At 50.2% G+C, this 142,100-nt stretch overlaps 3 protein-coding genes and 1 pseudogene across 5 annotated transcripts in view; 2 read left to right on the forward strand and 2 right to left on the reverse strand.

Annotated features, from left to right (window-relative positions):
- Positions 1–40,113: 40,113 nt before the first annotated feature.
- On the reverse strand, positions 40,114–76,553 carry CHMP4B (charged multivesicular body protein 4B). Of its 2 annotated transcripts, XM_040981621.1 has the most exons (6): positions 76,223–76,553; positions 44,920–45,097; positions 43,124–43,238; positions 41,772–41,918; positions 41,477–41,516; positions 40,114–40,445 (listed from the first exon to the last, which is right to left on the reverse strand). In XM_040981621.1, exons 1-6 carry the CDS (start codon positions 76,410–76,412, stop codon positions 40,381–40,383), a joined length of 735 nt encoding a protein of 244 aa, XP_040837555.1. In that variant the 5' UTR covers positions 76,413–76,553; the 3' UTR covers positions 40,114–40,380. The 2 variants fall into 2 exon arrangements, with proteins under 2 accessions (XP_040837555.1, XP_040837556.1); XM_040981622.1 differs by lacking the exon at positions 41,477–41,516 and having other exon boundaries at positions 41,792–41,918.
- Positions 76,554–85,518: 8,965 nt separating this feature from the next.
- Positions 85,519–115,931, reverse strand: ZNF341 (zinc finger protein 341). 2 transcript variants are annotated; one of them, XM_040981624.1, is made up of 15 exons: positions 115,836–115,931; positions 111,497–111,607; positions 109,754–109,953; positions 107,008–107,157; positions 106,004–106,255; positions 102,932–103,112; positions 101,272–101,356; positions 98,907–99,100; positions 96,352–96,542; positions 96,027–96,235; positions 90,929–91,025; positions 89,601–89,733; positions 88,333–88,444; positions 87,970–88,040; positions 85,519–86,139 (listed from the first exon to the last, which is right to left on the reverse strand). In XM_040981624.1, the coding sequence occupies exons 1-15, from the start codon at positions 115,864–115,866 to the stop codon at positions 85,592–85,594; spliced, it is 2,565 nt and encodes an 854-aa protein (XP_040837558.1). In that variant the 5' UTR covers positions 115,867–115,931; the 3' UTR covers positions 85,519–85,591. The 2 variants fall into 2 exon arrangements, with proteins under 2 accessions (XP_040837558.1, XP_040837557.1); XM_040981623.1 differs by having other exon boundaries at positions 101,272–101,362; positions 102,917–103,112.
- Positions 115,932–120,361: 4,430 nt separating this feature from the next.
- Positions 120,362–121,053, forward strand: LOC121157110 (annotated as a pseudogene).
- Positions 121,054–126,383: 5,330 nt separating this feature from the next.
- The window catches only part of PXMP4 (peroxisomal membrane protein 4), a 16,905-nt gene continuing 1,188 nt past the window's right edge, over positions 126,384–142,100 (forward strand). Inside the window, exons 1-3 of the mRNA XM_040981625.1 lie at positions 126,384–126,540; positions 136,103–136,165; positions 139,218–139,416. Of these exons, the coding sequence (XP_040837559.1) occupies positions 126,428–126,540; positions 136,103–136,165; positions 139,218–139,416 (375 nt within the window). The 5' untranslated portion in view covers positions 126,384–126,427. The remainder of the gene's footprint in view (positions 126,541–136,102; positions 136,166–139,217; positions 139,417–142,100) is intronic.

Here is a 142,100-nt window from a genome sequence, read left to right on the forward strand (position 1 = left end):
ACACTTCCAATCCAACTCCATGCTACTGCCTGAGAGAATACCAGAAACACGGACCAAGTGCTTGCGCCCTGAACCCACATGAGAGATACCCCAGAGAAGGGTCCTGTCTTTGGCCTGGCCCAACCCCACTCATTATGGCCATTCAGGGATTGAATCAGCAGACGGAAGATTCTCCCTCTCTGTCTCTCTTCTCCTCCTCCCCTCTCTGTAACTCTGCCCTTCAAATATAAAATAAATCTTAAAAAAAAAAATAGATGCTATCATCTTCAACTTAGTTGAGGAAACTGAGAGCCAGGGAGGTCACACAGAAGGCATACTGCAGCTGATGCTAAAACCCAGAGAACAAAGGTCTCTACCACAGAGCTTTAACAGCCCTCATGACATTCCAGAACCCCGCAGCCAGAGACACACAAAAGTGGCCCATAGAATTCAAAAGATTTTGTCTAGTGCATTCCAACAGGTTTTGCTATGCGCAAGCACCAACTTCTGTGGAGCAGGGGAGGAATCTGGACTCACATGTGTTGCTGTCAAGGAGCTGGCAGAGCCAGCTGAAATATGACTTGTGCACCTTATTTCACTGGCTCCTCTGCAACTTTCTGATCTGGCAACATCCCCATTGGACAGATGTTGAACTGGAGGATCAGGGAGATGACATTGCCCGCCCAAGGTCATGGAAACATGAAGAGATTCGCTTTAGGAAACTGCAAACTGAACTCACCTCTCTATATCTCCAGAGCCAGGCCCCGCTGGCTTTCCTAAAATTCAGAGTCCTCGAATTACAGACCCAGTTGGGCCAGCGCCTAAGCCTAATGCTGCGAGGAAGGAAGCGAGCAAGTTGTTTCCAACAGTTTGTCAGATTAATGAGGCAGTCCACCGGCTCATTGGAGCAGCTAAGTGGCATCTAAACGTTTTTTCAGAACCTCTTAGAAGAGGCGCTGGAGACAGTGCCTGATTCCAGGGAGTCTGTCTGCATGAGGAACAGCAGGGCAGGACAGAGAAGCAGCAAGTTGGACACAGCACACAGCCTCCCCAGTCAACCCTGGAGAGCAAGTCCTTTTCTAAGTATTCATGAAAATTAAGATATTAGCGCAGGCTCCACATCCCATCCAGCTACCTGCTAATGCACCTGGGTAAGTAGCAGCAGATGGCCCAAGTTACTTGGGTCCCTGCACTCACATGAGAAACCTAGAAGAAGCTTCATGTGGGAGACCTTCAATAAGCTCCTGGCTTCAGCCCAATCCAGCCCTGGCCACTGTAGCCATTTGTGAGTCAACGGATGGGAGATTCATTCTCTGTCTTTCCTTGTTTCTCTGTAACCCTGCCTTTTAATTAAATAAATCTTAAAAATAAAAAAACTATAGGAATGAAAGGGAATTAGCTTTGATATGACACCTGTATTTCTTTTGTAGGCTCCAAGGACAAACTCTATCATGAAATGTGCAAGAATTTAGTATGAGCTGCTAGACAGGCAGTTGGTAAGTCTTGTCACAGGTCAAGCAATCCTCCTGTGGGACTCAGGATATATGGAGCAGAAGGGTTCGCCCACCTCATTCCATGGGTGGAACAGGAAGTTGCTTCTTAAAACACTGTAGGGCCCTAAGGGGACTCAGTTAGCAACCTGAAACAGAGCTGGATCATATAGGGACCTACCATGGTGAGGGATGAAGTTCTGTGAGCATCGCAGTTACTACTGTCACAGAACAAAACCTTCGGAACCTAGTGGCTTCAAACAGGGGCTTACGGTTTGGCCAGGCACAGCAGTTGCTGCTCATCCTGGTCTATACAATATCTCAGGGTAGGACGGCCCATCTTCAAGACAGCTCTGCTCACAACACTAGCAAGAGGGTGCTGGCTGCTCCTTTGTATGGGCCTGCTCTCACAGCAGTGGTGGGCAGGATCAAGAGGTGGAATTCTTCAATTTGTTAAGGTCTGTTCCAGGAAACTGGTATGACTTCATCTCTGCCAGGTTCTACTCATCGAACATTCAGAGGCCAGACTCAGAAAGCGAAGGGCCCAGGTCCCACCAGCCCGTGGTACTATGCTACAGTAAGGTAAGTTCCCTGAATCTTCTGACAATGAAACATTCCATTTTTTCCACCTCCTCCAATTCATCACAAGACATGGCCAGACTAGAGTGCTAAGGACCTGGAAACTGCACCCAGCCTCAGCAGGAAAAAAATGACATGATCAATAGCATCTCCACGGATAAGGGAGTGGGAAATGGAAGCCTGTATGTGACAAGCACTTTCTGCCAATCAATCAATCAGCAGGGCCAGATGCTCTCTCTGGAACTTATCTCTCGTCGCTTCAGATGACATTTCACTTATTCATTCGCTCGTTTTGTCATTGATCTAAGCAATATTTATTAAGAATCTTTCTGTTACAAACATAGACAAGCAGCAGGTAAACGAATTCCTACTTAGAAGTATGATAAATGCCACGAAAGAATCCGAGAGAAGAAGACACAGCTGTGATTTGTGCAAGAACCCAATGAAGATAGACAGCCATAACAGATAAACATTATGGGACCACACAGAACTTGTCTTCAACAGCAACACCACGTGGCTGTGAGGATGCAATGACCATAGTGGACTGAGGGACCACCTCTGTCTGAAGGGGGCATTGGGACCGCACAGACGTCCTAAACTCCAGTTATCTTCCAGACTTTAAAAAGGTCCCAGGTTTGGGGAGGCCAGAAAAGGGGAGATTCTGTGCTTTGTGGTAATAAGGATGTGTGAGTACTTTAAATGAGTGGAAAATTAAAATAAAAGTGCCCATATTGGAAGGCTTGTGCTCTTGGGCTCTCAAAAAAAAAAGGGTGATTCTGATCATTCTAGTTTAAAACTCTCGGGTTATGTCCCGACTGCTCTACTCTCAATACAGCTCCCTGTGGTGCACACTGGGAAAGCAGCAAAAGATGGCCCGAGCCTTTGGGTCCCTGCCACCCACATGGGAAACTCAGAAGAAGCTCCTGCCTCCTGATTTCAGCCTGACTCAGCCCTGGCTGTTGTGGCCATCTTGGGAGGCCACCAGTGAGTGGAAGATCTCTGTCTCTGTATTTTCTCACTCTCTCACTCTCTCAAAATCTGCCTTTCAAGTAAATAACAATAAACCTTTAGAAATACAAACTTGGGTCTGGTGTGGTATCCTGGTGGCTAAAGTACTTGCCTTGCACACGCCTGGATCCCATATGGGCACCAGTTTGTCCTGGCAGCCTAACTTCCCATCCAGCTCTCTGCTTGTAGCCTGGGAATGCAGTTGAGGATAGTCCAAAGCATTGGAACCCTGCACTCGTGTGGGAGACTCAGAAGAAGCTCCTGGCTCCTGATTGGCTCAGCTCCAGCCATTGTGGCCACTTGTGGAGTGAATCATTGAATGGGAGATCTTCCTCTCTGTCTCTCCTCCTCTCGGTGTATCTGCCTTTCCAATAGAAATAAACAAATCTTTAAAAAAAAAAAATACAATCTTGGGCCTGGTGTGCTGGTGTGGTAGCCTGGTGGCTAAAGTCCTCGCCTTGCACGTGCCAGGATCTTTGGATCAATTTAGCTCTGGCCATTGTGGACACCTGGAGAGTGAATCAGTGGATGAAAGATCTTCCTCTCTATGTCTCCTTCCCTCTGTAAACTTGACTTTCTGATAAAAAATAAACAAGTCTTAAAATAGTGGTATGGTACAATGGGTTAAGCTGTCATTTGGGTCATGCATTTCAAATCCTGAAGTATCAAGTCTTGGCTACCCTGCCCCCGCCCAGCTCCCTAACTAATGTGCTGATGGAACATCTTCAACTCTGCCTTTCAAATAAATAAATCTTAAAAAAAGAATCTCAGGCACGTGACTCAGACTGACACTCTAGAGCTTGGTCTGAAGGGACCTGGAAAGGCTGGATAAACCAAGAAATGGGAAAGAACAGTTAAACTGAGCCTATAGTAGGGTTGGAGTTATTGGATTTCCCAGCATGGAAGGATTTTGTCTGATAACTGGAGAAAGGCTCAGGCTGTGGAAGATGACAAGAGAGACTTCTGATTTTGGGTGGAGAGAAGAAGGGAACTTGAGGATGATATCCTTTGTGGTACATGGGCAATCAAGGCACTTGTTTTCACACTGGATTTAATCACTGGATTTTCACACCTGGGTTTACTCTGGCTATAAACAACAAGAAACCCAGCCCAAAGTGGTCATGCTAAAGGGAGCATGTTCCGAGGTTGTCAGCTTGGTCAGGAACTCAGATGAGCTCACTGGATCCTAGTGCATGTCGTCACACTGGTCTCTGCTTGGACTCACGTGGTAAGACAGGTGACAGATCCAGCTCTATGTGTTCTTGGGTTTCGTGTTTTCCACAATCCCAAGAAAAAGTCTCACTGCCTCTAATGGGCTGTGATTGGGTTGGACATTGCCCAGCCGTGAATGAATTAATGGGTCCAGAGAAATGACATATGCTGACCTAGGCCTACATCAGGAGCTTTACCCCCAAGAATTGGTGAATTCAGCTTCACCTTTTTCCATGTAGACTGACTATGGAGACTGGTTTCTGGCTAAAGTATTAACATGAGAAAGCGGACAGATGGGCATGAGACCCCTGTATGAACTCCAGGAAGTCACTGTATCTGTAAGTAGGAGCAGAGCTGACCCTAGTATGTAAGGGACTCTGGAAAACGTTTTTTTAGGGGAAGGCTGCTTACATATGCAATTTGATTTTAAAATGTATTGCAAAGCCGTGGGTTCATGTGAGGAATGGTGATTTACTGGTGAAGATTTAGAACAGCGGGTTCAGAAGAGGTACTTGAGTGTTCATGTATTATTCAATCAAGCTCATGAAGATTCTTTGCTGTATCGAGACACCATTTCTTCCTGTTCTTGACTGGGCTGATGTCGTTTGCCCCGCTCTGGGGAAAAGCCCGTAACTGTTATTGCTTACAACGTAGTCATGCTCTTCTCACCTTGTCTGTGTCAAAATGACATAGGTCTTACCTTTGCAATTCCCTGATATTTAATGCTGGCTGCACTGTTCCTTGCAGGTCTGCATCACCCACTGTTGGCCTCCAGTTACACTCCAAAGACAGCGACCCTCTCAAGTGACAACAATCACTTCATTGATCATAAGCACTAATGTAAATGTTAGCCACAGCTTGGAGAAAATGTCAAATGACAATTTGTTTTCCAATCATGTTAGATTTACCATCTGGAGTTTTATAGAGTAAACCTAGACTAACACACTTCCCATGTCTTTTCTTGAACTCTTGGCTGCAATCAGTGCATTTCTAAAATATGATCTACTTCAATCTGGGCCTCACCCAGGTTACCTCCAATGAGGAGCACAAATGAGAGGCCCTTGGGTGAAGCAAAACCAGTACCATTCTCCTGAGGCTGTTCAGCCTGGGCCAGCACAGCTTGAGGCTGACTTAAGACTTTTCCTATCAACCCAAGGCAAGAAAGAACATTGATAGGAAGGGCCCACATGTGTTGCCAAGTGATGAGTGGGTACAACCATACCCCCAGAGGGGTTGGAGATCCAGCAGCAGAGTGCCCAGAGTAAGGGCACCTGCTCCCAACTTACAACCCATGGCTGCTGCACACCAGAGGATACAGAAATGAGTGACAGTTGGGTGAAGCCCAAGCCTTCATGGAGGACACTACAATCCAGAGCTCTGAACTCCTCCTGTGCCTGATATATATACATCAGTTATATACACCAGAACCATTCTGGAGACTCAATTCTGCAAGTCCCACAGAAGAAACATACCTCACTAAGCAGAGGGAATGATCTGCTCCTAAGCCATCCTGCTGGAACCATATCATGGCCATGGGGGTCCCAGGACCACTGCATGGGCATGAGTCCTAAAGCTGCTCAGATCATCTGTCAGTACCCCAGGAGGGGAGAAGGATGACAACCAAATAGAACAGAAGAAACAGGAATAGAAACTATGACAGGGAGGGAAGACAAGCATTGGCTCAACTAGCTAATCCTCTACCTCCAAACACAGACATCCATATGGGCATCACCTCTAATCCCAGCAGCCCTCTTCCTGTCCAGCTCCCTGTCTGTGGCCTGGGAAAACAGTAAAAGATGGCCCAAAGCCTTGGGACCCTGCACCCATATGGGAGACTTAGAAGAAGCTCCTGGCTTAACATCAGCTCAGTTCTGGCCATTGGGGATATTTAGGGAGTTAATTGGTAGATGAAAGATCTCTGTAAATCTATTTTTCCAATAAAAATAAATAAATCTTTTTTTTTAAAATAAATAAACCTTGGGGAGATGGGGAACCTCTTTCAGATCCCAGAGTCCTACTCAGATAACACTGCCCGTCCTAGTCCCAGAAGAGCTCTTCCAAATTGTTGACACAGACTTTTCTGGTAACTGATGTTCAACAAAACACTAGTCTAAGGGCAGACTGTTACTTAGGGTACCAGGCCTGAGTAACATTGCCCATCTCACTCAAGGCAAAGTTCCTGAAAGGAGGTCTTCTTTGGATCTGGTTTCCACAGCATGGGTCTGGGACAGGGATCCTCACTTGCCTTCACCTGAGGACAGTATAATACAGCAGCCAGTCAGGGATGGCAGCCAGATTCACACATGCACTGAGCCAGGTGCTGGCTGGTACCAATTCCAGGCACCAGGCAGGGACATACTAGAAATCTGTGAGGCTGCAGTCCATTGCCTATGGAGGTGCTGCCAGGGTAGTTACCAGTGACATTGTGCTACTGCCTTAGTCCCCAACACCCTTACAATAGATTCCAGATTTGTCTCAGGAAATGAAGAGCTGCTCCCTGCACATGGAGATTGGTAGACATCTCAAGGCATCTGTGGCTTCCTTTTGTGTCAGTAATATTAAATAGCAGAAGACACTGAGGTTTATCTTATGCATAGCTGGTGCTTATATGGATCTTATTAATTCCCCCCTTTCTCCGTTCCCCTGTTTTGGAAGATTTATTTATTTGAAAGAGAGTGAGAGATCATCCAACCTTCTACCCACTATTACTCCCCAAATGGCTGCAACAGGGCTGGGCCAGGCCAAAGCCAAGAGCTTCAACTGGGTTTCCCATCTAGATGTAGGGGTCCAATTAACTTGGTCTTTTTCTTCTTCTTCTCCTTTTCTTCTTTCCTGCTTTCTCAGGTGCAGGAACAGAAGTAAAGCAGCTGGGAATTGAACCAGTGCCATAAGGGATGCCAGCCTCACAGGCGGAGGGATATCCAGCTACACCACAACACTGGTCCCCTCGTTAGTCTCTACAAAGAGAGGCTGGGTAGAGTGAGCAACACTGAGAAAGCAAGAATCCCCGAGGGCAGCATCATGAGGAGCCTGATCTGGAACTGGGGTGGTCAGTGAGAAAGTGTCCCTTTCTTCCCTGTTGTCATTCAGCTTCCTTTCCTGCCTTGGCCTTAGTGAAGACTCCCCTAGCAGAGGAGCCAAGAGACAACTAGAGAAGCAAAAAAAAAAAAAACCCACAAAAAACTCTGAGATCAGTGCAGAGACAACAGCTAACTAGGCGAGCTCTTTTGTGGCCAAGAAGAATCCGCCAAGTTTAGGGAAGCACAAGATACAACAGCAGGGAGGAGTGGGTGGGGGTGTAATCCAGAAGTCTGGGGCTGGGGGGGAAGGCACAGCAGCAGCACCCCCTTTCTTCCATACCATTTCAGGGCAATATGTTTTGTGCCAGTGTATCTGACAGCCTGCACAGGGCCCACTCTGTCTTCCCCCCAAACTCCACCAGTACAAGGCAGAGAGGCACAAACCCAGTGGCTCCAAATAGCAGACATCTACTCTCTCATAGCTCCAAGGTCAGCCATCCAAAGCCAGGAGACAGCAGGAGCCTGCTCTCCCCAGAGGCTTTGGGGAGGCTCTTCCTTGACCCCTCCTATATTTGGGCAGCTTCCTGGCTGGCGCCTGAAAAGCCCCACTCTCTACATCCTCCACCGTATCCTCTGAAGTGGTTTAAGGCTTCTCAAGATGAATGCAAACACATCTGCAAAAGCCCTTCCGCAAAGTCTTATCCACAGGGTCCCTGGCTTAGGAGGCTAGGAACTTCCCCATCCACCCCACGACAGGGGTAATGACTGACATGAGAGAAGGGGCCAACAAAGAGAAGGTCATCACGGAACGACTGATCCCAGAAACGGAGCATCCCACCTTGCTGTGGCTGTGGTTGCTGACCTTGAAGCAAGTGCCCTCCTGGAGGTGTTATTCCTCACACACCAGGCCGTTGCCACATTCACTCTTCCCCATCTCCCCTCCAGGTGCTATTTTGTAACATCTGTTGAGATGAAGGGCTGAATAAAAGTTGAAAACAAAGAGATGGAAAAGACACAAGAGGCAAATGAAAATGCCACTACTCAGGGAACAGGGGAAACCTCTGCTTCTTCATCATGCACAGCCATGCTGGCCCCCAGCAGGACTCTCACCTGCTCCTCCGGCGTTCCTTGACATAATCAATAGGTCTCTGGAAACATTTCCCAAACAACAGAGCAGTTATCTTTTGGAGATGAATTCAAACATCTGTCTATGGAGAGCAATATGAATAAACCACCCATAAGCCAAGATGCTTTCTCTCACCCCTTATCACCCACAAAACCGACTGAAAGAGAAAATTGGGCCTCCTTGTCCCTCTTGGTCAAGGTAGGGATTTTACAAAGACAGGGAGAGTTCTCAGTTCAGCAATATTCAGTTAAGCTGTGTCCATTTTCTTTCAATCTTCAAGCAAATATTCCTTTTTTTAAAATCCATTGTTCTCCACCTTTTTTTTTTCCAGCTTATTTGCATTGGAAAGTCAGATTTACAGAGAGAAGAGACAAAGAGGAAGATCTTCCGTCTGCTGTGACCGCAACAGCTGGAGCCATGCTGATCTGAAGCCAGTAGCCTCCTCTAGTTCTCCCACGTGGGTGCAGGGTCCCAAGGCCTTGGGCCGTCCTCCACCACTTTCCCAGGCCACAAGCAGGGAGCTGGATGGGAAGTGAGGCCACCAGGACACAAACTGGTGCCCATATGGGATCCCGGCACGTGCAAGGCGAGGACTTCAGCCGCTAGAAAGAGAGAGCCACAGTCTCCATAGAAACAGGTGAAAACAAGTCCCGAGGACAGCCTGGATTCCACGGCAAAGATAATGGAAACACTTAAGGCCAGCACCATGGCTCAACAGGCTAATCCTCTACCTTCAAATCTCAGAATCCTGAATGGGCACCAGTTCATGCCCTGTTCTACTTCCAATCTAGCTCCATGCTACAGTGCCTGGGAAAGCAGAGAAGGTTGGCCCAAGTTCTTGGATACCTGCACCCATGTGGAATACCTGGATCAAGCTTCAAGCTCCTGGCTTTGGACTGACACACCTCCAGTCACTGCTGCCATCCAAGAAGTGAACTTGTGGATGTAAGAGCTCTCTTTCTGTCTTTCCTTCTCTGTAAAATCAGGCTTTCCCTTTAAATATGTATATGAAGAAAATGTAAAAATATACATATAAATAATATCAGGAAGGCAGATTCACAGAGAGAATGAGAGAGATTTTCAGACGACTGCAATGGCCAGAACTGAGCCAGTCCAAACTAGGATAAAAGGGCCCTCCCAGGGTCTCCCACACAAGTGCAGGGTCCCAAAACTTATGGACATTCCTGTACTGCTTTTCCAGGCCATAAGCAGGTTTCTGGATGCAAAGTGAAGCAGCCAGGGCAAGAATCGGCCACCCATATGGAATGCCAGCATTTACTGGTGGAGAATTAGTTAATTAAATCATCCTACTGGCCCCATTGCTCATGATTTTAACCCATCTAGAAGACTTCAGGTCTCACAGTTCCCCACACACCAGAAACAGCTCTAGTCCCTCTCCCCTCAGAAACATCCCTGAGCCTCCACTCCTCAATTAAAAACAAGGTGATCTCCTTGTGTGTCGATGGCCCCTGGAGTCACAGAACCAGGATATCTGTCCAGTCTCTCCCACTAATAAATATTTGAACACGGGTTTGATAATTGGTCCAACTCTCCACGATGCAGATTAATTGCTATTTTACATCATACTCAACTTCTGTTACTTTAGGATTGACTCCCTCAGTAATACCACGAGCACTGGGCTTGAATAAAACATCTTAACCTGGACAAGCTCATTAAATTCGTGAAGGGGAATGGACAGAGGCAGGAAGAAGCAGGCCTACTTTTGCAGTTTTGAAGGCATCAATCTAGTTCCTCCCAGGCAAGTGTCCAACAGACTGGGGGCTGGGCCCTGCTGGATGGCAGAGCTGGAAGCCAATGGAAGGACAGTTGGATTCAGTCCTGCTGGGCTGCAGCTCGCCAGAACTTGCTCTTTCCCAGGGCCAGGCCCTCTCCCCCACTGGCTTCTGACACTCTCAGAGTTTTAACAGCCTCAGTGGCAAACATCTGCCCTGATCCAAACAGAACTGCTTCTCATCATCCTAGCTTCTGACCATCTCTTGGGCCTGATTTTATTTCTTGGATTTGACACTCGGCCCTGATGAAACGGTTCACGAGGTGCTGTGACCACAGTGCAGTTCATCATCACCCACTAGGAAGACATCATCATGCTCTCACTGACCCAAGGACTAGACCTTGCCCCTGGCATTGTCCTCACCTCATTGGTGACTGGCACCCTATGTTACTGAGAACCCTTTCAGCTCAGGAGCCAATTACCACACTCACTCTCTCTGTCACCATACCCAGTCAACTTCATTCCTTCCTTCTCAATCCCTACAAAAGAATATAGTTGTTATAAGAACGGGGTTTGAGGATTTTAGAAATACACTTTCTAAATCATACTATTATCATCTTGATAATACTATGATCAAGTATACTTGATCATACTATTACCTTCTTGAAAGACATTCAACTTCCAAATCTTACCCTTTGGGGGTCTGGTCTTCATCCATAGATCTGACACACAGCAATGGCAAAGCACCCTCTTGTGGGGACAGCACCATGGGATAGTAGGTTAAATCTCTGCCTGCCTGCATCCCATATGGGTGTCAGTTCGAACCCCAGCTGCTCTACTTCTAATCCAGCTCCCTGCTAATATGCTTGGGAAAGTAACAGAGGATAGCCCAAGTGCATGGGCACCTGCATCCTCATGAGAGATCTGCAGGAAGGAAGCTCTAGGCTCCTAGATTCAGACCAGCCCAGCTCTGGCCATTGTAGCCATTTATGAGAGTACCAGTGGATAGATCTCTGTCTTTTCTTCTTTCCAAGAGGACAGCTCAAAGCATTGGGACCCTATACCCACATGGGAGACCTGGAAGAAGCTCCAGGCTTCAGAGCGACTCAACTCCGGCCATTGCAGTCACTTGGGGAGTGAATCAACAGACAGAAGATCTTCTCCATCTCTCCTCGTCTCTGTATATCTGACTTTCCAATAAAAATAAATCTTTTTTTAAAGACTTATTTATTTATTTATTTTATTTATTTTTTTAAAGATTTATTTATTTTTATTGGAAAGTCAGATACAGAGACAGAGGAAGATCTTCTGTCCTATGATTTACTCCCCAAGTGAGTGCAACGGCCAGTACTATGCCGATCTGTAGCTGGGAGCCAGGAACTTCCTGGAGGTCTCCCACACGGGTGCTGGGTCCCAAGGCCCTGGACCATCCTCGACTGCTTTCCCAGACCACAAGCAGGGAGCTGGATGGGAAGTGGAACTGCTGGGATTAGAATTAGCGCCCATATGGGATACCAGCGCATTCAAGGCGAGGACTTAAGCCACCAGGTGACTATGCTGGCCCAAAAATAAATCTTAAAAAAAAAGAATGGGGCCCGGCGCCGTGGCGCAAGTGGTTAAGGTCCTCGCCTTGCATGCCCGGGATCCCATATGGGCGCCGGTTCTAATCCCGGCAGCCCCGCTTCCCTTCCAGCTCCCTGCCTGTGGCCCGGGAAAGCAGCAGAAGGCAGCCCAAAGCTTTGGGACCCTGCACCCGCGTGGGAGACCCGGAAGAGGTTCCTGGCTTTGGATCGGCATAGCATCGGCCGTTGCGGCTCACTTGGGGAGTGAATCATCGGAGAGAAGATCTTCCTCTCTGTCTCTCCTCTCTGTATATCTGCCTTTCCAATAAAAAAATAATAAAAAAATAAATCTTTAAAAAAAGATGCTACCACACCCTCCTCTGCTTCCAGTTCTTCATTCCATGCTGCCTGAGCTTGGCTGCCTTGGCCGTGAGAAAGAACAGACGTCTGGAAGTGGGGGCATGTCTGCAGACAACTCCCCAAAGGTGCCTGTGCCCGGGACTGGGATAATCCTAAGCAGAGATGGCCCATCAGCCACGTGCTCACTTCCATCTGGGCCATCTCCAAAGTGCTGTGCCTTTGTCCCAGAAACAGATCATCCTGGGGCAATAATCAGCACAGTACAAACCATCCAGACACCTCCAACCACGTGTTGGCTGGTTGCTCGACTCGGAGATGGTGACAGTTGAGCCCCAAGCAGTGTCCACTGGGGCTGAATGAGGAGCTAAGAGACACTGTTCCACCTTGTCTGGAAACCAGCAGGATGGGAGGCTGACAGTTAATTAGGTTAATTAGAAAGCCATGCTTTAAAATGTAATGCTGCTTTCATGAGCTTTAAAAACCTATCAAAATGTTTGCCGAGCTTTATGGCTGGTAATTAACAACCATGTAAAAATATACAAGGAAACAAGGAGATGAACGCAGCAGTGCCAGACCCACAGAGCCTAGTGCCCGCCTTCACATCACTTGGGTTTGAATCTCACTTCTGCTGCGATTTCCTGCGGCCTCAGACAAGTCCCTTTGTCTCCATATCATCTCTCCCAAGAGAAGTCGGGACAACTTCCATTTCTCAGCCTTAGAGTTCAGTGCACCTGCTCAGAGGGTCGTTCAACCATTAAGCCTTTCGTGTCCTCACTCTGGTAGGAATCTGATATCTCGGGTAGACCCTCCTTAGAAGTGGACATACCTAACTTTTATGACTAAAGGTGCACTAACACAAGCTGGTCCAGGTTTTTCCAGTGGGGGATCACTGCCTCCTTGTCTCAGTCTCTAATTTTAGATGGAATTGGCCTCAGGAAGTAACATGTATCTCAGCTCTAGCTAATCAGAACATCTCAAGATGATCCCATGACCTAATCAGTCCATGGGATACCTTTGTACCTTAAGTTAAATTTTCTCCTGAACTTTCCATTGACACAAACCAATAAACTTCCTTTGTTTATTTGAGCCATTTTCAGGTGAGTTTTCTTGCAAAGAGTTCTAACAGTTACATGATGTGTTTTAAAATGTAAGAGTGTCAGAGAGACAGAAAGAAAACAAAGCTGTAAAACCAGTGAAAAAAAATAATTTTAAGTGGCAGCACATGCCAAAATTTGTACGTGTTATCTCCTGAGCACAAAAGGGCAGGCCTTTCTTTTTTCCCTTTAAGAACTCCTGGTTGGGCCCGGCACGGTGGCGCAAGTGGTTAAGGTCCTCACTTTGCATGCCCGGGATCCCATATGGGCGCCGGTTCTAATCCCGGTGGCCCCTCTTCCCTTCCAGCTCCCTGCTGTGGCCTGGGAAAGCAGCAGAGGACAGCCCAAAGCTTTGGGACCCTGCACCCGCGTGGGAGACCCGGAAGAGGTTCCTGGCTTCGGATCGGCATAGCATCGGCCGTTGCGCTCACTTGGGGAGTGAATCATCGGATGGAAGATCTTCCTCTCTGTCTCTCCTCTCTGTATATCTGCCTTTCCAATAAAAAAATAATAAAAATAAATCTTTAAAAAAAAAAAAAAAGAACTCCTGGTTGTCCTTCAAAGCCCATCTCAGCTGCATACCCTCTTTCCCAGATCCCTAGGCAGAATTCCGTCTCCCTTTCCCTGGTATTCCAGGGTGGTGGGCTGGACATGACCTTGCTTGATACATTTTTCTCCACAAAACCCTTTGCCCTGGGACCCTCCATCCAGGACTGGGGCTGGGATGAATTATCAGAAACGGAAAGCAGCCAAAATATCCGTATCTCATGTTATCAGGCCTGGACGAGTGATGCCTGAACACCAGCTAAGGCAGAAGGAGATACAACCTTGGTCCTGCCCCCAACAACAGATCACTGGAGCATTTGGGGAGTAACCTGATAGTTGGGACTGCCTTCTTGCACTCTCCCTCTGACTCTCAGATAACTTGGTTTTTAATTGTCAAAAGAGGGGTGCAATGAAAGAAGTTCTCCTCAGTTTCTAACTTTGGCATGTGAATATGCTTGGAAAGGAGATGAGAGCAGAATGTTGGTGTCCTGTTACTCCCTTAAAACCATTCCCCCTTTCCTTCCCTAGCAACTGGGATTAAACAGGACATGGGCCGGTTTCCCAGCTCTGCAACTGCAGTGGCTGAATGGCCACAACGTCACCTGTGCCATGTGAGCAGAACAAACAGGCCCCATTCTGCTCTTCCTCCTCCCCTGAGCTCAGAGTGGCTGTGTCTAGGCTCTGACAATGGGAATGAAGGTGACACCATGATGAAACAGAGAAACGAAATAATCTGGGATACTCAAACAGCCATGTAGAACATAATTACTGCCCCAACACACACACCCGAACATATCTAGATAGATAAAACTTATCTATTTCTCCAACCTACCATAGCACACACCCGTTCTATTATAGGTGCTTAGGTTTATCCTGATTAATATATTCTAAGCCATCTCTCCTCCAATGATGTGACACCACCCTCACCACAACTTGGGAACAGGGTGGGATTTTGGAGGGAAAGCAGGCATAAAGACAAAAGCTGTACTATTCATCCCCTGAGCTATCCATTCAGCCCCCTGAGCCGGGGCAAATACCATCAATCGCTTTTGAAGTGTGAAGGGTTAAAGAATCAAGAGAAAACCTGAGTTTGATTTCCAGCTCAGGATAGGATGTGAAAATTTCTTTCTTTTTTGTCTTTTAGATTTTATTTATTTTTATTGGAAAATCAGATATACAGAAAGGAAAAGAGATAGAGGAAGATCTTCCATCCGTTGATTCACTCCCAGAGCCTCCTCCGGCTCTCCCATGTAGGTGCAGGGTCCCAAGGTTTTGGGCCGTCCTCAACTGCTTTCCCAGGCCACAAGCAGAGAGCTGGATGAGAAGCGGGGCTGCCAGGATTACAACCAGTGCCCATATGGGATCCTGGCGCACGCAAGGCGAGGACTTTAGCCAACAGGTTACCAGGCCCAGGATGTAAGCATTTTTTTACCTCCTACCTTCTGACAACAGTGCAATGGCATCCCTCCGAAACTCCCCTCACCACTTTCGTAGAATTTTTGGAAACACCTGTCACTGCCTGCTTCCCACAGCTGTGTGGTGTGTTCACCACACAACTCCGGAGCACACTGGACATTGATCAATATGTAGGTGTTGTGTCCTGCAGTTGTGCCCACCCCTAAGCCTGGCACATGGGCCATGAACTCTCAGTCTCCACACAAGAAGCCCTTGCCAGCTGTTGGCTTCTCTATGACACAGAACCTCTCTTAGACTAGACTAAACCTGCCTGGCCACCGCAGGGGATAAATGCTTAGAAAGTCTTTCCCACATGATTCCTCCACTGATCATACCCTGGGGATAAACGGTAAGCCTCATGGCTCTGCTGCACACTGCTGCAAACAGCATTTATCAGTGAGCTGATACCTCTTTTCCAAAAACTCACACTGTAAATATACATGAAGAGTTGGGAGCTAGTGAACCACCGGTGGGGTTCTTTCCAGAGGATAATGAGAGTTAGGGAATTCTGGGTTAATGGGAGTTATTTTTACTTTCTCATCAAGGAACCCAAAGCTAAATTAAACACTCATGTTGGAGGTCACCAATGACCTGCAAGTCACAGGAGTTACCTTATTTAACCATCAGCAGTGGTCAACATACCTGACTCCTCCCTCCAGGCTCCTAGGACCCCCAAATCTAGCTGCCTACTACTCTTCTTTGTTGATTCCTCGTCACCTCCCCAACCTCAGTGAAGCAAAGTCACAGGGCCCAGGCTTTTTCATGTTCTCACCTCCTTTGTATGCCTCCCCTGACAATCTCATCTAGTCCCATGTCGCCAATACCCGCAGATCCGATCTCAGACACCAGCTGTCTCCCAACACAGCCCAGGTTCAGCACCTCACCATCAAACCTCTCTCTCCAGAAGCTTCTTCATCTCAGGAAATAAAAGCATTCATCTTCTGTTGTTACTTAGGCCAAAATCTTATGTTTTTTAAAAAAGATTTATTTTTATTAGAAAGTCATATTTAAAGAGGAAGGAGAGGCAGATCTCCCATCCACTAGTTCATTCCCCAACTGGCCCCAATAGCTGGAGCCTGAGCCAATCTGAAGACAAGAGCTTCCTCTGGGTCTCCCACACAGATGCAAGGTCCCAAGGCTTTGGGCTGTCCTCGACTGCTTTCCCAGGCCACAAGCAGGGAGCTGGTGGGGGAAGTGGATCAGCCAGGATATGAACCAACATCCATATGTGATCCCGGTGCATTAAAGGTGAGGACTTTAGCCACCTACAGACATTTTTTCTTTTTCTCTTTCTGTTCTCAAAAAAAAAAAAAATGGTTTGGAGCCAGCATGATGGCCTAATTGGCTATATCCTCACCTTGCAATCACTGGGATCCCATATGGGTACCCGTTCATGTCCTAGCTACTCCACTTCCCATTCAGCTCACTGCTTATGGCCTGGGAAAACAAACAGGGACAACCTAAAGCCTTGGGAGCCTACAGCCATGTGGGGAACCCGGAAGAAGCTGCTGGCTGCAGATTGACTCATCTCCAGCCATTGCGGTCATTTGGGGAATGAACTAGTAGACAGAAGATCTTTCTGTCTCTTTCTCTCTGTAAATCTGTCCGATAAAAATACATAAGCCTTTTATAAATAATTTATTCATTTGAAAGGCAGAGAGAGAGCACAGACTGCAACAGAGAGCTCTTCCAACCATTGGTTTGGTCCCCAAATGGCTGCAATGACCAGGTTTCCAGGCCAGATGGAAACCAGGAGCCTGGAACTCTACCCAGGTCTCCTATGTGGATGGTAGAGGCCATCTTCTGCTTTCCCAGGTATACTGGCAAGAAGCTGGATCAGAAGTGGAGCAGCCAGGACTTGAACTGATCATATGGGACGTTGGTGTTACAGTCAGTGGCTTAACCCACAGTATCATAATGCTGGCTCTTTTTTTTTTTTTTCTAACAGCACACTCCAATCCATGAGCAAAATTCTATCACCTCTACCTCTGAAATCTATTCTGTACCACTTTCACCTCCTCACTGCTTCCACTCTATACCAAACCACCATCACCTCCTGCCTGGACTATGACAATATCCTTCCAACCAGTTTTCCTTTTGCACACAGTATCACTCTCAGTCTATTTTAATGAAAGCCTCCAAAGTCATTTGTTTTGCATCATAAATCCTACAATGCCACCCTCTACTGCCTCCAATGGGACCGACAGTATCAGAGTGACATGTATGCATGGCCTGGAAGGCTGCAGATGGTCTGCCACCAACTCCGCAACCCCTTTAACCCTCTCATGTTCCTGTTGGGTGACTTCTCCTCACACAAAGATGGTTGTCATGTGAGTCGGTGAGGCCAGCTTGGTTTAGGGAGTTAAACAGGAAGGGAAGAGGAGGGGAAAGAGGTTGAAAAAAAAACTTAAAAATGAACCTGACACGAGGCAGCCACAGTACAAGACAGAAGTCAGTGGCAAGTGGACCCACCAAGAGGAACCTAGGAGAATCACCATCCCAGGAAGGAAGCATGCCTCACACAGGGCCAAACGGCCCATCTTTAATTTCCCTTTTGTGCTGTTAAATTTTTAAGCCTTTTGAAATGATGAGCAATTTTTCAGGGAGGCAGTATCTTGGCAGGCAAGCCTGGTAAGGAGAAAAAATATTAGCATTTTCTAACTGGTCATTTTTCTCCCCTTTTCAGCCTAAGCAGGCCAGGGTCGGTATCCATTATTAATAGATGCATGTTTTATTGAAGGCATAAAGACCAAAGATTTGTAACTTTAATAATCCAGATTCTTATTTTAAATTCTCCAACATTATTATTTATTGATTGGTGAGGGATGTATCTTTGGCAATCACCACTCTGCCAATTCCTGGAGGGGAGATGGAAGTAGAAGCAGTTAGAGGAGCTGGCATTGATGTTGACCGACTCCAGGCTATAGCACAAACCTTCACACTATGAGAGCCCCTCTGTGCCAGGCCCTGGGACCACCAAGGCACAGCCCCTGCCTAACTGGGGAGGCAGAAAAATAAATAATTATATATATAATGTGATCATTCAGGGTGTGGAGGGAGGCAAGGTAGAATGGAGTGTTCCAAAGCTGTTCTCTGGATTTAGAATTTAAGTCTCAGAGCTGGCAGGATGGCTCAACTGACTTTATCCTCCATCTGAAGAGCCAGGATTCAAAATGGGCACTTCCCATCCAGCTTGTGGCCTGGGAAAGCAGTCGAAAGCGGCCCAAAGTTTTGGGATCCTGCACCTGCATGGGAGAGTCAAAATCTCCAGGCTCTTGGCTTCAGGTCAGCTCAACTCTGGCCATTGTGGCTACTTAGAGAATGAACCAGCAGATGGAAGATCTTTCTGTCTCTGCTTCTCTCTCTCTGTAAATCTGACTTTCCAATAAAAATCAACACATCTTTTTTAAAAAATGAATTTAAGTCTCAGAGCCCCAATTTACATTTCCCCTGTGAGTTTCATTTCCCTTCCCAGTAAGGTGGGTAGCCTAGGGCTATTACAAAGACCGAGCGAGATATTGTCCTAAGTGTGGGTTGTAGGCACAAGACTCAGCTTACAGTAAGCACTGAACAGCAGTGACAATGGCGAGGGTGATGCTTATTATGGTCTTAGGCTGCTAGTTTAAGATCACAATCTTGGAAGTCATACCACCTGCACCTATTAATCCTTCTGCACACGGGGACTCAAAGGACACTCACCTATCATATGGAACCTGAGTGGGGCACTATTGCATAACTACTCCCCTCACAAGTCCCCATGACGACCCATGATAGGGAGAGGCTCTCTCTCTTGGCCACCTGCTTCACTCCGACTCTTGGCCTCCACAGTATCTGCTTGCTCTCTGGCTTCCAGCAGACAGACTCCAAGGACAGGTATCCTCTGAGCAGGCACCCTGTGTGTCTGTATTCCTCACCCTCTGTTCACTGCTTAGGTGAGTCAGTGAAGATGCAAATGCTAAGATGCTTTGGATTTCTAATTTGTGTACTTCCAAGAGTTCCAGGAGAGGTGAGGGAGACTGAGCACTAGTGGAATGTGGATAGAGAAGCCAGGAAGGTGAATGTTTGCAGCTTTGTAAGCGCGTCCAGACTGTCTGCTGCATGTCTCTTAGGGTAATTTACATTTCTGGGGAAGTTGAAACATAGGTCTTCAGATTTCATGGGAGTGACCATTTGTTCTTCTTAGGGTTTTGATTCAGGTGGGATTGGACCAGTAGTTTTTCACTTGCTAATTTCTAGTGGCCCCTGCCATCACCATTATCTCCCTCACACCCCACAACAATGCTGCGAAAAGTAAAAGGCAGTTTATTCTTCCTGGGGGAGAAGAGGTAGGAGTTTTCACAGAGGCAGGTAGATCTGAGCCAGTTCTCCAGGGATGTTAAGATTCCAAAAGTCTGACAAGCTGAGGGGAAAGGATGTGCCAGCCAGAAAGCAGCCACTGGGAAAAACTGGAGGGGAACAGTTGAGAGCCAGATTTGGGAAAAGCTGAGAACCTTGGAGAGCCAGAGGGACCTGATGGGACAGTTAGGAGGTCATGCAAGTGATTGAGAAAACTGGGAGGCTTTATATACCCATGTGGATGCAGGCTTCCAAGGCTTTTGGCAGTCCTCCACTGCTTTCCCAGGCCACAAGCAGAGAGCTGGATGGGAAGCGAGGCTGCCAGGATCAGAACCAGCTCTCATACGGGATCTTGGCACGTGCAAGGTGAAGACTTTAGCCACTAGGCTACTGCACTGGGCCAAGAGGGATCTATTTATATATTTTTTAAAGATTTATTTATTTTTATTGGAAAGGCAGATACACAGAGAGGATGATCTTCCATCCGATGATTCACTCCCCAAGCAGCCGCAATGGCCAGAACTGAGCCAATCTGAACCCAGGAGCCTGGAGCTTCATTCAGATCTCCCACACATGGGTGCAGGGCCCCAAGGCTTTAGGCCATTCTCAACTGCTTTCCAAGGCCACAAGCAGGGAACTGGATGGGAAGTCGGGTCACCGGGATTAGAACTGGCACCCATATGGGATCCAGGCGCATGCAAGGTAAGGATTTTAGCTGCTAGGCCATCACACCAGGCCCACAACTCAAATATTAAAGCAAGTTTTTAAAGGATTGTATTTTTATTTTAAGTTCAGGCTTGACTGAACAACAAGTTCCTACACTTGGCCGCTGTAAGGTGCTGGCACTTGGCTCAGGACTTACAACAAGAGCTGCAGCTGGAGGAGCTCCCAGGGTCAAAAAAAACTCAATGCAATGAGGTTCCTCCCATTCTCACAAACCTCCCCAAAAGAACAAGGCCAGGAAGAAGTAGCCTGCTCCATTGAGCAGACTGAGCAAATATGAGGCAGTGAAATTCAGGAGACTAGGCTAGGGCCGGGAAGAAGTGAAGAATCAGTAGCTTCCTGTGATCCACAGTGGCCCCTGTGGACCCAAGATGATCATGCATTAAGCTCACTGGGTTTGGGTGAGGCCAGAACCAGCAGGAAGGAGAATTAATAAGGACATGAAGCTCAAACAGAGATGATGGATCCTCATCTATCACAGCCTTATGTTGAGGAGCTGAGGGTCCAGTCTGGACAGCTGGAGGAAAATGACCCACCAGCCCAGAGAAAGACCAGGGATGCCCAATTCCTGCCCAAGGCGACACAAGTTAGGGACTAACCCAGGCCAAGAGTGCCCTGTACCCTGCAGGCTTCTCTGCCACCCCGATAATACCCCAAGATCACTTTTTTCCCCTCTCTGAATGCTCTAAGTCTTACGTATCTGTATTTTTTAACTTAATAAAATTAATTATTGGGGACCCGGTGCAATGGCTCAACTGGCTACTCCTCCACCTCCAAGTGCCAGCATCCCATATGGGTACTGGTTCGTGTCCAAACTGCTCCACTTCCCATCCAGCTCCCTGTTTACCACGTAGGAAAGCAATGGAGGATGCTCTACGGCCTTAGGACCCTGCACTCACATTGGAAACCTGGAACAAGCTCCTGGCTCCTGGCTTCGGATTGGCTCAGCTCCAGCTGTTGCTGCCTTTTGGGGAGTGAACCAGCAGGTGGAATAGCTTCCTATCTCTCCTTCTCTTTGTAAATCTGCCTTTCTGATGAAAATAAATCAATCTTTAAAAAAAACCAACTTAATTATTGTTACAATTTACATCATCTTGAAAGTTGAGGAAAACTTTCCCATATACATACACCCCTGCTGCCCACTCTCCATGCGGATCTTTGCTGGGTTGGGGAAGCATAAACCACCCCAAAGAGCAATAATTAGTTCTGAATCCAGCCAAGGTTTATGGAACGTGAACCGTTTGGGTAATCGGCTGGGGTGGTGCTGTGGAGTGGTAATTAATTTGTTCTTTTGCTTAAAATGCTTTGCTTAATTAAGGGAGCCGCTGATTTATACACAGCCGTCCCCTGGGGATGGCTTCTAAGACAGAAGATTCCAACTGCCTCCCTTCCATGTTTCTCATCAAATCAGTGCATCACATTCAGATACACTTGTGCGACACTGATTGTGACAGATCCTGGAGTTACGAGCTCATAAATACTGGGAGGCAGGGGCAGCTGAAGACACACACTTAATAGGAAATGTTCTTATCCTCAAAAAAATATTTCAAGCTGTGACAATGCAGGCAGAGAGAGAACAGCTTTTCTTCAAAAAGAAAATCATGGGATGCCAGGACCAGCCCAGCACCTGCAGCCAGGCTCCTTCTGAGGGAACTGGGCAATGAGCTCAGCTGCAGAGGGAGGGTGGTGTCAGAGGGCCCCTCTCTAGTCCTGGCCTCAGCATAACTCACTAGGAGCTAAGAGCAGCTTCAGCTTTCATTCCATTTATTCAACAGATATTTATTGAGCATCTACACCATACCAGGCACCATGTACACACTGTGGATGCGGTGATATATAAGCTTGCTTAAATAAAAAGCATAAGAATAAAGAGCCGATAAGCATGCCTTCCCTGTGGTTCAGTGATTCCTCCCGCAAGGCCTATATCCAACAAAATGAAAGCATAGTGTGAAAAGCTAAGTGTGAAAATGGTTATTCAATAACTTCAGATCAGGAACCATTTCCAGATCCATTCACAGACGGGTGGATCAATGAACTGTGTGTGTGTACAATGGAATAATACCCAGCAATGAAGAAGCGCAAATTGCTGGCACAGACATGTGCACACAGACCATGGATGCCCGCAGCAGATTCACTGCTGGACCTTCCCTGGGAAGATGAATAAAAGAAATGGCACAAAACCAGTGAGCAACACATGCTCTGACTTGGATGCCACTTTGTCCTGCTAGAAGTTGGGCCCCCAGGGTGGCAGTATGCAAGGTGGTAAGGAATTTAAGAGTTGGGACTTGAGGGCGGTCCTGGGACAGTGGGATGCTGACCTTTGGAAGGGAGGTCTCCTCACAGCAAACTGTTCTCAATCCTGACACTGACGCTGTTTGGTCAGCTGAAGGATGCAGCTGAGTGGGACCGCGCCACAACTGATGCCGTGCCAGCACGTCACCTTGAACCTACAGCACTGTGAGCTTGATCAGAACTGTCCAACCTGTTTTGCCTTTCCATCCTCTAATGAGACAGTAGACGTCCCCTACTGGCCTAGATGAGCTGGCCATCATGTTCCCTGTGTGCATCTGACTATGCTGTCCACTACTCAGGCATCAACAACCGAGGAGGGCCAGCCCCGACACAAGCACTCCGAGGGTGGACCATACATCTTGTACTTTTCCCTGTGGCTGGGGTCTAAGTCCCCAGAAACCTCGCCTGAGGTAATTCAGACATAAACTCTGCATGTGTGTCAGCCAGTGCAATCATCTACACCAGCTAATGCACATACCAATGGATGCAGCTGCCTGGCCAGTCCAACCCCAGCTGGTAGGGCACCTCAGTACATCTGAGGAACGGCCTGGAGAGGGAGAGAGGGTGGAGTGGTAGAAGAGGCCAGGGGGTCAACAGGAGCTGGTTAAAAAGGCTGCTACAGGCCACCTATGGGTGTTGTGACTTTCATTCCAGAATGACATGAGCCATTTAGGGGGTATAAGCAAACCAGCAATACAACCTAGTTACCCTGTATTTGAAAACTGAGATGCTCAGGGCAGGCTGTGTAGCACAGTGGGTTAACCCACTACTTGCAATGCCAGCATCCCATATTACAGCAATGGGGGGGGTCAAGCAATGGGTACCCTCACTCACTGCTGGTGGACCCATCAAATGCTATAACCACCATGAAAATATCTTGTCCATTCCTTTCTTTTTTTTAAGATTTATTTATTTTTATTGGTAAGTCAGATACATAGAGAGGAGGTGAGGCAGAGAGGAGGTCTTCCATCTGATGACTCACTCCCCATGTGGCTGCAGCAGATGGAGCTGAGCTGATCCGAAGCCCGCAGCCAGGATCCTCCTCCAGGTCTCCCACAGGAGTCCCAAGGCCTTGGACTATCCTCAACTGCTTTCCCAGGCCACAAGCAGGGAGCTAGATGGGAAGCAGGGCTTCTGGGATTAGAACCAGTGCCTCTATGGGATCCCAGCATGTTCAAGGCAAGGACTGTAACCACTAGGCTATCACACAAGACCCTCTTGTCCATTTCCTTTTTTTTTAAGTTTTTTTTTAATTATTATTATTTCATTTTATGATACAGTTCCATAGACTCTGGGATTCCCCCAACCCCTCCCCAAGTGCTGCCCCATATTAATTTCATCCATATTATTACAGTAGTACAGCTCATAATCAGTCATAATTCCATCATTGCAGGCTTGGACCATGCAGAGAGTCCAGCATCTTATTGTCCAGATAAATTCAACAGTTTCATTGGGAGACCATCCTTGGTCTGAAAGTAGAGCTGGCAGAATATCATCCCCTCCAGTGAAAAGCTACTACACAACTTCAACAACAGGAAGAAACATGGAACTTTATAAAATCATGAAGTTAACTGACATGGTACTGAGTGATCAATGTGTTAGAAAAATGCAAGTTCTTAACCACATCCTGTAACTGCTTCATTGACATCAACTTTAGTTTATATATAATCGACTGCTATAAACCTTGAAATGGTTATAGGGTACTACTCAGCTGTCTTGTGTCTTTTCTTTTCTTCATATTTATATTTAGCAGCTTATAGTATTCAAGCGTGATTTTTTACTGAATTTCATGAATTTTAGCATAGTCCAAACATGCTAACACCAACAACCCATATGTTAACAATTGAGGAGCAAAACAGTTTTAGGAGGGGTATGCAGAGAAATCTTCAATACCTTGGTGAGGAGTAACTGATCTTTGTGTCCTACCTTGTAAGGTGTATGGGAATCCAAGCTGCCTCTTGTCCATTTCTTAAACACACACACACACACACACACACATTCTGCTCATAAGTCCAACTCCTTAGAACGGTCCCAAGTAAAACGAAAGCCCTGCATCATGGAAAAGAGCATGTCCCAGGCTAGGGTCCTGGCATCATGAGTGAAGCCACGGCCTGCTATCCCGGAATCCCACATGGGTATGCACCTGGAAAAGTGGCAGGGGATAGTCCAAGTGCTTGGACCCCTGCAACATGTGGGACACCGTGGTAAGCTCCTGGGTCTTGGCTGCAGCCATTGCAACCATCTGGGGAGTTGAATTAGCAGATGGAAGATTCTCTCCCTTCTCTCTCTCTTTTCTTTCAGTAACTGCCTTTCAAATAAATAAATCTTTAAAAGGGGGGAGGTGGGACATCCACCAAGGTAGACATCTGGCACAGTGGTTAAGATACCCTCATCCCATGCCAGAATGCCCATGTCTGCCTTCCAGCTCCACGTTCAGTTCTGGCTTTCTGTATGCACCCTGGGAAGCAACAGGTGGCAGCTCAAGTATTTACAGGCCTGATATTCATGCATGACACCTGCACGGGGTTTTAGGTCCAGCCTAGCACCAGCTGTTGAGAACATCTGCAGAGTGAACTAATGGATAGAAGATCATCACTACCTTTGGAGATTATGGATGTGGCTCATCTGGGATGAAGCTTGTGTGTGTCTCTCTCCATCTCTCTCTCTCTCAACGGAAGAAACACAAGCATCTCCAAGCAGAGAGGGACCTGAGGCAGACAACAGGTATCACCACTGGTAAAAACTGAAGCTTTTAGCAAGTTGCTATGGCTGAGTGTGGGCCGGCGTGGGAGTGTGGATCCCCTGGGAGCAGCAGACACGTGGGGGAGCTTGCAGCCACCCACAGGCTCCACAGATGACGCTGGGAGCAGGGAGAGATCAGAGATGGCAGGAGGTGGGCAACAGTTGCCATGGCTGGAAGAGCCCAGGGGACGGGGGTGGGCAGCAAAGTCTGCCACCCTGCATTCCCACTGCAGTGAGAGGGAAGAGGAAATCCCCAGCATCGTGGAGGAGGTGTCAGGTAGCTGGGCAGGTCCTTCCACCCTGAGACCAAGAGGCACAGTGCCTACCTCATACTGAGGTGTGCCAGGAAAACAAAAAATAACCCCAACACACGCATACACATACACACACACACACACACACACACACACACACACACACACACACACACACACACACACACACACACACACACACACACCAGCACTTCTCCCTCCATCCATCCAGTAGTGTCAGACAACAAGCAGCTGAGGTTGGCTGTTGGAAGGTCACAGGCACAAACTGAGACCGAGGGTAGACTGCGATCATGGAAGAAAAGCTGGAGAAAACACTCTGGCTCCTCCCACCCTAAACATAACACCAGAGGGATCCGAGAGGCCCTGTAGGGGCTTGATGGTTAACTGTGCCCCAGACGCAATTAGCACGTGGCTTGAGGGTTGAGTGTCCAACTCATGGGCTTTCGAAGGACACTTTCAAACCACGGCAACCCACATAGTGAATTCATATGCAGCTGAACCGAAGGATGTGGGAGCTCACTCTGTACAAATACGAAAGAATCTCTAATATTTGAGCATGTAAGTACAAAAAAAGCACGGTAAAGAACCCTGTCTTGGGACAGGTGTTTGGCTGGCTCCAGCTCTGGCTCCCAACTTCTTGCCAGGGCAGAACCAGAGGACAGCAGGGATAGCCAGAGTGACTGCAATCCCCCCACCCAAATGGGAGAGCCTGGATGGAGTACCCAACTCCTGGTTTCAACCTGGCCTAGCTTTAGCTGTTGTGGACATTAGGCAAGGCAACTAGCAGATGACAGCTCTGTCTTCTTGGCCTTTCTCTTTGCCTCTTAAGTAATTAAGTTTAAAAATAATTAAGTGGGGCCTGGCGCAGTGGCCTAGCGGCTAAAGTCCTCACCTTGAACGCATCAGGATCCCATGTGGATGCTGGTTCTAATCCCAGCAGCTCCACTTTCCATCCAGCTCCCTGCTTGTGGCCTGGGAAAGGAGTCGAGGACGGCCCAAAGCTTTGGGATCCTTCACTGGTGGGGGAGACCTGGAGGGGGTTCCTGGCTCCAGGCTCTGGATCGGCACAGCCCCGGCCATTGCAGTCACTTGGGGAGTAAATCATCGGACAGAGGATCTTCCTCTCTGTCTCTCTACCTCTCTGTTTATCTGACTTTGTAATTAAAAAGTAAATCTTTAAAAAATAATAATTAAGTGTTGGGGCCGGCACCATAGCATATCAAGTTAAGCTTCCACCTGTGGTGAGGGAATCCTCTAAGGGCACCAGTTTGAGTTTCTGCTGCTCCAGTCCCTACTTCGTTCTCTGCTGATGGCCTGGGAAAGCAGACGAGGACGGCCCAAAGCCTTGGGACCCTGCAACTGAGTGGGAGACCCTGAGAAGGCTCCTGGTTCCTGGCTTGGGATCAGCTCAGCTCTGGTGTTACGACCACTTGGGAAGTGAATCAGTGGATGGAAAATTTTTATCTCTCCTTCTCTCTGTAAACTTGCCTTTCTAATAAAAATAAATAAATCTATATTTAAAAAAATCATGTGCTAGTACAATACTACTGGTGGCAATGAATATATCAATTTTTTTTAAAGATTTATTTTATTGGAAAGGAGGATATACAGAGAGGAGAGACAGAGAGGAAGATCTTCCGTCCAATGATTCACTCCCCAAGTGAGCGCAACGGGTCGATGCTATGCCGATCCGAAGCCAGGAGCCTCTTCAGGGTCTCCCACGCGGGTGCAGGGTCCCAAAGCTTTGGGCCGTCCTCTACTGCTTTCCCAGGCCACAAGCAGGGAGCTGGAAGGGAAGCGGGGCTGCCGGGATTAGAACCGTTGCCCATATGGGATCCCGGGCGTGCAAGGTGAGGACCTTAACCACTTGCGCCACCGCGCCGGGCCCAAATATATCAATTTTTAATCCAGGTTCTTGTCTCCCTGAGGTAAAACTCTAAGCAGCGACCGGTATGGTGCCCAAACAGGAATAGAGTTAACTTATTAGTGAGGGAACAAGCGTATGTTCACACGCAAGAAACACCCAGCAAGAATCAGGATCAAAAACCCCCACAAACCACAGAGAAAAACCTGAAAAACGGTACCTCAGCAGGCGGGCTCTGAGGGGAGACCTGTCCTTGGAGGAAAGTAAGTGAAACCAAGGGTAGAACTCAGTGGAATCCGCAATGGAAAGCGAGCGCTCACAGACAAGCCACTTTAAAAAAAGGGTGACCCTCCCAAATGGATGCACATCCGGGGTGGGCTGTGAGCATGCGCGCTGGTCCCTGATAGGACAGCTGCACCCTGGGAAGGCGGGACGTATAAATGGACAGTTAAAGAAACAGTAGGTGTGCAGGGGGACACAAGCGCTGCACCTCACCTAGGTTGAGAAGGTGAGCTAGGACTCTGGATTGGTTTCTATTTGCATAAAGAAATTCGGGAGGGATCCACAAGGAAGCCAGGAACATGGTGGGTGATGGGAGCTGGGCGAGTGAGGGAGAGAGCCTGGTTTCGGCCGTGGGGACGGAGGTGTTCCGGATTTAAGGTCTGAAACTTGCGATTGGATGGCCCAGTCCAAGAAATGGAACTGGTGAGTACAGAGGGTGAGAGGCAGGGCGGCAGGGATGGGGAGAAAGCAAGCAAGCAAGGACTGCCATCCGCTGGTTCACTCCCCAAATGTCCACTGTGGCTGGGCCAAGCTACTCAGCTGGTCCAGGGTCAGAGCCAGAGGCTGGAAACAAGAGCCAGGACTCACACGCAGGTGGTAGGAATGTAATCGCTGGAACTGTCACCTACTGCTTTCCCAAAGTGCCCATCAGCAGGAAACTGGGACTGGGAGTTGAACCCAGGAATCCAACAGGAACCCGAGTGTCTCAACCCACCCCTCTGCTGAGTGTCCACCCCACCATTCACAAGTCCTACAGGGTGAACCCCTCTGTCACTCAGCGAATACTCCCCAGCCAGGGGATTTCCAGGCTACCTCAGGACAGGTGCAACTCTCAGAAACCTTGAAACCAAGGTTGCCTGGCAAGAATAGCTTGCACTCCCTTTGTGAAAGAAGCACCTGGCAATGGCCCCAAACTTAATACCTGTGTGAGAAAGGGGGAACTCCCCAGCTCTGAGAAGGCCTACGCTCAGGGACCTCCCCCCTCAGTCGTAGCACCACTCGTTGGCACTGGTTCCTGCCACCTTTCCTGTAAGACGCTGCCAGAGTGATCAGCTTGAACGTCAGACACACCCAGACTCATCTTAGCTGAAACTGTTCTGTTTTTTGTTTTTAGAGAGTTCTTTATTGGGCCCAGCATGATACACTAGTAGCTAAATCCTTGCCTTATATCCACTAGGATCCCAGAGGGGCTGGTTCATGTGCTGGCCGCTCTGCTTCCAATCCAGCCTGTAGCCTGGGAAATCAGCAGAGGATGGACCAAGGCCTTGGACCTCTGTACCCATGTGGGAGATCCAGAGGAAGCTTCTGGCTCCTGGCTTCAGATTGGCTCAGCTGCAGGCATTGTGGTCACTTGGGAAGTGAACCAGCACAAGAAAATCTGTCTCTTCTCTGTAACTCTGCCTTTCCAATAAAAATAAGTCTTTTATTTATTTGAAAAATCAGAGTTATAGAAAGAGAGCTCAATCTTCAATTACCTGCTTCATTCCCAAGATTACAACAGCCCGTGCTGGGTCAGGAGCCTGGAGCCCCTGGGTTTTCCACATGGATAACAGGGCCCAGACAGTTGGATCATCTTCTGCCGCTATTCCCAGGCCATTAGCATGGAGCTGGATCAGAGGTGAACCAGCTGGGACTTCAACCAGTATCAACAGAGTATGCCAGCATCATAGGCAACAGTTTAACCCACTATGCCGTAACTTAGCCCCCAAGATATTGTATTGATTTTTTTAAGATTTATTTTACTTTTATTGGAAAGGCAGATATACAGAGAGGAACACAGACAGAGAGAAAGATCTTCTGTCCAATGATTCACTCCCTAAGTGGCCACAATGGCTGGATCTGAACTGATTTGAAGCCAGGAGCCAGGTGATTCTTCCAGGTCTCTCATGTGGGTGCAGGATCCCAAGGCTTTGGACCATTTTTCACTGTTTTCACTGGGGGACAGAGGGAAGGTACTGAGCCCCTAAGGCAGACATACACATTGGAATCCTCTACACCAGCACAGCATCCCTGGGCCATCACTGCCTGCCCCGTGTCTGTCTGTCTCACTTGGTGTCCTGCCCCCAGCACCTGGAATAGGGAGAGTGAGAGCGGGCTTCTGTGGGAGGACCACTTGAAGGGGGGTGACGGCTCAGAGTCCCTGGGTTTGAGGGATCTTTATGATCCCTTGTCATCTCTTTCTGCCAAAACCAGGTCTGCCTTTCGTTTTACAACCAGATAAATAAATCTCCTTGCAAAGCTCCCTGCCAGAGCGTCTTCCACAACACTGAACTCGCACCCAGCCTCGGTGCATGGCAGAGGAGCCTCTGGGAGGAGAGTCCTGAAAAAGGGTCCACCCTGCCCCCCCCGCCACTGGAGGGGTCTTTGCTGATGCTGTGTTCTCTGCTGGCTGTGTGTCCCTTCAATATCTCCTCCTTCAAGGTGTGGCTCAAACCTCACCTCCACCAGGAAGCCATCCTTGGTCTCTCCAGCATTATCAAAGTTTGGAATGTTATCCAGCAAGGACCTCACTGTCATCATGACAGGAATTCAATCTTCCATGTCTCACTTTTTTTTTTTCAGGTAGTTCCCCATCCCCCTCTCCCCTAAGTCAGGGCCTCCCTCTGACTCAGAACCATGTCCCTAGTACTTAGCAGGTGCTAACTGGCAAAGGCAAGCTGGACAGTGGCGCACAAAGGGTCTAGAGATGAGGTCGGTATGGATGTTGGGGATGACGTGGGGTAGGAAAGGCAGGCAAGGGAGAAGGATGGCATGAACAAAGGCTGGGGGAACAGAGGACAGGACACATGAGCCCTGAGGCTGGGGAGACCAGCGGGTGTGGAGGGAGGGAAAGAGGGAGGCGATGGAGGCAGCCAGCAGTAGGTGGGGAGTAGAGGGAGGTGACCAGCTGAGCACTAGGAGATGGGCGAGGACCCTGGCAAGGGTCGGGCCAGTGGGTGTGTGGAGAGGGCAATGACTGGGATCAAGAGGGAAGGCCCCCGTGTGCTCGGGCCCTTGGCTCCTGCAACTGGATGACTGGGGTGGGAGAATTGCAGGAGGAATTGAGGGTGGGAGGCATGGAGCAGCTGGAGTCCACGTTGGGCCCCCTTGAGTGGCAGATGGGATACTGGACACAAGGTGCAGGGGTGAGGTCGCAGCTTTGCCACACTATAGCCAGGATAAGACAGGAGCCCCAAGGGAAATATGGCTTCACTTTAGGCCGATTCCCCACTGAGAAATTCCTGCCAGTGTTCCTGAAAATGTTCCTCTCCGTTTAAAAGGAAATCTATGTAAAGTTTTAAAGTTTGGATTCAGAAACCTTGTAAAGAAAAGGCTGAGGCTTGGCATGGTGGTGAACTGTGCTGTGCCCTTCTCCCCATCTGATTAAACTGCTCTGAAATCATCACCATCCCCACACGATGCCGCACCTTCCATCCCACTCCGTGGAAGTAGTCGCTGTGGGGTTAATCCCAAACACATTTGTTGGTTGCGGCTGAGTGAAGAGGGTCCCACTCCTCACTGCTCCTCAGGGGGTGACCTTCAGGGGAAGCAAGAAGAGAAGCTTTGGGGGGTGGGGGAGGTGAATGGCAGGGCAGTGCTGTGGCTGCTGCCTGCAATGCCAGCATCCCATATGGGTGCCAGTTCAAGTCCTGGTTACTCCACTTCCAATCCATCTCCCTGCTAATGTGCCTGGGAAAAGTAATGGAGGATGGCTCAAGAGTTTGTGTCCTTGCATCCTTGTGGGAGACCCAGCTGAAGCTCCTGGCTTCAGCCTGGACCAGTCCTGGCCATTGTGGCCATTTGGGGAATGAACTCACATGCAAGATCTAACTCTGCCTTTCAAATAAATCATAGTTTTTAAAAAGGGAAAATAAGCTTATACTGCTGGAACTGGAAGGCCCAGAGCTAGAGAGGAAAGCAGCAACCTAATGGAAGGGGGGTGCCAGGAAGCCCACAGAGCAGGGTCCAACAGGTGCCAGGCACGTAGCAGTGGCTCAGGGAGCATCTGTGAAAGCACAGAGGGAGGAAGGAGAAGAAGAGGGAGAAAAGGAAAAATGAAAAAGATGTAGATTCTTCCAGCTGAGCTGGAGAAGATGGGGCGAGGGGTGGGGGGAGATGTTACTGCTCATCTTAAAAATTCCATCGAATGACTCCAAATTTCAATTCCAGCCTGAACGTTTTTTTCTTTTTTTCATTTTCATCTTCCGCCGCCTTTTTAACGCTCTCTGTTGAATTTCACGTTTGGAGAGACTGATTGAATTGTGGCTCCTGGGACTTGTGATAGTCGCTTTAAACACTTAGACTTCCAATCGCGTGGTCGCTCGCTCCCCACCCAGCCCCGCTCCCCCAACCACCACCACCCTGAGCCCCAGACAAACCATCTCTTCTAAATGGCAATGTGGTCATCACCGTCTAGGCCATCACACTGTAAGACGCCGGCTGTGCAAAGCAGAGCTCCCCACAACCCATGTGTATCCATGATGTCATTAAAACTCCTGCTTCAGAGGGGTCAGTGTGGTGGCTCGGTTGGCTAATCTTCCTTCACCTCCAAGTGCCAGCATCCCATATGGGTGCCAGTTTATGTCCCAGCTGCTCCATTTCCCATCCAGCTCCCTGGTTGCACATGAGAAAGCACTAGAGGATGACTCAAAGCCTTGGGACCCTCTGCTTATGTGGGAGACCCAGAAGAAACTCCTGGTTTTGAATCAGATCAGCTCTGGCCATTGAAGTCATTTGGGGAGTAAACCAGCAGATGGAAGATCTTTCTGTCTCCCATTCTTTCTGTAAATCTGCCTCTCTAATAAAAACAAGTATTTTTTTAAAATCTTTTTAAGATTTATTTTTATTGGAAAGAGATTTACAGAGAAAGGGAGAGAGAGAGAGAAACATCTTGTGTCTGCTAGTTCACTCTCCAAGTAACTGCAACAGCTGGAACTGAGCTAATCTGAAGCCAGGACTTCATTGAGTTTCCCACATGGGTGCAGGAGAACAAGGCTTTGGGTAATCCTCTGCTACTTTCCCAGGCCACAGGCAGGGGGCTGGATGGGAAGTGGAGAGCAGCCGGGCCAGGAACTTGCACCCATATGAGATCCAGCATTTGCAAGGCAAGGATTTAGCCACTGAGCCATTGTGCTAAGCCCTAAAAATACATTTAAAAAAATAAATAAATAAAATGCCTGCTGGTCCTGGTGTGGTAGCTTAGTGGCTAAAGTCTTCGCCTTGCATGCGCCAGGATCCTATATGGGCACTGGTTCATATCCTGGTTGTTCCACTTCCCTTCCAGCTCCCTGCTTGTGGCCTGGGAAAGCAGGCAAGGATGGCCCAAAATCTTGGAACCCTGCACCTGCATGGGAGACCCTGCACCTACCTGCATGGGAGACCCTGAAGAAGCTCCTGGCTTCAGGTGGGCTCAGCTTTAGCCATTGTGGCTACTTGGGGAGTGAACCATCGGACAGAAGATCTTCCTCTTTGTCTCTCCTCCTCTCTGTATATCTGCCTTTCCAATAAAAATAAGTAACTCCTTAAATCTTAAAAAAAAAAAAAAAGTCTAGCCCCGGCCAGGTCTCTGGTCTAGAGAGAGATGAGGGACACACAAGGGAAGAGAGAGATCAGAGAAGGGGAGGTGACAAGGGACACAGGCAAGGGACAGACTTCAAGGAGACACCCAAGGCCACCAGGAAGCTGAACTGGACAAAACACAGAGGGTCTGTGACAGGCAAGGGTGCACAACGCCATTCATGCCTGCACACACATGCCCACGTGTGCACATGCAACTCTAACAACATACTGCAGAGGCTGTGGGTACACGCAGAGGGCACAGGCAAGGGTGGCGCATGCGTGAGGAGTCACACCAACACACACACATGCACAGGCACACACACGCGCTCGGTGCCACAAGTCTGTGCCTTCCTGGCATGCCAGCTCACCCCTCCTGAGCCTTGCCAGTTCTGAGCCAGAAACTTGTAACTACACACATATGACTCCCAGCTCCCCTCCAGATGGCTCTGCACCCCCACTCCTCTCGCTCATAGGAACAGCAGTTGATGCCAATAAATCCTCCTGTTTGGAAACATGCGCCCTCTTCATTGGCCCATTGATGGGGAAAACATGGCCAGGGGTAGGTACTCTGAGACCCCAGGGCTATCTCCACTGTCACAGGGGCCAGGGTTCTGGCTTGATCCGCTCCCAAGGGTGTGGCTTAAAGAGACAGGGTCTTGGCTCTGCCAGGGCAGGCTTCCCTGTGGCCCACTCCTCCCTGGGCCTGAGTTCCCTGCAGATGGCACTGCCTGGGGCTCTTAGGAGACTCCCCTGGCACTCACTAGCCTCTCCCGTACAGCAGACTAGGGTAAACTACAAGTCCAGGAAGAATAAGGATTGTGGAAGCTTCTGGAAGAGTCTTGTTCCCACAGCCAACAGCCTGAGTCTGCAGCTGTAGCCCTGTGGATACCTCCATCTGGGACTTTTGGCCTCCTAAACCATGAGAAAATTAATTTCTACTATTTTTTCTTTTAAACCTGCTTTTGAGAGGCAGAGACAAAAGGAGAGCTACTGTCTCCTGGTTCACAGCTAGGCCTGGGCTAGACTCAAGACAAGAGCTGGGCGCTTCACCCAGATCTCCCATGTGGGTGGCAGGGATGCAAGAACCATCACTTGTTCCCTCCCAGAGTGTGTGCCAGCAGGGAGCTGGAGTGAGGAGCCAAAACTGGGACTCTAACCCGGATCTGTCTGATATGCAGTGTAGACAGCCTTAACTTGTGGCTCAACCGCTGTGCCCACCGTTCCCCTAATCCTGAGGTGTCTGTTGGGGCAGCCCCAGGAAGGCAATCCAGCCCTGGTTCATGGCGGGGAATGTCTTGACTATTTACAGCTGGCCCTGGACTCACATTTGCGGTGGCCAACATGGTGGTACAATGGCTGGCATGGTGGTACGATGGCTGGCGTGGTGGTACGATGGCTGGCGTGGCGGTGCAATGGTTGAGCTGCCACCTGAGACTCTTGCATCTAATTCTGGACTGCCAGTTTAGCCTTTTGGCTCTGTTGCCCACACAGTTCCCTGCTAACACGCAGCCTAGGAGATGACCCCGAGAGGCAGCAGTGACAGCTCAAGTATCTGGGTCCTGGCCACCCATGTGGAAGACCCAGATGGAGTTCTGGACTCCTAGCTTTGGCCCGGCCTAACTCCAGCTATTGTAGGCATTTGAGGAAACCACCAGATAAAAGTCTCTCTTCTGGGCCCGGCGCAGTGGCACAGTGGTTAAGGTCCTCGCCTTGCATGCCTGGGATCCCATATGGGCGCCGGTTCTAATCCCGGCAGCCCCGCTTCCCTTCCAGCTCCCTGCCTGTGGCCCGGGAAAGCAGTAGAGGACAGCCCAAAGCTTTGGGACCCTGCACCCGCGTGGGAGACCCGGAAGAGGCTCCTGGCTTCGGATCGGCATAGCATCGGCCGTTGTGCTCACTTGGGGAGTGAATCATCGGACGGAAGATCTTCCTCTCTGTCTCTCCTCTCTGTATATCCGCCTTTCCAATAAAAAAATAATAAAAATAAATCTTTAAAAAAAAAGTCTCTCTTCCTCTCCCATTGTCCACCCCATGTCATCTAATAAATAAGTAAAATTTTGTGAAAATTGAGGATCAGCAATGTGGCACAGAGGATTAAAGCACCGCTTGTGATACTGCCATTCCATATTGGAGCACAGGTTCGAGTCCCAGCTGTTCTGCTTCTGATGTAGCTCCCTGCAAAGGCACTGAAAGAAGGTTCAAGTACTTGGGCTCCCATCTGAGTGAGACTCAGATGAAGCTCCCACTCCTGGCTTCAGCTGGGGCCCTCGCAAGGTGCAGGGTGCAGGGAGGGCTTGGGGTGAGTCTGTGCCCCAAGGAGGTCGAAGTCTAACACAGCGAGTACAGGGGCTTCACAGGACAGAAACCTGGGTTAATGATGGAAATAAGCCTGAGCCTTGGAACTACAGAACTGAGAGGCAGTGGTTTGAGGGTCTGTGTCCCTGGGATCCAGCGCCAGGATCAGGACCACCTGGTCTTGGAGGAGGAGGAGGGGAAGGATGAGCAGGACGGCTGCGTGACTGCCCCTCCACACGCACCGGGCCCCTAGTAGCCCAGTGCCTGGATAAGGGACAGTTGCCAGGGCCAAGGTTCTCCGTCTCTGCACCTGTGGGTGGGCCGGGCGCCCTCTCCTGTCCTCACTGGTCAGACCTCCTCTGACAGCAACAGAACCCCAGACTCCTGCACCTGGCGCCCACCTTCCTACAGAGCCCAACTCTCCCAGCTCTCCCAGCCTCGCACCGACCGCACAGCCTGGGAGATGGCTCCACCTGCAGGCTGCGTGGCGCGCTGCGGGACAGCTTCTCCCTTGTTTCCTGTATTTAACATCCTAGATGTTAAATATGCGCCCTCCCGTCCCACCCCAACCCTTACTCTGACTCACGTTAATCCTTTAGTTCTGTAACCATAATCACGGAGGCTCAGTTTTCTCATCCGCAGAACTGGGACGACAGGAGAGCTCGTCTCATGGACTAGGTGGGAAACAAAATGCATTAGCACATGTGTACCGAACACACATACACACACACACACACACACACACACACACACACACACACACACACACACGAGTGTGTGTTGGGGCCCCAAAATAGTCTCTTGGAAGGAATGTTCCTGCCCACAGCCTTGGTCTTCAATCAACATCAGCCATTCGTGCACCACATGGCAGAAGGGGTCTTCAAGAGACCTCCGGTCGCTGAGTTCCTGGTTTAAGCCCTCACCAGTCCTAGCTGTTGCAGGCATTTGGAGAGTAAGGCAGCCCTTTTAAATAAATTAAAAATTAAAATAAGGGCTGGTGCCATGGCTCAACAGGCTAACACTCTGATTGTTCCAGGTCTCTCATGTCGTGCAGGGTCCCAAGGCTTTGAGCTGTCCTCAACTGCTTTCCCAGGCCACAAGCAGGGAACTGGATGGGAAGTGGAACTGCTGGGATTAGAACCAGCGCCCATGATTCCTGGCTCCGGATCAGCCACTTGGGGAGTGAATCAACAGACAGATCTTCCTCTGGGGCCCGGCACAATAGCGTAATGGTTAAGGTCCTTGCCTTGCATATGCCGGGATCCCATATGGACGCCGGTTCTATTCCCGGCAGCTCCACTTCCCATCCAGCTCCCTGCTTGTGGCCTGGGAAAGTAGTCGAGGATGGTCCAGGGCCTTGGGTCCCTGCACCCATGTGGGAGCCCTGGAAGAAGTTCCTGGCTCCTGGCTTCAAGATCGGCATAGCATCGACTGTTGCGCTCACTTGGGGAGTGAATTGTCAGATGGAAGATCTTCCTTTCTGTCTCTCCTCCTCTCTGTATATATCTGCCTTTCCAATAAAAATCAATAAATATTTGGAAAAAAAGGAAACTGGCAAAAGAGATTGAGAGAAAAGACTTGGTGGTGGAGCGCACCAGCCCTGGAGGGGGTCCCCCTGTGGGTGGTTGGGATCCCCGACTCTGGTGTGTGATCCTGAGCCTGCAGTTCTGTTCTAGGTCCTGCCAGATGGTTCTGGGCACTCTTACCAAGTTCTGGGTACTATTACCTAAGCTTGTTTAGCTCACACACCTCCCGGAGCTGGTCTCCTCCTTGCACCCCAGCGCTGAGTCATACTCAGGATTAGCACCTCCTATGAGAGACAGGGATATGAACCTGTCCCAAGTGCATGAGCAGGAAGCTGGATGGGAAGCAGCAGAGCTGAGATCTGAGCCAGGCCTTCTTGTGGGCTCAACAAGATGATGCAGATTGCAAGCCTGATTTTAGTAAATGCTCCCTGAATGTTCAGTGTTTTCTTAAAAATAAGATTGTCTTTTAAAGCGCAATCCATGGACCTTCCAACAAGGGGCCTCTGCTGAGCTGACACTTGCACTTGGGGCTATAGACTTCTGGAATAGGGAAGAAGTGTCATGTTTCTCACTCCGCTGGAGGTAGTTTGCAGCCCTAGGAGAGTAAGGCAATGTTGGTAGGATCTGTACTTACTGCTGGGTAACAGAGGCACTAGCCCGTCCACCAGTCCTAGGGAAGCACAGGGGCAGGGTTTGGAACCTGCCTGCTGCTCCTCACACCTTCCCTCTCTGCCCAGCCTCACCTGGAAGCAGCAGGTTTACCCCAGGGCATGTTGCTTTTCCAGGGGCAGCTGGCTTCAGGTGTTGGGCTTCCATTTGTCCTGAAAAGTGCCATTTTTGTCTCCCTTCTTCCCTCCTTGCCTTAATGTCTAGCCCTGCCCGATCTCTCCGTCTCTTCTCTTAGGCAGCTTTGTACTCCACCCTCAACAAGGTTCCTTGGTCTGGATTTTCCATCCACAGGGTGGCCGTTTGGCCCAGGAGTTAAGGCACCTCCTCAGAGGGCCTGGGTTCAAGTGCTCCTCCCACTACCCCTATTTCCAATTTCAGTTGTCTGCCCTGGAAAGCAGCAGGTGATGGCCCAAATACTTGGATCCCTTCTATGCACAAGACTGAGGCGGAGTTCCTGGCTTCCAGCTTCAGCCATGCCCAACTGCCTTTCAAATATATGAAAATAACCAAAAAATGAAGGGGACAGGCATTGTGATACAGAAGGTGAGACAGCTACTTACGACTCACATCCCATCCCACGGTGCCTGGGACCCACTGCCTGCTGCTCTGCTTCCCATTCAGCTTCCTGTTGATGCATCTGAGGCAGCAGATAATGGCCCAAGGGAGGGAGGGCTGAAACCCATGTGGAAGCTCCTGGCTTTGGTGGGCATTTGGGGAATGAACCAGCAGATGCAAGATTCTTTCTCATTAGTACTCTGCCTCTCATGTAGATAAACAAACATAAAAAAAAAAAGAAAAAGAAGTCCCCTTGCCACTGCATGTAGAAGGTCGGCTTCAAGTTCAAGCTCAAATCCCTCTCCTCCTGGCCCACAGTTCCCCACAGCTTCACGTCCCTGTGTACTGTTCCAGGATATGGATGAGCCTGTACCTCATCCCCCAATCCAGGGTTCCTCTCTTGGGCCTGGAATGTAACCACTAGCTTGGGGACAGTGCCCTGAGCCGTATCTGTGCTCAGTCAACACTTGTTGAGTTTTGAACGACCACCTGCCCTGCTTCCGCCTGGGTATCATGACTTCATCTTCAACAAGGCCCTGTCTGGCACAAGGTTCCCATCTAGAAGCAGGCAGGAGTGGGCATTTAGCCCAGCAGCTTGCATCCCATTTTGGAGTGCCTGGGTTGAATTACCTGTTCCTAACTCCCACTTTCCAACAATGCAGACCCCAGCTCTGTCATTAGGTCCCAGTTCTTGGTGTGACAGCCAAGGGAAGAGGAGGGTTACTACAGGGCATGCGCAGCCTGATAAAGGGAACCCAGGTCGGCCACCCGCCTCGGGGGCACTCAGGCAGCATGGTAATGTCTACTGGCAAACTCAGGTCCCTCATACTCTTAAGATTTGACGATGGGCAAGGCACATGAGGCTCTGCATGCAGAATTCAGGATGGGCTGGTAGAGGACGGCTCTGAAAGGAGAGCATCCTTGGTGTTCATGGGACTCCTGAGTGAGCACAAACTACAGCGAAACAGAGTAAGAGGGCTTGAGCCCGAGTCCCCAGGGGAGTCTTCCAAGTGTCCCACCTTCTGTGAACCCCTGTACTTCCTCCCCATGGGCCTCCTGATTTCTAACAGACACAACTCCTGCTGGCACTGCCCAGGGAACTGGTAGAGGAGGGAAGGGCCTGCCTGGAGCTGCCTGAGAACCATTCACCCTGAACTGGCCCAAGCAGGCAGGGGCCCCTAGAAGCTGTGAGGATTCCGACCGCAGGTGCCCATCCTGCTCCGGATTTCCGTGTTTCCAGACTCCATTGGACCCCATGCTGGCCTGGGGGTAGAGGGCAGTGCCCAAGCAAATGATTGACTGAACACAATGACCAAGTATGAAAATTAATTGAGATATTTAATAGACAGTGCAAACCATAATTTCATCTGAATATAAATGTATGCACATGTTTCCAATGAGTTATCTATCAGTTATCACAAACAGCAACGCGGAACATAGAGCTAGGTTAGAAAACTGCAGAGCTGGAATTGAATGCAAACAATCTCACTTGCTCTCAAGACAGACGATACCATCCATTTCAAACCAAGTGTCACAAACTTTGAAAGACCAGGGGTGAGGGAGCGAGGAGTGGGCCAGAGCGGTAAACACAGGGGTGGGGACAGTACGTAGTTCCCAGTACATAGGGGACAGACGAGATACAGCTCTTGAGTCAGATGTGTCAGCACAGTGAAGGACAAAGACAAGCCTGCGGCTTTTAGAAAACGACCCTTCTGCCAGTACCTACAAAGATGCGCGATGCTCACCTGACTTCGGAGGACAGAGGCTACATTTACAGCTCACTCCAACTGCAAACCCACAGCCCTTTCTGTGCAGCAGCCAGCAGCGGAGTTAGCGTAGTCCAGAAGCTCAATGTTGGATTTGCAAATACAGTTTATTTTACAGAAATTGAACATTATAAACAGCAGGCACCTCCCACCCGCCCGCCCCCCTCCCTTGCCCGTCCCGTGGGGTGCAGGCCATGCGATGTGAGGGTGAGCAGCGATGCAGCCCTACTGCTTTGGAGTGAGATTCAAGAATGGTGGAGCTGGCCTGCACCACGCCGTGCCTGCCCCCACACGCACACGCCTGCCCGCTGCACAGGCCATCAGAGTCTGTCTGGGCCCAGCTGAGCTGGCCCAGTTACATGGATCCGGCCCAGTTTTCCAATTCCTTCATGTCGTCGTCCTCCTCTTCCTTCTTCTTGGCTGTATGATGAGAGAAAAACCATTTAGAGGGCTGCACGTGGTGCTTCCAACACGTCTCGGCTGGACACCTGGGCTGGGCCACACTGTGTCTGCCTTTCGGGGTCTGCAGGCCCAGACATAGGACCCCAATGCTTTCCCTACACCCAGCAGAGGAGGGCCAAACAGGGTGTCCTCAAGGCCTTAGTTTAGTGCACCCCGAGTGGTGGCACCTGAGGAGAGCTAAACCTTGCCAGCCCCAGCTACTCAGCAGCCTGACCAGCCCTCCGCATGGTGGGCGGCTGCCTGGTCTGAGTGCTGGATGCTGCCTTCACACATGGGGCAATGCCTCTTTACCCACGGGCAGGGGAGGTGACCACGCTCTCCGGGCCACGTCACACTGCTGTTTCTAGGGTCCTTCTATCCGGGGTGACAGGTTGTGGGAAGGAGGATAGAAGGACCAGGAGGAGGAGGTAAAAGTCATGCAGGGGTCTATAAAAAGCCAGAGCTGCACCCTTCCCACGCAGGATTCATCCAGGTACCACATGAGTACCACCAGGCACGGGGGCATCTTGGACTGGAACGCTCACACCTTGTAAAGCGCTGTGGCACCCAAAGCTCCCCCTTGTTTGGTAACTCAGAGTTTTGGAAAAAGCCCAGTCTCGAATAGAGGCCCTCAACTGCCTATGACCCCTGCCAGGGACATATACAAATATCTGGAGACAATTTTGGCTGTCATAACTCATGGGAGACTGGTTGCTTCTGGCATCTAATGGGAGGGATGCCAGGGTGCTGGTAAACAACGTAATATGAAGAACAGCCAGCCCACTAAAGAAATATCTGGTCACGTCCAAGGACAAAGATTAAGAAATCCTGTTACTGGCGTAAGTGTTGTGGTACAGTGGGTTAAACTGCCACCTGTAACACCAGGATCCCATATGAACACCAATTCAAACCCTGTCTATTCCAATTCTAATCCAGCTCCCTGCTAATGTGCCTGGGAAAGCTGTGGAACATGGCCTAAGTGCTTGGGCCCTTGCACCCATGTGAGAAACCTGAATAAGACTCCCGGCTCCTGGCTTTGGTCTGGCCCAGCTCCAGCTGCACGGGCCACTTGGGGCATGAACCAGCAGATAGGAGATCTCCTCGCCACAACTCTCACAAAGATTATTTATTTATTTTTAAAGAAAGAAACGCTGTTCCAGAGCGAAATCAAGAAAGGGCTGATGATGTCACCTCTTGGCCATCACACATCCTGCCTGGCTCTCGACCTGTGGCAAACTCTGGACCCAAATGGAAGCGAACCACCCACCAGGTCACCCACCTTCCACGGTGCGACTATGCCCAGACTCCAGGTAAGCGGTACTTACTGGGTTTTGATGGTAGGGCTATAGAAGGAACGTTTGGTAGAGGGACTGTTTCGGGTCCACTGATTTCCAGCAAATTCTTGTCTAGCTCCTCCTGTTCTAGCTCTTCTAATTCAGCCATGAGTTCATCCTGGTAAAGGGAATGCAGAAGTGAGCACTACCTGTGGCAGGTCCCTGACCTGAGGCTCGGTGGCCTCTGAGGAGGCCAGAGGGCAAGGAATGCCAGGTTCCACTCAGAGACTCAAATGTCCCCGACAAGCTGCTTCTGGTGGACAGGAGATCCTGTTGCGGGGCCACTGCTGTCCACATCCAGGGCCTCACACTAGACAACAGGCACCTTGGAAAGGGCGGGGGATCTTCTCCTCCCCACAGCTTCTTCTCACAGCTGGAGACAGTGAGTGAATATTCACGAATATTTGCTGGACTGAAACTACCTTGATGACTCCCTCAATCTCTAGTTGAAAACACGGAAACTGGTGCTGGGTGACAGCTGCAGGCTGTTTCCTCGGCTGTCCAATGGGAGGCAGCAGGAACAAGCTCAGTCAAGAGAACTCGACCTTTAGGTGGACAAATCTAAGATGGGGGAGGAAGGGGAGCTGGCACAGTGGTACAGTGTGTTAAGCTGCTGCCTGCAATGCTAGCATCTCATATGGGTATCGGTTTGAGTCCTAGCTAATCTTCCTGCCATCCAGCTCCTTGTTACTGCCCCTGGGAAAGCAACAGAAATGGCTTACGTGCCAATTGCACTGGGAAACCCAGATGGAGTTCCAGGTTCTTGGCTTCAGCCTGGCCCAGCCCATCATTGTGGCCATTTGGGGAATGAATGAGTAGCTGATAGACCTGTCTCTTTCTTCTTTCTTCTGTCTCTTAACTCTGTCATTCAAATAATTATATAAATGTTAAACAAAAAGAAAAGAAAAACCAGGGCCACTACTATATTTAAAAGCCCAAAAGACAGATGATCCCAAACCGCTACAGCAGAAATGGCAAGCAGCCACGGCAGGTCAGAAGCAAATGCCACCTCCCTGGTTTCACTTTGACGACGTGACAGGGCTACTTGAGGGCAAATCCTACAAGCCCCTCCAGGGCTCACCCCTTCTGCTGCTCAGACTCTGGACCCACCATGGCAAAGTGTGGGCTGACCACTTGCTGGGACCAAGCCGTGATCTGGGGCCTGCTGAAGGGTCCTGATGGAGGGCTCCCTTCCATCCACAGGTCACAGCACACCCTGCTGACATCCAAGCCACAACTCACGCCTGAAAGTTTTCCTCAACACATGAAGGGGCAGGAGGGTGTCAGCTGTCAGGTTTACGTGATGTGTACCGAGCCACTGACCTCGTCAAATTCTTCTCCGAAGCCTACAGGTTTAGAGATAGCTGTGGAAATCTCCTCTGCAAGCTCCTGCTGGTCAGCAATGTCCTGCATCAACTCATCGACTTTATCGATGTCCCTGTAAATGAGACAGACACACTGTCATATGGGTGGAAGGATCTGGGCAGAGAGCGTTTTCAAGGCAGGCCTTGCCACCCCGCCCCTGTCATTACTCCCTGTGAGAATTACTCGTCACTCTTGCCTTCCTCATTTCTTTCAAATAAAGGGTCAGAGAACCAAGGGGAAGGAAGTGTTAGCTCAGTAGTTAGCACAGCCACGGCCCACATGCAAATCAGTTCCTGTGGCAGATGAGACCACAGGATTTTTAACTCCACGAACAACCACTCTTCTTGAAGTCCAAGAGCAACAGTCTACAGGGGGAAGTAGAATTACCGATGATGAAAAAAAACACTCACAAGCCTTTCCCACCTGCTCCTCCACTAAGTGCCCAAGGGAGGGCAAACACAGAATTCTTATAAACTCGGACTGGGCCAGCACTGTGGTGCAGTATGCTAAGCTGCCACCTGTAACACCAGCATCCAATAGGAGCAAGTGCTGGTTCAAGTTCCGGATGTTCCATTTCTGATCTGGTGCCCTGCTAACATGCCCGGGAAAGCAGAAGGTAGCCCAAATGTTTGTGTTCCTGTCACCCATGTAGCAGTCCCAGGCTCCTGGCTTCGACCTGGCCCAGCCACCAGCTTGTTGCAATCATTTCGGGAGGGAAGCAGTGGATGGAAGACCTCTCTCCCTGCCTCTTCCTGTCACTCTGCTTTTTAAATAAGTAAAATAAATCTGTCAGTCAGACCGACAGACACATGCATTTCATTCAAAGCACACCCAGTACTGGCAGACAGCGCCCTCTACAGGGCAGCACAGACCCTACAACACCCTGCTCAGCCAGCACCTTCTCCTTGCCACCTCTCTGCTAGAGCAGAAGCAGCAAGCTTTCTCCACTGGGCAAAGTAAACACTTAAAACTTGTGGACCACAGTCCCTGTCGCAAATACTCAACCCTGCTGCACAACACAAAAACAGCCACAGACAGCATGAGCATTAGTGTGTTTCAAAAAAAACTCTATTTACACAAACACGCAGCAAGCCCACAGGTTGCATTTTGTCACCTCTTGTTTCAGAGCTGAGTATCCAAAAGGAACCACAGGGCTCCCAACATGGCAAGTGTAAGCACTATAACAAACGCAGAATTTCTTCCCCAGGAGAGCCTACCCTGGCCTCTAGTCCAACTTCAGCAAGCTTGATGCCTGTGAGAGTCAGTGGCCACAAGCAGGAGGAAGCAGACAGCCCCATTAAAGCAGGTATCAGAGCAGAGACCGGGAGCCCTAGGCTAACAGAAATACTTCACGGCCCCTGACAGCGTTTGGTGAAAGTCACTAACACTGAGCTTCACCCACAGGTTCCCTCGCAACCCAGGAAGTCAACTGCCTTTTCCACAACCCAGGTTTTCCACCAGAATATGCAGAGGGCCTGAGTGAGAGGACACCTGAGGCCCTTTCCAGCTTAAAAGCAGGCTCGCCACAAGGCCCAGGATTATGCAAGGTCTCCATTTCATAAGATCTGCTCCCGAAGGCAGAGGTTTACATCATCCACTTTACAAAGAGTTCCAAAAACACACTGAAACAAACTCAAGTATCTGAACAAGGAGGCCAAGGAGTGTGTCCACAGCCATGGCCTGCGCACCAGGCAGCCCCTGGCCAGCACTGCCCTGCTGAGTGGGGAAACCCTCCCAGCAGCATGAACACGCACATGTTGTCGTGGGCAGCCTTCATGGCCTTGGCGGCGTAGCCCATGTTCTTGAGCACCTCGGTGTTGGTGTTGGCGTTCTCCAGGGCCTCCCGCTGGAACTCGATGGTGGACAGCGTGCCGTCGATCTGTGCCAGCTGCTTCTCATACCTCTTCTTGCGCTTCAGCGCCTGGAGGGCGGCTGCAGGAGGAGAACACAGACTCTCAGCCGGCCAGGCCCCTCAGGGCCACGGCTCACCAAAGTCCTCCCTGACCCGCACAGGGGGTGTGACTCAGCTTTAATAATCTCTTCTACGTAAGCAGCACATTCAGTTTTCTAAGAAAATACCCCAAGCTCACATGCCTCAAAACACAGCCAGGAAACAAGCACGGGGGCAAAAGGTAACCAAAGTGTGGACGAGTGCCCCGAGACAGAACCTACTGAGCAAAAGCTGCCTTAGGTCCCAAGCCCAGGTCAGACCCCAGTGAGTCACTGAGCTGCCCTGACAGCTCCTGCAAGGGGTAAGTGGGTAACGTGGGCAAACGCCCAGCCCCTAAACATAGTAGACACCCTCAGAGCAAGGGAGCTCTAGCTATTACAAAGCAACTCTTCAGTCCATTTCATGATAACTAAATCACAAAACAGTAATGAACTGCCATACCAAACACTAGATCAATTTGGATTAAAACTCCCTCAAGCACTGTGGGAGGCAGCAAATGATGGCTCAAGTGTTGGATCCCTGCCATCCAAGTGGGAGACCTGGATGGAATTCCTGGCTCCCGTTTTTCAACTGCCTGGCAGTGATGGGCATGTGGGGAGGGAATCAGTGAATGGGAAATCTCTATCACTCTGCTTTTCAAGTAAGAAAAACTTAAAACAGTTCGCTCTTACAAAGCCAACAATGCAGTAAGTGGTGACAAGGCTTTCAGAAAGTAAAAACACAACACACAGTAACAACCTAATGATGTTCCCATATTCAAGAAAAGCGAAAAGTCCCATGCTGAAAGAGCACTGCATAGCTCAGAGAACAGCTAGACAGAACTCCCTACCACGGGCAAACCCAGAGTGGGAAGCCTGTCTTAGCAGCCAGCAGGTTAAGGAGATCATCTCCTTTTTTGTTGTTGTTATTTTAGGAGGTTTATTCCAGCAGGGTAGGAACAGGATGGGGTGGTGGGGAGGTGAAGAGGTAGGAGGAGGCCAGAAGAGGAGAGGGAGAGAGAGAGAGAGAGAGAGAGAGCCGCACCTGGAAACCTTTTTGTCACTCAGGTGGCAAGGAGATCATCTTGTTCTGAAATAACAGGCTTGACGTGAGGGGTTCCATGATGAGCTGGGCTCCATCTTAAGTGGGTGCCCCTCTACCCGTGACACTAACCTGGTGGAGAAAACAGCATCCTGCTTGGCAGAATGCTTGAACCCCTGGCTAGGCTGTTAAAGCAAGACCAGGAGAAAAATGAATTTTGCCTGAGACACCAACACAGGCTTCAAAGTTATTAACTGTTTTATCCTAAGGTAGTTTCGCATTAGCTCAGTCCCCCTCATCCCCATCCAGTCTGTGTTTTTGCCTCTATGACTCTGCTGTGCTGTAGCGCAGGTTTAGAGATCTCGGCCATGAGCTCCCTCTGCACATCTGCAAAAAAGGACTTCCAAATCTTTTTTTTTTAATTTTTTTTAAAGATTTATTTTTATTATTTTTTTATTGGAAAGGCGGATATACAGAGAGGAGAGACAGAGAGGAAGATCTTCCGTCCGATGATTCACTCCCCAAGTGAGCCGCAACGGGCCGATACTATGCCGATCCAAAGCCAGGAGCCTCTTCCGGGTCTCCCACGCGGGTGCAGGTTCCCAAAGCTTCGGGGCCGTCCTCGACTGCTTTCCCGGGCCACAGGCAGGGAGCTGGAAGGGAAGCGGGGCTGCCGGGATTAGAACCGGCGCCCATATGGGATCCCGGGTGTGCAAGACGAGGACCTTTAACCACTTGCGCCACCGCGCCGGGCCCAGGACTTCCAAATCTTAATCAATGCATGACTCTACTCTGTTTTGGCTTGCTTGGGTACAATAGTTCTAAGGCCCAGTCAAGATAAGTCATTCGGGCCCAGTGCAATGGCGCAGTGGTTAAAGTCCTCGCCTTGCATGCCCAGGATCCCATATGGACGACGGTTCTATCCCGGCGGCCCCGCTTCCCTTCCAGCTCCCTGCCTGTGGCCCGGGAAAGCAGTCGAGGACGGCCCAAAGCTTTGGGACCCTGCACCCGCGTGGGAGACCCAGAAGAGGCTCCTGGCTTCGGACCGGCATAGCATCGGCCGTTGTGCTCACTTAGGGAGTGAATCATCGGACGGAGGATCTTCCTCTCTGTCTCTCCTCTCTGTATATCCGCCTTTCCAATAAAAAAATTAAAAACAAAAATGTCAAGTTTTTATTAAAAAAAAAAATAGGACTTGCTCCAGCCCAACTCTGTTTCTGACTTCAGAAATTTGCTTTGATGTATAACCAAAGTCCAAAGGACCAAGCCCAATGTTTGCATAAACACACACTGAGCCTTATGTCCTGCCTTAACTTTGCATACGTGATGACTTGGCTAAAAAGCAAGGGATGGCCAGCGTGGTGGTGCATCAAGCTAATCCTCCGCCTTGCAGTGCCAACATACCAAAGGGACACTAGTTCATGTCCCAACTGTTCCACTTCTGCCCCAGCTCTGCCTATGGCCAAGGAAAGCAGCAGAGAATGGCCCAAGTCCTTGGGATCCAGTATCCATGTGAAGAACTAAAAGAAACTTCAGGCTCCTGGCTTTGGATCGGTTCAGTTCCAGCCATTGCGGCCACCTTGGAGTGAACCAGTGGATGGAAGATCTTTCAGTCTCTCTGTAACTATGATTTCCAAGTAAATTAAACAAATCTTTAAAACAAGTTAAGCTTGTCACGCCAGCATCCTATATGAGCATGCCATTTCTCACTGAGCTCCCTGCTAATGCAGCTGGCAAGCAGGAAATGATCCAGGTGCTTAGACACCTGCCACCCCTGAGGGAGACCCAGATGGAGTCAGACTCCTTGCTTCAGCCTGGCCAGTCTCAGCAGATGTGCGGCTACGCAAGAAGTGAACCAACAAACAGCTCTCCTCTCTGTAACTCTGCCCCTAGGAAGAATAAATTTTTTAAAAAGATTTATTTATTTTTATTGCAAAGTGAGATATACAGACAGGAGGAGACACAAAGAGGAAGATCCTCCATCTGATGATTCATCCCCAAGCAGCCTCAACAGCCAGAGCTGAGCCTATCCAAAGCCAGGAGTCAGAAGATTCTTCCAGGTCTCCCACGCGGGTGCAGGGTCCCAAGGCTTTAAGCTGTCCTTGACTGCTTTCCCAGGCCACAAGCAGGGAGCAGGATGGGAAGCAGGGCCACCAGGACACAAACCAGCACCTATATGGGATTCCAGTGCATGCAAGGAGACAACTTTCACTGCTAGGCTACCACACTGGGCCCAAAATGAATAAATAAATTTTTAAGACAGCAACAAAGTACCAGGTTAACAAGGAGCTGCTCATCTGAACCAAATATTCGATCAGGAACCTAAAACACTCTACTGATGATGAACACCCCCAGTTTCATTCACAAACAGAACGGTTTTAATAATTAAAATCTAACTGAAGCCAACAGAAGTTTAAGAGGTTGTTTTCAGATAGGGAAAAAAATAGTTCTTGAAATCTCCATATTTAATTATGCCTTTGCTGGTTCCAAGAGAGTAATTACAGCGGCAATTACAGAATCTAATAACCAGCTTTATTGGCCCTGAAAGCTGAGGCAAAAACAACTCCAATCACGTTGAAATAAACATTGGTCTCCAGACAGTTGCTTCATTAGATTCTCCCAACAGCTTTTTTTGGAGGGGAGATACACAAGATACACCCTAAAAAAGTAGAGGGGTGTTCACCTTTTTGCCCAGCACTGTTAGTGATCATACAGAGCCATCTTCAGAGAATGCAACAGTTCAAGGCAGTTAGGCAGGGCGCTCCCCGTTCCCAGGCACAGCAAGTCCAACTGCTATTTGAAGAGCTGTTAAGGAGGGTAACTCTGCCTGCCCAGACAGACTTGGGGGTAGGGAGACAGAGCCTGGGCCATACCGACAGAGGCCAAGGAGTCCTAAGGGTACTCCTTACTAGCAGCGAGATTCTGGCACACATGGAGGGAAGAAGGACCCAGAAACACACCCCGACTGAATGAACCAATGACAGAGCCCACCATCCTTCCTGACAGTGCACCTCTAGCGGAAGTCGCTGTGGGGAGACGTAGGACTGGTAACCTTTTCTCTCTCAGCATGGCAGCAAACCTCACACATGCTAGAGGACGATTCCACACAGGCACACCCTGGCATTTCCTGACCACACACAGCAGGCCACTGACAGGCAGTCAAGGGAAGCCCACGCAGCCCCGCTCCACTCATGTCAAAATCACATGGTCCTCCTTGCTCATTCTGGTGTAAATAAGCCTCAGCTGTCGAGTCACCCGCAGCCAGGGGAACTGTATGTGGCCTCCCAGCTCTCCTAGGCATGTCTGTTCTGTGTCCATGAGAAAGGAGAGGCCCAAAGTCAGAAGAGCAAAGATAACCCACCCACCGACAGGAATGAGTCTCTGTAACTGTCCTCACTCTACAGAGCAAGCAATAGTCACAGTCGGGCATCAAGAGCTCAGGGGGCTCAACAGGACACCTGGATACACTGAAGGCTCCCCCCGTCTGCCCCAACTAAGGAGGGCGATGCTCATTACAGGTGGTACAACCCGTCGGGACCCTGACAAGCAGGGGAACACTCAGGACTAGCATCCTGGTCTCCAGCCCCTGGCTCCCACCAGCACCTCAACTCTGTAACCTCTGAATGAAATTGCTATAAATAAACCAACAGTAGCTCCTGCCTTAAGGAAAACGTCTGCCAAATGCTCTTTCATTTATTTACCCTTGGCAAACACCATCTGAAGGCTCATGCTGACATAGGAAAGAAAAGGAAAGTTACCTGCTTTACTGCTTTAAGTCCCAAGTCAGAAGGAAAAAAAAAAAAAAGAACGGGAAAGGGATGGCTACTCTGCTTGGTTTGTGAATTGTTCCAGAGGGTAGGCGCTCATCCCTCTACCCTCACAGCTGTGCAGGGACAGAGCAGGCTGGCAGGACCGACCACAGTGTTCCTTGGCAGCCACACGGGGACCGTGTGCTCAGCGCCCAGGCTCACCTGCGCAGGAATGCTGTCCCCAGCACTGCCTTGTGGATGCCCACACAGCAGCAGAATGCCAGCCAGAGATGCGGACACATTTTTCAGAGCAGTCTCCTTGCCCGTGCTGCCTCTCCCTGGTCCCCTAATGTATTAACTCTCCTAGAGCTAATAAGCCCCATTTAGAACTGGTGTGTATGACCAATAAATCGGAGTCTGAAACCCTGCTGATTTCATCAGCAAACACACAGGGAATATGCCAGGAGTACCAGAAACACAAGGAAAACTCTGGAGAGAAACCAAGAAGTCCCTCACCTGTTTCATAGGGACAAAGATGAAAGAACGACACCAACAACAGGCTGGTGTTGTGGCGCACAGGTGTAACCACAGCACCAGTTCGAGTTCCAGGCTCTTGGCTTCTGCCTGGCCCAGCCGTGTATGTTCAGCCATTTGGGGAGTGAAACAGTGAACCAAAGATCCTCCTTCTCTGCCTTTCAGATAAATAAATCTTAGACAAAAAGAAGTCTCACAGTTAACAGACTCACAGAGTATAGCACCTGGGAAGGGCTGGGTGACATCAAGTCACAAAGGCTGTGGAGGGAATACAGCTGTCCTGCTCCAAACTTCAGCTATGCCATCAGGCAACCCTACACAAGGGATTTAAGCTCGCTAACTCTCCAGATAGCAGTAGCTGCCCCACAGGGTGACTGCGAGGATTCAAATGAGGAAGAATGTATGGGATGCAGCTGGCACAGGCCTGACCTGTGCAAATGCTCAACAGTCACTGGTATTGTTAACTCCAGACTCCTCAGAGCCTGTTTTAACCATGCCCACTGAGCAAGGTCGCTTGCTTCCCAGGGCCTCAGATCCTGCCCCAAAGGCATGGGAAGGGGGGTAATTCTCTCCAGCTCTAACAGGACTTGAACACAAAGGATCTTCAAAAAGCTCACAGGAATGTGCATTATGAAAATTGTGCTTTTAAAAGACTGAAAAAAAAAAAAAGAAAGAAAAGAACAAAGACTGTGCAAATTAAAAAAAAAATTTTTTTTTGCACTAAAACTTATAATTCCATTTCCCACACTGAGCCTTTTGGAGTACTCACCTATGAACCTATGTGTTTCTGAGATCCCCCAGTTAAAGCGCTGAAATGAACACAGAAGGGTTTTCTCTGCTTGACCCAGCTGAGATCCTCAAAATGTCATTAACACCCACATCCTTCACTGCCTGAGCATTTTCACAGGATTGAGTTTTCCTGTCCAGTGAAATCAGTAGCCTGGCTTTTCATGTTCAAAACTTCATAAACTAAGATTAGCGACTGACTGGCCTCTAACCTTAGCTGCCCAGCTGGACACAGTCAATGCTTAGATCCAATGGCAGCCACATATGTCCCTGGAGCAGCAGAGGCCACTGCGATTGTAAGCTGTGCCAGAAGCCTGGCCTTCTCCCTCCTGTAAAACATCCCAACACTGTGCACCTTTTTTTTTTTAAGATTTATTTTTATTGGAAAGTCAGATTTACAGACAGAAGGAGAAAAGAAAGATCTCCCATCTGCTGGTTCACGCCCCAAGTGGCCACAATAGCCAGAGTGGAGCTGATCCGAAGCCAGGAACCAGGAGCCAGAAACTTCCTCCAGGTCTCCCATGTGGTGCAAGGTCTCAAGGCTTTGGGCCGTCCTCGACTGCTTTCCCAGGACACAAGCAGGGAGCTGGATGGGAAGTGGAGCAGCCAGGATACAAACTGGCACCCATATAGGATCCTGGCACTTGCAATGTGAGGCTTTAGCCACTAGGCCATCACACAGGACCCCCACCTCCCCTTTGAACTTCTTCTCTCCAGCCACTGCTGGGAGACACCTAGTCCCTGCCCCCACTGACATGTCTCCCTGAGTGTTTTCTCTATCCTTTCCCTCTATTCTTCATCCCCAGTGCTTGAACTCAACCCTTCCACATGGATTCTTTTTTTTTCACAGAGTAACTTAAGCTAACACCTAGTGAAAAGGGAGAGAGCGCTACGGGGAGACTGGACGCTGCATGTGGGGTCCTTCCACAGGGATCAGCCTGGTGCAAGTAACAAACTGAACTTGACCCTGCACTCGCCGACATACACAGAAACCAAGTCTGAGGTCACCCAACTCCACCACTGGACTCAAACCCCAACCACAGGGAAAATCATAGTATCTGTAGTCCAACCTAGGGATGCATGTTTTGGGCTTGGGCCTCGTAAGTTGCTTGCTAAGCAGTGGAGAGCATGCCCAGATGCCCAGAGCAGGAGCATGACAGCCAGTTCACTTAGGCTAGCAGAGGATATGGAGTCCCTGATTAGATGATGGAAAGTAGAACAGGTTGAACAACGCTTCTGGTCAAGCTTTGCAGTATATTCCTGGGTTGTGAATGCACTAAGGTGGACTTGTTCATCAACAGACCTGGGAAGGATTTTCTCAACCCTGGAGCAACAAAACCAACAACTTCTCAGAATTATCAAAACTAGTCCAGTAACACCCCTGGAACACTTTCCTAAGTCAGAGTTTCTAGATGTCATCAAATGACCCCTATCCCCTGGTGCTAATGTTGTTTGACAGCAAAGAACAGATACCTTCCCCTTCTTTTGAATACTTTTTGAACAACCAGTGGGGTCAAAGAAGAAAGGCAATGAGAAATCAGAGATTATTTGAAACTGAATGAAAATATATCAACATTTGTGGGATGTCACTTACACATTAAAGGAAAAAGCATAAAAGCACACACTAGAGAAGAAAGCTTATCTAAAATTTAAAATTTGACCTTCCACCTTAAGCTAGAAAAACAGCAAGTTAAACTGAAAATAAGTAGAAGGAAATAATGATCAAAGAGGAAAAAAATGAATAAAATACAAAACAAAGGCAACAGATCATGACAATAAACATCTGGCTCCTGATCTAAGGGTCAATGAAATTTAACCTCCAGTTAGATGGATCTCAAAAAACTAAAAGATCACCAACATCAGGAATGAGAGCCATGATAACACTAAGGAGCGTACAGATATTAAAAGGACAAAGAAGGAATATTACAAATAAATGTATACCAACAAATTTGACCACTTGGATGAAATGGAAAAAAACATTTGAAAATTCCCAGTTGTAAGCAACTGCCTAAGTTGTCTTGTACATTGGCAAGTGTTACACTGCTGGGGAAAAAAGCAGCCAATAGCTGATGGGCATCCTGGGCCTGGTTAATGCCAAACCTGTGTTAACTATACCAGTGTGCCAGCCCAGTTGTCTTTTTTTTTCTTTTCTTTTTTTTTCAACACCTGGACTGGGTCCTTGAACTTGCCAGCAAGAACATGTCCTACTTAATGAAAAAGGCGGAGCAGTGGACACAGGCCCTGTTGTCAAAGGAGAATAAGGCAGTTCATTTGGTGCTGTACCAAAAGAACAGAACTAACTGGACAACTACCCCAAACAAACGATGACAACAGAAAATCTTGGTGAATGGAGCCAATGGACATTGGGAGGGTGACATCATCCTCGGATTGGTGAAATTGGCAGCATTCCAGAACTATCCAAACCACTTGGACAGAACCCTAGGAATATGTACACATTGAGACTCTGGGTTGATGTGAGGTGGCGGTTCCTCATCCCTGAGTACCGGGATGTGAGGAAAGTCGTGAGCGGTTTCCCCTTGTCTCTCTCCTTCCCCTAGAAACAACAAGAAGAAATAGCAAATTTGGAAGCAATGAATTCACCCAATTTTCCCTACACCTCAATCCTTCCCACCCTAATCAACCACATAATCATTATAAAAAATAAAATTCATAAAAAAAATACAAGGCAACACACAACAAAAATGAATCTTTAAAAACACAGGTTTATTTATTTGAAAAAAAAAAAAAAAAAGATATGTGGAAAACTCCATGTGCCTCCACAGAGGGAGTAAGAGATAATGGGCCAGGATACACCACCCTGGACCCTAGGCATGTAGCACATTGTTGTGTAGAAAACAAAAAGATACAGGGCCCGTTGTGATGGCTTAGTGGATAAACCATCGCTTTGCACATGCTGGGATCCTATATGGGTGCTGGTTACTGTCCCGGTTGTTCCACTTCCCTTCCAGCTCCTGCTTGTGGCCTAGGAAAACAGCAAAGGATGGCTCAAAGCCTTGGAACCCTGCACAGACGTGGGAGACCCAGAAGAAACTCTGGCTCCTGGCTCTGGATAAGCTCAGCTCTGGCCATTGTGGCCACTTGGGGAATGAACAAGCAGACAGAAGATCTTTCTGTCTGTCTTTCTGTCTGTAAATCAGCCTTTCCAATAAAAGTAAATCTTTAAAAAAAAAAGTGTTGTGTAGGGAACCATATTTCCCACCCTACCAAGCTGCGTGCCGAAGCCCTGACCCACATTCTCCTTTCTTACCAGACTCCCAGGCCTGTCAGCTAAGGGCCACTCAGCCTTAGTTACCTCTGAAAGGCCCTTCTCCACAAGCAGTCACACAGGAGTCAGGCCAGAGTGGCAGGCAAGGAACACACCTTTCAAATTGTGTACATTTACAGGATCATCTAAAAAAAGTATTGACAAAAACATAGCCAATTTCCACCTCATCCCCGGCCATGGAGAGGTGCATATTTAAAGCAGCAAACGTTTACTGAAGGCAACCTAATTATGCCTGGCAGTGGCGCAGCCTGGTTCCTCAGCCACACTTACTGGGGGTGACCAGGTTCTTGGCTGGGACAGGAGGGAAACTGCCTGCCCTTGGTTTCCGTTCCCAGGCCACTGGTTTTTCTTCTGCTACTTGAATGCATGCCAACCAGAGCCCTGTCTTCCTGAGCAGGCATGAGTGCACCCTGGCAACTAAAAACCAGTAGAGGTCTGGGGGCCAGGGACGTTTGTGGGAAGCGGGAGAGAACGAAACGTCAGCAGAAAAGCGTTCCCAGCAGGTGTGCTGGTCAGAAGAACAAAGCAAGAAACTAAACCAGCTGCTTCTCTTACAACAGAGACATGCTGAAGGGGTCACAGCAAGGAATGAGCTTCTCCACTCAAAGGGCACTCAGGGATGAAGAGCCGAAGGAGACGCTGGCTCTCTTCTAAAAGGCCCAGTCTTACCTTGGTCCACAGAACAGGGACACAGACCCTCGGGGTCCTGCAACCTTTCTGCATCATCTCTTTTCACGCTTCTGCAGTTGAACCAGAGTGTGAGCAGAGTCCTCCTGTTCATCTTATCCTGGGATCCCTCATATACAGCAGGTGCACAGGGACAATGGCTGGCTGGCCATACTCTTGCAGAGTAAACCCAACTTTGTTTATAGAGACAGGAGCAGCAGAGAGGTGCAGGGGCAGAGTAGGCACTCCGGAAACTGAGGCCGCTGAAGGAAGGTCTGTGGAGAGGTTGGTCCAGGAGCAGGACATATGGCTCCTGCCGAGTGCACATGCTCTGCTGGGGGTGGGAGACTATGAGCAAAAGCACTGTGTTCTAACAGCCCCTCAAACCCTCAGCCTTTACAAAAAGACCCAGCTATTCCGGCCACATGATGGGGGAGGCATGTGACCAAAGCCAAGCTGCAGAACGCCTCCCATTACAGTGTTTGGTCTGGTGTTGGGAGCACATGACCCCAGAAGCCAATCAAGATCCTTCCAGGGCTGTTCCGATAGAGCTGGGAAAGAAATGAGGAGGAGCCTTTCCTTCAGAAAACAAAGTCATGAGCCACAACTGCCTGCAGCTGGGGAAGTCCGTGACAACCAGCTCCACCCTGCCATTCCCAGTCATGTGAGTCAACAAATTCCCTTCCTGAGAAGTTCCTGGATCCTGGCTTCGGATTGGCATAGCATTGGCCATTGCACTCACTTGGAGAGTGAATCATTGGACGGGAGATCTTCCTTTCCGTCTCTCCTCCTCTCTGTATATCCGCCTTTCCAATAAATAAATAAATCTTTAAAAAAATAATAAAAAAAAAATAAATAAATTCCCTTCCTGAAAGGTGAGGCATCCTGACATGGGTTGGGGTTAAGTCGCTGGCAACCCAACAAGGGTGGTTAACATGAGATGCAGCTGGCATCCGATACCAGAGCACTTCTTATTCTATCCCCATTTTATAGATAAGGACATAGGCTCAAATCACTCCCCTTAATGGCATAAACCAAACACAAGCTCTTTTGCAGAAGAGTAAAACAGGAGGGGTACAATGTGGATGAACTTAATACCACAGAACTAAATGCTGCAAGTGGCTAAAGTGATCAATTTCATGCTATATATGTATATAAATTTTACAACTGAGGTCAAGAAGAGGAGCCAGTAATGTGGTTCAGGGGTTAAATTGCCGCCTGTGATGCTGGCATCCCCTGTGACTGCTGGCATCCCCTGTGACTGCTGGCATCCCCTGTGATGCTGGCATCCCCTGTGACTGCTGGCATCCCCTGTGACTGCTGGCATCCCCTGTGATGCTGGCATCCCCTGTGATGCTGGCATCCCCTGTGACTGCTGGCATCCCCTGTGACTGCTGGCATCCCCTGTGATGCTGGCATCCCCTGTGACTGCTGGCATCCCCTGTGACTGCTGGCATCCCCTGTGATGCTGGCATCCCCTGTGACTGCTGGCATCCCCTGTGACTGCTGGCATCCCCTGTGATGCTGGCATCCCCTGTGACTGCTGGCTCTAGTCTGGACGCTCCACTTCCAATCTAGCCACCTGCTGAGGCACCTGAGAAGATGTTCCAAGCGCTCTCATGAGACCTGGATGAAGCTCCTAGCTCCTGGCTTCAGCATGGGCCCAGCTGTTCCAGCCATTAGACGGAGTGAACCATTAAACAACATTTCTGTCTTCCTCTCTAACTCTGTATTCTAATAAAGAAATGAATCTTAGGGGAAAAAAAATCAGAATAATGGTTCCTGAGGTGTTTTTTTTTAATACCCTCACTTAGTTGATTAGGGTACAAAGGGTCAAAGGCTATAGGAAAGTGGGTAATACCATTGTTTCCACGCTAATACCATTTTTTCCCCCATGTCTGGGCTCAGGGGAGAAACAAAGGGAAAAGCCCCACCCAGCCTCTCACCCCGAGGTTCTTGAGTTTTTTTTTTTAATGTGGTCATACGGAACACTGTGGCTCATGTGAAAGCTGTCAGAATTAAGCTGGAGTTTCCTGTATCAACTCTAACAAAACACACACCCAAGAGGCTCTGAGAGAAGAGTACTTTTACATGTCTGAATGACAGTGACTATCACAAAGACTACAAGAATCACAAGTTGGGCCCGGCGCGGTGGCGCAGTGGTTAAGGTCCTCGCCTTGCACGCCCAGGATCCCATATGGGCGCCAGTTCTAATCCCGGCAGCCCCGCCTCCCATCTGGCTCCCTGCCTGTGGCCCGGGAAAGCAGTCAAGGACGGCCCAAAGCTTTGGGACCCTGCACCCATGTGGGAGACCCAGAAGAGGCTCCTGGCTTAGGATCGGCATAGCATCGGCCGTTGCGGCTCACTTGGGGAGTGAATCATCGGACGAAAGATCTTCCTCTCTGTCTCTCCTCTCTGTATATCCTCCTTTCCAATAAAAAAATAATAAAAATAAATCTTTAAAAAAAAAAAAAAGAATCACAAGTTTACAAACACTGTCACAACCTTATTACAATGGTGCTGCTTCAAGGACACGTGCTAGCAACGGGCTGCTCAGCCCTGGGCTGTCACTCGCTGTGATCATTGTTTCAAGATACTTTCTGTCAGTCTCATTTTTACCTCTAACAACCTCCCCTCTTTGAAATATGCATAGTTTATTATAGCACATGAATTCTCACTGAAATTCCATTCTCAAATAAAACTTAGTTTCCTTGGATTTTTTAGCCTCTGTATTTCTCTTGTTCTGCACTTAAAACTGTGTGTGTGTGAGAATAATAACACTGGATGATTACTAACTCCAAACTGCACAGAATTACCAGACTTGAAACACCAGGCAAACATAACGTCTGTTCTTTTGAACAAGTCAGCAATGCCAGATATTAAATTGATCATGTAGGAAAGAATGCCAAAAAAGAAAGGGGCTCAGCACGGTATAGTGCCTAAAGCCCTAGCCTAGCACGCTCCGGGATCCCATATGGGCACCAGTTCTAATCCCGGCAGCCCCACTTCCCATCCAGCTCCCTTCCTGTGGCCTGGGAAAACAGCTGAGGATGGCCCAAAGCCTTGGGACTCTGCTCCCATGTGGGAGATCCAGAGGAGGCTCTAGTCTCCTGGCTTCGAACTCAGCTGAGTTGATCAGGAGCCAGGAGTTTCTTTAGGTCTCCTATGTGGGTGCTGGGTTCCAAGGCTTTGGGCCATGCTCTACTGCTTTCCCAGGCACAAGCCAAGGAAGTGGACGAGTCGGGAATAGAACCAGGACAGGAACTGGTGCCCATACAGGATGCTGGTGCATGCAAGGTGAGGACTTTAGCCACTAGGCTATCGCACCAGGCCCATATAGGTTTATTTCAGCAAGTTGTTTGAAACTCTTGCCTTAAGCAAGGGTGCCACAGTGATATCAGTAATACACAATTTTTTCACACTGTCAAATATTTAAAAGGTCCTTTTGCACTTTCTTCCACACTGATCAACAAACAGATTCAGTCCACATTTGATCTATGTACTGGGTCGGCCCCAGCTATTGCTTCACAGACTGACACCTCAGGTGGAGGGGGTGGAGGGAGCCTGAGGCCGACTTCCCCAAGTCATTAGAATGCCTGCAGTGCAGTCAGAGGTCCCTCCCCCACACCTGCAAATCTGGTCCAGGGCATCTGAGCAGTACTGTTACCATTCTCTGTAGTCAGCACAGGTACCCTGAATCACAAAACTCAAGATGCTGGATGCTTAGCCTCCTGCTGGGGGGCTCCCAGCGTCCTCCCTCACACGACTGATGGCCTCAAAGTCTTCTCTGCTTCCCCACTGTCACCTCCCCAACCTTCCTCAGAACTTTACTCCTCTCCACTCCAAATACAGTGACGAAGGAGAGGCAGGGAATGCTGCTACCACCCCATTCACCCTCCTTCCTGCCATCGCCCGCGTTGGCCAACCTGCCCGGCTCACCCTACTGGACACCACTCTCGAGCACCCACATGCTCTGCCCACGTGAGACCTGGTTCTGCTGCCAACCAGCCCTGTTCCTCACCTGTGAAACGGGAGTGACGGCACAGGCCCAGAGGATCCCAGAAGCCCCTGTATCTCCAAAACACGGTAGCTCATAAGCACCTGAACCAGGCCCGGCTAGCTGAGCCATCGCCCTTCCGCCTCTCTATCTACTGCCTGCACATGCGCCGAGATGTGGCTCTGCAACACTCAGATGTCCTGGGTTATCTCTTCATGTTGAGCCTACCCCCGGCGCTGCTCAACTCCTGCAGCAGACGCTTTAAAGGTTGGTGTGTCTAACACCAACCACAGAGCGTTAATCTTTGAAACAAATGGCTTCTCATACCCAAAAAGAATCAGAAAAGTCTTTCATGGGTCTGTTTTCACACGGTAGAAATTTCTGTGTTTTAAATTGCCCAGATTTGTATAGTCTGGTGATCTCGAGCTCCTTGGCGGAGGAAGCCAGCAGTTAGAGCCTGGGGGGCACTCGCGATTCGCTGTCTTCTCTGCAGCCGAGTTCACCCCTGTCTCCCTGGGAAGAAAGCAAGGCTGAGCAAACAGTGTAGACGTAGATTTTCAGCTGCGCCTGCAAGTCTCTAAATGTTTCCACGTGGTCTGAGAACTAAGAAGCTGAAGTTCCTAATCTTCAAAACCCATTATTGAAGGCCAGCACCGTGGTGGAGTAGGCCAAGCCTCGTTTGTGGCACTGGCAGCCAACATGGGCATCGGGTCGTTTTCTAGCTGTTCCACTTCCCATCCAGCTCCTTGTTAACAATCTGACAAAACAGTGGAGGATGGCTCAAGGCCTCGGATTCTTGTAATCACGTGTAAGACCAGAAGAAGCTCCTGGCTCCTGGCTTCAGGTCAGCTCAGGTCTGGCCATTGTGGACATTTAGGGAGCGAACCAGCAGGGGCAAGATCAACTTCTCTCTGCACCACCTTCTCTCTCTGTAACTCTGCTTTTCAGATAAAGATAAAATAAATCCGCTATTTAATAATTATTATTAGCTGAGAAACAAACAGTTCCCACCTGTGGTTCACCCTTACACACTTTCAACAACCCCCAGCAGGGAGCCAGGACCTCAGCTGAAATCTCCCTCAAGGGTGGCAGGAACCCATTACCTAAGCCGTCACCTCTGCTCCCAGGGTCTGTGCAGCAGGAACCTGGATCAGGAGCAGAGGAGCTGGGAATCATACCCAGGTACTCTGGGACACTGATGACTCAACCTGCATCTCTACCACAAGGCCAAAGCTGCCCCTGCTGCTCATAACCTCGTTTCTCCCCCATGTCTACAAACACTGAAGGGATTGAGAACACTTCAGTGTGAACATAAATACACACACCCTGTCTTTCTCTGGCAGAGGCGCCACTGCCTCCAGGCCTCCTCTGTGAGCCCTTTACACCCTCTCCCCTGGACTCCAGTCAGGATCCTTGATGGGCTGTGAGTCCAAGACAGAGGCCAAACATCTCCGTTTCCTGGACTGGCAACACCCTGCACAGTACCCTGCACGAGGAGGAGCTTGGGAAAGTGAGGGAATGAGTAACAGGATCGATAACCCCGGATGTTCTTAAAGGGGACAGAGCAGATTTTGCTGCTCTCTCTAGTCCTGCGCAGCTGGTGAACTGGAAACACTTCACACCTCGATCTGGGTGGTTATCATACGATGTACACATCTGTACAAAATGCATGAAGGAGCCCGGCACAGTAGCCTGGCAGCTAAAGTCCTTGCCTTGAATGTGGCAGAATTCCATATGGTCGCTGGTTCTAATCCTGGCAGCCCTGCTTCCCATCCAGCTCCCTGCTTGTGGCCTGGGAAAGCAGTCAAGGATGGCCCAAAGCCTTGGCACCCTGCACCCACGTGGGCAGGTGCAAGATCAACCTATGGGCTCCTGGCTCTGGATTGGCACAGCACCGGCTTTGGCGGTCATTTGGGGAGTTAATCATCGGACGAAAGATCTTCCTCTCTGTCTCTCTTCCTATCTATATATCTGCCTTTCCAATAAAATTAAGTAAATATTTAAAAAGAAGATGGAAGTTCCTGCCCTCCCAAAGCTGAAACAAAACCAAAGTTCCGAAGTCCAAGATGGCAGTGCTGAAAGGTGGTCACAGCCACAGCAAGAGGAAGAGCGCAGGTCACCCAAGTCCCAGAGGCCTAGGGACTTCTACACCTGCAGGAGCAGCCTGAACAGCCCCAGGAGAAAAGAGCTTGACCAGGAGGATGTCAACAAATTCCTCGACCACTAAATTGGCCATGAAGATGATAGAAAACAAACTTGTGCTCATGGTTGACATGAAGGCAAAAAGCATTAACTCAAACAGGCTGGGAGAGACTCCGCGACATTGATGTGGCCACGGCCACCGCCTGGGTCAGGTTTGATGAAGAAGGCCTGCTCAGCCGACTGCTGAGGACGGTGCTCTGCACGTTAACAAAACTGAGACCAGCTCAGCTGGCTAATTCTAAATATGTCTTCTCATCATTAAAAAAAAAAAAAAAGGCACCAAAAAAAATTACCCTCTATATGCCACCTATCTCTTAGGTCTCCATAGATTTCTCAGTCCTCTTTAGTGTCCTTAAAATGGGCTGAAAGTAGGAATTATTCCAATCCCTTAAGCCCCTGCAATGTTGGGATAGTGCCTTGTTCAGCCTAGCGACACAGTCAGAAACGTAGAAGCAGTAAGACCAAGGGTTTTTTGATCCCCACCCAGGCTGTGCCAGCCCACCAAACCAACAGTCAACCAGGATGCAAAACAACCCCTGAAACAGCCAATGCTTGTTCCACGTCTCTGTAGGTTGGCTTTCTGAATGGCAACTTTATCTGCAAAGCCACTCTGGCTGGGGTGGTCATTCCAATCAGCACTGGCTGAAAGCAGGGAGGCAGCAGCAGAACTTGCTGGAATGAGACAGGTGTCAGTGGAGCCAGGTCCAGCTTTGCTGTGAGCTGTGCCACTTAAAATGGGTTTCCTACACTTCTCTGAGCCTGGGATTCCCTCTGAATGAGCTCTAAAGGCATGTGATTTCCACGCTGTTAGGAGGCTCCCAGGAATGTTCTGTGAAAGTTAACAAAGGGAATAGGCTTAAGAAAATATAAAAGGGGGCTCAGCACGGTAGCCCAGTGGCTAAAAGTCCTTTCCTTGCACACACTGGGATCCCATATGGGCACCGGTTCTAATCCTAACAGCCCTGTTTCCCCTCCAGCTCCCTGCTTGTGGCCTGGGAAAGCAGTCAAGGACAGCTTAAAGCCTTGGGATCCTGCACCTGTGTGGGAGACCTGGAAGAAGTTCCTGGCTCCTAGCTTCGGATTGGCTCAGCAAACACCGCTGTTGCAGCCTCAAGGGAAGTAAATCAGAGGGCAGAAGATCTTTTTCTCATCCTATCTGTATATTTGACTTTCCAATAAAATAAATACATCTTAAAAAGAGAAAATGCAAAAGGGAGAGCTGTCTGAATGGGTACTGAGAGATGAGGAATTAAAGCCTCTGATTTAGAACCAGGCAGGCTCAGCTGCTTCCGGCGGAGTGAGGACTTGGACTGAACATGAGACCTTGGTGGAAAGGCCACAGTTCTTTCCCAATATCACTGGTTGCCAAACCACCATCCTGAAAGGCATAGTAAAATGACTGAGTCAGGCCAGCTCTTAGAAGCTGGTTCCTCTTTTTACTCTCCTTACAGAGAAGATAAACCCGTTCGTACTATGTCCCCCCAAAGATGAGTCATAAGGAAGTCAAGTCCCGCCATAAGGATGCACCCCAGTGTGTTTAACTGGTCCCCGCTCTGATCTTCACTGATCCTCGCTGGGTGGTGCTCAGCCCCACAGAAACGCTTCACCTGCCAAAGAGCCACAGCAATGGCGGAAGCAGGCTGCTGACCCAAATGAGGCTCAGGAGAGCAGCTAAAATCCATTATTCAGCTCTGGCCTCTGAACCAGGGAATCAAAATGGGAAACTGTCCAGCAACTATGAAAAACCGCTCACGGCTGCCCTCCACTTCTACAACAGCCAGGGATGTACCCAAGCTGTTAACAAACAAAACGAATGCCGAGCTACTCTATTTTTGTGCAGCAGAGCAACACTTGGCTCTCTGAGGGTTACCATAATATGGTACTTGTTGACTCAGAGTGTTAGAGCAGGAAGGAATCTTAACACTCATTTGCTCCATCCTCCTCAATATGGTGGTGAGAAAAAAAGGCCCAGCTGGTGGAGGCATTTACCCAAAGGTGCCCAGTTACGGTCAAAACGAGAGACTGGGTGAAGAGTATCAAAGTCCAAGGCTCTGCCGGATCATCCGGGGCATCAGAGGGAGCAGCCAGGGAGGGGGAAGCCACAGGAAGCTGGGAGCTCAGCGAGCAACACGACAAGGAGGTCTCAGAATTGGGGGAATGGGATAAAAAAACCTAGTATGTAACTAGCTCTGTGTCCAATCACAGCTGAACACGAAGGGAAGACGAAATAATCCTGAAGATACCAAGCAGGAGGTTCTGCTCCGGGGCTATGGAGGAGCTGGCTGTGATTCAGGGACATCTGTGTGACCTGTCCACTCTGCCGCTTACCTCAAAATAAGAATACTTCTTGTTAGAGAAGCTGAGTGTTTCAGGTAAGAGGCTCTGCAGAGACTCCAGTTCAAGGCCATCATTTTAAGTTTTCCTTAGACTCATGCACCATTTGCCAACTACTACTAGAAACTTAGAGCTCCTTTCTAGCCAAATGCCTCTTGTTTTGATTACAAATGCCCCAGTGTGTAGCTGCTGAGAGAGCGGCATGAAGGACTCTGGGAAGCCTCTGGGTTTTTTATTTTCCCGGAGTGTGGAGATTTCCATTTCAAGTGTGGAGACAGTTCATAGTTTCATAAGCCTAAGTTTTTGGGCCTGTTGTTTTCTCAAATTTCCTAGTGATTCCTGAAGTGCGCAGGCTATGAGTCCGTGGGACTCACGCTCACCGTGGCAGTGCCCTGAGCCGACACAACGGACATACCACCAGTCACAAAAACATCAACCACTTGACCACTTCCCATCACTTATGTAAGACACGGTCCTGGGACAGATGTACAACAGGGAGTATTCAGTGTATATTGGCTAAAGGAAATTTCATCTGTAACTGCTCAATTAACAGGTCAGAAAAGGACAACCACATGAGCATTCCACATGTTCTGGAATCAGCGAGGCCTCTAACCTGCACTGAGGACCCCTGAGTTAATGAAGGATGCAGGCCTGGGTCCCAGCCCTGGGCAGACTCCCAGAAAGCAACCCAGGGACATCCTTGAGCTGAGTCTCTAAACTCTGACCTCCTCAGCAGAACAACAAAAAGGGTGGGACTCAAAGTACCCTAACAGATCCTCCCTGCTCTCCGCCATCCTCTCACGCCTCACCAATCTGAAGCTCCAGACTGCCTGCCTCAGCTTGGCAAGATCAGAGCAGTGGTGTCCAGCGCAATGGCCTAGTAGCTGAATCTTCGCCTTGCACCCACCAGGATTTTACAGGGGTGCCGGTTTGTGTTCCAGCTGCTCCACTTCCCATCCAGCTCCCTGCCTGTGGCCTGGGAAGGAAGTAGGGAATGGCCCTAGTCCTTGGGCTTTTGCACCCATGTAGGAAACCTGGAAGAAGCTCCTGGCTTCAGATCAACTCAGCTCCAGCCACTGCGACCCTTTGGGAAGTAAATTAGTGGCTGGAGGATCTTTCTCTCTGTATCCTGTATCTTTTTCTCTGTGTATCTGCCTTTCCAATCAAAAAAAAAAAATAATTATAAAATAAATCTTAAAAAGAAAAAAAGATCAGAGCAGTGGTTCCTGACTGAGGACTTCTAACCCTTCAGGGACATTCAGCAATGACATTCTGACTGCCATTCCTGGACCTGTACGCTATGGACATCCGCTGAGGGGCAGGGCCCGGAAGACGCTGTTGAAACAACCTACTGTGCACAAAGACCATCTGAGATGGCAAGGCAAGACTGAGCCACGCTGCTCTAGGCATCTCAGAGAAAACAGGCTTCCTGTGGAAAAGCATGGAAGCCAGGCCGGGAAGAGCACAACGCAGCCAGACAGCAGAGAAGGAAGACAGGCTCTCACCCAGCTCAGAAGTGCACGACGGCCTCCTCCTGTCTCTCTAGCCTTAGAGCCTCTGTCCGCAACGGGAGGCACTCCAAGGTTCACCCCACCCCAGCTGTCCTCGTTAACCTGACCTATTCCTCCACTGACACACAGCCCTGCTGAAGCTGACAGGGGAATATGAAATTGATCATGCATGAAGGAGCCAGGAGAACAGGAAAACACCAGACATGGCATCTACCGCGGGTTCTAGGAACTGGTGTGGAAATGCCGAAGGAAAAGTGATCACCTACAATGACAGCATCCCATATGTGGGTATATGTGTCCCAGCTGCGCCACTTCAGATCCACCTGCTTGCTAATATGTCAGGAAAAGCAGCATAGGATGGCCCAATTGCTTGTGCCCTGCCACCCCTTACACTGAAAGAACTCCAGCAAGTTCTAGCTTTGACTCTGTCTTTAAGGAAAAAACTTCATTGCTTTGTGCCTCAATTTCCTCAAACACTCAGGTATTCTAACTCCAGATATGTTAAGCAACCTAGGACAGCACACAGCCTGTGTACAAAATTGTTTTTTTAAAAAAAGCTTTATTTTATTTTATTTTTTTTTATTGCAAAGTCAGATATACGGAGAGGAGGAGAGACAGAGAGGAAGATCTTCTGGTCCATGGTTCATTCCCCAAACGACCTAAACGGCCTAAGCTGAACCAATTCAAAGCCAGGAGCCAGGAGCCTCTTCCGGGTCTCCCAAGCAACTGCAGGGTCCCAAGGCTTTGGGCCATCCTCGACTGCTTTCCCAGGCCACAAGCAGGGAGCTGAATGGGAAGTGGGGCCACCAGGATAAGAACCAGCGCCGATATGGGATCTCAGCATGTCCAAGGCTTTTGCCACTAGACCACTGTGCCGGGCCCTCAAAACTTTTTTTTTTAAGATTAATTTATTTATTATTGGAAAAGCAGATTTCTAGAGAGAAAGCCCTTTGTTCACTGGTTCACTCCCCAACTGAACTGAGCCGATCCAAAGCCAGGAACCAGAAGCTTCTTCCAGGTCTCCCACACGGCTGAAGGGCCCCCAAGGCTTTGGGCCGTCCTCTACTATTTTCCCAGTTGCAAGCAGAGAACTGGATGGGAAGTGGAGCAGCTGGAACATGACTGACATCCACATGGGATCCCAGCACTAGAAGGCAAGGATTTAGTCACTAAACTATTATGCCTGGCCCAAAATCTCTCAAACTTTAACAGGCACAGAAATCATGTGGGGAGCTCAGAACAAGGCAGGGTCAGGATGAGTTCTGAAAGTGTGTCTTTCTTTCCTCCTCATTATTATTATTCTTTTTTTTTTTTTAATTTGTTTGCTTATTTGAAAGTTACATACAGATAGAGAGACAGAGAGTGAGAAAGATCTTCCATCCACTGGTTCATTCATTCCCTAAATAGTCAAAAGACCCAGGGCTGAGCCAAGAGCTTCATCTGGGTCAAGAACATCATCTGGTCTCCCACGAGGGGTAGCCCAGGCACTTTGGTCATCCTCTGCTGGTTTTCCAGGCCATTAGCAGGGAACCAGATCAAATGTGGAGCAGACTGGACTAGAACTGGCACACATATGGGATGGTGGCACTGGTCTAAGAGTGTGCACTTCTGACAATTTCCCAGACATGACCGTACTTAGAGTGATGAGGCTGTAATAGTATGATCCACTTCTGTGGGAGACGAAGCTGACCCAAGGAGGAGGTGGTTTACCCAGGATCACAAAAGCAGCAGGTGGCAGAGGCGGAAGGTAAGCTCAGGTCTTCAGCCCCACACCCAACACCTGTTACACTGTACATGCCAGCAGCCACAAACATAGAGATTTACAGTTTTCCTCCATCCCTGCTCTGATTAGCTTGCCAGCCAGCTCTGCCCTCTAAGTAGGAAGGAGGGCAAGCTAGAATTACCAGCAGTGGGAGAATCAAGTCAGCCAGATGCTCTTGTTAAGAACTTAAGTAATTCAAAGGTTCAGCTAAGACCCCTTAAGAAGGGCCAAACGAACAGAATGCTCAGTCCTCTACTAACACGTGGCCACAGGAAAGTACGACTGCTTAAAGAAAAAAAAAAAACAAAAACTGGGAATTATCAGGACTAAGAAGCATATGGAACCAAATTAACTATCAACAAACACACAGCTTGGCTCAGATTTCTGGGCTGTGCTACTCAAGTCTTGGCTGGAATATTCAGAGTATTCAGCTTTGCCCCTCTACACCCTTAGAGCAACACGAATGGGAGCAGAATCAACCGAGGGTAACAAGAAAGGAACAGACACTGCAGGCAAGAAACCACCTAGGGAACTGGCCAGCTCAGACCAGAGCATGCAGGCTTGCAATCCAAGCATCAGCTGTCTCCATCTGTCATGTGAGGGGGCATCATACCTGCTTCATGGTCCCAAGAGGCAGCTGTTTCCCAGTTGGCTGGGATTTGTCCCCTGGCCTCCTGAATGCAAATCAAAGACTGTTCCCACCAACCCAGGCTGCTTTCCTACGAAGCTGCACTCCAGCAGACAGACCTCATTCCAAGTAAGAAAGGTGATTTCACAGTCAGAGCTGCCCAAAGACAGGCTAGACTGATGTGTGGAAAGGTGAGCATCTAACAAACCCTATCAGCAGAGGGGTTCAACCAGAGTAATCACTTCACATTCCCTGCTGTGCAGGAACTGTGGGCACTGGATGAGATGAACTGGTCAGCCTCAGAGAGGAGTGCATCTCTTCCTTCACTGTGTCCTGGCTATGATTTGTCTCTGATAACAGCACATGCCCCTGTGTGTGTCTTCCTGGCTGCTCTGTGATCTCCCCTGGGGAGAAGGTGGACTCTTAGCCATCCTCACACCCTGACTGTATAAGAAACATTCACGTCTGTGTACCGGGCACTCTGGTCCATCTCCCAAGAACCCTTTGAAGAGCAGTCAGCCCTTTCTAACAGAAGCTGAGAAGTAAGGAGCTGCCACTTTGTGGTAAAGCTGGAAACTGACAGTCTTGCCCGCACTGCCATGCTGCCTTCCTCCTAGAAGGAAGACAAAAGTCTGCTGACTAGAACCAAATGCCTTAACAACAAGCCACAACTATATCCAGCTAGGCCTGCTGCTTCCTGCTCCTACACTCAAATTTTCCTTCTAAATATAATCATCCATTTTCAAGATGACCAATCTGAAGTTGCTGGGTTTTGAATATCCTCACAGTCTTTTAAAGATAGCAGCACAGCATAAAACAATTCTGGGTAAGGGGACCAAGGTTAGCTAAAGCTCTTCCCATCCAAAGGAGCGTCCTGCCCCCTCCTTGCAGCAGGCTGGCTCCATGCCAGGGCTCTGGACCGATGGAAATAACCCAGACGCTGGCTTTGTGCCTCAGACCTCAGCAGCCAGCAGATCTCTGCAGGCTGTTCTCCAGTACCTTGCTCCCCACACTTGAATCCAATTCTGAAAAAAACCCAGGTTTTCCTCAAGAAAACAGGGAGCTCAAAGGAGTTCATGTTTAAATTGCCGAATAGAACCTATCTTGAGTTTCAAATCACATTACCAATCTACCCTGGCAGACGCTTTAAAAAAAAAAATAGTTACTCCTGCCAAATGGGCAAAGAAAAGATTTTGTCATTTGAGTCAAAGGCGCCAGCCTGTTTGGACAGCCAACACACAGAGCCTCTATGACACTCCATCTGTCTTATGAAGTAAACTGAACCCCGTCTGGCCAGCCATCTCTGTGCATCACCAAGGGAAATTCCCACCACTCAGTTCCTGAGTGGGTTCAGATTTTCCACTGTGGGAACAGGCACCATTCAAATGTTGTGCTTTTTCAACCTGATGTCTTGATTCCAGGAGATGAAGAGGCCGCGTTCACTATAAATTTAACTTATTAAGATGTCTTTCCATGTACTAACATTTTAAAGCGACTTTATTAAACACAAAAGCACCACCCTGGCTCAGCAAATGAGCAGCACTTAATGAAGACATATTTCCTGTGAGCTTCTGGCTTCTCTGCATCCAACAGACATTCTCAGTTGAACCTGAATTAACCTGTAAATGAGCTGATTCACATCCATAAATCCACAGAAAGGCACCAGTGTAGAGTATTTAAGACACAAGACTCCATTTCCCAAGGTAATAGAATTTTCTTGTTAAGCTAAAATATGATTCTGTCGGGATATCTAAGCCGCCTACAGTAAATATTTCCTTAGTTATCATGTCTTGAAAAGAATCAGGGTGGGCACTGTGGCACAGCACATTAATGCACTTGGAAATCGGCATCTTACGCTGGAATGCCTGGGACAGAGTCCCAGCTCCACTTCAGATCCAGCTTCCTGCCAATGAGCCTGGGAGGCAACAGAGGACGGTCCACCCATTGGACGATCTGAATGGAGTGCTGGGTTTCTGCCTTCAGCCCAGCCATGGCTGTTGTTATTATTTGGAAAGTGAATCAATGAGTGGAAATCTCTCTCTCATTCTTTTCTTGCCTCTCCCTCTTTCCCTCTATCATCCTTTTATGTAAATAAATATATATGTTTATGTTTAAAATCTTTAATACTTCGTTTTCTTAGGGAAAAAGTAGTGTCTGGAATGGAACCAAAAAGACCTAAGTTAGGATGATTCTTGACAGTTCATGTAGCACGAAACCCTGGTTCTCATCTAGCTTGATAATCAAATCAAAGAAGTCTGATCAACAATAACTTTGTCAGAAAAGAAACAGGATCCACAATGAGTCACATTCTTTGCTACAGATCTTAGCTAATCCTCACCATAGCCATGTGAAAGCAGTATTATTTCACTGTGGTTGATTTTTAAAAATATTTATTTATTATTTTTGTTGAAAAGGCAGATCTACAGAGAGAAGGAGAGACAGAAAGAAAGCTCCTCCATCTGCTGGTTCACTCCCCAAGTGGCCACGATAGCTGCAGCTAAGCTGATCCAATCCAAAGTCAGCAGCCAGGAGCCTCCTCCAGGTCTCCCAAGCAGATGCAGGGTCCCAAGGCTTTGGGCCGCCCTTAACTGCTATCCCAGGCCACAAGCAGGGAGCTGGATGGGAAGTGGAGTAGCTGGGATTTGAATCAGCATCCATACAGAATGCCAGGCATGCAAGGTGAGGACTGTAGCCACTAGACCATCCGCTGGGCCCTGTAGTCGATATTTAAGTTCCTTAGGTGAAACAGACCACAACTGATTCATCTCTGTCTTCTCGGCACCAATCATAGACCTAGGACATGGAAGAGTCTATCACATGTTTGAGAAGGAATACACACAAAACTCAAAAAAAAAAAAAAAAAAGGTCTATTGTTTTAGTCTTTGGTATGAGAAATAAAGGTGGGCCACCAAAAACTTTAAAAAATATACACATGACCAGCATGATGTTTATATTGGCTACTCCTCCTACTTGCAAGTTCTGCCATTCTGCATGGGTGCCGGTTTACATCCTGGCTGCTCTGCTTCCCATCCAGCTCCCTGCTTGTGGCCTACAAAAGCAGTGGACGGCCCAAAGCCTTGGGACCCTGCACCCATGTGGGAAGAAGTTCCTGACTTTGGATTGGTTAGCTTGGGGAGTGAAACAACGAATGAAAGATCTTTCTGTCTCTCCTCTCTGTAAATCTCTTTTCCCAATAAAAATAGATAGAATGAATACACAAATAAAGGGAAAAAAATACATTAACAAATATATATGCAATGAAATTTTTGCTCAAGCCCTCTAACTGAAACCATTGTCTGGGACTCACCTACATACCACAACAATCTCTTCGAGGTTCCAAGGTTAGTTTCAAAGAGCAATTTATCATCTTTGCCATGCCCTGTGCTGTAAAGATAGCAAAGCCTGGTCTTCCTTCCCTGCTGCCGGCAGCACCACACCTTGCACAGGTAGGCATTTAATGAGCTAAGTGATGACAAAGGCCAGGATGACACCTGGGACCATAACAGGAGTAAACAGAACACAGATGTCCACTGCTACCTGAACTGGTCTCTGAGTTACAGCCCCTCTCGATCCCTGTTGTCCTCTCTGTAAGACAGGAGTGAGAGTATACCCACAGAATGATTTGTCATTCAACAAATACTTGGTGAGCATTAAACACGTACCACGTACCACGTACCACAGTAGGTGCTGAGGACCCAGCAGTGAACATAACCACTGTCTTGCCTCATGGAGCTCACAGTGCATGCTGAGACTGTCACTAAAAAGGAGTTGTGCAAACTTCAAAGGACTGCACAATGATGACGTATTACCCCTTCTCCTTGTTTCTCAAAGTTAATGGCATCACAGGCCACTCAGTTTCCCAAGCTACAAACATCCTCAACTCTGCCCTGCATGCTGCCACTCCCACAACTGCAGTCACTTTGTGTCTTCTGATTCTCCTCTGAAAGTCTCTGACAAGCATGACTTCTCCTCCAGTCCTCTGCATTCCTGCTCCAGGCCCTTAGTGCTCACCTGTAATCATGATAATGGCAAACATTTATTGATCATTTACCATGTGGCCAATACTGTGCTAAGAGCTTTCATGCATAACATGCTTTAATCCTATAAAGAAGAGAGAGCATCTGATTTGTACAGAAGGAATCAAAAGGACAAGGCAACGTGCTCCACACACACAGCTAGTGACTACGTAGCCAGTTTAAATCCAGCCTATCCCTTATGGCCTTTGCACACGCATGTAGCACACTGGTTAAGGCATCACTTAGGATATGCACACCCCCACATCAGAGTGCCTGGCTAAGTCCTGTTTTGGCTTCCAATCCAGCTCCCTGCTAATGTGCACCCTAGAAGGCAGCAAGTGAGGACTCAAGTATTTGGGTCACTGCAACCCATGTAGAAGACCGAGAAGGAATCCCAGGTTCCTAGATTGAAAACTGAACCAGTCCTGGTTGTTCCAGGTGCTTGAGAACTGAACCAGCAAAAGATAGCACTCAGTCCTGGCACGGTGGCTTAGTGCCTTGCATGCGCTGAGATCCCATATGGGCGCTGGTTCTATCCCAGTGGCCCTGCTTCCCATCCAGCTCCCTGCTTGTGGCCTGGGAAAGCAGTCGAGGACAGGCCAAAGCCTTGGTACTCTGCACCCGCATGGGAGACCCAGAGCAGGCTCTGGGTTCCTAGCTTTGGATAGTCTCAGCTCAGGGCATTTTGGCTGTTTGGGGAGTGAATCAGCAGACAGAAGATCTTCCTCTCTGTCTCTACTCTTCTCTGTATACCTGACTTTCCAAAATCTTAAAAAAAAAAAACCTTAAAAAAACAAAAAGGAAAACAGCACTCTCTCCCGTCTCTTTGCTTTCAAATAAATGAAAAAACTGTACTCATCCATTTTTGTTGAAACATCCTTTCAAAAACCCAAGCAGATATGACTTTGCTTTGTTGTTGTTGTTGTTGTTTAAGAGTTATTGATGGAGGGCCCGGCGCAGTGGCGCAAGTGGTTAAGGTCCTCGCCTTGCACATGCTGAGATCCCATATGAGCGCCGGTTCTATGCCGGCAGCCCCGCTTCCCTTCCAGCTCCCTGCCTGTGGCCCGGGAAAGCAGTCGAGGATGGCCCAAAGGTTTGGGACCCTGCACCCCTGTGGGAGACCCGGAAGAGGCTCCTGGCTTCGGATCAGCATAGCATCGGCCGTTGCGCTCACTTGGGGAGTGAATCATTGGACGGAAGATCTTCCTTTCTGTCTCTCCTCTCTGTATATCCTCCTTTCCAATAAAAAAATAATAAAAATAAATCTTTAAAAAAAGTTATTGATGGATATGAAAGGCCAAGTTATACAGAGAAGAGCGGAAGAGAAAAAGAGACTGACTCTCTTCCATCTACTGGTTCACTCCCCAGTCACACAGCAGGGCAGGATCAGACCTTTTTCTGTGTCTCCCCCATGCGTGCAGAAGCCAAGTACTCAGGCTGACCTCCATTGCTTTCCCAGGCGATTAACAGGAAGCTGGATCAGAAGTGGAGTGCTGGGACTCAAACCAGTACCCATATGAGTGGGAAGCTATGCTGGCCATTACAGGCCACAGCTTGGCACACCATACCACAGTACCAGTCCCATGATTCTGCTTTAAGACAGTCATTGGGTCCTGACCATCTCCAAGTCAAAGTCCAAAGGCTGTAAGGCTGCCCTCCAGCGTTCTCTCTCTCCTGTCCTACCCACAGACACTAATCAGGAGATACCTCACTGCTCCCAACACACCAAAGGCCTTGCTAACCCATTTCCCATTCTCTTACAGCCTCCCTTACCCTTAGGTTCCACACAGACACCTCCCCCCACTACACATCCGTGCCTCCAGCCCCTGCACACCGTCGGGTTTCAGCACTGACTGTAGGATTCTTTCTCCACTGTCCCCCCACCCAACACACACATTCCACATCTAAAACCTCAAGTTCCTAGAAGAGGCACAGTGTATTTTGATGTCTGATTCTCAGGGTCTCGGCACAGTGGCAAATCAATAGGTAGAACAAGACAATGGTATACAGTGACAGTCACTGTCACCGGAGTACCACAAAAGGAGGGAGGCAGGCTCTGAGCCTTTGCTTGGGACACCTGTGTCACACTGGAGAGCCCAACAGCCATGCCTGGCTCCACTTCCAGGTCCAGCTTCCTGTTAACATGCACCCTGGGAGGGGCAGCAGGCGGTGGCTCAAGTCCTTGGGTCCCTGCACCCATGTGGGAGACACCTGGATTGAGAACATTGCGACCTAGATGACAGCTCTGTTGGTTTCAATCTCTGACTTTGTTGTTCTCTCTCTGCCTTTTAAATACTTAAAAAAAAATTTAAAGGAAGATTAAGTTGCAGTGGCTCCTGCCTGCTCAGGCAAACTCAAGAACACAGGTTAGCCCAGCAATGTGATGTAGAAAGTTAAGCCTCTGCCTGTACTGCCAGCATCCCATCTGGGTGCTGATTCAAATCCTGGCTGCTCCGCTTCCAGTCCAGCTGCCTGTTAATGTGTCTGGGAAAGCAGCAGAGGATGACCCAAGTGTTCGGTCCCCTGCACTCCTGGGGGGGACCCAGAGGAAACCCCTGACTTCAGACTGACCCAGCTTTACAGCCATTTGTGAAGTGAACCAGCAGATAGTCAATCTGTCTCTCTCTGTAATTCCACCTTTTGAATAATAATGAAATCTTAAAAGACAAAAAACAAAAAAAAAACCCTCAGAGGCTGGTGCTCCTCCGGATCTGCAGGCAGCCTCTTGAGAGCCTCTTCAGAGCCAAGCACCCCTGAAACTGCAGAGACTCAGCGGGGTCCAGCCCAGAGGCCCACAGAGCTGCCCTTCCGGTAGAAGAGGAGGTAAGCTGCCACCCTCCTTCACTGTTTAAGGGGAAGGAGGGATGTGCCAAAACACAGACTGGTCCAAACAGCTCTAATTACTGTTGCTGAAAACAAGACACTCCAGGCAGAGAAAAACAGCCCAAGACGGCAAAACACAGCACTCCTCTGAGTCTCCAGGGCACACGTAACCACCAGACAAGGACACTCCTCCCAGGGCTCTCCACCCCTACCTCACTCCCTCCCACTCTCCAAAGAGCAGCCAGATGACATGTTTAAACCTCTGCCGTTAGCATACGGTCAAGGTCCATCCGCACCACCTTTACTTCTTTGCACATGCTATGCACAAAAGTCCTCTTCCTATTTCTTAAAACCAGCCAGCCTCTGGAGACTTTCTTCTGCTGGGCCTGCAAGGTCCCTTTCCCACATTTTTCCAGAGCACACATTCTATTTCAAGAAGGAAGTTCCAACTTGAGCTTTCCCAAGCTGCCTCTCCCAGTGGCACTCTCCACACTGGCTAACCCATCACCCTCCTCTTCTTTAGAACTTACTACCCCTTGTCATGGCTTGCTTGTCTGCTTCTGACTTATACCCTGTGAAGGTGGAAGTGCTGTTTGGTTCATTCCTGCAAACATACTCCTTCTAGCAAGCACCCAGAGAATTCCCTGAGGGGCATCCTCAGCCAAACTGCTTTATTCTTCTGTTAGAAAGAGCATTCGTGAGACCTCTACTCTACAGGCTGGGACCTATAAATCCATGTTGTTCCTTCCAGAAGGGCCAATTCACTAGCTCAAGGTTATACAGCCAGTCATTAACGGACTTCTGAATCCATTCCTTATTTTGGGTAACTCCTGCGTCCCTGTTGTATCCGCCCCACTCTCAGGGGACACAGCGGACCCTGCGATTGACCAGCTGCGTGCAACAAGAAAAAACAAGCATTCCTAACGTCCTGTCTTACAGTTACCAGGGCATTTTCACATTCCTCTCCCTTGCCCAGAAAACTACACAGCAGCAAGTGAGGTCAGAGTGCCTGACCCTGAACCTCAGGAGTGGCGGTGGGGGAGGAATCTGGCCCAGCGAGGCGGCAGGGAGTCCCATGCCGGGCGATGAAGCGGTGAGTCACCAGGTGAAGGCTTGCGCCCACGGGAAACTGACAAGGCCAGGACGTGAAGTAACCCAAAGCAAATCCCAGAAAGCAAATCCTGGGTGATTGGGGAGCTGGTGGACAGGGGAGGAAGTGGGGAGAATCACGCCCCTAGAGAGAAGCAACTTGCTCAAGTTCACTTAGTGCAGGAGCCAGGGGCTCCCCTCCTCTGGCCAGTCCCCTTTTCTCTCCCATCCAGGAAGCTTTTCAAGGAGAATTCGGGGAGACGAGGAAAAGGCCAGAGTAGCTCCCAGGACTCCGCCAAGGGGCCGGGGAAAGACAGGGGTGGGACCACACACAGGCTAGGTCGGCAGGCAGAAGTGAGAGCTAAGCCGGCGCTGGCGAGTGGGTGAGGCCCAAGGCAGGACGAAAAGGCGGAAGAGAAAAGGAAGAGAGGGCGGAGGGGACGACGGCCGTGCGATCGGGGGTCTGCAAGGGCCTTGGCGGAGTGTGGGGGGCACTTGGTGGTCTTCAGAGTTCAGGGCCCAGGGCGACCCTGAAGAGAGGAAGATGGGGAAGGGTCCCGCCCCCGGGGACGGAGGGTTCCAGGGTCTCCAGGGTCGTAGCAGACCCCCGAGGCGAGTCGGACTGAAGTGAAGTCCGGTCCCCGGTGGGGGTGGAGGGGGGCGGGGAGCCTGTGGAGTGTCTGAAGGGACAGGGCCGCCTCACCGCGCTTGTTTTTGGTGCCGTGCTTCTTGGCGGCCGTCAGCTCCTGCTCGATTTTCTTCTCCAGGAACTCCTGCTTCTTACTTAGCATCTCCTCAGTGTCCCGCAGCCGCTGGATGGCCTCCTGGGGGGTCGGGCCGCCCTTGCCGGCCTTTCCCCCGCCAGCCCCGAACAGCTTCCCAAACACCGACATGGTTGCTGCTCGCCGCGCCGGCCTTGGCCGCCCGTTCCGGCTCGGCTCGGATCCGGCGCCCGCTCCCGGCCCGGCCGCTCCTGCCGCCGCAGGCCTCTCCTCCGCCTCCGCCCTGCAGCTGGGCCTGGCCGCACCACCTCCCACAGGCCCCCACGCCCGGCCAGGCCGGCGTCAGGGCAACGCGCCGCTGACTACAACTCCCAGCGGGCAAAGCGCCGGTCGCGCCTCAAGTCTAATGGAAGGGGGCGCGCTGCATGCCGGGAGGCTATAGTCTTCCGGCTGGAAGCGCTTGGCGGCGCGTCTTTTTGGCCTAGCTGAGTTCAAAGGGCGAGAGGGCAGGCTGGGAAATGTAGTCTCCTTGGAACGTGTTCTGGAAAGCTGGAAGAACTGCAAAGAGCCATCAAAAATTAATAACGATTAGCAATGTGGTCCTCATGTGACCCAGACATTCTGAACCAGTCTTCCCATGTATGATTCCATTGAATTGACGCAAGCAGCCTATTTTAAAGGTGAGTAAACCAAGCAAGACTCAGGAAAAATTGAGCAACACAGTAGCATAACTCGTTTTTAAAACATTCTTATTGGAAATTCAGATATACGGAGAGGAGGAGAGACAGAAAGGAAAATCTTTCATCTGCTGATTCACTCCCCAAGTGGCCACAACAGAAGGAGCTGAGCAAATCCCAAGCCAGGAGCCTGGAGCCTCTTTCAGGTCTCCCACACAACTGCAGGGTCCCAAGGCTTTGAGCCATGCTCTACTGCTTTCCCAGGTCACAAGCAGGGAGCTGGATGGGAAGCAGGGCCACCAGGATACGAACCTATGCCCATATGGGATCCCATAGTGTGCAAGGGGAGGACTTTAGTCACTAGGCTACCACACCGGGCCCTGGCTGTTCCTTTGTACAAATGTTGTTCCCTCCACTTGGGATGCCTTTCTACCCTTTATTCACTCAGCAGCTTCTCTGAGCTGTACCAGGGACTACCACCAGTGGCACTGGATTCAAAGGTTTGAAACCTGCCTGGACCAGTTTCTTAAGTTATTTCCGTTACTCTGCCCTGCCTTCCGGCAACTGATGGTGATAAGGGAGCCATCCAGAAACTTAGATAAGATAGGACATGGAAAGTGCACGTGCTCAAAATTGTCTTATTCCTGGCTACAATGCACCATCATTAAGGCAACAATAATTATACCGGGGGCACCAACGACTCTTAAGTGTCAAGGAGTTATTTTCCTTTTTCCCCAGCAGCCAACAGGCCCAGCTGATGTGGGGCACATTTCATTCTTCTCGCTTATCTTCATATCAAGAATTGCTTCATTTGTTAATACCGGCCACCTGGTGGAGAGGGCAGCATGGTAGCCTAGTAGTCTAAGCTTCCACCTGTGGTACTGGCATCCCACATGGACTTCGTTTCGTGTCCCAGCTGTTCCACTTCCTGTCCAGCTCCCTGCTTGTGGCCTGTGAAAACAGAAGAGGATAGCCAAGTCCTTGGACCCCTGTACCCACATGAGAGACCCAGAAGAAGCTGCTGGTCCAGCCACTGCAGTTGTCTGGGGAATGAACCAGAGGGTGGAAGATCTTTCTCTGTGTCTCTCCTCTGTGTAAATCTGCTTTTGTGAAATCTGCTTTTGGAGTCACTTTGGTTCAGGCCTGTGTAAGTTTACTAACCTGCTCTTCATGCTTCTGTACAAAATGTTTTGCCAGCTTCCTGCTTTTTGGGCCAAAGCACAAGGTGTAACACATCCTGCCAGTAACCCTCGGTTTCGTGAATCAATATGGTAAGGTTTGCTTCACCCATTCTTCTCATGGCTGCCTCCCATGGCTGCCCAAATCACCTGGTTCCCACAGCTGCATAAATCACTCTTTCTATAAAAACCCACGCAGCCCTCACATCGGGGTCACTCTCTGAAGGAAAAGAGAACTCACGCCAGCCGTTTGGTCTGTTTACCTGCCTCCTCAATGAACTTCGTTCTGCAGAGCTGTCTGGGCTGCACTTCTTGAGGAGAAACTCAGGTTGGATGCAACATCTTTCCAATGAAAAGAGATAAATATAAATGATTTATTTATTTTAGAGGCAGAGTTACAAAGAAAGGGAGAGAGCTTTTCCATCCACTGGTTCAATCCCAAAATGCGCAGGCTGACACTCCAACTGGGTTTTCTACCTGGATACAGAGGCCCAAAAACTTGGACCATCTTCTGCTGCTTTCCCAGGCTATTAGTAGGGAGCTGGATTAAAAGTGGAGCAGCTGGGACTTGAACTGGCACTCACATAGGATACCAACAAGAGCTCACTTGGACTTCCATTATTTGACATACATGAAAGTCATGCCTGGATGTCGTTTTTGTTGTTTTGTTTTAATACACTAAAACCCCAACCTGTGTGTGCACAGGTAGCCATTTCTAGGGGCTGCTTGAGTTCATCGCACTCAACTTTCCAAATCAGAAGGAAAATTTCAAGTGTGAGAGACATGCTAGAATGTTGACAGTGCTTGTATCAAAGCAAAAAAAAAAAAAAAAAATCACAAACCCACAAGGGTCCTTCCTTTGGGCCATCCAAGATACAGCAGCCTCTCTACTTCCAAACAAACTGCTCCTTTATCTCTCGTCTAAGTCAGGCAATACCAAGTAGCCACATACTTGCACCACTGCCCAAAGAATACATGACTAAGCAGGTAATGTGGACCTAACTGTTGCCTATCTCTTCCTGTGACAGGGTAAACTGTGAAAATCACTACCGCCCCTCCAGAAGCCCCTAAAAACATCGTGGGAATGTGACAGCAGATAGCTTTCACCAATGTTGGCTACCGGGACTGTAGGGCTGAGAAGAATGTTGAGGCTGCATGCGGATTTCTTATAAAGAAATCTGGGGGAGAGTGGGATATGTGGCCGAGCATAGTTTGTGATGTCTGTGTGGGGTAGACATGATGACACCTGTGTCACACCTGGGCAGGGTGCCTGCCATCATAATCCAGGACTCAATAGGCTTGATAGAAATGCACAGGGTAGAGTGGATCAACAATGGAGATTCCTGGGCTTTCCCTGGCTTTCATATCTCGGGATTCTGAGAAAGCCTTTGCAAACTTGAGCCACTGGTATTCATTCACTGAGACCTGCGTGGAGAAGAATGAGTCACCAGTACACGCAATATACTGGATGACTCACAGCTGTCACACTTCATGGAGGAAACCAGGGGGAAAAAAAAAAAAAACAACCCTAGGTGATTCCCCAACTACAAAATGCAAAAGCAAGCAAAAATTCATCCTCCATGGTAGGAGTCAGAAGAGTGGTCACGGGGGCTGGTACTGTGTGTAGCACATAAAACCGTCACCTGCAATGCCAGCATCCCATATGTGCACCTGCTCAAATCCCGGCTACTCCGCTTCCTATCCAGCTCCCTGCTAAAGCACCTGAGGAAGCAGTGAAAAATAACCCAAGGGTCCCTGACATTCCCAAGGAGACATGGAAGAAACTGCCGGCTTCTGGCTTTGGTCTTCCCCATCTTTGATTGCTGCAGTCATTGGGGCAGTGAACAGTGGTTGGAAGATCACTCCCTGTTTCTTCATCCTCTGTCTCAGTAGCTCTGCCTTTCAAATAAATCTTAGGGAGAATAGAAGCATTAACTTACCAGTGAATGTAAGTGGAAGTTTTCCATGTGGCATTATTTTTTTTTCTAAAACTTTGTTTTGTGGGAAGCCTTGTCCTGTACCCTTTTGCCTGAACCACTGGAATTCTCTTCAAGGTGTGCCAAATATGCTCAGTCAAGGTCTCAGGGTTGGAATGTGTGCGATCCATGACACACACACACACACAGCAAACATATTTTGTAACACTTAGGTAGCTTTGTGCTTTATAAACAAAGTGGATCTTTTCACATGATCCCAATAATAAGTAGTGAGGAAGGTAAAATTGCACAAAACAAAATAGGAAACATTCACTGGGCACTTGCTAAGCCAGGTTGTTGAGCTGATTATTCTATATGGATTGCCTCATGCAAGACCTGAGAGTAGAGATTAGGGGTGGGGGTTGTGGGTTGAACAGGGCCCTGCACTTGATATTATGCTAGACTTGCGGGGCTGTGGACCCATGACCTCAATATGTGCATTGGCCCACACAACTACCATAGAAGGTGGGCATCCTGATTGTCCCCATTTTTTTTTTCTTACAAAAAGATTTATTTTTATTGGAAAGGCAGATTTACAGGGAGAAGGAGATACAGAGAGAAAGACCCTCCATCTAGTGATTCACTCTCCAAGTGGCCGCAATGGCTGGAGCTACGTTGATTCAAAACTATATGCCAGGAGCTTCTTCTGGGTCTCCCACGTGGGTGCAGAGTTCCAAGGCTTTGAGACACTCTTTCCTGCTTTCCCAGGCCACAGGCAGGGAGCTAGATGGGAAATGGGTCTAGCCAGGATTAGAACCTGTGCCCATATGGGATCCCGGTGCTTTCAAGGCGAGGACTTTAGCTGTTAGGCCATCGCGCCAGGCCCAGAACTGGGATTCTTTAAACACAACCAGTCTAGCCACTATGCTATTTTACCTACAAATGAAGGAATGGTCACTGACATACAAACATATAACAAAGTGAATTACAGTGGCCAAAGTTAGCAAAGAGGGTGGAACAAAAACCTGAGACAGATAAGTGAGGAGTAGCTGGGTGATGTGGTTTGGAGGGAGCCCTGCGTTTGAATTAAAGGGAGAGGGCAGTAACAGGTCTACCCTGTCCACTCTCTGAGCACATGCAGGCATGCAGCAGGCACTGAGTCCTGTGTGGACAGGCTCCAGGCAATGGTTTACAACTTCCTGGACCTCACTCCAAAACCATTAACTCAGGCCCAGAGGCAAGACAGAGGTAGACCAGAAGGCTCCCTCCTGAAGGAAGAAACACATCCACTCCCTTGGAATCTCCTGTTGGATGTAGTCCAAGATCCAAAATCCCACCATTTTTAACCATACCCACTGCTATCCCCCTGGTCTGTCACCATCATCCTTGGCTTGGATCACTATGGTAGGCAGAAGGACAGGCCCCAGGGATACCCAAATCCTAATCCCTGGAATATCACCTTTCGTGTAAAAGGCACTTCACAAGACTGTTCGAGAGAGGATTTGGAAATGAGAAGATTATCTGGGATTACCTGGCTGGGCCAGTGTGATCACAAGAAGGAAGCGGGGGTCTGCATCAGGGAGAGATGACAAGACGCTACCCTCTCAGCTTGGAAGAGGGACAGACACTGTGAGCCAAGGTGTGTAGGTGGCTCCTGGAAACCGGAAAAGACCAGTAAAGAGATTCTTCGCTGAGCCTCCAGAAGGCATGTGTTCCTGCTGAGCGCTGGATTTGGGTCAAATGAGAATCACACTCAGTGACCTTCAGTGTTATGACGTGATAACATGTAGGTCCTTTTAAGCCATTAAGTTTATGACAATTTGTTGTGGCAGCTATAGGAACCTAGCCTCTGGCCTTTCCATCAACCATCCTTAACTCCCTGCCCTGTAGCTCATTTTCTGCCTGGCAACTGGAGGCAGCCTTTAACAGATGACTGTTCCTGGGGCCAGTGTTGTAGTGCAACAGTTTAAGCTGGTATTTGTGATTCACAGCGTAGGGCCAATTGGAGTCCCAGCTATTCCACTTCTAACCCAGCTTCTGGATAATATATAGCCCAGGAGTCAGAGGTGATGGCTCAACTACTGAAGACTTTGTCACCCACTTGGGGCACATGGATTGAATTGCAGGCTGCTGGCTTTAGTCTGACTCAGCCCCAACTGTTGCGAGCATTTGAGGACTGGGTCAACAAGTAGTCACTTCCTGTCACTCTTTCAAATCAATATAAACAGTGGAAACAAATCTGCATCAGAAAGTGACTGCACTGCTCACAACCCTCCGATAGCTCTCTGTACCCCCCAGAGAAGAACCAAGCTCTTTGAGGGTCCTTCACATCCCTGCAGGCTGTGTCCTGGGCCTCCTGCCTCTCCCTTCACTGGTCTCTTGCAATGTCTCCCTTTAGCCCTCCAGACCTCTCTGCAGTTTCTCAGACACACCCAGGCTCCCTGCACTACTTATTACTCTATAAACTTCTAACCTGTTCTGTATAACTCACTTTTACACCTTGTGGGTAGTTTGTCTTCTGTCTCCTCCACAAGAAACCTCTGGAGATCACAACTCTGCTCAAAGTATTGGCAACTATGACTGACAGGTAGTTACCTGCTGAGTGGATAAATCAAAGAACTGAGGTGGCAGTTCTTTGCCATCATAAGACATCAAATAAAACCCGTCTCCTCCCTGGTCCTTGGCTTGTTTTTCATGACTGTATTTGGGGCCCTACGTCACAGGGTTATGCCTCGGCCTCCATGCTCAGAATTCTGTACCAGGCACCCTGGGCAAACAGCAGGTCACAGTCACCCTGCTAGGTTCCAGGATCGCCACCCTGCAGGCCTCACAAATCACAGGGAAGGGGGTGGGGGTGAGTGTGGGAGGGTACAGGGTGGGTGTCACTAGCAGCTTTGGTGGTTGGGAGTTCCTGCAGCAGCTGCTGCCTTCCTGAAGCAAGCAAAACTAGTCCAACCTGCTCTGCTGGGTCACAAGGACACCTGCTCTGCCAACCGAGACCTCCAGGCCACCGCCCCATCACTTGTCCCAGATAGAATCTGATCTCTCTCTCAGATCAGGCGCTGCCGCCCAGGACCCTGGGCCAGTCATTTCTCAGCCTGCATGACAGATTCTTCCAGGGGAAGACTTACCCTTGGCCTTGCTGGGGTAGAAGGGAGTCAGGTCAAGCAGGTCTTGTTCCTCTCTCCAAGTGCTTCTGCTGTTCCTGTGGTCAACAAATATTGCCTGACAATCCCCAGGCAGCAGGCACTGTAGTTGCAGACCTGTTTGAGGACCTTTTGTTTGTAAGGGAAGCAAAAAAGCAACAAAGAAATATCTCTAATAAAATGTCAAGGGTGGTGGGGGCTGGTCCAGTAACCTAGTGGCTACAGTCCTCACTTTGCATGTGCTGGGATCCCATATGGTCGCTGGTTCTAATCCCGGCAGCTCCACTTCCCATCCAGCTCCCTGCTTGTGGCCTGGGAAAGCAGTCAAGGACGGCCCAAAGCCTTGGGACCCTACACCCATGTGGGAGACCTGGAAGAAGCTTGTGGCTTTGGGTTGACTAAGCTCTGATTTGCAGCCACTTAGGGTGTGAACCAGACGAAAACTCTTTGTCTCTCCTTTTTATGTGACTTTACAATAAATAACAAATAAATCTTTAAAAAAAAAAAAGTAAAAAATGTCAAGGGTGGTGAACAAACAAAACAAGTTAGGAAACTGGAGAGTGATTGGGTAGGAGATACTTCAGATTGGCCAAGGCAGGCTTCTCGGGATGAATGATTCTGGACGAGGGTGAATAGAGGAAGGAGGCCCCCTAGATGGGGATCTAGGGAAAGAGCATCCAGACCAGGAACAACGAGTGAGTGCCTGTGAGGGAGGGGCAGCTGGAGTGGAGCAAGAAGGGAAGGGTGATGGGAGAACAGCTGGAAGAACTGGGACGGGTCCCATCAGACAGAGCGTTGACTGGGATGGATCCCATCAGACAGAGCCTTGAGATCCACGGAGAAGCTGCTGAGTTTCATTTTGGGAGAGATCAGAGTGCCCTCTAGTTCCTCCACAGCGTGTCAAGTCCCAACTCCTGAGATCCATGTTCAAGGCTCTGATTCAATTCCTGTTTCAATAGAGCAAAGTGGCCAAGGATGCCCGAGTCCCAGCCCTGGCTAACAACCTATGTGTCTCAAGCACACAGTTTTGCTTTCTGTGCTTCCTCATGGGCAACTGTGCAATGAGGAGGATGCTCCTGGTAAGCAGAGGTGATGTGGAGTGCACAACCCAGGACCAGACTCATCGTGTCCGCCTCCTCTTCTGAAACGTCCCAGGCCCCAACAATAGGCCCTGCACTGGCATATCTCGAGGTCTCCCCTGCTGCCTTGTTCTTAGCCTGCCTCTCGTCAACCATCCACAGAAGACTGCGCCAAGTCCAGCTCCAACAACAACCCCTCCACGCAGGCTTCCTGGCTTCTGACCTTTTTTTTTGTATAGCCCTCCCCTGCGCCTGCCACATCCTACCCTTCCTGAGGATGTGGGAAGTGGGGCTCAGCCCTGAGCTCTAGTCCGGAGTTCAAAGGGCATGCAATCTTCAGGGAGCCTGAGAATCAAAATGAGTCTGACAGTTCTGCCATGTCCTGCCCTGGCTGCTCCCTGAGTCTCAGACAAAATGGAGACCCTTTTACTCCCTGCCTCCTGATGAGCCAGGTTTGCTGGGTGGGGATTAGGAAGCAGGTGCTGGGGCAGTGATATCCCTATAGAGGCCTGCCAGCAGGGACGGCTTGCCAAGTCCAAGTTCTGGAATTCTAAATTTCTACAAGAGGTTACAAGTGCCTTCCCCTGGGCATCCCATCAGTCATGCTCTGTAGCAAACATTTAGGGGATAGGGCAGGCATCAAACCTGCTTCTCCTTCCCCTGGGACACCTTCAGCCCTCACAGGCTCTGGAGACAGTGCTGTCACCTAGCGTCCAATGAAGGAACTGCCATGGCTAAGATGTGAGTCTCTCAGACCAACACAGGCTTTGTAATCATTTACTGAGCACTTAGTTCCGGCACCATGCCTCACCATGAGCACAGCTCTTCACACTGGATCCCCATAAGAGCCCTAGGAGGTAGCACTATGACAGGCCTCATCGTACAAATGAGGAGTCTGGGCTCACAGACTGGGGAGTGATTTGACACGGGAAGGATGTGGCAATTTCTTGGGACTAGAAGTAGCTCTGCTTCCTCCTGGCTATACTCCAGCTATGTCACTTGAGTGTATTCTGATGTCTCCATCGCAGTGCTACCTGGGGACCTATGAGGACCCGACCATGTCCCACCACAAGGGACAGGTGAACCAGAGGCCACCCCTGGCAGCCTGGAGGAGGGTGGCCTGACCCCCAGCCTAGCCCAGCCAGACTCTGGAAGCTCAGACACAGCCTTCTCTCTCATCACTCCCAGAAGCCACCAGCAGCCCTACTCCCAGGCCCAGAATGCTGCAGGGCACTCCAGCAGCAGAGCGGACCGCTGTTCGTGAAAGATACTCCCAGTGGATTTCTGCACGCAAAGGCCCCAGACATGTGTGCACTAGGCTGATCCATGCAAACAAATGCCACAGGTCCCTAGGTCACTCAGAGGCCTGGATGTAGACAGGTACAGCAAGCATGGCACAAGGGCCCTCGGCCCCAGCCTGTAGTTCAGCCAATGCCAGGTTGGAGCCCAGGCCCTCAGTGTGCCCAGGCACTACCAACTCTGAGTCCCCGCCCACAGGACCACCCACCACAATGGACAGCACTGCATCCGGCTCTGCAAAGGGTGTCTTCCCTGGGGTGGCCTCAGCCACCGGTCCCGTCCCTGCGTCCTTCAGTTCCTGCAGCCCCAGTGGGTCAGGCAATGGTGTCCCTGGTTTGTGTCCACCACCACCACCACTAGTGCTGCTGTTGCTGCTGCGGGGAGTTGCCCTCCTCCGGGGGGGACGCCGGGGTTGCAAGTCCTTGTCCTTTTGGGAGCCCAGGCGGCAACGGTGATCCTTGAGGTATTTGTGGCGGGAGAAGCCCTTGGCACAGCCGGCACAGCGGAACTTGTAGTTGCCCGTGTGGGCGCGCTGGTGCTCAGCGAGGTGGGCGCGGCGGCTGAAGGACTTGCTGCACAGGGCGCATTTGTGGAGCTTCATGCCTGGGGAGTGAGGGCAAGTGGGTCAGAGGCACCCAGATCCCCCACCCTGCGACCGTGGTCTACACTGTGAATACAATCCAGTCTCCTGCCCACAAACACCTGTGTGACTGGCCTGGCCACAACCTTCTCCTCATCACATTGTCTGTGCCAGCCATACTCACCCACCCCAAGCCAGCTGCTGCCCCGGGGGCGGGGGGGTTCTGCACTGGCTATCTCGCTCTGCCTAGAACAGCCTGCCCAAGCCCTAAACCTTGCTTACTTGGCTGGATCACCATCATCTCCCACCTGGAATAGCAACCTCCTCTCTGATCCGCCTGCCTCACCTGGGCCCTCCTAAGGCAACCAGGAACATCTTGTTGACATTCCCTCCTTCAAATCCATCAGCTGAAACCCAAGTTTCCCATAGAGTCTGCTGCTGATCACGGCCCCATCTCCTCCCTCTCCCTACCATGCTCCTGCCACTCTCCCACCTCTCCTTGTCTCAGTCACCTCCAGCTTCCCCTCCCCGGGCTTTTCCCAGCCCTAGGAACTCAACTTGAGCATCACTTCCTCGGGGAACCCTCCCAGATGTCCACTCTCACTCCCTGCCCTGTCATCCAGTGCACATGGCTGTTACACGAGCATTTGTGCACAGTTTATCTCTGGTCTCTCCCCTGTGGTGCCCCCACTGCCTGACACATAATGTATCTTTAGACTCACTCCATGAATGCATCACAGAGCCTCCACATCCACGGTGAAGCTGACTGCACTCATGCTCACCAGGGACCAGGCACCTTGTGCAAGCTTTTGGCTCCCTCAGCCTCCTTGGAATAGAGGAGGCTCAGAGAGGGGCAATGACTTGCCTGAGGCCACCCAGCAGCAGAGCAGCAGGACCAAGACCCAGCCCTCTGCCTTCCAGTCCTTGATCTCCTCTCCCAGGTTCCATACTTCCTCTAAGAAAATCATGATTCTCAATCAGGGGCAACCCAAAAACTCCCAGAGGGCTTTCGGCAATACCTTGTGACAATCTTGGCTGTCATATGAAGAGGTTAGGAGCTGTCACTGTCACCCAGTGGATAGAGGCTGGGATGCTACTGAGTCCTAGAGGGCTCAATGCAGCCCTCTTGACAAAGAACTCTGTTCTGATATTTCAAAACGGTGCAGAGTAAAAAACTCCCTGGGGGGGGTCAGTACTGTAGCACAGCTGGTTAAGCCACAGCTTGCAATGCTACCATCCCATGTGGGTGCTGGTTCAAGTCCTGGCTGCCCCTCTTCTGATCTAGTTCCCTAATATGCAGATGACAGCTCCAGTGTTTGGGCCCCTGCCACCCAAGCAGGATATCCAGATGTAGTTCCTGGCTCCTCACTTTGGCCAGCCCCAGCTGTTACAGCCATTTGGGGTGTGAGCAAGTAGATCTCTCAGATTCTCCCTCTCTGTAACTTTGCCTCTGCCTTTTAAATCTATAAAAAATAAATATTAAAAAAAAAAAAAGGGCAGGGGGAGTGTATGTGGTTCAGCAGCCAAGCTGCTGTGGGGAGCCCCAGGAACGTGGGAGTGCTTAGGAGGCCCCTTCCCTGCTAAGAAATCCTCAGGGTACATCTTGAAGCCAGCTGGGACCTGAGCCCCTCACTCCCAGGAGAGCTCCAGCGTCTGGTTCTCCTTCCTTGGCCGGCAGGGCTGCGTCTCCCTTGACCCCGTATACCCAGGCAGGCCCCACAAGGGCAAGCCTATCGGCTCAGATGCTCCAGGGAGGGACCATCTCCATGGGCTGTATCTGCCCTTTCTCCACACCCTGTCCAAGCAGGTCCACCCCAGGAACCTGAGCTGAACCCCACCCAAGCGCCCCTTACCAGAGTGGGAAAGGATGTGAGCCTTCAGTTTGTCGGGTCGGTTGAACTCTTTACTGCAGCCGGTGTGCGTCCTGGAACCCAAAGTGTCCAGTCAGGGGGAGCCTACCATGCTCAGGACCCCACCCCCACTGACCCATGCTGGCCCCTCCACCAACTCTAGGCACAGAGGACACACTTGCTCACCCTAAGGGCTGGGCATTACAGGAGGGTGGGGAAAGAGGCAGGCCAGTCCGGGACAGGACACAAGGAGAGAGCCCTGTTGCCCTTTGAGCCAACATCTGTCTGCACAGCCCACCCACAGCAGTCCTCTTAGGGCTCTGATCTCCCCTTCACCCCAGACCCACAGCATAACCCCCCACTCACGAGAATGGGCATTTGTATTTCTTGAAGGGCTCGTGGATCAACATGTGCCTCTTCAGCTTGTCCTTGCGGTTGAACGCGGACTCGCACACTGAGCATTTGTAGGGTTTCTCACCTACAGGAGACACAGGGAGAGTGAGGGTACCTTAAGAAGGAATTTGAACATAGGGTCCAGGAATGATGCAGAGCCCCTTGACACTGCAGTTCCTCTAAGGGAAGTGTTGGGAGCCAGAGGCAGAAATGCTCTCAACTGACTGCAGTTTTTAAAAATATTTTGAAAGGCAAAGAGACAGAGAAAAAAAATCTATCATACGCCAAGCACCCATGACAGTTGGGGCTGAAAGTCAACAGCTGGGAACTCGGTCCATGTCTCCTACATGAGAGCCCAAGCACTGAGCCCGCTGCCTCCCAGGGTGTTCATCAGCCAGACACTTGATCAGAAGCAAGGTCGGGACTTACTCTGCTCAGGAACACAGGAATCCCAAGTGGCATCTTAACCACAACACTAAATGACCCTCTTTTATTGGGGGGAGGTCAGAAACCAGAAGGGGCTATTTGAGATCAGGCACTCAGGAGAGCTCCCCCTGCTAAGGCAATGCATGAGATGATGCCTGAGTGTGCAGGGAGTGTCCCAGGGAGAAGTAAAAGCCAGAGCGTGTAGAAGAAGGAAGGAGGAGGTAAGGCGTGTGACGCTGATGCCGTCAGTCCACCAGGCAGGAGCTGAGCAGAGCAACAGGGTCTGACTTAAACTCCTAACAGGCTCCCTCTGGTTGTGTTTGGAGAACAGAGTGTGAGGATGAAGGCGGCAGAAGGGAGGGGTTGGTACAACAAACAGGAAGTGGTCAAGGACAGGCTAGGCTGGGCATGTGGAATCCAAGTCCTTGCCAATGGATGGCCACTGTGTGGGAGGAACAGAGAAGTCAGGCAGGAGTCCAGGGCGGGGCCTACACAGCCAGGTCATGTCACTCACAGTCACAGGGCCTCTGTAGAGAGCAGGCAATCACACCGACCTGGCTGAGCATCCAAGGAGATGAGGTCGGTGCAGGTACAAATGATGCCCATCCAGGGGCTGAGCCGGGGTAGGGACAGAGTCAAGAGTTAACTCACCCCTGACCTCCAGCAGGTCACCTCCGCTCTGGAGTTAATGGGGACCCCATGTGGTGAGGGAGGCAGCTAAGTAGCAGGCCAGGAGAACCCTAGAGGTGGGGAGAGGGCAGCAAGGGAGGCGGGACAGAGCCAGGGGAAGGGGGCAGGCAAGGGCTGGCACCCACCTGAGTGAATGTGCGCGTGCAGTTTGAGGTAGTGCTCCCGCCGGAAGAACTTCTTGCATACCTGACACTTGAACCTGCCACCACTGCCGTGGGTGGGCAGGTGACGCCGCAAGTACCGTTCACAAGGAAACACCTAGGGGACCAGAAGGAGCTGGTTCCAGCCCAGACTCATGGGGAAGGGATGAGGGTCCCTCATTTCCAGCCCCTTTCTGGCCCCTGGGGCCAGGACCCACTGTGTCAGGCCCAGCCTAAATGCGCCTGCATCAAGTCAAGCTCCTTCCCAGGACACTCTTCTCATGCAGGGATGGTGGGATAGGATGGCAGATGGGGAGAGCAGGGCTTGTTGTTCTCTTAGTCTGGCCAACTCCTCCTGGTCCTTCAAGGTCTAACTCAGGTTTCATAACTTGTGGGAGGCCTTCCTGGATTCCCCGGTACTTAGACAGCCAAAGTAAACCGCACCTCTGGTTGTCCACCCAGGCCTAAATTCAGCACTGGATCCCCAGAGACATTAGTGCACAGAAGTGGGATTTTATTCCCCAGCATAGAGCCTGAGCCAAATGACTGACAAGAGATGAATGAAAAACAAAAACAAAACAAATTATCAAAGAAATGAACAGGAAGGTATTAAAAAGCTGAAAAATACAGGAACCAAAATCGCCAGAAAGAGAAATGATCCAGGGCACAGACCATGTGCAGGCGCCGTCACTTTGCAGCTTAGGGTGCCTTGAGTTCTCCACCTGTGAAGCAGGGACAGTAACAGCCCACCTACCCTCAGGTAAAATGCTCAGATCTGATTTGTGATGTCCCTTACTCGGACCACAGATTCCAAAGCCCCAAAGTAGACTAGGGAATTAGAAACATTTAGAATGAGGCCAAAGTTAAATCAGGGCAGGCTGTACCAGGTGATAAGAAAAGAGGCTGAAATGCAGAAGCGAGCCCAACGCACTAAGTGGGGGACAGGGGCACGCCATCCGCACTGCCAAGAACGCAGGAACTCCAAGGGACCACTGGCAAATCAGTGAAAAATAACCACTGTTCTCTCAAAGGAGCAGAGGTAGCGGAATCTACAGATGGGGGGGGGCGCCTTTTGGGATGTCAATCCATCACCCTCCATGGACTGGGTTCCATTCAACTTTAGGATGCTTTGTGATGAATGGAAGCAGAAGGCTTCCTGGTTGGCTTGACTGGTGTTAGGAAGAGGCCTCCGGGAGTGCTGCCAGGGTCAGGAAAAAGAAGGACCAGTGATGGGGGGGCGGGTAGGAGGAATAGGGAGGAGGTTTGCACCCCCACTGTGGCGGGGATCCCGGGAGAGGAGCAGCGGCACCCACCTTCTGACAGTGTGGACAGGGGAAGTTGTGAGTGGCTGTCTGCAGGTGGTGCTCCAGGGCCCCCGGGGTGGAGTACTTGTTGACGCATTTGACACACCTGGAGGGTGGGGGCAAAGCAGGACAGGTGAAGGAGAAGACCCAGTCTCAGAAACTATCCCGTCCCCTCCTCCCCCAGGGACCTACCCTCCCCCCAAGTGTCCCCCTAGTGCCAACCCTGAAGGCAAAATACTGTTTAATTCATTCTCAGATCTGTTCCCTCTGTTTGCTTGTCACTGCCTCCATTCTCATTCTCAACCCCACTTGGCTGGGACACCTCTCTGTCAGCCTCTCTGCCGCCACTTGCCTGCTGTGGGCCATCCACCAGAGGGAGCCTCTGAACCTAAAACTGGGATGGGTACTTGGCCTGACAGTTAAGATGCCTTGTGGGGTGCCTTCAGCCCTTATTGAGTGCCAGGGTGAGTCCCAGCTCTGACTGTGGTTTCTTGTGGCAGTGCACCCTGGGGGGTGGGGGGTGGCAGGGGCTGACTCAGCTGATTGGGTCCCTACCACCCACATGGCAGACCCAGACTGAGTTCCAGGATCACCCAGTCAGTGACAGGCATATGGGAAGTGAATCAGTGAATGGACTCTTTCCTGCTCTCTCTGCCTTTCAAATAAAATAAGCAAAAATTAAAATAAGATTGTAAAAAAAAAAAAAGTTAAACTCACACTTTTGCTTAAAACCTCCTGGCTCAGCTTACCAGGCCCTACAGCCTATGCCCTCCCCTCAGACCTCGTCTTGTTCCACTGCCCATTCCGCCATCCTGGACTCCTTGTACCTGCTCACTCCCACCCTAGGACCCTTGCATGTGCACCTCCTATCATCTAGAACATTCTTGCCTAAGTCTCCCGGTCAGCACCTTCTCATCCTTGGTGGCACAATTCAGAGGCCCTCCCCCATCATCTTAACTTGACCCCAATATCCACCCTAAGCCACTCCCTATCAAGTCACCCAGTTTTGCTTTATTGTTGCTACTATTATCCAGAACGATTTTATTTGCTCATTTGCTATGATCTGTCCCACCCACCCTGCTAGCAAACGGTTACATCTTTCCTGATCACAACTTGATCCAAGCACTAGCAATAAATCTGCTACAGAAAGAATCAGAACCCAGGGTCCACGCCCGGTTCCTTTCTGCTATTCTGTTTGCTCACCCACGAGATGGAGTAGGACTCCACAAGGGACCTGCCTCTCATTCACTCTTCAGGCGGTCCCAGAGTCAAAGGAAACCACTGTATCTAACAGGTCATAAACTGCAGGGCACCATGGCATGGCCTTTCAACACTGGAGAGACGAGTCTGCCTTGTCAACAGCTCTCTCAGGTCAGGAGCCACACGGACAGAAGAGACAGAAGCCATTTCCAACAAGGAACAGGCAAGAGAATTCACAGGTAGGTAGGCCAACGACACCCAACACAGACCCATGAACGTAGGCAGGTTGTGCCTGGCACATGAGGAAATACCTGTCAATGCCTCCAGACAGCAGGAGAGAAAGAGGGGCCAGGTGGGAGGGTGGAGGCAGATCTCCAGACTGACGGGTACAAGGACGGGCTACGGGGCAGCAACAATCTAACAACAGCCAGACAAATTTAAAAGCCCTGCTGGCCATGCCGCCTTGGCCAAGTCATCGAGGGTGACATTACCTGCAACGGGACAGTTGGACACCATGTCATGGGGCACAGCACACTGTGTCACCTGTGAAGGCCCTGCTGAAAGTGTACATCCTGTCTCTAACTGCCAGGTGAAATGAGGCCAGGCCAACCCCAGGACAGCCAACAAAGGAGCACGCCTGTTCTCATCAGTGAAGTCAAGGTTGCAGCCAACACAGCTGGCATGAGAAAGTGTTCCTGCTTAAAGAAGATCAAAGAGACCAAGCAACCTGACCGCAACATGTGACCCTGGGGTGGCTCCTGGGCCAGAGGAAACATTTCCTGCTTTTTCTATAAAGGACGTTAATTGGAACAATCAGAAACCTGTGACTAAAGGCTTATGGATTAGACAAGCAATTTATATGGCTGGCAACTTCCTGACTGCAGTGATCATGAGCTTCTCTGTGTGTCAAAGGTCACCCTTGTTTCTAGGAAACACACACACACTAAGAAGGCACCCTGAGTGCAGAATCCCCTCGATTAGACATGGCACAGTGCCCACAGCTGGCAGATGTGGCATGTCTGGAGCTCCACCGTGCTGTTCCTGGAACTTTTCTGGGAGTCTTATATTATGCTCACATGTTTAGGAAGAATGCTTCTGGAAAACGGTCAGCTGTAGCGGAAGTGAGTCCGTGGAGATGCAGCATGCTGCTCACTCCGGGCCCTTGTGCAGCTTTTACATACTGCACCATGTGCACTGAAGAATGACTCTGTGAAGTAGGTGATTAATCTTTTTTAGACGTTCCTTGAATCTCTGACCAGCAAGATCGCTTCTAGGAACTCACGAATGAGTCAAGACAGAAGGCCTGAAGGTGTCCCCTGGAGTATTGTTTATAATAACATCAAGCTGGAAATAATCCAATTACCCAGTAATCAGGGAGGGTTTAAATGAAAGCATATCCCTAACGATGGAAAACTAAAGGGCTGCTTCATGGAACGAGGCACATCTGTCTGCACAGAAATGTTAAGACATGGAGCCAGAGCCATGGCATAGTATGCTGAGCCTCTGCCTGTGGCACTGACACCCCACATGGACACCAGTTCAAATCCCGGTTGCTCCACTTCCAATGCAGGTCCCTGCTAGTGACCCAGGAAAGCCGCAAATGATGCTCCTGCACCCAGGTGGAAGACCTGGAGGAAGCTCTTGACTCGTGGCTTCAGATCAGCCCAGCTCCAGCCGTTGTGGCTATTTGGGGAATAAACCAACAAATAAAAGACCTCTTCCTTTGTTTCTTGCTCTAACTCTGCCTTTCAAATAAACATATAAATCCTTATAAAAAAAAAAAAAGAAAGAAATGCCAAGGTGTCTACACTGAAGTTATTTTAAGTGTAATGTCATGGGTATCTCTAGTCCCTCTAACCTTCAATCTGCTTTTTTTCTTTTAAGATTTTTTTTGTGAAAGGTAGATATACAGAGAGGAAGATCTTCCACCCGATGGTTCACTCCCCAAGCAACCGCAACGGCCGGAGCCAAGCCAATACGAAGCCAGGAGTCAGAAGCTTCTTCTGAGTCTCCCACATGGGTGCAAGGTCCCAAGGCTTTGGGCTGTCTTTGGCTGCTTTCCCAGGCCACAGGCAGGGAGCTGGATGGGAAGTAGAGCTGCAGGGATTAAAACCGGTGCCCATATGGAATCCCGGCATGTTCAAGGCGAGGACTTTAGCCACTGTGCTATCGTGCCGGGCCCAATCTGCCTCTCTTAAGTGACAGGACTGAAGCATCAGGAATCAGCATCACATGCAGCGACTAACCCTAACCCCTGACTCCACACAGTCAGCACACTGCAATCTGCATCACACCTACAAACACTACAGAGCCAGACCCAGGGACACAAACCAAGAAGTTATCAGTGTCTGCTTCAGGTTCTAATCCTCATGAGGCCTAAAAATCCTGTTCTCTGTATTGGAAGTGGATAACCTCCACTCAAAACCAATGAACATTATTTTTTAAAAGAAAAAGAAATGAGCTATGGCATAGAAATAGTGGCATACACAAATTTCACTTCAGTGTTTTGGGAAGGTGACTAAAGGCAGGCTAGAGCAACCTGGCTCAGGGGAAACAGGGCAAGATGAAGTAGCTGAACACCTGTCCAGGCTCTTCCCTTGGTGAAGCCACACTGAGTCTGTCTCTACCGCAGGCAGCTAAGTTTACCCAGGCCCTCTTCATCCTTACTTGATTCTTACATACAATCCAATAGGGTAGGCACCCATGTGAGTCCCATTTCAATGATGAGACGATGGAGGTCAACAGTGGACAAATTATGAGGGGATTCCCCTGAGTCTGTGGATGGCTTGTGAGCTCCACAGCCTTTACTGTTACACAGACGGAGTCACTCTACATTGAAGCCATCTGGGAAGAAGCTTGGCCTGCCTCCTACTTTTGAGCCAGGGAAGTAGCAGGCATAGCGAGCATACCTGCCCCGCAAGTAATTGAAGCTCAAGGAATTTGCTTGTGTGTGACTCCCGGAAGCCTCTCTCAGGAGGGGCAGGGATCCCCACTAACAGGGGTGATCAGCGGGTACCAGAGTGTCCAGCAGAGTAAAAGCTGTCCTAAGAGGAAGGTAGTCACAATGGAACTGGAATGAATTTCTGGACAAACATGGCCCTCTGCTTCCCGCCCAGCAGTCCACGCTGAGTCCTGGGCTTTGTGGAGGAGCAGCAGCTCCCAGAGGACAGAGGGCGTGTGCACAGCGCATGCCTGCAGGGCACAAACGCAGGATTGCGCCAAGCCATGGAAGCAATGTTGGATATCTGCGGGTATCACCGTTGCCAAAGCAGGGTCTGGGAGACCACCGAGAGTGCTCATGCAATTGACAGCTCCAAAAGGAATGATCTGAAGACCCTAAAGAGGAAACGCCCACGGCAAACCCACAGGACGCCTGAATCCCTCCTGCCAAAGAGACCCTCTTCAGGACCACAGTGGGAGACCCAGGGAGGGAGGGAAAGGACAGCAGAGAGACGACCCTGTAGAAAACCCGCATGTGCTAAGGTCACTGTACGCCTTCCACCTTGACCCCAAGTGTCAGAGATGATCAACAGATGGATCTTATCCTCATGGTTTTCTGCTTTCAAATACATCCTGTTTTCATTCTAGCAAGCAGGTACTGTTTTGATTGTAACCCAAACTTGTTCAGCGTGTGAGACACTATACTACTCTGAGCCTTTCATCATTTTTCAGTTTCAATTTAAAAAAATACACCAAACCCTTTTGTACTTACTGTGCATGAGGAAATACTGCATGCCCCTTTGAAGGAATGTCTCCAGCACAAGCATCTTCCATGCTGGAGGACAACCTAAGGAAGGTCGGGGTCTTCTCCCTGACCAATGCCAACAGTTGGCAAGAAGGGTCTCAGCCTCAGGTGTCTGACTCCGCCCCAGCCTGGTCAGAGTCCAGGGCCTCACAGGATACTCACTTGTACACAGCGCTGTCCTTTCGGGGACTGTGCTGTGGCAGAAGGCTGTGTGAGTACTGGTGCACGCCCAGGTCATAGAGCGACGGGAAGTCTTTGCCACACAGGTGGCAGCGGTAGCTCAGCTCCTCCTGGTGGCTCTTGATGTGTTCCAGGAACGTGTCGAGCTTTGGGAAGGTCTGTGCGCAGCTTTTGACCACGCACTTGTATACCTGGAGGGGAGACGTCAGGTTAGTGAGGGGGCGTGAAAGCTGCCTCTGCCACCTGTTCTCCCCACCAGCCCCGGGGCAGGAGCCTTGGATGCTACAGGTGCCCCCCATCTTCCTACCTGCTCGTTCTTGTGCTGGGTCATGTGGGACTTGAGCTGAAAGTAGGTGCTGAATTTGTTGGGACAAAACTGGCACAGGTAGGAGCTGTCGATGAGGACCACCTGCTTGGTCTCCAGCTTGTCTCCCTCGTCCTCGCCTGCCGTGGCCAGGGCCTGCGGCTGCGATGCACCAGCCAGGGTCTGGCTCAGCCCTGCAGACAAAGCCAAGGAGAGAGTCACTGAGAGGGGCCGGGGAGGGGAAGCAGGAGCGGAGACATTCAAGGAAGAGGAAGAGGTGGGTAACACTTGCTGTGCTCACCTGTGTCCAGCCCCCACCTACCAGGTGCCTGGAATTGGACGCTGCACCCAAGGTGCTCACAGTCAGCTACGCCGGATGCTAACACCCAGAAATACACCACCCTAAGTCTGCCCTCCCTGGCTTTCATCTCCAACACTCTACATCTCTCCACAGCTGGTGAAAATCAGCCCGCCACTCCTGCCAACTCCTGATTACAATCATTTGGTTCACCGTCTTTCCCCTGCTAGACTGTTCCTCACGCTCCCTGCCACCAGGGACCTCTGACCTCATCTTGGGAGGCCTGGTGGTCTGGCACATAGTAGATTTCCAAGAATAATTGCTAAATAAATAGTTGAACCTTTGCAGCCAGACATTGTAGGTGTTTCAAAAGAAACAAACCGTTTCTTCTGGAAGGAGCTCACAAGATTGCAGAGAGCACACAGTAGGGCTAGTCCCAATGGGAGAAGCAGATAGGAGGCTGAATAAGGATGGCCTACTGGTTGTCTGGCCAACTAAAGAGCCCCCTTGTTGGCTGGTTCTTGGCTGGCACTGCTGTCCTTAGAGAGACATGGAAAGGGTCTAGGCTCTTGGTCCTGTGCTGTGCAACACAGAGGCCAAGGCTACCAGCTTCAATATGGAGCCATTCCATACCCTAAAGTGCTACAGAAGTGAATACAAATTGGATGTAAAAAAATCCAGAAGGGGAGGCACTTAGACACTTCTCATTCCAGAGTATCTACAGTGTTTTTTCCTTAAAGTACAATTGTTTCATAACTTATTTTTTTTAATTATTATTTATTTACACATTGCTTTATTTGAAAGGTAGAGTTACACAAAGAAATGGTGTGGATGGAGTTTGATTTTTCATCTGCTGGCTCACTCCCCAAATTGCTGCAACAGCTGAGGCTGGGACAGGCTGAAGTCAGGAGCCAGGAATTCTAACCTTGTCTCCCACACAGGTGGAAGGAGGCCAAACATTTGAGCCATTTCTCTCTTTTTTTTTTTTCTACTTCTTTAAAAAAAAATTTTTAATAAATTTTATTTTTTATTCTGATTACATTGTGGAACAGGGTGGGAAGGATCGAGGTTTAGGGAAAATTGGGTGTACTCATTACTTCCAAATTTACTATTTCTTCTTGCTGTTTCTGGGGGAAGGAGAGAGACAAAGGGGGAAACCACTGATGACTTTCCACACATCCCAGTACCCATGGATGAGGAACCGCCACCTCACATCAACCCAGAGTCTCAATGTGTACATATTCCTAGGGTTCTGTCCAAGTGGTTTGGATAGTTCTGGAATGCTGCCAATTTCACCAGTCCGAGGATGATGTCACCCTCCCAATGTCCACTGGCTCCATTCACTGAGACTTTTTGCTGTTATCATTTGGACCATCTCTTGCTGCCTTCACAGGTGCCTAACAGGGAGCTGGATGGAATTTACACTTCCAGCTCCTATCTCTGGCTTCTTGCCAGTGCAGATCTTGGGGGACAATGGGATGCTGCAGGTAAGTGGGTCCCATATGGGAAACCTGAATTACATTGCTGGCTCCCAGTTTTGGCCCCCACCCAGCCTGGCCATTGTGGGCCTCCTGAGAGTGAACAAGGTGATGGAAGTGTGCTTTCTGTTGCTTTGCCCCTCAAAAACATCAATAAAAATCTCATTAATAAGTTATTTATAACACTAAAATGACTGAATAGATGCACTTGGGACACCTGCACTGCATGTCTAAGTGCTTGAGTTGGAGTTCTGGCTCCACTCACAACTGCAACTTCCCACTGAGGTAAACCCTGGGGCGGCGGGGCCAGGGGGACTGGGCAGCAAGACATGGCTCAAGTACCTGGGTCACTGCCACCTAGGATGGAGTTCCACGCTCTTGGCTCCAGTCTGGCCCAGCCCCAGCTATTGTCATTTGGGTAATGAACTGGCAGAGGGAAGATCTCTGCCTCTGTTTCTCTCTCTCTCTGCTTCTTCACTGACCTTTTTAAATTAAAAATTCAAAACAGAAAATGAAAATAAATTCTGAGGTAGGGTCCAGGTTCAATAACTATCCCCTCCAAAAAAAGATAGGTGGTTGGCTAGAGATGACTGCTGAGGCTACAGAACTAGAATAAATAAAACCCACACACTGTGTGTCTGTCATCCTATGTCCCAATTTCTAAAATCAACTGAAGCCCAGAGCAGTCCAGGAGGCTGCCCAGGGCCACACAGCAAGCAACAAAACCCGAGAAGCTGAAGAGGAGAGGCAGGGGAAGAACAGCACTGCCCACATCTACCCACCTGTGTTTTCCTCATTCTCCTGCCGGCTGGGGTTCAAGGCCATGACCTGTACAGTCACTGAGTTGCGTGAAACGGTACTGCCACTGCGCCCCGGAGGCCACACCTTGTGGGTCTGCATGTGCTTCTTGACATTGGACTTCTGGGCAAAGGCGCGGCCACATGCAATGCACTGGAAGGGCTTCTCCCCGGTGTGGCTGTGGAAACAGCACCTGTTATCACCCTCAGCCAGGGAGGGACTTGGCCTTGGCCCGGGAGCTGCCGGGCCTGCAACAAGGGACCAGTCTGAAATGACTGGCCACCCTAGACATGGCAGAACCATGCCCTCACAGAAATGGGCAGACCAAAAGGGACAGACCCAGGCCTTCCTCTCACACACCTCCTACCCCAGATAAGGCAACCCTTTGGAATCCTAGCCCACTTTAGTGCAACTCCTGTCATTTGAATGGGGAAACCTCCAGGCTGGCCCACCACCTGAAGCACTACCTGATATCTTTCTTATAATCAGCCCACTGTTTAAAAACTGAAAAACATTGTAAAATGAAGCTTTCTATTGCTAATAGAGAACCACTTGCTATATCCACAAAGTAACCCAAAATCTATAGTCACTGTGAACCAGTGTAATTAAGATCCAGAGTCAATCTGATGGTATGTTAAGCCTCTGCCTGCAGCACCTGTATCCTACATGGCGCCAGTCCTAGTTCCAGACTGCTCCATATTTGACGCAGCTCCCTGCTAATGGCCTGGGAGGATGCGAAGGCAATCAGACTGCAATATCTGTCACCTCATTGATCACCAGGGTTAATTCCACTGATCTGGCTGGCTAGGCGGGTGTCCCCTTCCTCCTTCACTGCTCCAAGTGCATCCCTCCTGAAGGTGCATGCTCAGTCAGGGGACGAGCATCCCTGCTAGAGGAGGACCAGTCTTTGGTCAAGGGTACACAAGCAGCTGCGTTCCCCTGCTAGAACCTCCAAATAAGCTAACGGTCTGGGAAAGCAGTGGAGGATGGCTCAAGTCCTTGGAACCCTGAAGCCATGTAGGAGACCCAAAAGAAGTTCCTAGCTTTAGTGACTGGCGTGGTGGCTCAACAGACTAATCTTCCACCTTGCAGTTCCAGGATCCCATATGGGAGCCAGTTCATGTCCCAACTGCTCCACTTCTCATTCAGCTTAGTGCTTGTGGCCTGGGAAAGCAGTTGAGGATGGCCCAAGACTTTGAAACCCTGGACCCTGGACCCATGTGGGAGACCCAGAAGAGGCTCCTGTTTCTGGCTTCTGAACAGCTAAGCTGAGCATCACTGGTCTACACTGTTGTGCACCCACAGGGCTGTCTTCAGTGATGGCAGCATTCAAATGGCCTTGTCCAGCATGGTGGACACTCCCCGAATATGACCCCTGAGCACTTGGACTATGGTGAGTGCAGCCAAGAAACCCTGTCTTGTTTTCATGCATCTGCTTGTGAACAATCCAATGTTGCTGGTATCTGCACTACCCAACAGGGCAGCTCTAGAGCCTTTACAGATTTAGTTATTTATTTGAAATTCAGAGTCATACAGAAAGAGATCTAGGCTGGCTCACTACCTAAAAGTCCACAACACTCAGAGCTAGGCTGGTCTGAAACTGGAAGTAGACCAGTGATGCCCAGCTGAGGCCAGCTCGACGCCCAGCTTGGGGGACATGTGCCGTATCTGGAGAAGTCTCTGGCTGGCACAGCTGTGAACTGGGATGTTGCTGGTACCTAACAGGTGGAGGTCAGGGATGCCACACAGGCAGGGCATGATGACTTGAAAATCTCAAATGGCGAAAGCTATCCCTTGCCATTGCCAGGGCTGAACAAGCTCCAGGTGTACCATAGAGCAGCACCACACAGACTCCCTCCACAACTTGCCAAGACTGACACCACTAAGTGACTGTCTCACTACGGTTCAGGACTTCTCAATACCCCATCCATGGATACCTGCTGGCATCTCAGCAGCCAGTTCTGTGAGAAACAGTGTACAAGCCCGGCCCTCATTTCATGGAAACCTGGGGGAGGGGACTCTGGCAGGTCAGCCCTTTCTGCAAAGAGGAGGACAAGAGCAGCCTCAACACACCTGCAAACACTCTCTCAGTTCAAACACAGTTACTGCCCCACTCTGGTCTTCCTGTTGATGTGGGGGCAGGTTTCACAGCTTCCACAGGCCCTTCTCACAGCTCCTGTGAGAAAAAGGGGGAGCCATCCTGGCCTGGTCTGAGGGCCTGGACTCCAGGATAGGACACAGAGGGCTGTAGCCACCACTGAGCTAAAAGAACTGAGAAGGGAGTCCCCTTGTGGTGCAGACAGCCCCAGCCAACACTACAAGCGCTCCCATCCCATCAGGCCTGGGTACCTTCGGATGTGCTGCTGCAGGTCAAAGTTTTTGGTGAACGATTTGTCACAATACGAGCACTTGAGCTTCTGAGCCTTTGGTTTTCCTGCGGCTGAAAGACAAAAGTGGGAAAAGGGATGGTGAGGGTGGGGACACCTGGAGACATCCCACCCCGGGGTTTATTCTGGAGAGTTGGCCTCCAAGTCCCGGCAGGGTGAGAGGCAAAGGTGAGCAATCCCTGGGGAGGAGAGCCAGGCTGTGCTCTGGCTGGGACAATAGGATGGATCTCAAAGCTTCCCCTCTGCCCTGGGATGCAACACAACCTTCCCACTGTGGACCACAGCGCCCTGCGTCCTTGAACTTCTACCACTTTAGTCATCCTCTCCACCCAGCCACAGTGGCAGCCTGACTAACCTAAGACAACCTCAAGCGTGGACCCACCCCAAGCCCTTTGCCCCTGCTGCACCCCCTTGCTTAGAATGCTCAAGTCCCTACCCCAGTGCCACCAACCTGGCTGCTTCCTATTCCTCCCCAGAGGGACAAGTAGCACCACTCTCCAGCCTCTCCCCAGCGACCCCCAATCATGGTCATCCTCTCCAAAGCACCAGTGTATCTATCCTCTGTCCCTCCTACTGAGTGATGAGAAATTGAGAGCACCTGGAGCCTGGCACGCTGAAGGAAGGCAAGTCCCTGAACAAGTCTCAATCCCTCTCTCTTCCATTTATCCCCTGCTTTATATAACCACTCCCTCCCCACTCTGAGCATGCCCCCACAGGGATGGAAGATACTGCTGTCTGCCTGGCTAATCCCCACCTCTCCTTCTTCATCTCTCACCAAACTCCCTCCCACAGGGAACATCAATCTTCCTGACTAGCACAGATGTGTCTCAGTTTTCTCTACAGCCAAAGATGCCCACGTGACTAAGCGTTCATCAATGGGATAGAAGTGAAAATATCATACAGAACTTCTGAAGGTTGGGAAACGCTCCCTTTATCTTTACCTTCTTCCTTCTTACTCCCTGAAATATGAAACCGATGATTAGGGCTCGTTCTAGATGATGAGATACCCTTATGGTTGAAGCCATGCTCCAGGAACGATGGCAGAGAAAGGTGGAAGAAATGCAGGCGTCCAGTGACCAGGCAGTCACACCCTCCCTAGGCTTTCTACTTCAGGCCTCATTTTACATGGGAGAGAACCACAGTTCTGACATCTCAAAGTCACTGCTTTTGGGCCCCGTGCCATGGCCTCGTGGCTAAAGTCCTCGCCTTGTATGCACATACTGGGATCCCATATGAGCAGGTTCTAATCCCAGCAGCCCTGCTTCCCATCCAGCTCCCTGCTTGTGGCCTAGGAAAGCAGCTGAGGATGGCCCAAAGTCTTGGGTGCCTGCACCCAAGTGGGAGACTCGGAAAAGGTTCTGGACTCCTAGCTTTGGATTGGTTAAGCTCTGGCCAATGTGGCTGCCTGGGGAGTGAATCAATGAACAGAAGATCTTTCTGTCTCTTCTCCTCTCTGTATATCTGACTTTAGAATAAAAATAAATACATCTTACCAAAAAATCACTACTATTTTGGATTTGAGAGCTCATGTGACCATCACAAAGGGGAACCCCAGAGCCAGGCAGCCTGTGATGTGGAGAGAATCCTATATCAGACTAGGGACGCACCTTCTAGCAGTCCACCGGCATCTTTAGCCCGTCGGGTCTTCAGTGTGGGCGGGGGCTCAAAGGCGGTAACTGAGCCTGCAGTGGTGCTGGTCATGGGGGCAGCAGGATTTGGTCCTTTTGGTTTGAATCCCTGCTTGCCAGGGCTGTACACAGGGGGTGCTGGGTACACTGGAGCCTCCACACACTGGCTTGGCACCTGGAAGGACAGCAGCGTCAGGTGAAGACCTGGGAGGGGAGAAATGCCTCCTAGGCAAACACTGTGGCCTTGGGCGGTCTCAGCCACGCACCACCTATACCACCACCTAACCCTTTCCCCTGCCCCAGCTAAGCCCCCCTATCACACCCAGGACCCCTTAGAAGAAGGCAGCAGGCCAGAGGCAGCTTTGGAGCCAAGCTGTGTGGGTTCGAAACCTGACTACCATTTAAGCCCAATGTGTCTCGGTTTCTACATCTGCAAAGTGGGGGTATTCAAAGTGAGGCATAAACACATCAAACAGGTAAAAGGGCTTAGAATGGAGCCTGGCACACAGCAGTCACTGAAGAGATATCGGCTGTTACTTCGGCCATCGTGTCTGCTCGTGGTTTTGTTAGTATGACAGAACCAGGGCAGCAGACATCATGGTGGCAGGCTTGCCTCCACCCAGAACTCACAGCTACTTACCCAGAATTCACAAGGAATTACCCAGGGAATTCTGAGCTTTTCAGATTCAGTTCTGAGCTGACACCATGACACTGAGACACTGTGAAGAAATCATGTCTGATTCATTCATTCATCAACCGTGGGTCTGCCTGGGCTAGCCTGCTCCCAGCTGCATTTCCTGGCTCACCCTGATTTTGTCTCTGTAGGCTCATGATGATCTAAGGTGCTCCCTATACTGACTTGCTTATTTATTACCCACCCAGCTCTGTGGTGGCAGAGATTTCTACCTATTGCGTTCTACCCCTCTACCTGCTGGCCAGAAGCAAGGCTCAGCACAGCCAGCACTTAGAGAATGAATGAAGTCACAGGTGTATTGATGAGCACACAGCCTGACACCAGAGGATGCTTCCCCTGGTTCCTGCTGCTGGCTTTTTATACAGCTCCAATGCCTTTCCGTATCTACCCCGGACCAGGTCTGCAGCCACAGCCTGTGGCCAGCACAGTTCTGATTACAGGTGAGGTTCTGCCCAGGAGAGACTCTGTGAGTCTCAGAAGGCAGAGGGAGGTGGGACCCACTTTCTATCAGCAGCTGTGGTAGGAGATGCCTGCCCAGGCCCTGGTGAAGTTGCTACCCTGGCTGGACTCCACTCTTCCAATCACCGCCCAAGGACCAAGGCCACTGGAGCTCCATCAACACAGGGCTCCAGGCTCATTTGTCTGGTCGGGGCTATAGCGTTGAACTAAAAACCCCGTGGCAGCCCAGCCCCTGGCTGTGGCCCCCTGGGATCATCCATCAGCTTTGCAAACATACAACTTCCTGTAGGAGATGGCTCTGCCAGAAACTTCTAGTGTGGCTTCAACTTTCCAGATCAGCAAGGAGACTTCACAGGGATGAAGGGTTTTCCCATCTCTAGAGGCGCTGCTGAGTCTATGATCACCGTGGCGTAGGCTCTCCCAGTCCGTCACAGCCCCACTTCAGAGCGGGAGGAAACTGGGGTCAGAGGCCTCTTTCCCCTACCCTGGCTCTCTGAAGTTGTGCCTCAAGCAAAAACCTAGCCCCCAACTTATCAGCAAGGGACTCGGAATGCTGATTGGTAGAATGGTTGAATGGTTCCATTTATTAAAATATATATATGTATTTATTATTATTTTTATTGCAAAGTCAGAAATACAAAGAGGAGGAGAGACAGATAGAAAGACCTGTCTGATAATTCACTCCCCAAGTGACAGCAACGTCCAGTGCTGCACTGATCTGAAGCCAGGAGCCAGGAACTTCCTCCAGGTCTCCCACATGGGTACAGGATCCCAAGGCCTTGGGCTGTCCTCTACATGCTTTCCCAGGCCACAAGCAGGGAACTGGATGGGAAGTGGAGCTGCCGGGATTAGTACGGGTGCCCATACAGGATCCTAGTGCATTCTTGGTGAGGATTTTAGCCACTAGGCCACCGCACTGGGCTCGACTGGCTCCATTTAAAACCCTTGTGTGATCTGGGTCAAATCTTTTCATTTCTGTCTCAGTGCTCCACTCCTCCTCACATGCACGTCTTTGCAGTATAATTTTCCCATCAACTTTGCTCTCCCTTGGATTGAGGCTGGCCCTTGATCTACTTGGCTAAGAGAAGTGACCCTGTGTCACTTACAAGCCAAAGGTTCAAGAGCATGGCAGCCTGTACTTTTGCAACTCCAGCCCAGCCTTGAGAACCTGTGGGAGGATGAGAACCACATGGAGCACAGCCAAGCCACCCTACCTGTTCCAGACAGGCCACCCAAGGGCAGCCGATAGCCTGGCAACAGCTAGACAAGTGGCTGAATATCACCAAATTACATAGCTGACCTCCCTAAACTCGTGGATAGTAAGCAACAAACGCTCTTTAGTATACTGAAGTCTGATGGATATTTCTTACGCAGCAGTAGCGAACTGACACATGGCTTGTTAACACATAGGAGAGGTAGGCACATGGCAGTTAAGTCACCACTCGGGCCATCTGCATCCCATATCTGAGTGCCTGATTTCCAAGCCCCAACCCTACTTCCTGTTCCAGGTTCCTGCTGATGCACACCCGGGGAGGAAGCAGGCAAAGGCTCAAGCAGTTGAGTCCCAGCCACCAAGTGAGAGATGTGGCCCAGCCCTGGCTGATGAAGACCTGGAGGGACTGAAGCAGCTGACAGGCAAGCTCTGTCTCTGTGCTGCTCCTGAAAGGCACGAGCTCCTTGATGTTCTGAGTGCCACCTGCAGGCTGCATGTGTTTCGGCCAGACCCTGGTGCCCACCCACCTTCCCCAGGCTTGCACTTACAGCCACTCAGGTCCTCCTCTCCCAGACAATGTAGTTTGATTACCACAGCACCTCCCACAGCAGGGTCTGGCACATAGCTGGTACTCAGTAAAAGCCCAGGTGGCCCATGATGGACACCACCTGTCCCCTCCCATCAGACACTCCCTACTCACCTCCAGGGGCGGGTAGGGCTGCATTCCCAGAGCCTGGATCTCCACGGTCCCAGCCCCTGCCAGGGGCGCTGCAGTACTGTACACTTCCACCACACCGTTCCCACCAGGATTGGGCCGTCCTGGGGGGCCCAGGCTCTGGGGTGGGGGTGGCGGGGGCTGTGGGGGAGGGGGCAGAGGCGGTGGTGGAGGTGGGGGTGGCGGTGGAGGTGGCTGGGTGAGGTAGCTGGGCACGGAATGCATATTCAGGCTGCTCTGAAATCAGAAGAAAGAAGCAATTGTTAGAGCCTCTGGGTGCCAGTGCTCTGCTTCACTAGCAAGGACATGGACCCTAATGAGACGTGTGGGACCAAGCGCCAACTCAAGGGGCAGCAGCAGCAGCAAAGCAGTCATGAGAGAGCTCCAGGTGGTTATGAACCCCTGAACTATGACCCCTGGCTTCAAGCAACATATTCTCAAAAATCACCAGGCAGACGGGCAGGGTGGCCTGCGTACGGGTGGCTGGCTGCTCCCGTGGTTCCTAACAGCAAGGCAATGGCAGCAACCCAAAGGACACCCATGGGAGAATGCAAAGGTGAAGATGCTGATCAGGATTCCACATCAACAACAGTGCTCGCTTCCACAAATACACCCAGACAAAAGTGTGGGTTAACCAAGTCTACAGTACTGCTCCACTGCAGGGACAGAGGGAAGACAGAGAGACTTGCCCTACCAAATCAACACTGTTTCCAGATATTCCTCTGATGAACACGTTTTTATTAAGAGTAAAACAGGAATCAAAATTGCTGGACTGTGGCTGTCAAGCCCCCACCACTCCCAGTCATGCTCCAAGTTCCTATTTGAACATGGCAGTTTCTACACCCACAACAGCTGCCCAAGGGTAAGGGCAGTAGACTCTCCCAGCACAGGAGGGAGCTGGGGCCAGGCTCCCTTCCCTGACACTGATCCTGATTTCACAGTGGATAGCATGGAATTCAGAGCGTGGGAGATGCTGTCTGCCTCCTTACCTGCACAGGCGGGGAGCCCTGGGGCATGGGCTGGTCCAGGGAGGTGAAGGCTGACATGGCAGACATGAGCACGTCGTCACTCACCAAGATGTTCCCTTGCACCAGGGTCTGGATCAGCGGGGACGGGGGCACTGTGATATATGTGGAGATCTGGACAGCAAGACAGCAGGACAGAGCAAGGGGGGGACACAAGTCTGAGGCCCGATAAGGAAGCTAAAGGCAATGACAAGACCCAGGTTCTGGCAGGCCCAGGCCCGGGTTTCAATGGCACTGCTGCTGCTCTTGGCTGTAGCACCCTGGGAAGGTCACTCTACATTTTTGAGCCTCCCTTTCACCATTCACCTAATGAAGAGAGTAATTCACGGTAAAGCACGTACCCTAAGATGGAACAATAACACTTCCTGATCTCTGTCCTAAAGAAACATTCATTCAGGGACCCTGCACATACAGTGCCATACAAGGACAGATGGCTCAACTGGCTAATCATCCACCTCAAAGCACCAGCATCCCACAAGGGTACTGGTTCACGTCTGGCTGCTCCACTTCCCATCCAGCTCTTTGCTGTGGCCTGGGAAAGTGGACCTCTGCAGCCACATGGAAAACTCGGACAAGGCTCCTGGTTTTGGATTGGCTCAGCTCTGGTCATTGTGGCCACTTGGAGAACAAATTGAAAGATCTTTATGTCTCTCCTCTATAAATCTGCCTTTTCATTAAAAACAAATCTTAATAAAACACATTCATGCGCACAGGAAGCCAACCAATGAGAGGATAGCATACAGCCTTGTCTCTAATGGGGAAAGTATAATCTATAAGTCTATCCAAAGGGGAATGGATTAAAAAATAATGGACAAAAATATAATAATAAATAAAAATAATAGACAAGAATCATGGGGCTGGCTATCAGCTACTACTACAGCATGGGGCAGACATTTAGCACAGCAGCAAGTCCATACATGAGACAACTGTACCCTGTACGGGAGTGCCACTTAGGGTTCCAGCTCCTTCACTTCCAGTCCAGCTCCCTTCTAAAGCACACCCTGGGAGGCTCAGAGGCTTGGGTCCCTGGCATCCACATGTGAGACCTGGCTGGAGGCTGTGTCGATGCAACTCACTTGCATGCCAATGACTTCATGTGAATTATTTGAATCACACCTGCGTGCATCCATGCCAGTGAGGCAGGGTGATTGTGCTGGCCCATAATCAACTTTCTCTTTCTTTAAGAAAAAAAAAGTATTTATTTGGAAAACAGAGTAACAGAGAAAGAAGCAGAGATAAAAAGTGAGATCTTTGGCCTGGCACGATAGCGTAATGGTTAAAGTCCTTGCCTTGAACACACCAGGATCCCATATGGGCACCGGTTCTAATCCCAGCAGCCTCGCTTCCCATCCAGCTCTCTGCTTGTGGCCTGGGAAAGCAGTTGAGGATGGCCCAAAGCCTTGGATGCCTGCACATGTATGGGAGTCCTGGAAGAAGCTCCTGGCTCCCGGCTTCAGATCAGCACAGCTGACTTCACTTGAAGTCCCATCTTGAAGCACATCTCAAATCCAACACGTCCAGCTAAACTCCCAGTGTCTCCCAAACACTTCTCCTTGAAGCTTTACTCACTTTGGCCGATGCCTTCACCCCAGAGTTAGCCTTGACCTCTCTTTGTCTCATGCCTGTTACACAATTGATCTACACCTTCATCAACACCTGTAGTATTTTTCTTGGGCCCAGCGTGATGGTTCAGTGGCTAAAATCCTCACCTTGCAAGTGCCAAGATCCCATATGAGGGCCAATTCATGTCCTGGCTGCTCTACTTCCCATCCAGCTCCCTGCTTGTAGTCTGGGAAAGCAGCAGAGTATGCCCCCAAAGCACTGGAATCCTGCACCTGGATGGGAGACCTGGAAGAAGCTGGCTCCTGGATCCTGGCTTCAGATCAGATCAGCTCCAGCCACTGTGGCCACTTGGAGAGTAAACCAGGGAACAGGTCTTTCTGTCCTTCTTTCTCTTTGTATATCTGCCTTTCCAATACAAATAAATAAATATTAAATTTTTTTTTTCTCAACTCTCTAGAACCAGTGCCATGGCATAGTAGACTAAAGTCTCTGCCTGCTGTGCCAGCACCCCATATACAGACCAAATTGAGTCCCAGCTACTCCACTTCCAATCCAGCTCCCTCCTTTACGGCTGGGGAAAGCCATGGAGAATGGTTCAAGTTCTTGGACCCTTGTATTCACACTGAAGACCCAGAAGAAACTCCTAGTTTCCTATCAGGTCAGCTCCAGCCACTGCAGCCATTTTGGGAGTGAACCAACCGATGGAAGATCTTGCTGTCTCTCCTCTTTGCGTAACTCTACCTTTAGAACAAAAAGCTTCCAGGATCCACATGATGTGCCAGGACCCTCTGCTAGCTGTCCAACTTCATCATCTCCCACCCTTGTCCTTATTCACTCTTACCTTGCGGCTTGGGCACATGTTGGTCCAACTACCAACAACGGTCTTCTCCAGATTAGCTGACTGACTCACTCCCCTACCTGCCCTTCCCCAAGCAAGTATAGAAACTCTCCGAATTTAACACATTCAGTCAAGAACATCTTTATACACGTACATACAAGTACTTCAGCTGACCCCACAGGGGCAGTGACCTGGGTCTGCCTTGCCCACTACTGGACCCCCAGCACTAGCACAATACCTGACACACAGCAGGTGCTCCAGAAAGGCTGGCCAAAGCAATACAGGGACAAACACGGAAGCAGTGAATACCTGACGATTGGCAGGAGGCGGGGCTGGCTGGAGTGCCGCAGGTGCTGCTGAGGGTGGTGTGTAGATGCTGTTGGTGGCCAGCGACACTGTAGCCAGGGCCGGTGCGTTCCCCGGGCACTGTTCCCGCTTGTGGGTCATAAATGCCGGCAGCGAGTTGAACTGCTTCTTACATTTTCCGCAGAGGAAGACATCCTCATCATCTGAGAGGATAGAGTTATGGAGGAGAAAGGTAAGAGTAAGTCAGAGGACATGACAGTAAGAAAACAGGAGACCTGGGCTAACCATGAGAATGGCAAATGTGGATGCATCCTGTGGCCTGCCGTGTGTCAGTGATCACCTGGGAGCTTTCACACCATGCAGGAACAACCAGCGCCAGGCAGCCCAGTGACACACAAAGCAATGCAGCCTTGCTTCCAAAACGACAAAGTTAGAACTTCCATCCTACCGAACTTTACTCATCAGTCCCCAACAGGCCACAGGGTCGTGCTCCTATGTGTCTTTGCATGCACTGTCCTTCCTCCCTGTGTCAAGCTGCCTTTTGCATAACAACTCATTCTACAGGGCTCAGCTTGAGCTGTCTCCTGCAGGAAGCCTTCCTAAAGGGAGTAGCCGCAGTTCCTTTCTTTGGGCACATCTCCAGTGTCACAGTTTTCTCATCACCTTCAGACCATGAGCTCCTACTTAGAAGGCAAAGTGTCTCACTCATCACTATAGCCGCTTTAGGTCCTGGGCAAGCACTCAATGCATATTTGATAAATGAATGAAAACACAGGTAAAGGGTTATCTATAGTTATCACCACCTACTACAGATGGCTTATCATGGCCACGCATTGTGCCAAGACCCCAACATGTTGCAGCAGAACTGTCTCTTACTGGATTCTAACCAGGTCCTTCCTGTATCCTAACAAAAACGCTCATGGGGCAAATGGCCTCCATGGGATATGTTCCCCAGGCTTCTTTGTAGCTAGGTGGGACAGTTCAGTGAGTTCTGACCAATAGGATGCTCTCAAGCCACAAGTATGTGACTTCCTGTTAAGGCAAAATGGATGTGACTTCCATGTCCACCTTTCTTCCAACAAAGTGGAAGCAGGGTCAGCCATCCTGAACCAGGTGGTCAGGGCAGCAGAACCTGAGTCCAGCATATTCATCGTGAATACTCAGCAGGACTTCACGGAGCACAGAAGTCAACTTTTTAAATCTAAGAAACCACAAGGAGCTTCCCTCCCTTCCTTACAACAGCTGAAACAATCCCCACCACTCCTCTGGAGTTCTAGGTGCAGGACAAGCATCTACACACGTGGACACGGTCAGTCAGAGAGACTCACTTAGTTGCCCAAGGCCAGAGAGCCAAGAACTCTGGGGATAAAAACTGAAATCCAGGTACTGAGCTGTCCGCCCCTGGTTGGCTTCTCAAGTGCTCACAAACTGCCTGTGGAATGAAGACTGGACAGACTCTCAAGGGGACTTCCTCAAGGTGCTCTCCTGGGTTCAGGGGTCCCAGTCCCTGCACTGAGAACATCCCTACTCTGCCCATTCTCTCCTTTACAGCAGAGGCTGGGAAGTGATTCCAGGGTAAACTCCCTCCATACTGATCCCTCCTACGCCCCCTGGGTAGAGGAGAGAAGGTGTCCTTGGAACCAGGCACAGCCAGAGATGAGCCTGAAGACCCAGGCTGGTGACTGCACCCTCACAGGACCCCTTAGCACTTCCCTCTTGTCTACTATGAAACTGAGGGATACTTACCCAGTGGCTGAATAGGAGCAGGTGTATTCACGCTCTGGCCTGTTGGATCAGGGACCGCTCCTTGGCCATCCAACAGGGACTGGACAGCCAAAACGGTCTGATTGTCCATCCCTGAAAAAGGAACATGGCTTCTGCAGAAGACAGGTCCGGCATCTTGCTTTGATCACACTCTCACAACCGAGACACAGAGCCAAAGCCAAGCAGCCCTCCCCAGTGGCTTCCCCTCCTGTTTGTGCTGCAATCCAGCCCAAGGCTGGACACGTGGTGGTCCCAGGATAGAAGTTACTTCTTGCAGTATTTCTGACAGCTGAAGGACTACCTCCTGGCCATACATTTGGAAGTGAAGGTATGATATGAATGGCAGCTGCTGGGAAGTAGTCTCAAAAGCTGTCTTGAGGCCTAGCATGGTAACCTAGTTGCTAAAGTCCTTGCCTTGAACACACTGGGACCCTATATGGGCACAGCTTCTAATCCTGGTGGCTCCATTTCCCAGCCAGCTCCCTGCTTGTGGCCTGGGAAAGTAGTAGAGGACAACCCAGCGCCTTGCATTTCTGCATCTGCGTGGGAGACCCAGAAGAGGCTATAGGCTCCTGGTTTCGGATCAGCACAGCTCTGGCTGTTGCAGCCACTTGGGAAGTGAATCAACAGATGGAAGACCTTTCTGTCTCTCCTCTTCTCTGTGTATATATGACTTTCCAATAAAAAAAAAATAATAAATCTTTTTTTTAAAAAAGCTGCTTTATATGGATGCCTTTTGTTGCCCCATTAGCCATTCTGCTTCCTGAAACAAGAACATTGTGGTGGGGACTTTGCCCATTATCTAGCAGCAGGAGGACAAACCCTAGGGAATGCAGGACCAGAAGCTGGAGAGATCTTGGGCCTTAGACCTTGACAGACACAGCCATCTTGCAGTCCTAGACGGTCCTCCTCCAGGCTTGCCCGAGAAGGAAATAACCATCCAAGGACAGCATTTACTCATGCACGCTCTAAAAGGCAGCAGTGGTGGCTCAGGTTGTCAGGTCCCTGCCACGGTGTGGGAAGACCCAAAATGAGTGTGGGCATCCGGCTTCAGCCTCCCTCAGCTCCTGCTGTGGTGAGCATTTAGGGATTGAACCAGCCAATGGAACATTTCTCTCTGCCTCTGTATCTCCACATTTCAAAAAAGTTAAAGGAAAGGAGGAAGGCGGGGGTGGGGTGGGAGAGACAGGAAACCTTCCAGCCTGTTGAAGCTCTCTTACTCACACTACCTGTAACCCTAAGGAGCCCCTCCAGGAATCACTATCACCCCAACTTCCTTACTACCCCTTCAAACCCCTCAAATCCCACAGATGTGTTTGGATCCCTTTGTTTTCTTTGTTCCTGTCTCTCCCCCTTCAATGTCAAGTACCCTAAGAGCAGAATATATACACTCTGTCCACCTCCCAATCCTCCACTTACTCCAGTGGCGTTTAAGTCTCCACCTTTCCACCAAAATCGCCTGGCAGCATCTGACATGCTTGGTACCTTCCCAGTACCTGTTTCCCTGCCTCTTTTACTCTTCTTCTCCTACGTGCCCCCCAAAATGTTTCTACCTAGAGGGGCTCCTGCTGGCGGACCCCTCCTCCTCCCACACTGACTCTGGCAGTGTCATTCCTTCCCATCTAGTTCTGTCCCACAAGAGCCAGAGCTGAGCCAATCTGAAGCCAGGAGCCAGCTTCTTCCAGCTCTCCCACATAGGCACAGGGACCCAAGGCTTTGGGCCATCCTCCTCTGCTTTCTCAGGCCATTAGCAGGGAGCTAGATTAGGGTGTGGAGCAGTCAGGACACGAACTGGCACCCATATGGGATGACAGCAATTCAGGCAGAGACTCAGCCTGTTCAGCCGCCACGCCAGCTCCTGTCTGTTCCTTTTCTAGAAACCGTAAGAATCCTTCAACTGTCCTCTCATCCTAGTGCCCCTGCTCCTGCCGCCTTTGGCCCTCTGGTGACTTTATACTTCTCTGCATCTCAAATGTGTCTCTCACCTACTTTCCTTCCATCCCCACAGCTGCTCCTGACCCCAGACCAGTTAGCTCCCAGTTGGACAAGCCAGGCAGCCTCCTATCGCCTTCCCCCTCCTGTCTGTCCCTTGAGTGGCCAGGGTGAACTTTATAAAACATGAATGAGATGCTGCCGCTCCCCTACTGCGATAAACCTTTTCTTAGCTCCACACTGATCCCCAGATAAAGTTCAGCTGCTCCATCAAACCCTCCAGGCTGCATCCCTAGCTCCTCACCATGGATCTTGGAGTGCATCCCAGGGGACCTGCTCATGTCCCCACCAAGTTACACCCAAGGCTTTGCAAATGCAGTTCCTGCAACCTGGGCCATTCTTTTTTTTTTTTTTTTTTAATTTATTTATTCTTATTGCAAAGTCAGATATATACAGAGAGGAGGAGAGACAGAGAGGAAGATTTTCCGTTTGATGATTCACTCCCCAAGTGATCGCAACATCCGGTGTTGTGCTGATCCGAAGCCAGGAGCCTGGAGCTTGTCCGGGTCTCCAACGCAGGTGCAGGGTCCCAAGGCTTTGGGCTGGCCTCAACTGCTTTCCCAGGCCACAAGCAGGGAGCTGGATGCGAAGCGGGACTGCCTAGATTAGGATCAGCACCCATTTGGGATCCCGGTGTGTTCAAGGCAAGGACTTTAGCTGCTAGCCCATGGTGCCAGGCCCATACCTAGGTCATTCTTATGCCCCCTTCCTTGGACATCCACACGCTATCCCCCAGTCCCACTACCCTACCCTCAGCCAGCACACCTCATACTGTCCTTAGGAGCTGAATTCTCTCTCTGCTCATTACTCAACTTGTAAGAATACTCTGTCATGGTCCTGTGCCATAGCCTAGTAAGCTAAAGTCCTCACCTTGCACGTGCCGGGATCCCATATGGGCACGGGTTCAAATCTAGGGCAGCTCCACTTCCCATCCAGCTTCCTACTTGTGACCTGGGAAGCAGTCAAGGATGGCCCAAAGCCTTGGGATCCTGCACCCGCATGAGAGACCCCGAAGAAGCTCTGGGCTCCTGGCTTTGCACAAGATCAATTTAGCTCTGATCAATGATAAACTCCCCAAGTGGCTGCAACAGCTAGAGCTGAGCCCATCTGAAGCCAGGAGCCTCTTCTGCATATCCCACATAGGTGCAGGGTCCCAAGGCCTTGGGCCATCCTCGACTGCTTTCCTAGGCCACAAGCAGGGAGCTGGATGGGAAGCAGGGCCATGAGATCACGCCCATGTGGGATCCCGGTGCGTGCAAGGCAAGGACTTATAGCAACCAGGCTGCCACACAGGTCTCCACTCTCATTTCTATTTGTTCCCTCTATCATTTCTCTCTCTGCCATGAGGCCGGGGAGGCAGGGCCTACGTCCAGCTCACCGGCTCAATGAACAGCGCTGAATCAGAACCCCTCCAAATAGAGAGGGTATCCCCATTTCTTGGTGAGAACTTAGATCCCTGGAGAAGCGAGATGGCTGAGGTCTCCCAGGGAGGTGCAGGACTCAAACTTTTGCCTCTGCTGCCTCGATTTACAAGTCAGGTCATCTCTCGGCTCGCCACACCCTCCACGAACATTCTGGGGGCTGTCGCCCAGGATGGCTCCCTTCCACGCAGGTGGACAAAGGGGTTGCCCACAGTTCCCTGAGCCTAAGCACCACTCCCACTTCCGGATCCCACAAGAGCTCAAGTCAGACAGGGCAGCTGGGCGGCATCTGACAGCAGTGCTGCCAGGCCAACCCTACCACAGCGCCCATCGTTTCTCGCCCTCAGTGAGTACAACTCTGCACCCAAGCACCCTTTACGCAGAAGACACCCCGGCTCGGCTTCCACATGGCCGGCGCCAGTTCTCTCCTGAACTCAGGACGTCTTCCGCGGTCTGGAGAGCGGCCGAGGCCTTCCCCCGCCGGCCGCGGTCCCCGCACCACACAGCCCCGGGGCGCGCCCCGCATCCCGCCGAGCCCAGCCGGCCCCGGGCTGTTCCCTCCAGGACGCCCCTCCCGCGCCGGCCTCAGGTCCTGGCGCCTCCGCTGTTCCGGTCCCGAGCCCCCCCTCCCGCCGCACCAGCCCGCCGCCGGCTGTTCCGGCGTCGGTGCCCCCCTCCCCGCCGGGCCTCGTTCCCACGGCTGTTCCGGTCCCGCCGCCCTCCTCCCCCGCCAGGCCTGGGCTCCCGGGGCTGTTCCTGCCGGCGCCCCCTCCCGCTCCGAGGCTGTTCCGGCCCCGGCGCCCTCCGCCCCGCAGCCGCCGCGCGCCCCGGGCCCGGCGCTGGCAAGGGCGCGGCGGGAGGGGGCGCACCGCGGAACAGCCGCCTCCCCCGGCCCTGCCGCCGCTCACCCTCCAGGGCCTCGAAGATCGCCTGCGCCATCTTGGAGCTGCCGTAGCCGCCGCCGCCACCGGAGGCGAAGCAGGGCTACGCGAGCATTGTGGGAGCCGCCGCGGTGGGGCCGGGGCCGCCAGGGGGCGCCCGGGAGCCGCCGACGAGCCCCCCACCCCCTCCCCCGTTCCGGAAACCCAGCCTGGGCTGGCGGGACCCCCAAACGTTCGTGAACCTCCCAGGCCCAGCTGATGCTTGGGAACGCCTGAGCCCACCTCATTTGAACCTCCAGTCTTTACTGATACCATATTTAGCACCGATGGGAACCTGCCAGCTCCCCGCTACCTCACCAGATAGAAACCCCTGCCCATGCCACTGCGAGGTGACATAGTGCAGCCTTAGGATACCACCCCGTTCCAGAGACCCCAGCAGAAAACACAGATCCCCGACCCTGCACACTCCTCCCTGCTCTACAGAGTAGACCTCAGCTCTGCCTGCTGGGAGCGCCTTTCTTTCTTCCTCCTCTAATCTGTGATTTTCCTCAGAGGTTCTGCATAAGGCTATTAACCCCTATTTCAGTCTTTCAGGGACCTCCAGTCCGCTTCACAAAGATCACCCCTTCTTGTCGCTCAGTGCTTATTTCTGTCACGAAAGCCCCAATTTGTCACCTCAGCCAGTGAGTGCCATTGGGGCCCCATCATGGTCTCCCCAGATTCTCCTGCGCCCTATTCTGTGCGCCCCGCCCCATCATATGCACATATAGCGGTTCTCACTCTTGTGGGCGGGCACATATCCAGGCTGTATACTGCTGTCCTGAAGGGTTTTGGTAAAGCAGCAAAGCATGTAGTTATGACTGAACTGCGTCCCCCAACCCCCAGAACTCATGTGTTGATGTCATAGCTCCCAGGACCCCACACTGTGACTGTGCTAGGCATAGGGCCTTTAAAGATAAAGCTGAGATCACAAATTTCTTGCAGGTCAGTCCTAATCAAATATGACTGATGCTTTCCTTGTGAAATTAATATATTTGAGAGGCAGAGCAATAAAGAGAGAGAGAAACAGAGAGAAAGAGAGGTCTTTCATCAGCTGGCTCACTCCCCAATTACCTACAACAACTAGGCTTGAACCAGGCCAAAAATAGGAGCTACAAACTCCACATGTATCTCCCACGTGGCTGCAGGTACCCAGGTACCTGGGCCATCTTTTGCTACCTTCCCAGGCTCACCAGCAGGGAAACAGTCTGAAACAGAACAGCCGGGACTTAAACCCATGTTAATAAGGGATGCTGATGTCGCAAACAGTGGCTTAACATGCTGCACCACATTGCTGATCCTGTGACTGGTGATTTTACAAGCAGATGAAATGAGGACACCCACAGAGACGGGGGAGCCCATGCAAGGACAGAGTGAAAAGATGGCCCTTTACAAGCCAAGGAGAGAGCACCTTGGGCCTGGGGGTTGAAACTTCTGGCAGCCTGCTGGCTGCTGCGGGGATGCCAGGTGTGGTGAGCTGTCCCCTGGCGGCCAATGTGCCATTTGGTGCCAGGTTCTGCCTGCTGGCCGCCTGGCCAGGAGCTCTGGGGTTTTGATTCTTTGAATAGCTGCTAAGGTAGCTCCAGGTTGAACCCACTGTGCCTCTGGGATGTGAATCAATCCTAATGACTCCCAATGACAGAGTAACTTTTCCTTTCAAGAATTTGTAATCACTGAACAATGCTGACCACTGAACACCAGTCCATGCAAAAGCTAAGGCTCGGAGCTTGTCTAGCAGGATCATATCCTATTACCTGACATGATGATGGATCAGGAGACGGGTCACATTAGGCAGGGCCATGACATTAACTAGCACTCAAGAACCATATCCCGGGGTAGATTCTGTGGGGGATGTGTGGGCCAAACCCTGTGGAACTTCTAGCTTCACTGGTTAGCTCAAGAGTTGGGGTGGTGATGGACTAAACTAGGTGTGACCAAGGAGCCTGCCATCAATCACAGGTAAAGGAACCGACAATAGTCTGGACTGGTCAAGGCAGCAGCACACGAATGTGCATCCTGAATAGGGTGTGGGGTGGGCTGGGCTGCAACGTTCACCAGCTCATGCAAGGCCAAATGGAAGGCCAGACTTCGCTGGGACCTGACCTAAGCCCAATGGCATGTATGAGAACTGGATCTGGGAGAGGATCAAGTGAAAGAACTTGGGAAACTCCCCTGGTGAGTCAAAGCTCCCACAGGTGAACATGTGGTCCAGCCCTGGGGGTCGGACAAGCTGGGCAAAGTAGTTCCAACAGCTGGCTAATGTGTGAATTGGTAATGGAATGGGATGTACTGGGCAAGATGAGCAAACCTTAGCCCACAAGCAAAATTAGAAACCAGAATGGAGCACAGGTCATGCTGAGCTAGGCTCTTGCACCTACTGGTCTGCATAAGCCAGGAACGCTAAGCCACAGTGTCTAAGGCAGAGGTCGGGACAGGTGAGGGGCTGAGCCAAGCTGAGTCAGAGCAACCACTGGCATGCGTGTGATCTATGGCTGGGAACAGGCCCAGTTGGGGAGCTAAGGGGACACCCTAACTGGGTTGAGGTTCCCACTAAGGGGCCCATGGGCTGGAATGGGGGCTGTGTTCTGATCAAGAAACGGTTGTGGTTGTAGTCTCCCTTGGCACAAATGTGAACTGGGACTGGATGCACCAAGCTGGGCGAGACTCCTACACCGTCTGGTGTCCTGGAGGACCAGGGTAGATGTGGGACGGACCAGGCTAGGTTGCAACCCCTATTGAGCCATGTGTGAGCCATATGTGGGTATGAACAAACCATGACTGGGCTGAAACATCCAACAGCAAGAAACAGTTTGGGTTGAAGGCCAGTCAGAAAAAGCCACTGTTCCTGCTAGGACAGGAGGTGAACTGAGTAGGGCTGGCTCATGGACCCCCTGGTATGTGCAAAATCTGGCATTGGAAGAGGTCCTGATGGAGGGGCCTGGGCAATTCCTCTGGCAGGACACAGACCTGGCAGGTAAGCGCAAGAAGCATGATAGGAAACAGCCCAAACAGGCCATGGGAAGTTTCCCACTGACATACATTTGGCATGGGTCGGCGGCAGACCAGGCTGAATCAGTTCACGTCATCCACTGGCAAATCCAAGCACCAGAACAGAGTGTGGATCGAGCCAGGTTCGGTCACGACAAAAATCAGTGCACAATATGGAATGCCAGGGTGAGGTTGCCTGTACCAGAGATGACTGCAGTGCCCAACCAGCACGCATGAGACCCAGGAAGGGAGAGGGCAGAGCTGGCAGGGGGAATATGGGGGTCCCCTTGCTGGACAGCTACTCCCAGTGGAGAGCGTGAGCTGGGATGGGGGCAGACCAGACTAAGCTACTCCCAGTGGGGAGTGTCAGCTGGAATGGGGGCAGACCAGACTAAGCAGGGCTACAACACCTGTGTGCCTCATGTGGACTAGATCAGGGAAAAGCCAGGCTGTGCTGATTATTCCTACTGGTGCAAACAAAATTAGAGTGGGTGAGGGTTGTTTGAGCTTAGCCACAGCATCAGCTGGCAGAAGCTGGCACTGGGGGATAATTCTGTCAAGTCAAACCACAGAACCATCTGGAGAGTGCATAATTGGGAGTGGGAGAGGCCTGGTAGGGAAATAGTGGGCTCCTCCCTCTTGGGTTACCACTGCTACTGGAGGGCATGAAAACTAGGACAGGGGCTGGGGTGGCTAGACAGAGAGGCACCCAACACAGCTAAAAGTATACAATAGTACAAGTGAGCCCACAATGTTTCCAAACATCTTGTTATGTGCCCACTTTTGCCCTGAAGTTTGCCCTAATATAAGTAGTGTTTTCCTTAAGAAATGGCTTGATAATATCTTGGAACAGATGGCAATCATGGAGGTACAAAGAGTTTGTTTACCATGCACCTCAAACTGTTACAACACATGATATGACGCATTTTAGTTTCTCAACACAAAAAGCAAAAATATATGGGGCATCTTCTAAAAGGAAATAAAACAAAACCCTTTCAAAATGGCTTAAAATCTCTATCTTATACTGGCACTTATATTTAGAGAAAGAAAGTTTATAGATGAAAGGAAGTTTCTTGTAAAGGCCCTCTGTTTGTACATTGGCTGAGCTGCCTTGATCCCTTTCACTGTCCTTTAACAAAAGAATAAAAACAATTGAATCAGCACTAGGTGAAGGTGACTGTAATTAATGCATGATTTGATTATAAGATTTAGCAAAGAATCTATGTTATATGCTTTTATAAATTTTTTTTAATTTATGATTTTTTAATTCTATACTCAACATTTTAAGCAATATTAGTTTGATTGTGTTTAGCAAAAATTGATTTTGAGTATAAGTAAACTATTTGTCACTAGGTAATCGCATGTGCTACCAACCATGGAGTTCCTAGCTCTAGCCAGGTGACTGCAGGTTTCAATGAGTAATGATTTGTTAAAAATGTTTTCTTTGGGCAGTGGGGCCATCTTCAGCGGCTGGCTGGGCAAGCTCAGCCAGTGCAGCCCTGCGCCTGCGCCCTGCACCCGGCCCCATGGCACCGCGGCTGCTGGGCCCCTTGGTGCTGGCGCTTGGTGGCATGGCAGGCATGCTAGGTTGGGTTCGGGCGGCAGCGGTGCTGGGACCAGAGCGAAGCCTGGTGGGGCGCTGAGCCGGCCCGCCTCCCCAAATGGGATGAGTGGGAACTGGAGGAGGAACCGGCACTGGAGGAGCTGGAGCAGCACGAGGTGCTGGTGCTGGGCCTGGACCGCTGGGGGAAAAGCAGGTTCCTGCGTGTGCTGACGAGGAAGCCACCGCTCCAAGGCCACATCCCCACGTGGGGCTTCAACTCGGGTGCGGCTGCCCACCAAGGACTTCCAGGTGGACCTGCTGGAGATCGGTGGCAACCAAAACCTGCTCTTCTACCTAAAGGAGTTTGTGAACGAGGTGGACGTGCTGGTGTTCATGGTGGACTCGGCGGACTGGCTGCGGCTGCCCTGGACCTGCCAGGAACTACACAAGCTGCTGGACAAGGACCCTGACCTGCCTGTCATCGTCGTGGCTAACAAGCAGGACCTGAGCGAGGCCATGAGCGTGGTGGAGCTGCAGCAGGAACTGGTCCTGCAGGGTGTCGATACGCAGCGGGAAGTTTTCATCTTGGCAGCCAGCGTAGCTCTGGCAGACCCCAGCTTCAAAAATCCTGGCACCATGCACATCTGGAAACTGCTCCTGGAGCTTCTCTCTTAGGCTGGAGCCCACCCACCTGCTTGCCCCTCAGCCCTGGGGACCACATGTTGTTGCTGCTGTTTCTGCTTCTTCATCACCAGGTCGGGCCGAGAACCTGGGAGCCCAGGACACTTTCCCTGCTTCTTCTTTCCCTCCACCAAACGCAAGGCCAAGAATCACACAGAGAAGCCCTCCTGCAGCCCTGAGGCTGAAGTAGGGAGATGAAGAAGGACAGCACTGAGAGAGCAGAGTGCCTGGCTCGTTCTAGTTGCCAACACAGCTCAGCCTCCCGTTTGAGATGCCCGCTGAGCTCCAGGCTCCCCGCCTTGCAGCTCCCAGTGGTGGGAGAAGCAATAGAGGTTGTCAGGCCTCCTGGAGCCTCGGGGTCTCCTGGTTCTAGACCATGCCCTCCTGCTGGCTTCCTTCCTTCCCTCCCTCCTACCCGCGGGCAGGCTCTGGCCATCCACTGTGCAATGAGCCCTTGCTGCCAGTCCGGTACCACAGTCCTCACTTCTCTGCCTAAGTGGCTTATGGCCTTCCTCTTGCCATCTCTGCCTCTCTGGCCTTAGGGCTGTCATCGGTCAAGAAAGGGAATTTCCATTTTCCCTTAACTTGGAAGAAATGCATTTCCCAGCAATGCTAGGAAGAACCCGAAGGCCCTAGCTGGGAGCTTTTGGGAGACCTCCCCTGCTTCTCCTTGAGCCAAAGCCTGGTAGGTCCTGCCAGCCTCCCCGGCTACAGGAGTGAGGGAAGGCCACCCCGCCTTTGTACCCACCCCACCCTGGAGACAAGCTGCTGCTTTTGTACTAACTGTGCCAGTTCCATGTTTACATGGAGTCCAGGGGAGAGGCAGGAGTGTGGGCTCAGCTGGGCTGGGCCTCGGGGCCATGTCTTATTTATTTATTTATAAGAGGAAACAGGCTGCCATTCCAGGTGCTGTTTCTAGGTGCTGTTTTATCCAAGCCCCAGATGACACAGAAAACGTGGGACTTGGAGGACAATTATTTGCAAGCACGAATAATAATAAGCTAACCGACAGATGCCAGTAGAGACAGAGCAAGTGCCAGCTGCCTGCCCAAAGCCCCTGGCCTTCTAGGCTTGGGTTGATCCCACACTATCTCACACCTGTTCACATGAACAGTCCCGACTAAGAGGTGCGCTTGTTGGATCAGCAATGACCTTGGGAGAGAAAATTTCCATTATGTCCCAAAACGTGCAAATGCTGCTCCAATCCTGTGACTCCACTCCACAGGTAGCAGGCCACCAGCAGAGTGGACAAGCTGTTTTGGACCCATGCATGCCCCCCCATTGAAGGCTGAGTTGGACTGAATTCCTGGGGTTCTGTCCATGCACATCCCATCACTCCTGCGCTCAGGGGAAGGCCAGTGTGGCAGTGACAGTTCTCGTGGGTGCAGGCACAAGGAGCCTTCTGTGGTGCCTGAGTAAATCGGGCACAGCAAGTGGGATGTTCCTCGAGGACAAGCTGGTCCACTGCATTGCTTTCTTTCTTTTTTTTTTTTTAAAAGATTTATTTTTATTATTTTTTTATGGGAAAGGCGGATATACAGAGAGGAGAAACAGAGAGGAAGATCTTCCATCCGATGATTCACTCCCCAAGTGAGTGCAATGGCCGATACTATGCCGATCCTAAGCCAGGAGCCTGTTCCGGATCTCCCACGCGGGTGCAGGGTCCCAAAGCTTTGGGCCGTCCTCGACTGCCTTCCCAGGCCACAGGCAGGGAGCTGGAAGGGAATTGGGGCTGCCAGGATTAGAACCGGCGCCCATATGGGATCTCAGCGTGTGCAAGGCGAGGACCTTAACCACTTGCGCCACCGCGCTGGGCCCCACTGCGTTGCTTTCTGAGGGTGGACGGTGTGCCTCTGTTCCACTGACCGCTGGCCCAGCATGCATCAGTTCCATACCGCGGCCAGTGCTGGGAGGTGCAGGGGTGGGGTGGGGTGGGCAGTTGTGCAATGCAGACGGGGAGTGTGCCCCTGGGAGTGGGCTGCCGGTACAGCACATGGCATGGCTCTTGCCAGCTCACTTTCTGCAGCCAGAAGTGGGTATTCTGCTTTTCTATGACATGTTTAAGAGAATGACTTGGATTTTTAGAGTAGTGAGACTTCGCAGCCAGCTTTTCCTTGTGTCCTCCAAAGGGTGGGCAGCTTTGTTGGGTGACTTCTGCCTTGTTCTGTTGTGTCTGAGGGTTACCTTGGGAACCCACATTCCTTATGGAATGGGACCCTTTTTCCTAATGCAAACCTACCTTTGTCTAATGAATACCATTATGTTGTACAAATTTCTAAGTCCCCAACAAGGGGAGGTAAACTTGGAAGAATAACAAGTTTCACTGTCAAAAAAAAAGTTTTCTTTGAAGTAGAAAAATATTTTTTAGGATTGCTGCTTGCATTTTCATAACCATGATGTAATGAAAAATGAAACAATTGGATGTTGTGCAAAAGCTTGTGATGATTTATGTATAAATAAAGAAGGCAACTTTTCTGAGTTGTCCATTATGAGCATCAAGCCATAGTGGTCCGTGTCTTATCTCTTCTTCCTATCATCTCGCCGATCCATGCATCCTTTGCAAGCTCTCAGTCAGCCGGAGCTGGTCTTCGGCATTAGGCATGTGTTGGCAGTGAAATACTGGGAAACGGAGACTCTATGATGGACAATGTCAATCAGTGGATTCTTCAGCAACCTCATCGTGCTAGGAGTGGCGAGATTGGCAGAGATTCATAACTGGTGAACTATCAAAACCACTTGAGCATGAATCTCAGAGCATGCCCCACATCCGGGACCTGGGGAGGGTGGGAAACTGGGTGGGGCTTCTCCCTTAATACCCCCTTTATCTCAGACACATGAAGGAAACAATATGGAAATAATAGTCTTATCCACTTTCATATAGCCCTTGAACCTTTTTGCCCTAATTAACTATGGAAAGATTATAAAAAATATAATAAAAAAATGGAAAAAGTTAAAAAAATTTTAAAAAGATATAAACAGAGTTGAATAAACAGTTCAAAATATTAAAAAAAGAAAAAAAGCCAAGGAGAGAATTTTCAGGAGACCCCAAACTGGTGGAAACCTTGGTCTGGGACCTGTAGCTTCGAGAATTATTTGAACAAACACATTCCTATGGATTAACTACCCCATCTTTTTTGTTTAAAGATTTATTTTTTTTAATTTCAAAGTCAGATATACAGAGAGGAAGAGAGACAGAGAGGAAGATCTTCCATCTGATGATTCACTCCCCAAGTGAGCACAACGGCCAGTACTGCGCCGATCTGAAGCCGGGAGCCAGGAACCTCTTCCAGGTCTCCCACATGGGTGCAGGGTCCCCAAGCATTGGGCTGTCCTCGTCCTCGACTGCTTTCCCAGGCCACAAGCAGGGAGCTGGATGGGAAGTGGAGCTGCTGGGATTAGAACCGGTGCCCATATGGGATCCTGGCACATTCAAAGAGAGGACTTTAGCTGCTAGGCCAGCACACCGGGGCCCTAACTACCCCCATCTTATCTGTGGTGTTTATCCTGCAGCACTAGGAAGCTAACACAGTAAAAAACATAATAAGCTTTGGAGCCTGGTTCCACGGCAGATCCACTTTACCCTCTCCCCCAGTTACCCATGCTTCCAGGCCTCAGGGGTCCATCAGCTCTACGCATGGTTACCAAGCCCACTGCCCAGGACACTGGGAAGATGAAACGTTTCATGAAGCAGGAACCAAACCAACTGTGGCGCCCAGGAAACATTCCAGGGCTGCTTCTTACCACACATCTCATTTCTCTGGGCAAAGTTGAAAGAACAGATCCTACCCTGAGGCTCTCAGGTAAAATGGTAAAATATCACCAGGCATGACCCATGTTCCCAACATGGCTCCTCTTTCTCCAGAGCCCACTCACGTGGCATGCTCAGTTTGTTAAGAAGTAGTGGATGGTAAAGATGTAGCAAATCCACGATTTCTCTTTTTTAAGATTTATTTATTTTTATTGCAAAGTCAGATATACACAGAGGAAGGTCTTCCGTCCGCTGATTACTCCCCTAAGGGGCCACAATGGCTGGAGCAGTGCCGATCCAAAGCTAGGAGCCTGGAGCCTCTTCTGGGTCTCCCATGTAGGTGCAGAGTCCCAAGGTTTTGGGTGGTCCTCAACTGCTTTCCCAGGCTATAAGCAGGAAGCTGGTTGGGAAGCGGGGCGGCCAGGATTAGAACCAGTGCTCGTTTAGGATCTCAGCGCATGCAAGGTGAGGACTTTGCAACTGAACTACCGCATCGTGAGAGGAGTTTGACTGGGTGGTAGGCAGTTAGGGTATTCTGGGTCCCCAAGCCATTTTTTATATAAAAGAGAATTTCCCCACCACGTCTTAGATTCACCACAGCACGTTTCTTCCAAGGGACAAGGGTGCTATTAGCATATCAATTCCCCACCTGAAGTACCCGCCATTACCTCTGGCCATTGTGTGGGAGGGTCTCAGGCTGATCTCCTGATCATTAAAAGGAGGGCAGGAGGAAGTAATACACATATGCATAAGGCCTGCAATGTCCTATGTCTGGCACCTCTCTGGTCTTTTGCCCCCAAAACCAGATACCTGGGGACCAGGAAATTCCTTTGTCCTTGGAAAATCCCCTTCTGAAATAAAGCTTTAAAAAGATCCCAACAACCCCCATGCACGGGTCCCTTCTATCTCAAAGCCCCCTCCCGTCACTAGGACAGGAGTCTCCTTTCTCAACTTTTTCTAATAAATCTTGCTTTAAAACGAAAATTCTTCTTTCCTGCGAGACAAGAATTGAGGTTGCTGCCATATTCGGGGTCAAAAACCCTACAACAGCGCCAGGCCTGCAAATCCATAATTTCAAAGTGTGAAAAGTCCTAGGAAGAAAAAAAAAAGGCAGGACAGCGAGTGGGGACATCTAGGAAGGTCTCTTGGAGGAGGTGACATTTGGGCTAAACCCAGAAAGTGGAGAAGGTAGAAATGAGAAGAGCTGGAGCGAGGTGGAGGGCATGGTGGTGGTGGGCAAGGTGCTGGGATTAAAACGCAAGAGCCCACAGGTGACACGCCTCCTTCCAAACCCAACACGAGCTGGACACGCCCCTGAGGAAACTGCCTCCTGATGGGACAAACCCGGGCGGGTGATTTGCCTGAGAAGTCAGAGCCCACTGCGATTGGTTACAAACTTCTCTCGTCCTTTCCAATCACACAGAAGGATGAGGAGCGTCCCATCCGCGTTCTAGACAGCTGCGTTCTTTGATTGGCTTTCCCTATATGAGTGACAGCAGAATCAGCCTAGGGGAGCAAAGACGTGAGGCGCTTCCCGGGCACCTTGGGCTGTGCAGCCGGAATCAGCGGCTGTCAGTGCGCGTCCAGCTCCGTCCCTCCACCTCGCGCGCGATCCGAGCTATGGCCGCCCCGCCGCAGCTGCAGGCTCTGCTCCTGGCCGTCAATACACTGCTACGCAAGCGCCGCTACCACGCTGCCCTGGCTGTACTTAAAGGCTTTCGGAACGGAGCCGTGTAAGTGGGGCGTCGGGCGGGCGTCGGGCCGGCCGGGGGCTGAGGGACGAACCTAACTCCTCCGAGGCCTGGCGCCAGCGCGCCAGGTGCCTGTAAGTGTCGGAGCGTCCCATTGGTGCACCAGGAGCTGGATATTGGTTGCCGGCGCCTTGCATTTCTATTGTGCTGTCCAGGCCAGCTCCTGAATTTTTGGGGTTGACCTGCCTCACTGTGTACCCTTGGTGCTGTCTGGCTTCTGTGGCCATATCTAAACAGTTTGGGAAATGGACTCTGACCTGGAGCAGGCAGGTGGACTCCTCCTGCCTCCACTGCCTGCCTGCCTGCCTGCCCGCCCGCAACCATCCCTGGGCTCCTGTCCTGTGTCACCTTATCTGCAGGGTCTCCAGTGCTAAGCCTTCAAAGTGGCCTTGGGGAGGCCTGAGTGTAAAAGAAGCCGCGGTGTATGTAAAGGAAGCCGCAAACATTTGCTTGGGCGAACTTAAGGTCGCTTTGGCCATCATACCCGCAGGACTGGAAGGGTGGGCATCCCTTTGCAGGTCAACTGCTTGGCCTGATTTAAGCCTCCTGCACAACAGTCTCCGTGTACTGAGGACCTAGGGTGTCAGAGTCAGGCCAGAGCGAGGACCATGCCTGAGAAAGGTCTGTGTTTTTCCAGCACTGGTGCCCTCATGGCAGCAGGGCGCGGGTCACCCACCTGTGAAGTCTTGGGCATGACCTCTGAGGTCACCTCGATGTCTGTAACCTGGGCAGGATAACAGTACTGATGCTATCAGAGGGTTGAGTCAAACGTGTGAGAGGCTTGCACCTGTGTGTCTATAACTGTTGTGGCTGCTACATTCACCTGTGGTTGACCTGGTGCACTCCCTCACCTTTTTCTGGACTTTGTGTCATTGTTTCCTCTCTGGGAGCTTTCCTGAACTCTTCATCTGCATTTCTCTGTAGAACTTGTCACGATCTGACACTAAGTAGTTCGCTTACATATCTTGTTTTTTTTTTTTCTTTAATATATATTTTATTTGGGCTCAGCACAGTAGCTTAGCAGCTAAAATCCTTGCGTTGCACTCACTGGGATCCCATATGGGCACCAATTCTAATCCTGGCGGCCCCATGTCCCATCCAGCTCCCTGCTTGTGGCCTGGGAAAGCAGTCGAGGACAACCCAAAGCTTTGGGACCCTGCGCCTGCGTGGGAGACCCGGAAGAGGCTCCTGGCTCCTGGCTTAGGATTGGTTCAGCTTTGGCTGTTGCAACCACTTGGGGAATGAATCAATGGAAAGAAGATCTTTCTCTCTGTATATCTGATTTTCCAATAAAAATAAATTTTATTTTAAAGGCAGAAAAGGAAAGACAGAGAGGTCTTTTCTCTTTCTCCCAAATGGCCTCAATGGTCAGAGCTGAGCTGATCCAAAACCAGGAGCTTCTTTTGGGTTTCCCACACATGTGCGGGGTCCCGCAGTTTTGGGCCATCTTTCTTAGGCCATCTTTCTTAGGCCATCTTTCTACTGCTTTCTTAGGTCACAGGTAGGGAGCTGGATCAGAAATGAAGCAGTTGGGGCACAAACCAGTGCCCCTGTTGGACCAGTGCTGCAGGCTGATGCCTAGCCTACTACACCACAGGGCTGACCCCTGTGCCTTGATTTAATGATACATCTCTGGCAGCAACGTGAGCTTCATGAGGACTGCTATGCCCACTGGTGTAACCCGCGCACCTAGTAGGATTCTCCAGTAGTTATTGGATGCCTTAGTAAGGGTGCACCGTGGGAATTGCCATTGTCCCCATTTTCCAGATGAGAACCAGTGGTTAGAAAGTCAATTCATGGGTTAGGGTCATGTCGCTTGGTTGGGGTCAAAGCCAAGATTCAAACCTTGAATTTCCCAGGCCCAAGGCTAAGCTGTCGGCTTCTGGGCACACTCTTGAGTCAGGTAGAAGCTGGTCCCTGCTGGGGCTAGCCAGATCCTATTAGCCATTCCTCTGTGTGATCTGGGGCTGAGATTCCATAAGCAGCCCCTTTGCCAGCATATTCCCAGGGTGAACTAGGATGGAATTGGAGTCGTAATGCCACTGCTAGAGGCATTGCCCAATGTTGGCTCTGTACACCCGCCCCCGCGCCAGCTCTCCCTAAGCCTCCAGAGGACATTCCAGGCCAGCACCGGCACTTTGTACAGTCAGGTCCTTCGGCTCTAATCCCAGTTACTTCAATCGAAATGCCGAGTGATCCTTCACCTCTTCTGGCCTCACTTCCCTTCTCTGTAAAATGGAGGCAATAAACTTCTCCTGGGAGGGGTGCCCTGAGACAGTCATTCTCACTGCTGGTTAGTGCTGAGATGCTGTGCTCATCTACAAGGATCTCAAGTTCAAGATGAAACACTGATAATTAACCTCCCCTGCTACGGGGTGGGTGTTTGGCTTGGGATACCCACATCCCATATTGGAATTTCTGGGTTCAGGTCGTGATTCCTCTTCTTGCAAGTGCACATCCTAGGAGGCAGCAGGTGATAGTTGAAGCGCTTGGTTTCCCTCCGCTCATGTGGAAGACCTGGATGGAGTTCCAGGCTCCTGGGTTTGGCCTGGCCACCCTGGCTGTTTGCAGGCACTTGGTAAGTGAACAGTGCAGGGGAAACCTCTCTGTGTCTGTCTGTGTCTGTCTGCCTTAGAAATAGGATCATCACAACAGTACCGGGTGGTCGGGAGTGCTCAGCAGAGGCAGTGAGGGCGACAGCTTTGAAGGCTGAGCGGGAATTTGTCAGGGAGAAAAGGGCGTCCGAAGTGAGGCAAGTCAATGGCTTGAACAAAGGTGTGGGGGTGGAATAGAACACCCTGATTGTGACGAAAGAGGCCGTGAACACAGGGAGACCAGTGTGGATGACTAAGCTGTTTCCACTTTGTTAACTTTAACTCACTTTGATATTGGCCTCACAAATGCTATTTATTTTTATATATTTATTTATTTGAAAAGCAGACCTTTGGAGGGAAAGAGAGCTTCCAACTACTGATTCTTTCCCCAAATGTCTGCAACTGCTGGGAGTAAGCCAGGCCCTAGGCAGCAGCCAGGAACTCCATGCAGCCACCTCTAAGTATTTCAATGTGCACTATAGGCTCAGTTATGCACTTCAGAAAGTAAAAATAATTCTCTAGCATGACTGTTGTCCGTTCAGGGCTCACATTGTCACAAATGTGCTCTCCATGTAGTCTGTTCAGGCTGGAGTTTCACAGGACCTGTGCCTGTCTTTGGGATTGTGTCCCATGGGTTCTCTAAGCCAGGGCACCCCTAGTTCCAGGAGTAATACTGTGCACAGGAGAGTGACCAGCTGCTTGTCCCATTCTGAGGACCTTAGGGAGCCCAAGTCTGAGGACTTTAGGGAAGTGTGGGGAGTTTGGATCAGCGTTTGGCTTGTGTTTGGGTTAGAAGGAAAGCCCATGGAGCTGTGGCCGATGGAGGAGGCGGCGGGCTTCAGGGTTCAGGAGAAAGGACTGTGGCTTTGGAAGGTGCCAAGGGAAGAGGAAGAGTTTGCTGGGGTGGCGGGTCCCAGGTCCCCTGCCCAGTGCAAGGCGGGGAGGTGAGACATTCAGGATGTCCAATCCAGCAGTGACACCAGCATTCTGTTATTAGCACCATCAATCCCCTTCCTTCATAAATGAGGTAACAGAGAAAGTTAGCAGCTAAAAAATTTCCTGCCCACCCCATCCCTCTGACACCCAATCCCCTTGCCTAGACGTCACCCCAGATTCAGAAAAAGGATGCAAGCAAACACATATTGTTCCGTACACCTTTGTTTTCGTTTTCAATTTTTATTTGTTTATTAAAGAGAATGACTCTCCTTATCTGCTGGTTTATTCCCTAAATGTTCACAACAGCCAGAACTGACCCAGGCTGAAGCCAGGGTCCAGGGCCTCAATCCAGGTCTACCATGTAGGTAGTACAAACCCAGTTACTTGAAACACCTGCCTCCTAGGTCTGCATTAGCAGGAAGTTAGAGTTGGCGGGTCAGAGCTGGTGGTCCCCCCCAGGCACCCTGAGGAAATAAGCATCTTAACCACTAGGTTGCATGCCTGCCTTGCCACGCTGACATGCTGTTGTACATCTTGCTGTCCCAATCGCAGATGCCCCCAACCCCCTAATCAGTGCACATACACCAGGCTGGGTCTATTATAACTGTGTGCAATTCCATGCCATGGTAGGCCCAATTGTATCTACCCAGGAGTCCCCTGTGATTGGACTCAGGCTTTATTTGCTTAAGATTTATATATTTATTTTAAAAATTTTATATATTATTTGAAAGAGTTACAGAGGGAGAGAAACAGAGAGATACCTTCCATCTGCTGATTCACTCCCCAGATTGCTGCAGTGGTCAGGCTTGGGTCAGGTCAAAGCCAGGAATAACTAGCTTCTTCTAGGTCTCCGACATAGGTAACAATGGCCCCAACTTTTGGACAATCTTCCATTGCTTGTCCCAGGTCATTAGAAAGAAGTTGGAATAGAAGTGGAGCAGCTGGAACACCAACAGGTGCCCACATGAAATGCTGACTTTACAGGCAGTGGCTTTACCCACTATGCCAAATGGCAGCCCCTCTTTTTAACTATATTTTTAAAACTGATTATTTTCTTTTTTAAGAGATTAATTAAAAAGCAGGCTTACAGATAGAGAAAATCTTCCTCCATCTGCTGGTTCATCCCCACCAAATGACTAAAACAGCCAGCTCTGGTCAGAGCCAGGAACCACAGCTGGTTCTCCCACACCAGGGTGTGGCAGAGGTCTCAGCACTTGAGCCATCACGTGCTGCCTCCCAGGATGGAGACCGGATCACAGGCTGAGTAGCCATGACTCAAACCAGGGCCATGATACAGGATGGGGGTAGCCTAAGCAGTGGTTTAATCCATCCCTACTAGAAACAACTGTGTGAAATAAGGATGCCCTTTTTTTTTTTTTTCTAAGAATGTGTACAGGGCCCAGTGCAATGGCCTAAATGGCTAAATCCTCATCTGCAAGCACCAGGATCCCATATGGGCGCCAGTTCGTGTCTTGGCAGTTCCACTCCCCCTCTAGCTTCTTGCTTGTAGCTTAGAAAAGCAGTTGAGGATGGTCAAAAGCCTTGGGACCCTGCGCCTGCATAGAAGCTCAGGAAGAGGCTTCTACTTCCTGGCTCCTGATCGGCTCAGTTCTGGCCTATGTGGCCGCTTGGGGAGCGAACCAGTGGATAGAAGGTCTTTCTTTCTGTCGCCTTCTCTTTGTAAATCTGCTTTTCCAATAAAAAATAAATAAATCCTAAAAAAAGAAGGCATGAATACATTTAAAAGATTTATTTATTTCTATTGGAAAGGTAGATCATATTTACAAGGAAAAAGAGAGAGAGAAATATCTTCCATCCACTGGTTCATTCCCAAGTGGTCACAACAACTGAAGTTGAGCCAATCAGAAGCCAGGAGCCAGGAGTTTCTTCCAGGTCTCCCACTTGCTGGTCGTCCCAAGGCCCCGGGCCATCCTTTATTGCTTTTCCAGACCATAAACCGGGAGCTAGATGGGTAGTGGAGCAGCCAGGACATGAACTGGCACCCATATAGGATCCTGGTGCTTATAAGGTAAGGATTTAGCTGTTGAGCGATCAGGCTGGGCCCCTGAATACAGTTTTTTAAACTACTTATTTATTTCTTTGAGAGACAGAAATGGATAGATACTCCGCTATTAGCTGGCTCTCTCCTCTGTTGCCCACAACAGCCTGTGTAGGCCACGGTCAAGCCCAGGCCCTGGAACTCTGTGCAGATTTCCCACGTGGGCAGCAGGGATCCAACTATCTGAGTTATGCTGGTGCCCCCAGGGTCTGTATATAGGCGGAAAAGTGGAGTCAGAAATCTGTGCTGGGAATCAAAGCCAGGCAGTCCAGTGTGGGACACGGGCTTCTTAGGCTCTTTACCGCCAAGCTAATGTATGCCTCAGGAATACTTTGTATTTCTGGGAGAAGGGAGTCTTAGAGAGGTGAAGTGATTTGTCCAATTTCACACAGCTAAACATAGCAGAGCGTATTATTTTTTTTAATTGGAAAAGCAAATCAGATTTACTGAAAGAAAGGAGGACAGAAAGATCTTCTATCCACCGGTTCATTCCAAATGGCTGCAATGGCCGGAGCTGAGGCAATTCGATCTGAAGCCAGGTATCAGGAGCCTCCTTGGGGTCTCCCATGTGGGTGCAGGGTCCCAAGGTTTCTTTGACTGCTTTCCCAGCCACAAGCAGGGAGCTGAATGGGAAGTGGGCAGCTGGGACACAAACCAGCACCCATATAGGATCCCAGTACTTACAAGGTGAGGTTTTAGCCCCTGAGCTATTTCACTGGGCACAGCTTTATAAAAATTTTTATTTATTTGTTTATTTGAGAGGGCAAGAGACATTGTCAGGCCAAAGTCAGGAGCAAGAAACTCAAAAATCTGGGCCTTCCAGTTGGGTGACAAGGACCCAACTTTTTGAGCAATCACCTACTGCCTCCAGAGTGTGCGTTTGTGGGAACTGAATCAAGAGCTGAGCTTGAACTTGAACTTGGGCACTCCACCGTGGATGTAGGATTCCAAATGGCCCCTTAACCACTACGCCAGACACCATCTGCTCTGTGTCAAGGCCTCAGTGCTGAATACCATTTTCTTTCTGTCTGCTACTCATTTAAGTGCAGTTAAAATAATAGTAGAATGCAGTCTTTTTTTTTTTTTTTTTTACATAATTCCAGATGCTTACATGAGGAGGTGAGAGTTGGGTGAAGAGTTTGAATCTTAAAAAGAATTTTGGAATGTATAAAGTGTTTTTTTTTTTTAAATGATTTATCTATTTTTATCAGAGAAGAGACATAGAGAGAAAAATCCTTCATCCACTGGCTCACTCTCCAAGTGGCCACAGTGTCTAAAGTTGAGCTGATCTGAAGCCAGGAGCCAGGAGCTTCTTCCAGTGGGGTCACTAGGATTAGACCTGGTGCCCATATGGAATTGCAGTGCGTGTACTGCAAGGACTTTAACTGCTAGGTTACAGCGCTGGGCCCTTTAGTACACTTTTACAAAGTTGAGGTTCTCCTATGGAGGAGAGAGGTGTGTTCTGAATAGGTAGAAGGAAGTCCATGTTACTTAATAACTGTTTGAAGAATCCGCCTCCAGCTTCTTGCTTAACAGCCTGGGTGAGGATGATGACACAAGTACTTGGACCCCTGCCAACCACATGGGCGACTCAGATGAAGTTCTAAGATCCTGAGATTAGGGCCCGGCATGATAGCGTAGTGGTTGAAGTCCTCGCCTTGCATGTGCCAGGATCCCATATGGGCGCCAGTTCTAATCCTGGCAGCCTTGCTTCCCATCCAGCTCCCTGCTTGTGGCCTGGAAAAGCAGTCGAAGACGGCCCAAAGCCTTGGGATCCTGCACCTATGTGGGAGACCTGGAAGAGGTTCCTGGCTCCCAGCTTTGGATCATCTCAGCTTCAGCTGTTGTGGCCATTTGGAATAAACCAATGATGGAAGATATTTCTGCTGTAAATCTTTCCAATTGTAATAAATAAATCTTAAAATAAAACCAAAAATCTCCCCAATGCCTTGGCTAGCATGTCAGGGAGACTTTGCAGAGGCCCCAGGTGATCCCAGAGAGCTATGGGAAAGGAGGCTTCGTGAGGAGTAGGGGCAGGGACCTCCAGGCAGATGGAACAGTCTGGGCATAGGCTAGCAGGCCAAGAAGAAGCAGATGGACAGAGGAGTCCCAGGAAGGCCCAGGTAACCAAAGCAGAATTTACGGGCTCAGGAACAGGTGGTTAGGGGCCAAGTCATGCAGTGCTTGATTGACTTAATTTGAGAGAAAACAGAGAATCTTCCACCTGTTGCTTCACTCCCCAAATGGCCACCAACAGCTGAGTCTGCACCAGGCTAAAGCCAAGAATTGGGAGCACCATCCGGGTCTCCCACATAGTTAGCAGGGGCCCCAGTACTTGGACTGCCTGCTTCTGCCTCCCCAGGCAGGAGGCTGGATCTGAAGTGGCATGATGCCCACTTAAGCCAGCACTCTTATAGGGGATGCCAGCATCACAAGCAAGGCCTAACCTGTTGTGCCACAGCACCAGCCTCTTAGACCTGCAGTAGTTTTGAGGTTGTGAAGATTTTATTTTATGAGCAGTAGAAAGATGTTAAAGGCTTCCTGTTTTTTTAATTGCTACTGGAAAGTCATATATACAGAGAGGATGAGAGACAGAGAGGAAGATCTTCCATCTGCTGGCTCACTCCCCAAGCAGTCACAATGCCTGGAGCCGAGCTGATCAGGAGCCAGGAGCCTCCTCTGGGTCTCCCATGCAGGTGCAAGGTTCCAAGGCTTTGGGCTATCCTTGACTGCTTTCCCAGGCCACAAATAGGGAGCTGGATGGGAAGCAGGCCTGCCAGGATTAGAATCGCTGCCCAGGGCCAGGTTTGGTCGCCTAGTAGCTAAATTCCTCACCTTGCACAGGCTGCAATCCCATATGGGCAGGCCCAGTGTTAGAGGCTTTTAAACTAAGAGTAATGGGATGAGATTTATGTGTATTTTTTTAAAGATTTATTTATTTTTTTTTTTATTGGAAAGGCAGATATACAGAGAGGAGAAGAGACAGAGAAGATCTTCCATCCGATGATTCACTGCCTAAGCGGCCGCAACAGACAAAGCTGTGCCAATCCAAAGCCAGGAGCCAGGAGCCTCCTCCAGGTCTCCCACGTGGGTGCAGTGTCCCAAATCTTTGGGTCGTCCTCGTCTGCTTTCCTAGGCCACAAGCAGGGAGCTGGATGGGAAGCAAGGCTGCCGGGATTAGAACTGGCGCCCATGTGGGATCCCGGCACATGCAAGGCAAGGACTTTTAACCCCTAGGCCACCGTGCTGGGCCATATATATATATATAATTTATTTATTTAAGGTTTATTTTTTTATTTATTTGAAAGGCAGAGTTACAGAGGGAGAGACAATGAAAGAGCTTCCATCTGCTGGTTCACTCCTCAAATGGCCACAATAGCCACACCTGTTCAAGGTTGAAGCCAGGAGACGGGAGCTTCATCTGGGACTCCCACATTGGTTTACGGGCTGCTTTCCCAGGCGCATTAGCTGGGAACTGGATAGGAAGTGGAGCAGCTGGTACTTGAAACCTTATGGGTAATTAACGTGTGTTAACATGTGGTAGACAGTGGCTTCACCCATTATGCCACAATGCTGGCCCCAAGATCCCCCCCCCCCTTTTTTAAGGTAAGTCTGCCTGCAGAGAGAACCTCAGCCTGGAGTCCAAGGAGGAGCTCCACAAAGCCAGTTCAGCAGGAACAGTGGTGACCTTTTACCCACATCCTCTGCTACTTCACCAGCCCTTGAAGTTTAACCTTCTTTTTATGGTTGAAGAAACAGGGACTCAGCAGGGTGACAAGCTCAAGGCCATCCCTAGGGGAATTTTAGGGCAGGATGTGAAACAGGACCAACAGCAAAGCCAGCATTACTGCTCCCTGCAGAAGTGGCCGTAGAGAGCAAGATGGGAACAAGGGGCTGGTTGGCAGTGCCCAGAGTGTGGTGATGCCATAGTAACTGCCTTCTTCTGTCCCCACAGCTATGGAGTCAAGATCCGGGCCCCCCATGCGCTGGTCATGACCCTCCTCTTCAGGAGCGGCAGGTACACACCCCTTTGAATACCCTGCCAGCTGGGAGAGAATGTGATTAGCTCAAAGTGCCAGGACGGCTGGGGTAGCTCTGGGGTTGGGTTGACCTGTCGCCCCGATCACATTGCAGAAATCAGGCTTGGATCTCATGCCCCTGCTCACAATGACCCCTGGCTCCTCACTGGCTTCCAAAGATGCCCAGCTGCACAGCCGGGACCTCATCTGTGTCCCCGCAGGACCTATCCTGGAGTGCCCTTGTCTGCCACCACTCCCCATTTGTGCCTGGCACGTTTGCTCAGCCAGTACCCCAGTCTAGGAATGCCCTCTCCTCTTCCCCACTGCCTCTATCTCTGTCCCCACAACCTTCATCTCCCCGCCCTGCAGACAGACTTCTAGGAAATGTGTCCTGAATTTCTTTTCCAATCTTCTGTAACTGCTTCAAGGCACTTTGCAGGAAATGTCTTCTCAGGGGAACTCCAAGTAGAGAGCCTCACCTGGAGCTTAGAGGAAGGGCACTCAGTCAGCCTGAGCCAACTGGCAAGATTTTCCCTTTCCATTCTATCTGTTCATTTGTTTATCTTGGCTATTAGCCCTCTCTCTCTCTCTCTATCTTTTTAAGATCTATTTATTTGAAAGGCAGAGTTAGAACAAAAGAGCGACAGAGAGATCTTCCATCCACGGTTCACTTCCCCAATAGCTGTGACAATATGGGCTGGCTGGGCGGAAGCCAAGAGCTGGAGCTTCCTCTGGGTCTCCCATGTGGGTGCAGGGTCTCCCATGTGGAAAGTCAGATATACAGAGAGGAGGAGAGACAGAGGGGAAGATCTTCCGTCCAATGATTCACTTCCCAAGTGAGCGCAACGGCTGATGCTATGCCAATCCAAAGCCAGGATCCAGGAACTTCTTCCGGGCATCCCTCACGGGTGCAGGGTCCCAAGGCTTTGGGCTGTCCTCGACTGCTTTCCCAGGTCACAAACAGGGAGCTGGATGGGAAGTGGAGGTGCCAGGATTAGAACCAGTGCCCATATGGGATCCTGGCACATTCAAGGCGAGGACTTTAGCCGCTAGGCCACTCCGCCAGGCCCTGTTTTAATTTATTGAGCTAATTTATTCAGGATAGCAAAGAGCGAGACAAACAACACTCCTTTTCTTCCTAGAGCTTATGGTCTTGCAGTGGTGGAAAAGAAATTTAGTAAGTGAGGAATAAAGTTGCTGGAAGTAGGGAGTGTTGCAGAGTTACACGAGCAAGCTCTCTGAGGAAGTGATATTTGAAGAGGAGACTTGGCGATGACCACGCTGGCCGAGGGGCTCCCAGAAGCAAGAGCTGCGGAATAGCCAGTGCAGAGGCCTGAGGGGCTCTGAGGGAGATAGAGCTGAGGAGCTGCAGGTAGGATGAGAGCAGGGGGTCCTGTTGTCCAGATTCCAGGTACGGAGGGGCACATCCTGAAATTGTGAGCAGGAAGGTACTGTTATTCCCACTAAGGCTCTGACAGCAGGAGTGAAGAATTTGTTACCAGATTAAGAACACACTGGTGGGGTGAGGGGAAACACGTGGACAGATGAGCACACACGAGAAGGCAGCAGCAACAAGTCAGGTGGATGGGGTGAACGTTGACACAGGAGACTAGGCAGTCAACTTGCGGCACGCGTCCCCTGCCAGAGTGTGCTGGTTCAGTTCACAGCCGCTTCGTTTTTGACCCAGTTCCCTGCTAAGGCAAGGCACCTGCCTTTCAAATACATATCTTAGAAAACTGGGGGAAAAAAAAATCCAGGCGAGCAATAGTCATGGCTGGCACTTTGGTGGTGACTGTGATAGGGCTAAGGAGTGTGTGTGTGGACAGTGTTCCCAGGGACTTATGGCCCTCTGGCTGGCCACTCCCTCCTGCCTATGGGAATTGACCTGAATCCCCAGCCCTAAGGGTGCCTGAGGTTGCCCCTGCTCAGCTGAGAGGAGTGTTCTTTGTGCCTTCACTTGGTGCCCCCTAGTGTTTCTGAGAAGCTAAGATGACTGACCCACTCACTCCATGTTCACCTCTCAGGACAGACCAAGTTCAGCGGATTCCATCCCAGCGCTTCTCACCTGGTCTTTCCCCGCCATGCTCTCTCTGTCCGTAGCTACAGTGTCCCTCACTGCCAAGCTCCTGCCCCCTCCCCAGGGCCTTTGCACATGCTGAGCCCCCCTGCTGCAAAGTGATGCCCCTCTTCTCTGGACTTCAGGAAGTCCTTGTCACTGTCTCTTAAACCTCTTAACTTTTATATCTTTATTTTTCATTTATTTGAAAGGCACAGAAACAGAGTGCGAGAAAGATTCTCCTACCTGCTGGTTCCTTCTCCAAATGCCTACAATAGGCCAGGCTGAAGTCGGGAAGCCTGGAAGTTAATCCAGGTCTCCCCTCTGGACAACAGGAGCCCAGGCATCTGGGCCATCTCTCGTAGCCTCCAGGGTACCCTGTAGCAGGAAGATGGAATTTAAAAAGGAGCTAATTGTCCAACACAGGCCCTCTGGCAGGGGCTATGGGCATCCCAAGCAGTGTCGTAGCTGCTGAGCCAAATACCCTCCCCCCCCTGCCCGAGATGGTTTATTTCACATTTCCTTCTCCATCAGTGCAGCAAGCAGATTTTTTTTCTCCAAATTGTTTCCCAGATCCAGCACACAGTAGGGACCTCATTCCTTCACGTGTAATTATTGAGCACCTTACTGTGTGCCAGGTCATTTCTGGACTCTTACATGAGCAAACCAAATCTAGGTACCACTTAACTATAGCTTTCACTGGGTAGGACAGGATTACAGAAATTAGGGAAAGAAAGTGCTCCAGCATAGAAATATCAAAGCAGCTGGTAGTAAGAGCTACAAAGGGAAAGACAAGCAGGGCGAGGGAACAGATTATGAAGGGCATTATGTTATGTGCAGCAGTCAGGGAAGGCTTCTTTGAGGAGGTAGAATTCAGTCCAGGACCAAATCTAGCCAGCGGGCAGCCCTGAGGACAAGGTGGACAGAGAGGCCTGTGAGCTGTTGGCCTGTTCCAGTGGGCCTGTGCTCATGGGGGGCTCCCTGTGTTTGTACAGCTTCCGGGAGAAGCTGCGAACCATCCTGCAGGCCACCTACACCCACTCCCGGAACCTGGCCTACTTTGTGTTCGCCTACAAGGCTCTCTGCAGCCTGCAGTCCCACGTACAGGGCAAGACCCACCAGTTGCATCCATTCCTGGCTGCCTTCATCGGGGGTTACCTGATATTTGGAGAGAACAATAACATCAACAGCCAGGTAAAGATCCTCCCTGACCCGGGGCTGGGGGCTCTGGATGTGGCACAAGTACCAAGATAGGGGAGCGGGAGCTGACAAGGATGAGCCCCTAGCTGTCTGTCATGGCCAAGGTCTGTGATCCACTGGTCTTTGTGTGACCTCAGGAAGGTCACTGTCTCCCTCTCCTCCCCTTCATTAAACTAAGCAGTTTGTTGGAATTCATTGGCTTCTGAATGTGTGATGCATGTTGCTCTCTGACTTTTTTTTTTTTAATTGGTAAGTCAGATATGTAGAGAGGAAGTACTTCCATCTGCTGATTCACTCCTCAAGTGGCTGCAATGGCCAAGCTGAGCTGATCCGAAGGCAGGAGTCTTCTGCTAGTCTCCCACGCAGGTGCAGGGTCCCAAGGCTTTGGGCCATCCTCAACTGCTTCCCATGCCACAAGCAGGGAACTGGATGGGGAGCGGGGCTGCTAGAGTTAGGACCAGTGCCCACTTGGAATCACGGCACGTGCAAGGAGAGGAGTTTAGCCATTAATCTACTATGTTGGACCCTAAAAAAAATTTTTTTGGAATGTTATTTTCACTTTACTTGAAAGTGAAAGAGAGGCAGAAGTGCCTTCAGTAGTTGGGCCTTGGTCAGACTGAAGCCTGGAGCTTGGAACTCTTCCACATGAATGTCAGGGATCCAAGTTCTTAAACCCTCTATTTCCTAATGTCCACGTTAGCAGGATGCTTGATCCAGACTGGAGGAGCCAGGACTTGGGTCAAGCATTCTGATATGGGAGGAAGCTTTAGTCATTGCACCACACAGGTACCACCAAGATTAAAAAAAAATTATGAGGAAAAAAATGACCCAAGTGAAATTTTTCATAAAACAACGCTTAAGACCCTTAAAAATTGCCCTTTGTCCTGTGGCTGGTTCTTTTCCTGGATTTAAGTGTGAAGTGGTGATGAGTGATGAGGCTCGTGCTAGTTGTTACTGTAGTTTTTTAATATCTTTTTGCAAAATGAAAGGTTGGTAGCACCTTTATTTACCTCCCTCAAATTTCTTAAGTATTCTGAAATTACAAAAGTAATTTTTATTTTTGCATTTTTAAAAATGCATTTTGAAAATTTGCAGGTTACATTGAAAGCAATGCTTGGAGGTAATATAGCATTGTGTGCATGCGTTAGAGAAGAAAGATCCAGTCTGAACTGTTACCCTGGGAAATGTTTTTCCCCAGATTTGTTTGTTTACTTGAAAGGCAGATTTACAGAGAGAGAGAGAGAGATCTGCTGTTTCACTCCCCAGTGGCTACAATGACTGGGGCTGGCCAAGGCCAACCCAGATACCCAGATCTCCATCCAGTCTCCCCCAGGAGTGTAGGAGCCAAGGATTCGGGCATCTTTTGCTGCTTTCCCAGGCAGCAGGGATGCTGGAATGAAAGTGGAATAGGGCCTGGTGTGATGGCTCAGTGGCTAAATCCTTGCCTTGCAAGCACCAGGATCCCATATGGATCCCGGTTTTTGTCCTGGCTGCTCCACTTCCCATTCAGCTCCCTGCTTGTAGCCTGGAAAAGCAAGAGAGGATGGCCCAAAGCTTTGGGACCCTGCACCCTGGCTCCTGGCTTTGGATCGATTTAGCTCTGGCTGTTGTGGCCAGTTGGGTGGTTAACCAACAGATGAAAGATCTTTCTCTGTATATCTCCTTCTCTGTAAAATCTGCCTTTTCAATGAAAATAAATATTTAAAGAAAGAAAGAAGGAAAGAAAGAAACTGTAGAGGAGCTGGGGCTTGAGTCAGCACCTTTATGGGTGCTCCTGTGTTGTTGTCACATGGGGATTGAGGCAGTGGATAGAAAATCTACCCCTTCACCACATCACTCTACCTTTCAAATAAATAAGCACATCTGAATACAAAACAAACAAAAGCAATGGAAACATCCAGAGAGTCCCAGAGTGACTGTACTGTTTTATGTTCCCACCAGGAATATACAAGTGATCTGGTTTCTTTACATCCTTGCCAGAATTTGGTTTATGACATTCTTTATTTAGCAATTTTGATAGATTGCTAGGGTATAGTGCTAGCTCGGTGCACTTTTAATTTGTATTTGCCTGATGGCTAATGATGTTAAACATCTTTTCATCTGCTTGTTTTCCATCCGTGGAGCCTTTTCAGTCTCTCTATGTCTTTTGCCCATTTTCTCTTGGTATTTTCTTTTCGTTTCTTTTTTTTTAAGATTTTATTTCTTTTTATTAGTAAGTCAGATATACACAGAGGAGGAGAGACAGAGAGGAAGATCTTCCATCCACTGATTCACTCTCCAAGTGGCCACAATGGCCAGAGGTAAACCAATCCGATCCAAAGCCAGGAGCCCAGAGCCTCTTCCAGGTCTCCCACACGGGTGCAGGGTCCCAAGGCTTTGGACCATCCTCGACTGCCTTCCCAGGCCACATACAGGGAGCTGGATGGGAAGCAGGGCCACCAGGATTAGAAGTGGAGCCCATATGGGATCTCGACGCGTGCAAGGCGAGGATTTTAGCCACTATGCTACCATGCCAGGCCCACATTTTAAGCTTTGAAACATTTTTTTCCTCTTGTAGATCATATTGTTGATATCAGATTACCATTTGTTTTCAGCTCTGTAAAATATTTTAATTTCTAAAGAAAATGTATATAAGAGATAGAAAAATTAAAATGTCAATATGTCTCATTTAAAATTAT

The sequence above is a fragment of the Ochotona curzoniae genome, unplaced genomic scaffold (genome assembly GCF_017591425.1).
Source record: "Ochotona curzoniae isolate NIBS_2020 unplaced genomic scaffold, NIBS_Ocur_1.0 contig_3520, whole genome shotgun sequence".
Lineage (NCBI taxonomy): Eukaryota > Metazoa > Chordata > Mammalia > Lagomorpha > Ochotonidae > Ochotona > Ochotona curzoniae.

Excerpts from the sequence above, each read along its gene's own strand:
- CHMP4B (XM_040981621.1), bottom strand. The coding sequence starts at position 76,412 with ATGTCGGTGTTTGGGAAGCTGTTCGGGGCTGGCGGGGGAAAGGCCGGC. Across the intron at positions 41,517-41,771 it reads GTAAGTACCGCTTACCTGGA|CTGGGCCAGACCAAAGCCAG; the intron begins GTCTGGGCATAG and ends GTGCAGCTGGAG. Across the intron at positions 40,446-41,476 it reads GAGCCGGGAGTCTTATTCAG|CCAAGAAGAAGGAAGAGGAG; the intron begins GTTTCTCACATG and ends CTCATCATACAG.
- ZNF341 (XM_040981623.1), bottom strand. The coding sequence starts at position 115,866 with ATGGCGCAGGCGATCTTCGAGGCCCTGGAGG. Across the intron at positions 96,236-96,351 it reads CCCAGCACAAGAACGAGCAG|GTATACAAGTGCGTGGTCAA; the intron begins GTAGGAAGATGG and ends TCTCCCCTCCAG. Across the intron at positions 88,445-89,600 it reads GCACGCGCACATTCACTCAG|GTGAGAAACCCTACAAATGC; the intron begins GTGGGTGCCAGC and ends TGTCTCCTGTAG.